This window comes from Cetorhinus maximus, chromosome 16 (genome assembly GCF_964194155.1).
Source record: "Cetorhinus maximus chromosome 16, sCetMax3.hap1.1, whole genome shotgun sequence".
NCBI classification, from domain to species: domain Eukaryota; kingdom Metazoa; phylum Chordata; class Chondrichthyes; order Lamniformes; family Cetorhinidae; genus Cetorhinus; species Cetorhinus maximus.
In genome coordinates, this window is record NC_135894.1 from 65,025,645 (window position 1) to 65,169,823 (window position 144,179).

The window sequence follows — 144,179 nt, forward strand, 5'->3', positions numbered from 1 at the left end:
TTCGTCTCCTCCGGCTCTCGGATGAGCGCCTGGGAATCCTTGTGGAGGAGGTCAGTGCCAGGCAGGTCATCTTGATATCCAGGATGGCAAGAGGAAGCCACCACACTTCACCAAGAAGGCATGGGCAGAGGTGGCAGCCCAGGTCAGCAGCCATGATGTTGTGTGGCGCACATGGGTGCAGTGCCATAAAATGTTCAATGATCTGCTGCGCTCGGAAAGGGTGATTACCGAGTTGGCATGGATCTGTGTGGAGCAGTGTTAATGGCTGGCACTCAGGAGTGTAAGAGTCTGAGTGCCAAGTGTCACTGACATCGGTGCTTGCCAAGTCGGTGAGCTCCTGCCCTAATTGCTTTGCGGGTTGAGGGCCATGACTTGGATGTGCCCTGCAAGGTGTTCCTCAATCTGGTGCTGTAGGTAGAGAGTGGACTAATCAATGCTCCTCTGTCCTTTCAGGAAAAGAGAAGCCATAACACCATCGAGAGGTCAAGGACAGGTGGAGGCCCCCAAACCTGATGATTCTGATGAAGTACGAGATGGATGCCCTAGAGACGGAATGCCAAAGGCCAGCTCGGTTCACTGCTCATGGAGAAGCAGGGGTCTCTGATGAAGGTAAGAGTGCAATGCACAGACGTGAAAGTATCATAGTGTGTAAACATTGTTGCATTGTCTCATCTATAATGGAAACCTCAAACATGGAGTCTCCATTGTTCATTGAAAGGCAATGGCACCATCATACAGATCTCCATTGTCTCACCAGCCTCCTAGCATGCACAGTGACAGTGTGATGACGAATACTAATGACATGTTGTTTTCCTCCCCTCGAACCACCATCCAGCAAATGAGGGCAGGACCCCGATGAGCCCCCTTGACACCAGAGGACTAGTGGTCGTCAGATGTACCTGTGTCACACTCCCTCTCTGAATCAGGCACCAGCACAGATAAAAATACCTCAGTGGGCATTAGGTCATTGGCTACAATGTCAGTGCACAACAGTGAGGGCATGGCACACGTATGAGGAGCTGGTGGAGGCAGAGAGTGCCCAGGGCACTAGCAGTCGGAGGACTGCTCAAGACCAGGACTATGCTGAGTCCAAGGCAGATGATTGGCCTCTGGAGTCATCCATTAGGTGGCAGATGCTGGATGTCCAGTGGGATGCGTGGGAGACTGGGCGATTGAGCAATGCTCAGCTGGACGCACCCTCAGGCACTGGTCGTGCACATTCTGTTGGTCAAGGGATGACTGCCAAGGTCATCAGGGTTGACACGACACCCGAGTCAGCAGGCTGCCTTCAATGTCACTGCCAGAAGGGGAGGGCACCAAGATGCAGCACTCACAAATGTTCATTTAAATCACTGTGAGCAGAAGAGGGACATTTTATGGGTGACCTTCTGTTCTGCCATTATTTTTTAAGCAGTTCACTGATGTGACTGTTAACATCTTATAATGTTATGTTCATTGTCGGTAAGTGCCAAGAACATATAAATTTTGCTTGATGTAATGGCCTGAGTATGCTTAACTTGTTTTAAAGGTACAGAGTACATCAGTATCTCATGCTGGACGTGAGGGGCTCTAAACTTTATTGCACAGGCACTGAGTGGACTTTGGGTTCAATGGAAAGGGTCATTTGAAACATCCAGGTTGGAAGCAGCACCCGCGACTTGAGGTGGAAGCAGTGTCTTGGCAGCCTAGCTGAAGGTGCGTTGTATCAATGCCTCCCTGGTGTCCCTGCCTCCCTGAAGGTTCCAGAGGCCTGCCTCCACGTCCTCACCGTGTTCTTTCCTGGGCTCCTCTTCTGATCCACCACTGGAGTCATCCTCTGTGGCCTGTGCAGCTGCCTCAAGATCCTCTTCCCCCAGTGGGTGCCTCCTTGCCAGAGCCAGATTGTGGAGAGCGCAGCATGCAACGACTGTCAGTGCCACACACACCCTGGAGGGTATTGTAGTGCTCCCCCTGAACAGTCCACGCATCTGATTCTCATTTTCAGCAGACCAATGGTCCTCTCTTGCGGAGGCATGACTCCTATTATACCTCTGTTCTGGTTCTGTCCTTGGGTGCCACAGATGTGTCATAAGCCACCTTTTCAAAGGATGGCCCTTGTTACCCAGCAGCCATCCATCCAGTCGAGGTGGAGCTACGAACAGCATTGGCACCTGTGAGTGTCGGAGGATGTGTGCACCATGGGAGCTGCCAGGGTACCTTGCACAGACTTGCAGAATCTGCGTCTTATGGTCACAAACTATCTGGACGTTCATCGAGCGAAAGCTCTTCCTGTTCACGAAGGCACCCGGCTGACCTGCTGGCACCTTGATGGCCACATGTGTGCAGTCAATGACACCCTGGACACGGGGGAACCCAGCAATTGCTGCAAAGCCTCTGGCTCACTCAGTCTGGCTGGCCTCGTCTGTCCGGTAATGAATAAATATCTTGACCCGCCTGCACAGAGCATCAGTCGCCAGCTTCACGTAACTGTGGACAGGTGACTGGGACACTCCACACAGATTCCCCACTGACCCCTGGAAAGAGCTGGAGGCAGAGAGGTTGAGGGTCACCGTGACCTTCAAAGCCACTGGTCACCCACACAGTTGGACGCGATCTCAGGCCCAATCATTTGACAAATGGAGGTCACAGTCTCCCTGGAGAGGCGAACCTTCCTTCGCCACTGCATCTTTGACATGTTGCGGTAGCTGCATCACTGCTTGTACACTCTGGCAGCAGAAAGTGGCGTCTTCTGCAGCCCTTTCTTCCTTGGACTCCCTGTTGGCTCTGTGCTCCCTGTGCCTGCGCCTCTCCCACCACAGGTCACTCCCTTGGACGCTGCCTGTAGACACCTGGCCCCTTCTCCCTTTTGCCCCTCTCTTTCTCCTCAGAGGAGATACCACCAGTGGGGTAGACAATCCCCATTACCAGAGAAACAGAAGAATGTCTGGTGACTGGAAGGTTCCACATGGTATAAATCCTCCAAGGGCCTTTGAGAGACCAATGAGTCCTATAATGAAGGCTAGCAATGCATAGACTGAGACTAAAACAGAGATAAAGCTGTCAAGTTTCACTAAGCAACCAGCAGCAAACTATCTCCTAAACTCCTCACTACTCACAATGCCAATGTGCTGGACCTATTTTATCCTCCCCTTGGATGACAATTTGATAAAAATGTGCAGCTCGCCTGCCCGTTTAGCCCATGCGATGAGCGCGAAATCGCGCAGACAACATAAAATCTCAGTCAATAGATTTTTTAATAGCCTTAATTGGCCCTTTAATTGTCGGTGGGCACAGCTCCCACTTCCGTGCGTGCCTGCCCACCTCAGTATGGTACGCATACGCGATGACGTCGAGATTCATGCCCAACGTCATTTCACGCAATTTTATGTGTGTTCTTGGAATGTAAAATTCAGGCCTAAGTGTTACATAGATTTCATGCTGTTTTAGAACTCTTTCTGGACTACTCCCTGACTGTACTCAAGTGTAGTATACCTAATACGCACTTACACTGGAGTGCAACTGCTACCCATCTTATATGTCAGGGACCTTCAGAGGTCCAATGGAAGAGTGACCCACATTTTCTTGGCTCTTGAAAATAGCTATTGGATCTCCATTGTGAAAATTTAGAGCTGGCATCCCCTCCCTTATAACCATATTTGAAACAACAACAGGTAAATAAAGTAAATGGCGGACACATTGGGCCATGTTTTCGCAGGCTGATTGAGGACGGAATGGAGGGGGGGGCGGCTTGAAAAAATGGCAGTGATACCTTGTGGCTGGATGTCCTGCCTCTGTTTCCCACGTCTCCAATTTTCCCAAAAGCCTCCGACCTTGCCCGCTCTCCTAACAGACCGATGAGAGTTGTTAAGGGCTTGTTGAAAGCCAGACTCTATAAACTTTTGGAATTTTCCCAGAGGTGGCTGGCGTTCAGCAGCTGTCTGTCTCAGACCAGCTGCAAGCAGGCGAGGGCCATGTCGGGGTGAGTGACGGAGGCGAGAAAAGCTTAGAGAGGTAGGTGTTCATGCTTTCCATTCCAATTCCCGCTTTGAAGGTAAAGTAGCAGCAGCCCATCACAGGTCAGGGGAGGAGTCAGCATTAGGAACATTGCCAGTTCAGCGGGGGGGTCATCACCTTCTTGACATTGTATGGACATTGGAGCAGTGGGCAAAGCTGTTTGGACTCCACCTGAGCACCAGGAATGTACAGCTGGAAATAACTGCTGCACCTTCAGAAATTGGAGACGGGGAGCAGCAGGCTGCACAGGAATGACAGAATGCCGGGCATCAGGAGGCCAGAGAAGACGGATGAGGGGTGCAAAAGAGGAGACACTACCCTGAGAGCAGGATTTACAGGCAGAGGCAAAGTCACTGGGGCATGACTAGGAACCAGTGCCCAAAGAGACAGTGACTGTCTAGGCAGATGGTTACAGATATCTGTGCCTTCATCAGTGCAGATCTCTGCAGCATTCTACAGGCAGCTGTACAGCAGTGCAGCACATAGGTGACAGATGCCTTCTAAACAAAGGCTGGATAACACATCAGAGTCACAACTGATTGGGTATTTCAGGCTCAAATGGCCTGGACCGGTCAGGTGGTACACAGCAATAGGCTCCTGCAAGGGTCCTTGGTCATTGTGGTGGTCTGCTGCACTGTCCATAGCATGGCCCATTGTCCCTGTTTGAACGTTAGTCTCCAAGGTCACTCTTATACAATAGAAATGCGGCTTGTCCAGGACCATTGTGCTGTCTGAGTAATATTGTTCAAATAGTATCACTTTGGAAGCAGCTGTTTTATAAACTAATACATCCTCCAGGAATAGATTCATTTTAATTAGAATCTGTAACAGCCACACTAGGAAAACATGTTAATGGTACAGCACAGAAGGATGCCATTTGGCCTATTGAGTTTACACCCACTTTTCTGATGAGCAATTAAGTTAGTTCCACTCCTCAGCTCTTTATCGATATTCCTGCAGATTTTAATCTTGAAGGATTTAATTCCCTTTTGAAGGATACTATTGAATCTGTTTCCACTATTCTAACAGGCAGTGCATTTCAAATCCTAACCACTCATCCCGTCAAACATTTTTCCTCATATTGCCTTTTGGTTCTTTTGCCAATCACTTTAAACTTTGTGCCCTTTGGTTATCAACCCTTCAGCAATTGTAAACAGTTTCTCTTTTATTTACTCTGCCTAAGCCCTTCCTGACTTCATATACCTCCATCTCTGCTCTAGAGCAAACAATCCAAACTTCTATCCCTACCAGAAATTTTCAACATCATTTTGCATTTAAATCCACTCAAAATATTCAGTAACATCATTTGACACAAAAGGTATAATTTGGAACAGGTTTTTTTTATTGCAGGGATGGTCATCAATTACCATCAAAAGTGCTCAAAAGAGATGACTGGACATCAGAAGTGATCATCAGACATCAGAAGCAATCAACAGGCATCCAAAGTGATCATTAGTCTACAAATGAGATTATTAGGCCTCCCCTGCCACACACTCACCCATGCCCTCCCTCCCATGCCCATACAGCCCCACTCACTCATACTTCATCGTTCTCCACCCTGAGCAGTCCTCCCCAGTTGCTGCCGGGTGGAATGTAGGACAAATGCAGTCCCAGGAATTCTACACAGGGACAGCAGGGCAAATTCTTGGAAATCTGGCATGGTTGGGTACCCTTGATGTCACTGCTCCAGCCCTTGGGCCTCGCTTACCACCACCGCTCTGGTCCTATGGCCTTGCTTGCTACCACCACGCTAATCCTTGGGCCTTGCTCATCACCGCCACTCACCTTCCCACTGCTCCTCCAATCACAGGCTGTTTCTTTCCAAATTTGCTGCTGATAGGCCCACTCTATCAACATCAAGAACATGAGAGAGACAGCCTGTGATTGGTGGAGTTGCTGCTTACAGAATCTGTCACTTCCATTTAGAGAAGTACTTTTCTCTGATTGGTTGCCCCTGCTTTTGAATATTCCAGGACTTTTTGGGGGATTTTCGAATTCTGAACCAAACTGCTTGTAACAAAATCTGAAAACAGGGAACATGTACTTGCAAATTAACTCCAAAGCTTTATTTAACTCCAAAGTTTTATTTCCATGTGTGGAATGGAATGAAATATTATGAGCTGCATGTACATGTATGGTCACTCATAAGGGATTTGGGAAAATGACTTTACAGAACATAACATATTATTTGATGTCAATTGATGACTAAAGATGTCAATTGATCACTATTTAATTACTTGCAATGTCAAATGATAGCTAATGATTGCTTTTGAGCACAGGGGATGTCAAATGATGGCTAAATGATCACTTTTGAGTGCAGATGAACATAAATAAGTGCATATGATGGCTGTTGAATGCAAAATGATGTCAAAATTTTCTGGTAGGGCCAATCTATCATTGTAACAATAACCCCTCATCTCTGGAACCATTCTAGCATACCTCTCCCATGCCCTCTCTAAAACCTTCATGTTTTTCATAAAGTGGGGTGCCCCAAATTGAGCTCACTAATCTAGTTGGGGCTGAACTAATGTTTCATTTAGGTTTAGAAAACTTCCTGACCTTGCCTGTAAGTATGTTAATTCTGCATCTATCGATTATAGTTGCTGATGGATCAGGGAATTTAGCTCACTAGAAGTTGAAAATTGGAAAATTTTCATTGGAGTCAATGATGCTGAAGCTCGCCTGTTGTCTTGTACATGGGGTAACTTACAAATAAATATATACATAAATATATATATTGTATACTATAATTTACATTACAATCCATCCATTGTGTTGCATTTATTTAGTGCGCAAAGTATCTTCTGTTTTGGATTCAATAGTTTTATTTTGGAGCTCCTAATTTAAATAGATAGAAATTCTCATTGCTATTTCAAGCTTGATGGATACTGAAGAGCCAAGGACAGTCTTGCCCTCAACCCGGATTGTTGCTCTAGATAAGAGTTGTTAAGGTCTACTATACACTTTGACATAATTATGCAAAGAACTATCCTTGGAACCATGAAAAGCTGAAGGATAGAGAATAAATGATAAAATGATAGAGAATAAAAAGGGAACTGGTATATAAGAATTTGCCATTGATGTTCTGACTGCATTGCAGTCATTGATGGAATTATATTTGTACTGTGTCTTTATTCTGAACTGATCCTTCAAAAGAATGTTTCACCAGCTGGGGAGGTGACCTAGCTCTTTGAATTAACAAACAGAAAGAGATTACTATGATCTTTTATCAACACCATCAAAAAGCTGTTGAGTTTCTCTGATATGTGAATATTAAGAGCTTTTGCCTAGTCAGCACTTGGGGGACACCTTCACAGAATTATTCCTGCAACTGCTCTACTTAAATGTCAGGAACTCTAACAAGTGGTAGTTTCCTAGAAGAAAACTGCCAAATAAAGGTCTCCTTCACTTCACATTTATCAGGAAATTTGGCCTATAACTACATAACCCCAAATTATTGCTGCTCACCAATCTAACACGTTAATCCCAGCAATAATGACAACCTAAGGCCATTTTATGAGTGAGATACTAATTAAACTTACTGGACTGAATTTGCACATTATTCCCTTTGATAATGCTATGTACATATAGGAAGTATTTCACCTTGTCCGTATATTATTTGATCATCTTAGTTATTTTGGTTAAATATATTACTCTTGAGCTGTATTAACCTATTATTTTTAAACTGTGTCTATCAAGTAGTTTTTTCTTTAACTGGCCACTTCAATGAAGATTGAATTTTGTCTAAATATTTAAATCAGTTCTGAACAGGTTAGAACTGATACTAATCCCGCCTGAACCTCAAATGCAAATTGCATTGAATTGTCCATGCAAAATTATATGAATAATTAGTCACAACTCCAGATGTAAACTTAAACAGGTCAATGAAGACAACAGTGATGGTGGTGTTAAAGCGGGGTGAGGGGCTGAAGGTTGTTGAAATTAGAAAATTTTAAAATGTTGGGCACAAGCAAAAGGGTTGGACAGCGAAACATCAAGCAAATTTCAGAGTGCCTCAAAAGGCATCTAAACTGAGCTGCAGTCTTTGCCATGACACATGGCGCAGAATTTTCCACCCATCAGGGGGGAAGCTGATGGGCGGGCACGTGCGGAGACAGAGGCACCATTTTACGTGGGCAGGCCAATTAAGGCGGGCCCAGCGTGACATCCGCAGGAAAGCGGTATGCGCTTCCTGTGCAGGTGGGGGGGATTCCAAAAATCGAGAGTGCGCTCTTTCGCGCATGCGCATGAAAGAGCGCACTCATCTCCCTGAGGCTAAGTGCAGCCTCAGGGAGATCGCCTCCACTTATAAAAATATTAAAACTAGAAAAAAAAAAATTCCCTTACATGTCCCCTCATGTGACAATGTCACATGAGCTGGGACATGTTCATAATTTCCAAGAAAACTTTATTAAAATTTTAAAAACCCTACATGAAACCTCATCCCGCCTGTAGATGAGGTTTCATGTTTTTTCTAGTTGCCGCCGTGGCTCTTGGCCGATCTGCCAACCTTACGGTTGGACGGGCAGGTCCACTAATTACTTTAATTGATCCTGTCAATGGCCTCAAGTGGCCATTGACAGGTCAGCGGGCGCGCAGCTGATTTTGCTGCACCCCTGCCTTCCTGAAAATTTAAATGGGGTGCAGAGTTCCACCCGACATCACCGCGCATCAGTTTACGCGTTGACAAGTGGGCCCCGCCCTCGCTCGTCGACGGTAAAATCTTGCCCATGGAGTTATACACTAAAAATGGAGGGAAAGGAAACTTCAGGTGTAGGTGTGAGTGTGCAGACCACCGATGAAGCTATCCAGCTTCTAGCTTTTGCTTATACTGCTGACGTTCAGGTGGTTCTTGTGAGGATAGTTGTCTTCTGTGCCAGCCCATGGCACTCCATATAGCACAGCCATTGATCAGCATTGCAGCATGCTGCCCAGGAGATGTAGCCATGTTTCAGGCCACAGTTCGCTGTTACTCATACTGAGCATGCTGGCTGTTTGCTGTGTCATAACTGCAGGCGCCCTCACAACAGATGGCAGAACTCTGACTACTACTTTTATGATCCAGACCATTAAGTCAATATCCTATTTTATTCTCAGGTAGGTGTGTGAGGCCCTCCAGGAATGGTTGGTGGCACCATGGCAAGGCTCTAAGATACACATGATCTCTGTCACCATATTTTTCCACAATAAGTAAGAGACAGGCAACTTGGGCCAGATTTTCATGTTGGTGTTGGAACCTCTGTCTTAAGGCTCCCGAGAGGTGAGATTTTCAAGGGTCCAGGCCTTAAGTGGCCTGGAGACAACCCTGTCACCTCCAATGGCTGGCCAAAGGCAGAAATGAAGGTGGGCCAAATCCAGAGCAGGTAGGTTAGAAGGCCCACCTCTGTACCCAAAAAGCTTTGGCTTGGTACTTTCAATGCAAACAGTGACTCATCTGTATACTGTTGAACCTGCTGGCCCTTTTGAAACATCCTCCTCACCCCCTCACTCATTATGAACTTTATAAACAGAACTCTCAAGCCCTGTCATAGCAATTGGAAGCCATTGACTAGCCCATAAAACTCTGTGCTTAAACAAAACAAACTCTTCAAATGAGCTGTTTCATTGTGAGCTGTCCCTAGATTCGAGGGTGGAGTCTACTCAGGGTCATGAGTTTCTGCCATGGGCCTTCATATGGTAGAGCAGTCCTATTCTCAGCCCACTAATCTTTGGGGAAATGCAACAGGACATCCCATGAGATAGTGTGGTGACAACAACTGCTCTTAACTTGCCAGGGTCTTTGTTGTCAAACACTTGATGCTGTAGTTTGTGGAAGGCTGAGCTGGAACAGCTGATGCTATGCTGGTGTTGGATCTCCTCATCATTCGTGGCCCTTTGAAAGAGGTGGTTGCAAGGTATGGGAGGCACTCAACATAATCTAGAGTCTCTCCTTCAACATATATGGGAGGTGGATTATTTGACTGACCAGATGTAGGTTGATATATAAATTTTGTTTTGGAACATTCACTGACAGGCCCAGCCTCTTGTATGCAGAATTAAAGAGATTGAGAGTGGCTTGCAAATCTGGTGGAGAGTAGGCAATGGCAGTCATCCGCAAACTGTAGATCATGTATGTCTATGGTGTTCAGTTTAATTTTGGCATGGAGGTGACCAAGGTTAGAGAGTTTTCCATCTAGGCAGTATTTAATACTGACACCAGAGGGCTGTTGATCTTTGATGAGGTAAGCAGCCACTGTTAGGTAGATTGTAAATAGTTTGGGGGCTATCACACAGCCTTGTTTGACACCAGTCTGAACCTTGAAGGCATCTGTTTCAGATCTCCTACTGGAGACAATTGCAGTTAAATCATCATGAAGCAGTTGCAGGATTGTGATGAAGTTTCTTGGACATTCAAATCTTTGGAGTACAATCCACAGACCCTCACAATTTACTGAGTCAAATGCTTTGGTCAGCTTGATGAATGCAATGAAGAGCTCCTGGTGTTTTCTTGACTTTTTTGGATTTGTCTGGCATCAAAGAACATTTCAGAGATTCCTCTGGAAGGTCTAAGCCCACACTGTGTCTCTGGGAGGGTTTCCTCAACCACAGGAAATAGGCTATTCAGTAGAATGTGTGTCAGGATTTCCCCTGCTATGGAAGAAGGGAAGTTCCTTGATAGTTCCCACAGCATGGTTGATCTCCCTTCTTGAAGAGTTACAAATATCGCATTCCTGAAGTCGAGGTTTGTGGGCGGTGTGGGGGGGGGGGTTGGTAGTGGTGGTGGGGGGGTTGGTGGTGGTAGGGGGGTGCAGTGCACGTGGCAGGGAGTTCTTTTTCATCCCAACTCCATAGGATGAATGCTTGGAGTCTTAATATGAGCATAAGCCACCAGCTTTGAAGAGCTCAGCTGAAGAACCCTCGGGGCCGCAGGCTCGGCTGTTTTTCATTCATTTGATTCTGTGTTGCTGCTCTCTAACTGGTGATAGTTCACCAATGGATTCTACCACAGGGTACTGGGGGATAGCCTGTAGAGTATCAGCTGCTGCTATAAATTTATGGTTTGGAGTTGTTGAAAATGTTGTTCCCAATGTTGACAGATGGCATTGTCATCTTTAAGAAGAGAAGCACCATCCTGTGAGCGCAGGGTTTTTTATTCCATTTGACCTTGGTCTATAGATGGCCCTGGTGGACTCAGGTTTGTCTTTGGGTGTCAGCCTTGAGCTGTTGGAATGCTTCCTTCTTGAGTTGTGGCCTTGCGTTATTCTACCAGGCAATTAAGCTTTTGTTCCAGGAGGTCACATATTTGAACATCATTTTTGTTGAACCAGTCCTGGTGATGATGATGCTAGAATCCAATGCCTAGTACAGCTAACTTCATTTGATTCCAGTGTTCTGAAATTGAGGTGCATATGTGAAGAATTTCCAGATTGATTGTGAGCTGCACATGGAATTCCTCCCTTTGACCTGGCTGCTTTAGGGCTGAGACATTGATCTTCCTTTTGGACAGAGTCAAGCACTTTAAAGCTATTACGCAATTGGGTTGTAACCAAAAGCCCGTAAAACTTCCCATGTAAACAAACAGACTTCAAAACTGCTATCTCAACCAATGTATGGAATGAGTACATAAATAGCGTAACTCCTGTTCAATGCAAGATGGCTGGTTGTGCATGCGTACTGGCCTGCGCATGTGCGGAACACCAATGATTTTCTGCTGTGCTCAGCCTGCCAGTACACCTCTGCGCATGTGTGAAAAGTTCTGAAGCTACAGAGCTGTTTGTAAGGAACTGTTAATAAAGAAGAAGGCAAATCTCTGAGTGTAATTCATTTTGTTTTACAAAATGTACTCAAATATGATCAACTTAGAAGGTCAAGAAGAGAAAACAGATACTTAATTCCTTTGTTACAACACAAAGGATGTGAGAAACATGCATGGGTCAACACAAGAGCTCAGAATATTTTTTAAAATACAATTATTCAGTGAAAGCTCTTAGAGCTATTGCTATTCCATGCTCATATAAGAAAAGGGGAAATACATCTAGATATCGTACAGTGAAATTCTGTCAGATGCAAAAGTTATTAAGAAATGAATTTTCCAATCTCAGGGCTAATATTATATCATCACTGATCTGTAAGAATCTAAAATTGTTACTTGTAGCTATGAACTGAGGCAGTAATGGAAATGATTATTGTGGGTTTTATTACTTATTAAATGTGTTTATTTCCATCCTCCTGACTTTCCCATGGCATATTGCAGGCCTAGGCGGCACATTTTATTCTATTTATTTTCTCACTATACATTTTAAAGGTCTACATGTAATTAAATGTTTACAACCTGTGCATCTATCACCCTTTCTGTAACTGATGGAGGGTAAGCTGTTCAGCGCCAACATGAAAAGCAATTTGACATCATATCTGTCGTCTTACGATAACTTTGAAAAGGATGTTTTAAAATTCATAGGATAGTTCGAAAAATTAAAGAGCAGCAATGAGTGATTAACAGAAGAGCCAAGCTCCATACACCACTCATGCCTTGCAAACCATACACTGTACCTTGAGCTTAAAGGTCAGTGCTCACTTCACATCTGGAGTACAGATTTGTGAAATTATAAAGATGTCGATGTTAAAGAAGTCCAGCTTATGGAAACATTGAAGGTCACTTTACTGGTTATGTGAAAACAAGCAGCTATCCTGCTTAAAGCTATTGGAATCCAGACTGCTACAAAGGTTTTCCTGCAATCTTTGGAGATGGCATGGCATTTGGAGTTATTTTGTCACATTCCAATTTCAATAATCTGTAAAGTCAGCAAATGTGACAAAACCAACTAATATTTCAAATCTAGATTGCAAAAACAATATTTGGCTGGAAGCTTTGAACAGGGTCTTCAAAGAAAAGCAAGACAGTTTTCCGTAAATTACAAATATTTTAATAAACAATAGTATTTTAATACGCCACAGGATGCAAGTTTATACAACAATTATCTGGACTCTCCCTATCCAAAAATTTTAACATCATTTGTGCTTTCAAGTACATTCAATGCTCTCAATTTCAATTTGACATCGCTCTAATTTGGAACGAATCTGACATCAAATTTGATAGTGCGCTCAAAGCTACCCAGTGCTCTCAAATCTGTATCCAGCATGCTCAAAGCTATCCAGCACACTTAAACCTATATCCAGCACGCTCAAAGTCATCAAATGCGCTCAGCAACCTGCATTGAAAAATAAAAGGAAATTAATTACTTATCTAATTTTTAAAAATTCATCCATGGGATGTGGGCTTTGCTGGCAGGGCCAGCATTTATTGCCCATCCCTAGTTGCCCTTGAGAAGGTGGTGGTGAGCTGCCTTCTCGAACCGCTGCAGTCCATGTGGTGTAGGTACACCCACAGTGCTGTTAGGAAAGGAGTTCCAGGATTTTGACCCAACGACAGTGAAGGAATGGCGATATATTTCCAAGTCAGGATGGTGAGTGACTTGGAGGGGAACTTCCAGTTGGTGGTGTTCCCGTCTATCTGCTGCCCTTGTCCTTCTAGGTGGTAGTGACCATGGGTATGGAAGGTGCTGTCGAAGAAGCCTTGGTGAATTCCTGCAGTGCATCTTGTAGATGGTACACACTGCTGCTACTGTGCGTCGGTGGTGGAGAGAGTGAATGTTTGTAGATGTGGTGCCAATCAAGCGGGCTGCTTTGTCCTGTTCAGTTTATCATTTTGTCCAAAAAAATCATTTTGCTATACAATACATGATTGAGAGCACCACCTGATCCCAGCAGTTCTTAATTCATTTTAATCATAGGGTCTATACTTTCAACCCACCCAGCACCCAGGCCTCAGGGTCTAAACTCTCCCACCCACTTCCCCCCACACCTCCAATATCAGGGTCTAACCTCTCCCCTCTCTCTCCCCCTCCAGTATCGACTCTCTCCCTCCAGCCTCCCACCCCTCCCACCAGTCTCTGGGCCTTGACCCTGGCTGATCTTCTGGGCCTCAGGACTCGCTGACCTCTCTCAATGACACCCCCTCAACCTCTCATGATTACAGCCCCCACCCACTAAATTTCCCAATTCTTTCCTCATTGCCATGGTCCTTGCTGTTCCCACGCCAACTTCAAATCCGCACCACGGCTGGCCGGAAAACATCACCTCCGTCTTCCAGTTGGCCCTGTGAACAGAGATCTCTAGTTGGTGGTGGTGGGATGGGGGGTAGGGAGGCAAGGAAGAAGGGGGAGGGAGGGAGAGAGTGAAGAAGGGAGGGAGGAAGGAGGGGGAGGGAGGAATGGGGAGGGGAGGGGGAGGGACCGAAGGAAGCTAGGGGAAAGAGGGAGGGGGAGGGGGGAAGAAAAGAGGGGCAAGAGGGGGGAAGGAGAGGGAGAAAGTGGGGAGTGGCGGGATGGGGGCAGGATGATGAGGGGGCAGGGGAAAGAGAGGAGGGGACATGAGGGGAGGGGTCAGGAGGAAAGAGGGGAAGGGGAATGAGGGAAGGGGAGGGGGAAAGAGGGAAGGGCTGGGACAAAGAGGGGTGGGGAAGGAGGGGAGGGGGCAGGGGAAAAGAGGAGAGGGGAAGGAGGGGGGAGGGAGAAGAGAGGAGAAGGGGTAAAGAAGGAGGATAGGGGAAGAATGGAGTTGAGAAGGAGGAGAGGAATAAGAGGGGGGTTAGGGAGAGGAACAAGGGGTGTGGTGGGAGGGAAGGGGAGAGAGAAGAGGGAGAGAGAGAGGTTGGGTGGGGGTGTAGTTGAGGGGTGTGGTGACCCTACACACTGCATACATAATCAGCTGGGACTTAGGAAAATTTTGGCTGTATATATAGTCACATTTTGTTATACTGATGACAATGATGTCAGTTGATAACTTCCATTTGACATTGCAAGTATGGTTCTGAGTGAAAATGATAGTTAAATGGTCAGTTCTGAGTGAAAATGAAATAGAATGATAGCCAAATGATTGCTTCTGAGTGCAAGTGATATCAAATGATGGCAAAATGATTGCAATTGAGTGCAGTTGATGTTAAATGAATGCCATTGAAAGTAAATGATGTCAAATGATATGAAAAATTTTGGGTAGGGACCCTTTTTATTGTGGTATTTTCTCACATTATCTTTACATTGATTACAAGGAAGTATCTGCTAATTCTGCAAAGACTGAGAGGAACGAGGCCCAAGCTATTAGCAAACCTTAAAACTCATTTGTATTAATTTTTTATTTAAAAAGATGTTGATCAGTAACACTTGACATCTTGGATCATTCCTATCTTGCAAAGCTTGCAGCCTGAGAAGTGGGAAAGGATGGACTCAGCTTAAACTTTCAAACTGAATGCAAAACTTGTTCAAGCGCAAATATGTTTGACTAATGGATGTTTATTGTTAATTTGCAAGTGCTAAAACCAGCTCGTATTAGTAAAATGTGTGAATGGCTGATGTGGCTATAACAAATTAACTTGACATAGACAAAGAATGATAATGTCAGGAGAAAACACAGTTGTGGTTAATTGAGTGGTGCTATTTTTGATTCCTTCACTCTCTATGACGTAATGGAGCAACAGAATTGACCAGCGTTGACAGCAAACGCAGCCATACATTAAACCAATGGGAGAAAGATTAAACCAATGGGAGGAAGATTAAACCAATGGGAGAAAGATTAAACCAATGGGAGAAAGATTAAACCAATGGGAGGAAGATTAAACCAATGGGAGGAAGATTAAACATTTACATATTATCATATTAGGTTACCTTTTCAATAGTGTGTAATGTACCCTACCTTTTTATCCATTAGATGACCATTTTTAACTCATTTGAGAAATTTCCCATTTACAATGTTGATCTTAAACATTATTTAATAGGTAGTTACATTTCCAATCACAGCACTGCCATGACTCACCTTACTGAACACAAATACAACTCAAGCTTAGCATTTCATGATGAACTGTAAAGGAAGCAAAACCATTTTACTTACCTTTTAAATTCTTCCTAAGTCCAATTCATGGTTCACGCCTTTATGCAGCTGGTGTAAGACCTGACAGCTGCTAAAATCTGGCCACCCCTATGAAAATTTTTGATGAGGGGGGATCTGATTGAAACTTACAGAATACTGAAAGGCCTGGATAGAGTGGACGTGGGGAAGATGTTTCCATTAGTAGGAGAGACTAGGACCCGAGGGCACAGCCTCAGAGTAAAGGGAAGACCTTTTAGAACAGCGATGAGGAGAAACTTCTTTAGCCAGAGAGTGGTGAATCTATGGAATTCATTGCTACAGAAGGCTGTGGAGGCCAGGTCATTGAGTGTATTTAAGACCGAGATAGATAGGTTCTTGATTGGTAAGGGGATCAAAGGTTACGGGGAGAAGGCGGGAGAATGGGGTTGAGAAACTTATCAGCCATGATTGAATAGCAGAGCAGACTCGATGGGCCGAATGGCCAAATTTCTGCTCCTACGTCTTATGGTCTTATGGTCTTACCTAAAAATGAGGTGTCAAACTGGTGAAACTACAACACAGGACTATTTGCATGGCAAACAGCATAAGCAGCAAGTGATAGACAGAGGTAAGTGATTCCATAACAAATGGATCAATTTGAAGTTCTGCAGTCCTGCTACATGCAGTCGTGAATGGTGGACAATTAAATAACTCATTGGAGGAGGAGGTTCCCCATTCTCAATGATGGAGAAGCCCAGCACACCACTGCAAAAGACAAGGCTGAAACATTTGCAACAATCTTCAGCCAGAAGTACCAAGCAGATGATCCATCTGGGCCTCCTGTAGAGGTCCCCAGCATCATAGATACCTGTCATGAAAATATAATAATTTTTATAAGGCTATTGGGATTTGTTCTAAAGGAGGAATAGTGGGCTCTGGATTGTGTGTGTGTGTGTGTGTGTGACTTAATTGAATTAAAGACAGCTGGTCTGAAGGCTTTGATGTATCAGGAGATAAGCTAGGTTTGAAATGCTAAATAAGTAAACATGGCTGAAGTTTTAGAATGTGAGGTGCAAAAGGAAAATTTTCATTTTGCGATAAACTGGTGTAGTCATGAATTTTAAAGAGAGGGTGAAATTTTACACTCAACCAGAAGAAGTCAAACAGTGTGTTTATTTTTCCCAAAGCTTAATGATAAAATTGGAACTATGAAAGATTTTTATTATTAGAAAGGTAAATCCAAAGACATATTGAATCAATGGGATTTACATTAAAAAAAGAGATGGGGTTATTTGTAAGGAAAGAAGGCATTCTAATATCTAATATGTGTGAAAAGCATCCAGCTTCTATGTGCCAAGCTGTTGCCTGTAGGAAACAAAGCTAAAAGAATTAACTGTGAATATCCCTGTCCAGGGTGTGGTGTGCTTTCCTGGATCTTTAAAATCTATTTTGTTTTTACTGTTGCCTTAATGGAGGTGTAACTGGGAGTTGGATAAATTAGGGGGGCTAGGAGTTATCATAGCGGTAATTTGTAGACCTATGTATGTGCTTAAAATTTCTTCTTTTATTAATAAATGTTTAATTTAGTTTTGAAAAAATCTTCTAAGACTTGGTGAACTTATTACGTCTGACTTCAAGGCACACATCTCGAAATAAAAATACAAATTGCAAAACACTTGTGGCAGTTGTTTCCAGTTTCCCTCTGGGATTTGAGCAGCTCAGCATTTCCCATCTGCTATGCCATAACAATGCCAATTTTTGGCCAATTTGATTCACTCCACGTGATGTCTAGAAACGGCTGAAGGCTCTAGATACTTCAAAAGCTATGGGCCCTGACTACATTCTGGTAATAGTACTGAAGGCTTGTGCTCCAGGACTTGTTGCACGCTTAGCCAAGCTGTTCCAGTACAGCTACAATGCTGACATCTACCCGGTAATGTGGAAAATTGCCCAGATATGTCCTGTACACAAAAAGGACAAATTCAACACAGCCAACTACCACCCCATCAGTCTACTCTCCATCATCAGTAAAGTGATGGAAGGGATCATCAACAGTGCTATCAAGTGGCACTTGCTTAGCAATAACCTGCTAACTGATGCTCTGTTTGGGTTGCGGCAGGGCCATTCAGCTCCTAACCTCATTACAGCCTTGGTTCAAACTTAGGCAAAAGAGCTGAATGCCAGATGCGAGGTGAGAGTGACTGCCCTTGACATCAAGGCAACATTTGACCAAGTGTGGCATCAAGGAACCCTAGCAAAACTGGAGTCAATGGGAATCGGGGGCAAAACTCTCTGCTGGTTGGAGTCATGCCTAGCACAAGGGAAGATGGTTGTGGTTGTTGGAGGTCAATCATCTCAGTTCCAGGATATCGCTGCAGGAGTTCTTCAGGGTAGTGTCCTATGCCCAACCATCTTCAGCTGCTTCATTAATGACCTTCCTTCCAGCATAAGGTCAGAAGCGGAGATGTTCGCTGATGATTGCATTTGTCCAGCACCATTCGCGATACTGAGGCAGCCCATATACAAATGCAGCAAGGCCTGGACAATATCCAGGCTTGGGCTGCAAGTGGCAAGTAACATTCATGCCACACAAGTGCCAGACAATGACCATCTCCAACAAGAGAGAATCCAACCATCGCCTCTTGACATTCAATGGCATTATCATTTCTGAATCCCCCACTATTAGCATCCTGGGTGTTACCATTGACCAGAAACTGAACTGGACTAGCCACATAAATACTGTGGCTACAACAGCAGGTCAGAAGCTAGGAATCTTGTGGTGAGTAACTCACCTCCTGACTCCCCAAAGCCTGTCCACCATCTACAAGGCACAATCAGGAACACTCTCCACTTGCCTGGATGAGTGCAGCTCCAACAACACTCAAGAAGCTTGACACCATCCTGGATAAAGCAGCCCACAAACACATCCACAAACATTCACTCTCTCCACCACCGATGCACATTGGCGGCAGTGTTTACCATCTACAAGGTGCACTGCAGGAACTCACCAAGCCTCCTTGGAGAGCACCTTCCAAACTCACGACCACTACCATCTAAAAGGACAAGAGCAGCATGGGAACACCACCCCCTGGAAGTTCCCCTCCAAACCACACACCATCCTGACTTGGAAATATATTGCCGCTCATTCACTGTTACTGTGTCAAAATCCCATAACTCCCTGTCTAACAGCACTGTGGGTATACCTACACCACATGGTCTGCAGTGGTTCAAGAAGGCAGCTCAACGCTATGTTCTCAAGAGCAATTAGGGATTGGCAATAAATACTGGCCTAGCCAGCGATGCCCACATCCCATGAATGAATTAAAAGAAAAATTCCTCATCCCAGAAACACTATAGCTGCTCAAATTGCCCCGGGAGATTGCACTCCAGAAGCAGCTGGTTGAGCAGAGCAATACAGATGCAGTCAATAATATGGATATTGCTGTAGGGGACAGCAGGCCTGGCAGGGAGCTAACCACATAGTGAAGTCAGCCAACTACAGGTCAAATTCCATGAGAAACCAGAGGTCAATATTTTGAATTAAATTATACAATTCAATCTGAAGCTGAACTGAAGTCAAAAGTATTAGACAAGTCAACTTATATACCTTTTATGCTTTACATATTTTAAATGTAATATAGACTTTAAGCTACTATACAGATAATCAATACTTTTTGATTTTTATGATAACAGAACACTGTTGGTTCTCATTAATCATTGTTGTTGTTCTTGCTAAGATGGTCTTCATCCATTAATCATTTATCTCACTTGAAAAATCTTGTATCTGTCCAAGCTGAAAATATTCGAAGTGACTGTTCGTTCTACTTTCAATTCAATAGTACATCACAAGCACTGCATGCATTGTGCCTGCTGCACTCAGTGCTCTTGGGTGCTTGGAAGCCAAAACCATAGGTTCTGAAACTAAGATATTATTAGTTAACTTAGTGAGGATCGAGGATGATGCTCCCGACTCCACATGACAATTGTGGACCACTGTTGGCCCTCCCACTGCATCCCACTCCCAAGCCGCAATATTCTATTCTGTAATGGCACTGGTGTTGGCACTACAGAAGCCTGGAACTTCAAAAATTTCAGCTGGATCACTCCCTGCATAGTGAATCCTCATTGGAAAAGCACCGTGCAGGGGCCAGAAGCATGCAGGGTGGTATGATTGTGACAGCAATCAGCGCCTAATGCCAATTTGGTGCACAAATTCAATTTTGGATCTCAGATCCTGTTAGCAACCTCCCTTAATGCATGTTCAGCTGGGAATGATTCAGTTCTACAAGGGACCCCCACCTACCTCTTCAGACCGATTTAAATGGATTTCAAGTGCAAACTTGGAGGCGTGGCAGACAGTGAGAATGACACCAATCAACTGAAATAGGAAATAGACAGGGCAGCAGAATGGGCAGGCACCCGGCAGATGGAATTTAATTCAGATAAATGTGAAGTAATCTATTTTGGCTGAAAGATTAGGGAGAGGCAATTTAAACTTAATAGCACAGTTCTAAAGAGTGTGCAGGGACAGAGGGACCTGGGGGTTCATGCACGTAGTTCTTTGAAGGTGACAGCAAATATTGAGAGAGTAGTTAGCAAAGCATATGGGATCTTCGGTTTCATAATTAGAGGTATTGAGTACAAAAGCTGGGAAGTTATGCTGAACCTTTATAAAGCTCTGGTTGGGCCACTGCTTGAGTATTGCATCCAGTTCTGGTTACCACACTTTCAGAAGGATGCGAGGCCTCAGAGACTGCAGCAGAGATTTACCAGGTTGGTTCTAGGGATAAGGGATTTTAGCTACAAGGTTAGGTTGGAGATATTGGGGCTATTCTCCTTATAGCAAAGGAGATTGAGGGGAGATTTGATGGGACGTTACAAGTTTCTGACAGGTTTAGATAAATTTGCCAAAAATAAGCTGTTGCCATTAGCTGACGGTACAGGAGTTGGGGGAAACGGTGTTTCAATGATGTTGCCGAGCTTTACTGAGGTTTTACTAATAACATGCTTTCTAGTCTTACTGAACCTGTTGAGGCTTTGCTTCCATAGGACAGACTTGAGATAGTTGATATGTTTTAACTTGAAATGATTTATTAAGAACTATTTACAAAAACCTAAGGATAAGTACATGGTATTCAGGATACAGACTATCCTGCATCTTGCTCTCTTGGAATCTCTTTGTCATCTGACTACTGATGTCACTCTTACATAATTAAAATCATCATGGCCTCATTAGTATATCCATTAACCCATTACACTACAGACAGATTTGGGCAAGAGATGCAGGGAGGTTGTGAGGTAAAATATTTTTACACAGTGAGTAGTAATGACCTGGAGCTCACAGCCCACGAGGCTGGTGGAAGCAGAGATGATCCATGATTTCAAAAGGAAATTGGATGCATACTTAAGGGACATAAACTTACAAGGCTACCAGGATATGACAGGGGAATGGAACTGATTGGATTGCTCTACAGACAACCAGCATGCATTAGATGGGCTGAATGGCTTCCTTCTGTGCCGCAATGGCCTTAAGATTCTACTGCAGTGTACTTGGAAGAGTTTTGAAAAGGTTTTTGGATTCACAAGGGAGTGCTGCTGAAATTTTCCAAGGAATTCAGAAGAGTTGGAAGGCCTGTCTGGAGAGCGCCTGCTTCCAGTCATGGGGGCCATAGTTACAGTCCCTTTTGCATTGCAGCATTACAGAGACATGGAGCACAGGAAACAGAGAGGTGAAGCTGTACGTAGAGGGAGGAGGAGGAGAAGGGCCCTTAATAGAAGGCTGCACACACCAAGAGTCTCCAGGCATTTCTCCTCACTCCACCGCTGATGCGACTGCATTTCATCACGGACGCGGTCTCTGAAGTGTGGGTCCTCTTCCAACAGGGCCCACAATCTCACAGCATAGTGAGGATGTGCTACCAGTAGCCATGAAGATCAGCATCTCCCTCAATTTCTACACTATTGGATCCTTCCAGGTTAGAGCAACAACATATCATTGTTCCCCATGTATCGCTGCATCAGGGAGATAACAGATGCTCTATACAAAAGGAGGGGGTATTTTATAGCCTTCTCTCTTACCGGACAGAATCAAGGGGAGTAAATGCGTGGCTTTGCCAGGGTAGTGGGATTTCCAATGGTTCAGGGTGCCATTAACTGTAGGCACATGGCTCTGTGGGCCCCACATATTAAGGGGGAGATTTACCTTATCACCAAGGGCAATCAGTCCATGAACATGTAATTGGTGTGTGACCATGCACAGAGAGTCATATTGATGAGTTCCTACAATCCTAGCAGTGGCCACGATGCATTCATCCTGCACTAGTCAAACATACCTTCCATCTTCGGGCAACATGATGAATGTAAGGCTGTCTGCTGAGTGACAAGAGTTACCCGCTCTGCACCTGGATTGTGACTCCCCTCTGCTGCTTGATCAGACATGGACAGCATGCCTCCAGTGAGAGTCACAAAGAACATTATGGAACAATCCATCAGCATTTTGAAAGAAAGGTTCTACTGCCTGAACTGCTCAAAGAACCCTCCAATACTCGTTGCAGTGTGTCTCCACACTTGTGGTGATCTGCAGTATCCTTCACAATCTCACTCTCATGACCAGGCCTTCATGGGGTACCTCCCCGGAGATTTTTCCTTGAGTGCTAGCTAGGTGAAATTTCCAGTCTCCTTTTAACTCCTCATGAACTTGGCCTTTTCAATCTGAGTGCAAACTCCTACCTACATTCCTGCATGGTGAACCATAACATCTTGCTGCCTGTAGCTGCTGTCCCTCTCCCGGATCCTGGAAGACTAATCCATGTCTGTGAGTTTTCAGGAGTATCTTAGAAACCTTTCTCCTCACAAAACCCATCTCCATGGCAACATGAATCACATGGAACTTGTATCCAGGTAGAAATGCAATTGTTGAGACCCCAACTTTCTCTTATCTTGGATGTAAATGGACAGTTTAAAGCACAACTGTTTACAACTTGACTTTCTTAACATTTTTCTAAGACTTTGGAGACTAATAATCTGTCCACTGTTAGCACTTGGGCTACAGCCATTGTCTTCAAAATGCTGTGCACCTTCTTCCCAGGAAAACAATCTGGGCCTCCTTTAATCTCTAACAATTAAACCGCCTAGGCTAGCTGTCAGGCAGACTCCAGAACAGGTCACATGACCCCTTCATTTTTTTGCCTTAAATTAAAGAGGCAGCCCCATAACATAACAACCATTCAAGCCTCATAATTGCAACAGGACTCTTTGGGCAGAATTTTCTGTTTGGAGGTGGGGGGGAAGCAGGCGCGGGCGGGTGTGGACCCGATTGCAGTCTGTGCCACTATTTTGGCCCAGCGTATTTGCCGACTCCCGTGGATAGCGGGAGTGTGTGGGCGGCGGTGAGCGTGCACAGACCTCCGGGTCCAATGGCGACCCGGCAGTCTGTTTAAAGGAAAGCCTGGCAGCCTTTGTAGGCTGCTCATAAAGGCCAGTTCCAGGCCGCAGCAGAGGGGTTTGGGTGAACAGGCCAGGCTGGAGGGTAGGCCAGTGGGGGGCCAGTGCGCTCCACGTTTATCTGATGACTGCCTTGCTGCTCTCCTCGAGGAGGTGGCAGCACGGCAGGAGGTGCTGGTTCCCCAGGATGGGAGGAGGAGTCTCCCCCCACATGACCAAACGTGCCTGGGAGGAGGTGGAGGAGATGGTGAGCTCCGGCGATGCGGTGTGGTGCACCTGGATCCAGTGCCACAAGCGCTTCAATGACTTGTTGCGTTCTGACAGGGTGAGTACCATGTTGGCATTGGGCATTTAACCCAGCAAGTAGCCTTACCCTCTGAGGTGCCCCCTCCCTAAAGTCTTAGTGGCGTGACTGCATTGAATCATGTTGGGCATTTTTCCTTTGCTGGGTGGCCAAGCAGATAGTGCCCATACTGAGGTCAGCCTGAGTGGATCATGAGGAGATGAGTTCTCCCCCACATCATGTTGTTGCTCTTAGTCGCACATGACTAGTTTGGGGGCAACCTGCAGGAGATGCAGTTAGGCGCATGCTGAGAACTGCAGGACATGTCCTATTCAGGGTGATGAGATGGTGGAAGGGGAGCCTCAAGGTGGCGTGGCAAAGAGCCATCTACTGCCCTCTATGCTGCACGTAGCTGCACCTCCTTGCTATGGGAGGAAATACCGTGTGGTTCCTAATGTGATGTAGGGAGCATGTGTCCAAGAGGGCGTTGGGGGGATGGGGTGGGGAGCAGGCCTAGCATCTTTGTGTGAGTGATCGGCAGCAGCAGGGAGAGGAGGCACTAGAGGCCTGATATGCCCCACTCTGGTTGGGGTGTGGCGTGTGCGTGCTGAGTCCATGTGCAATTTACCCTATTGAATGTCCTTCTCTCTTTTTCAGGAGAAGAATGCTCATAACGCGGCCGAGCGTGTGAGGACTGGAGGTGGCCAGGCACAGCTCTCCATACTAAGCCGCTTCGAGCAGGAGGCCCTTGAGCTGGAGAGGCGGCATGCACCCAGGTCTACTGGTGTCGGTGAGGCTGGGGTGCCATGGCCAGGCATTTAAGACCAACAGTGAGGTCAGCATTGTCCTCTCAACAGCCAGAGTACTGATGATTGTTAAATTAATTATTGTTGCAACATTGCTGGGTCATAGAGTCATAGAGTCATAGAGGTCTACAGCACAGAAAAAAGTCCTTTGGCCCATCGAGTCTGTGCCGGTCAAACAAGTACCTAACTATTCTAATCCCATTTTTCAGTACTAGGCCCATAGTCTTGTATGCCATGGCATCACAAGTGCACATCCAAATACTTCTTAAATGTTATGAGGATTTTTGCCTCTGCCACCCTTTCAGGCAGTGACTTCCAGATTCCCACTGCCCTCTGGGTGAAAAAATTCTTTCTCACATCCTCTCTAAACCTCCTGCCCCTTACCTTAAATCTATGACCCGTGGTTATTGATCCCTCTGCTAAGGGGAAAAGTTCCTTCCTGTCTACCCTATCTATGCCCCTCATAATTTTATACACCTCAATCATGTCCCCGCTCAATCTCCTCTGCTCCAGGGAAAATAACCCCAGTCTATCCAATCTCTCCTCATAGCTAAAACTCTCCAGCCCAGGCAACATCCTGGTAAATCTCTTCTGCACTCTCTCTAATGCAATCACATCCTTCCTATAATGCGGATTCCAGAACTGCACACAATACTCTAGCTGTGGCCTGACCAGTGTTTTATACAGTTCCAGCATAACCTCCCTGCTCTTATATTCTATGCCTTGGCTAATAAAGGCAAGTATCCCATATGCCTTCTTAACCACCTTATCTACCTGTCCTGCTACCTTAAGGGACCAGTGGACATGCACACCAAGGTCCCTCTGATCCTCGTTACTTCCCAGGGTCCTACCATTCATCATGTATTCCCATGCCTTGTTTGTCCTGCCCAAGTGCGTTGCCTCACACTTACCCATGGTAAATTCCATTTGCCACTGATCAGCCCACCTGACCAGCCCGTCTATATCCTCCTGTAATCTAAGGCTACCCTCCTCACTATTTACCACCCCAACAATTTATCTGTCATTTGGTTCTGGAAGGTTGAGCGCATAATAAGCTGGGGGGGTAGGGGTGAAGTTTGTCAGTGTGTGCACGCTAACTGATCCACTGTCCTTGTTCTTCCTTTCAGCATCACCAGAGCACAGCCGGGAGGAGGAGCAACAGATGTCCCCTCTCACTCCTGAAGGACCTGAAGTCTCACCAGCGTCACACCATTTCTGCGAGGCAGGCACCAGCGCAGATACTAGCATCTCGGTGGGAATTGGAACATTGGCTAGTGTCCCGGGGCACAGTAGTGAGGGCACTTCACACTAACTGGAGGAGCTGGCAGAGACAGAGAGTGCCCATGGCGCCAGCAGTCAGAGGACTGCAGGGGATCAGGCACATGCTCAGTAGGTGTCTGATGATGTGCTTCTGGAGTCGTCCGCGATGCAGCAGGTGCAAGAAATGCGGCCGGGTGTGCGAGACCATCTGGGGGAGATACATGAGGCTATGCTTGGCTTGGTCTCCGTGGTGGAGGAGTCTACATGGATGCTCGCCGAAGCAATGAGCCACATGTCTGAGCACCATGCGTCCTCTGTGGAGAGTGGCGACTCTCGTGGAGAGCCTACCCCAGGAGACCCGCCAGTGCTTCCTTGGGATGCGCTCTGACCAGCAAGCCTTCACTTCAGCAATGACTTCAGCTGGTCAGTGCCAGTGTGGGAGATGGTGTGGGCATCAAGCTTCCCAGCTTGTTGCCCATCCATCCACGGTGAGCAGGGAGGTCCGAAGCGATCTCACGTCAGTGCAGCAGCTGCCTGTCGTCTCTGCGGGCTCCTCTCAGGGCGCTCCGGATGAGGGCGGCAGCTCCTCTACCCCTCTCCCAGTGACCATATCATCTGGTGAGGCTGCGACGACTGGGGAGATGCCAGCTGTGGAACTGGCAGCTCCCTCCCAGGCGGAGCCAGCATAAGCTCCACAGGCCAGAGGACGACCGCCAAGGTCATCGAGGCCAACAGGACAGCAGAGTCAGCAGGCTGTCTCAGATGCCACTCCGAGCGATGGGGCAGCACCAAGACGTAGCACGCGGAAACGAAAGCATAAGGTACCTCAGGCACACCACGGGTTTTTCACTGGTGCTTTTGGTGTTGGCCCAAAATTAGGTCCTTGTAATTTATTTTTGATTGTTTACACTAGTGTTTAAGAATTGTGAGAATTTCTGAATCACACATTAAATGCCAGATGTGTGACCATGGCTGAGGGTGCCTCATTTCTCTTGCATGTGTATGTTTAAGAAAAGTGTCATGAGTGTTTCTTTGGACTTTCAACTTTATGTACAAGGCCCTTAGTTCCTGCTGATGACCTGGCAGATTTTGCACTTAGATGTCGAGTATCGAGGTGTCAGGCAAGGTTGGCCCTCCTGCTGATCCGTCTGTGTTGTGCTAGCTGAAGGTTCATTGGATTAAAGCATCCCAGGTGTCCCTGCCTCCCTGTAGTAGTCCCGGGTCAGCAACTACACCCTCAGCATTTCCCTGTGCGTGCTCATCCTCGGACTCACTGCTGAACTCATCGTGTGCAGCCGCAGCCACTGCATCAACGTCTTCATCGTCCACTGCGTCCCACCCTTTCCAGCGCAAGGTTGTGGAGAGTGCAGCATACAACCACTATCACTGAGACACGATCTGGGGGGTACAGGAGTGTGCCCGCTGAGGGGTCTAGGTGTTGGAAGCGCATCATGAGAGGACAGATGGCTCTTTCCACCACAGCCCTTGTGGTGCCGTGGCTCCTATTGTACCACTGCTCAGCTTCTGTTCTTGGATGGCAGAGAGGCATCATGAGCCACCTTCTGAGGGGATAGCCCTTGTCACCCAGCAGCCATCCATCCAGCCGTGCTGGAGCTGAAGAGCCTCAGCACCTGGGAGTGTCTGAGGATATAGGCGTCATGGGAGCTGCCTGGGTACCTTGCACAGACTTGTAGAATCTGCATCCTGTGATCGCACACTATCTGCACATTCATTTTGTGGAAGCCCTTCCTGTTGAGGAAGGCACCGGGTTCACCTGCTGGCACCTTGATGGCCACATGAGTGCAGTCTATAGCACCCTGGACGCGGGGGAAGCCAGCAAATGCCGCGAAGCCTCTGGCTCGCTGTGTCTGGCTTGCCTGGTCCCAGCGGAAGTGGATGAAGGTCAATGCACGCCTGAACAGAGCGTCTGTGACCTGCTTGACACAAGTGTGGACAGCTGATTGGGAGACATCACAAAGACGACCCAGCGAGCCCTGGAATGAGCCAGAGGCATAGAAGTTGAGGGCAGCTGTGACCTTCAGAGTCCCTGGCATGGGGTGTCCACCCACACAGTTAGGAGAGATCTCAGGCCCAATCATCTGACAGATATAGTTGACTGTCTCCCTTGACAGTCAGAGCCTCCTTCGGCACTGCACCGCAGACATATTGAGGTAACTGCTTCTCCACCTGTAAACCCTGGCAGCAGGATAGTGGCATCTTCTGTGGCCCCTTCCAACTTGGACTACCTCTTGGCCCTGCGCCCCTTCTGCTTGCACCTGTCCTCCCAAAGGCTGGAGGCTGATTGTCCACTCCTGGCCTCCTCCTCCTTCTAGCCCTCCCTTCCTCCTCAGAGGAGCTGCCTCCAGTGGACAGATCAGATCCCATACCCAGGCTAAGGGAAGGCTACCTGAGAGCTACAGGCCCGGAAAAGATTCCTCATTGCAGAGTGCTGACCTGAAGGTTAAGAGTCCAGAAAAAGCTGCTGGGATGTGTTCTGAAGTACTCCAGATCACACAGGAAAGTTTAAAACACTTGCTCCAATAAATACTCCACAGAGCAGATTCACGGCTGCACTGAACTCTCTTAACCCGCCCGTGGATGAGTTTTATTAAAAAGTCTCCTACCCGTGCGCCGACCCGAAGATCACATGGGCGCCGAAAAATTGGCGTCGATTGAAGACGAAAGGGCCTTAACTGGCCCCTTAATTAATGGTGGGCGCGCGTCGGACTTCATCACGCGCTCGTCCAGTGAAATATCGTGATGATGCGCGGTGACGTCGTGACGCTTGCCTGACATCATCGCGCGTCATTTTACACACTGACGTGCGGACCCACCCCCCACATGCCAAACAGAAAATTCTGCCCATTAGAGCTGTGCACACAGGGAGCACCTGATCCAGACACAATCTCTGATACACCATAATACTTAATACTTCATCAGGTAACAAACTATCTGTTCTTTACATCCTTGAATGAAGGAAAGTTTTCCACCCATGACCAGTAGTGCTGTCAATCAGCCTCACAAAAATGTTAGGGTGGTAGTTTACTCTGCATCCTTTTATGAGCAGGCAGCTGCTGATGATTTGTGATATTGTTTTCAGCACTACCCCAGATCTTCTAAAAAAATCACAGTGTGGTGACATCCCAAAAGAATGTTTTTACAGAGGTGGGGTAAACATTATCTATTGGATGCACTGCATTAAGAAAATAAAACTGCTTTAAACCGGTTGTGAAATCCAAGCAATTATTTGAAATAGTCAGCTGTAGCCTTTCTATAATAGTTTTGTCCATTTATACAGTTTTCATATACCTGTCTAATTTTGTTGGCGTTTTCCCTTGTGCCATCTTTCTGCAAGCAATTTGATCAATATACACTCTAATCGCTCTCAGTCCTTTCAGACTTGGGAGCCCATTAATGTCATATTTTTTCCCATTCTTTATACATCCATTGACTTTTTGATGAAAGAAGATGGAGTGGCCATTTAAAAATCCCAATGCTGACAGAGGAGAGAGACAAAATAATGATTTAGCTTACAAATGCTGAAAATGTGATGGGAGTTGTTGGGACTTGTGAATCCCAGTTGCACACTTGTTGTGGGATGGCTGAGTTGGTGCTATAGATAGAGTTGATCAGCAGACACTTCATGGGTGGAACACATTCTGTTTATTTACAAGGTACTCAGCAAACTATACATGTGTGCTTCTACACCAAATTTTATCTCCATACTTCTTCAGCTCACTGCAGACTACTGACTTGAGGTAGCCCTCACTACTTGGTTACTGGAGATCATATGATCTTCCTTTATAACAGGTATACTACACATTGCATAAAACCATAATTACCACATCCCTGCCCCTTTACTCAGAAACATATTTTATATTTACAACTACAATTTTCTCAAAATAGCAAATTATTCACACAGTTATGTAATTTACAAATTCCTTCTCTCTGGGGGTTTCCTTATGCTTGTAGAATGTCTCAGCTCTACAGCTTCAGATGCTTTGTTAGGAACCTCATTTTCTGGAGTTGTCTGAACATCAGGTTCTTCGGTGGGCAGCTGCAGATCTGTTTCCTCAACTCTTGCAGGAACATCCAACATATCAGAAACATCTGTACTAGGTTGAGTTCTCTCAACAGGAAACGCTGACCCGGTTGTGAACACTGGTGGAATCATTTCTTGGTGCATTATTTCTCTCTTCCTTAGATGACCCACATGCCTCTGTATGACTCAGCCTTCCACCTTCACATGGTAAGATAGAGGTCCAATCACTGCACTTATTTCACCCGGTAACCACTTTGGTCCTTCTCCATAGTTCTTCACATATATCGTCCCTCCCACGGTAAATTTCCTCTCACAACTATGCCAGTCATGTCTAGTTTTTTGATTTCACTGACTCCTTTCCACCTTCTCCCCTAAATTTGGCATTATTAAGCTCAATCTCGTCCTGAAACGACGTTTCATCAATAATTCCGCAGGTGTGACACCTATTGTTGTGTGAGGAGTAGTTCTATAATGAAAAGGAAAGCATGTTAGCTTAGTAGTTAAGGAATCTCCAGTTAACTTTTTCATGCCTGACTTGAATGTCTGAACCGCTCTATCAGCCAGTCCATTTGAGGAAGGGTGGTACGGCAAAGTTTTTTACATGAGTGATACCGTTAAGGCTAATAAACTGTTAAAATTCAGCACTCGTAAATGCCATGCTGTTATCAGATACGACCACTTCTGGTAATCCATTGATTGCAAAACTTTGACGTAGCTTCTTAATTGTAGCAGAAGTTGTTGGTGAATTTACCTCATTTCTGTCCATCCATTTTGACTGAGCATCAACAATGAGCCGAAACATTGTTCCCATGAAAGGTCCCATATAGTCAATGTGTAACTGTACCCATGGCCTTCCTGGCCACTCCCAAGGATGTAACGGAGCTGTTGAAGGTAACTTTTGCAATTGCTAACACCGCAGACAATTCTTCACTAAGCTCTCTATTTCTCCATCCATCCGAGGCCACCATAGATAGCTGCGTGCTATGGTCTTCATTCAGGAAATTCCTGGATGTGTTCTATGTAGTTCAATCAACAATGGCTTTCTTCCTTTAGAAGGAACAATCACTCGTACTCCCCACAATAAGATAGCATCCTGGCTGGTTATTTCATGTCTTCTGTTAAAGTACAGTTTCATTTAATCAAATACAGGTTCTTGTGACTAACTATGAAGTACTTATTCTCATACTCGAGATAAGACTGCCCCCCTACTTATCCAGTCTTTGATCTGTCTAGCAGATGAATCTAAGAAATTTAACAATAACACAAGTTCTTCATCTTCATCATTTTCTTGTAGAGGCAAACGACTAAGTGCATCGGCATTTGCAATTTGATTTCCAGGCCTATGTACAGAACTATACTCGTATGCTGCCAGGATCAACGCCTATCGTTGTATTCTTGCTGAGGCTATAGGTGGTATAGTATTGTTCTCGCTGAACAATCCCAGCAATGGCTTGTGGTCAGAAACATTAGTAAAATGATGGAAGTATACGTACTGGTGAAATTTCTTGACACCAAAGATAATTGACAGCCCTTCTTTTTCTATCTGCGAGTATCCCTTTTCTGCTGTGGTGAGCGTTCTTGACACATATCCGATAGGCTGTTCCATGAAATTGTCAATCCGATGGGAGAGCCCTGGGGGATGTGTCACATGTCAATGCCAATTCTTTCCTCTGTTCGTAATGTCCTAATAGGTTGGGCGAGTGCAACAATAGCTTTACCTTAATGAAAGCTTCTTTCTGGCGTGCTTCCAAGATCAATGTTGGTTCTTCTTGAGTAGATAATACAGGAGTGCCAGTTCTGTAGACAAATTGGGTAAGAACCGCCCATAATAACTGATCATTCCCAAGAATGATTTGATCTCCCAGGTGTTCTTTGGTGCAAGTGCTTCTCTTATGGCTCTCACTTTTTCCTCAACCGGGTGGAGGCCCTGTGAATCTACCAGGTGACCCAAATAGATTACCTCTCTCTCTTAGAACATGCAAGAAACATTTTAAGACTTCTATGTTCACAAAGTGCTCCTTCTCAGTGAGTCCTGTCACCAGAACATTATCTAAATAAACTACAACGTGGGACAGCCCCGGCAGTAAACTTTCTCTGGAAGATGGCGCAAGTTGAGGAAACATCAAAAGGCAAACGGGTATAGTGGTACAACCCCTTATAGGTATTAATTGTGACAAATTCCCGGGAGGCCTTCCCTAGCTCTAATTGTTGATAAGCATGACTCATATCAAGCTTCGTATAGGCGGTTCCACCTGCCAGCTTGGCATACAGGTCTTCAATTTTTGGTATGGGGTACCTGTCCCGATTAGCCACTTTGTTAACTGTCAACTTGTAGTCTCCTCAAATTCGGATGCTTTGGTTGGGTTTAAGTACGGGGACTATTGGCGCTGCCCAATCTGAGAACTGCACAGGTTGTATAATGCTCAGTTTCTCTAATTTGTCCAGTTCAGTGTTGACCTTTTCCCACATTGCATAAGGTAATGGTCTTGCCTTCATGGATTGCGGGGTTGCCTCTGGATCCACATGAATTTTTGCTTGTAGCCCCTGGATCTTCCCAAGTTCAATCTTGAAGACTGAGGCATATTTTTGTAGTAGCCCTAGCTGGAAAACTTCAGCCCATTCTAACTTAATCTTCTTTAGCGAGTTTCATCCCCGGAGACTTGGCCCGTCACCTGCTACCAACATCAAGGGCAGTTTTACCGATTGGCTTCCGTAATGGACAGTAACTCTTCTTATGCTTTTGGCTTGGATGTCTTTATCAGTGCGTGTTTTTAATCTGGCATCAGCCTCTTCCAAATTTAATTGATGTTCCCCATCATTCAGATATTTGAAGCTGTGTTCACCAATTGCTGTAGTGGACGTTCCTGTGTCCATTTCCATTCTAACAAGTCTGCCATTTACTCTCACTGTTACATATATTGGTTCTGTCTTTTCAACCTTCAAATTAAATAATGAATAAATATCTTAATGTTTTGCTTCAGGCTCTTCTACACTGTAAATCTCACAGGGTTTTCTCTTTTGTTTGAAAGTCTACCTGATTCTTTCCTTGCACTGTCTCAATATGTGTCCATTTCGATGACAATAAAAGCATTCAATTTTTTTAAACTGCTAATCGTTATAAGACAGCTCATTTCCACCTCTGCTGCAATTATTTCTTGTTTTTGCTGCTATGTCATTTCTTTCTATTTGTCTGCTAGCGGTGGCTGTTTCCTGCTTCTCAGCAGAGTTTTGTATTTTCGTGCCCTTTTTGGCTGGGGCTTCCTGCTCAAAGTGGAGGACGGCACCATTTTGCACTCCCTGCATGGCTTTTGAATCCCTTACTGTGCTTTCCATGGCCAGTGCTATTTCTAGCGCCTTCTTAAAATCCAAATTTGTTTCAGACAGTAACCTCTTCTGAATCATAACCTCATTCACACCACACACTAAACGATCTCTGAGCATATCATTTAAAGATGTACCAAACTCTCAATGTTCTGTCAACTGTTCCAAACTTGCCACATAACAAGCAACTGTCTCCCCTGGGGCTCCATTTCTTGAATTAAACTTGAACCGTTGTATCATTACCGAGGGCTTTGGCTGGTAATGACCCTTCATGAGGTCCACCAGTTCATCAAAATTTTTTGAATCTGGGGCTCTGGGTGCCATCAAACTTTGAATTAAGCCATAAGCTTTATTCCTACTGTAGATAAGAGGATCTCCTGCCTCTTCTCTTCCCTCATAATGTCATTCATTGGAAATAGAGTGGAATATAATGAGACCAATCGTCTGTGGCTGGACCGAAAGGATCAATTCTTCCGATTGCGGCATTCTGTGAGGGGATTACTTGGACGATTTGGAAATTCTACTTATAATTACCATGTGAGGTACAGCCCAGTTTTGTTTCTCTCAATTTTATCCATTAAGTGATTTTACTCTCGATGCTGGTTCATTGTATCTTCCCTCTATCCTTTTTCCTTGTCGCCAGTTTGTTGGGACTTTTGAATCCCAGTTGCACACTTGTTGTGGGATGGCCGAGTTGGTACTATAGATAGAGTTGATCAGCAGACACTTCTTAGGTGGAACACATTCTGTTTATTTACAAGGTACTCAGCAGCTACACATGTGTGCCTCTACACCAAACCCTATCTCCGTACTTCTCCTGTTCACTGCAAACTACTGACTTCAGAAGTAGCCTGTGCTACTCTTCTATTGGTTACAGGATATCATGCGATCTTACTTTATAACATCCCCCTTAAAGGTATAACTACACATTATATAAAACCATAATTATCACAAGAGTTCAGGTAACTTGAAACGTCAGTGAATATTTCCCTCGTAGATACTAATGGGCTTTTCCTAATGCTTGTTTTCGAGATATGGGCAACACATTTATTGTCCATTTTTAGTTGCTAAGGAAGGGTGGGGTGGGCTGTCTCTTTGCAATGATGATGCTCCTGCAATAGTGTTGGGTCAATATCCTGCAGTTCCTTACCTAACAACAATGAATGAATAATGCTACTTTTTCAAGTCAGGTTGATGTGTGACTTGGAGGAGAACTTGGAGGCGGTGGTATCCCTGTTGCCTTGTTGCTTTTATTCTTTATGGTGTTTGACTGCAGGGTTAGGAGGTGCTTTGAAATAATCCTGCTGAGTAGCTGTAATGCATCCTGCTGAACTGTGGATGTACTGTGGCCATACTGCAATGGTGAAGGAGTGGATGATTGTTTAGTAATTGCCTTGTCATTGAGTTTCTAGGGTGCTGCTGCGGCTGTACGCATCCAGGCAAGTGATGAGAAATCCATCGCTCTCCTGACTTGAGATTTGTACATAGTTGAGAAGCTTTGAGCAGTCATGGGGTGAATGACTCTTCAGAGGATACATGGCCTTTGCCCTGCTTTTGTCACCACAATGCTGATGTAGTTGATCCAGTTCAGCTTCTGACCAATGGTGACCACCACAAGATGTTAATGGTGCAGGAATTGATGATGCTGTTGTCAGTCATGGAGTCATGGCTGTCCTTTCTGGTGCTGCTCTTGGCACTTGTGTAGAATGAGTATTGTCAGCCTGTTCTGTGCATTTCTAATAATTGGTGTTTTTACTTTGGCATGGTACCTGGCCCTGAACTGTGGACCTCTCTGCGATTGTTAACATTTTTCTGTGATTTGCTGCAGCAGGTTTGTTGATGATTTCCATGCCCAATGGAATTGAATAACCCTCTCTCACAAGGCAGATGCAGATCGCATACAACTTGAGTGCTCAAATCAAGAATCCAGCTGGCTGTGAGATGCACCCTCAACTGTCTGCACTAAAGGGCTGTCTCCATGAACTCTACCATTACTTATGAGTAATTACACACCCAAACCCGACTTGGCAACCATCACCAAGGATAACATCCATTTTCAGAAGGGAAAGCAAGGACATCACTTTGACATTAAACATTTCAACTAGGAAAAATTACTGTTATTATGATAAACAGCTCTTATTCACAATTATGTGGAATTTTTTCAACCTTGTTAGTTGCCCTTTGATATAAATAATTCAAGGGAAGTGGAGTGTTTTACTATGACTATTAGTCTTTTTAAAATTGGTTTTCTTATTTCATTTCTGTACATATATTGACGGGAGGGAACTCTTCACAGATTTGCCACCCACATACTTCCATACTGCTGAGGTATTCTTTTTATAGCCTGCAAGCATTAATTCAGTAGTTTTAATACTTGCAAGAAAATGGAGTCTGCAAGATCCATCAATTTATAAATAAGCTTTCACAGTGAATTGGCTGTTAATACAATGGCTGACAAGGGCAGGCAGAGATTGCTCAATAATGCTTTCTGAAGTAGATCAGTGGACAGAAATTTTCAGACTCATCGTGTTACATAGCCTGGTTAAACTGTCAGAAATTATAGGGGAAGAGTGTCTCTGTGTTTGTGTTACAGGAGGGGACAGCATGGATGAGATAGAAAGATGGGAGGAGGGATTTTTTGACGTACAAGTTTTATATAGGTACTTGTGCCCTGCAGATGCTTGGTTTTGTTCTATGTTTTTGGTATGAGCATGATTTTTGGAGCTAACTGCCAAATGCAAATGATGTGTCCCCATATTTTATACCAGTGCAATTAATACAAAAATTTTGGAGTAATTGTTTTTTTAATAAAAACACCTCTCCAATTCAACAGTTGGACATTCTACTTAAAATACAAAATATCTCTTCATTGGTACCCAGTGTGTATTGAAGTACCTGCTAATAACCAGTTAACTTTGCATTGGCATCTTCAGGCAAGAAAATTGTTACTCGCTTTGTTTGTTTATAACAGGGTTGGCTCCCATATGTTTGCACGTAAGCCCCAGGGTTATCTCTCCACAACTATTGTTGAATCCACAAATAAGCTGCCAAATGACTCCAGCGTGAAGTCTTGGATGAGCTAAGCTTTCTATGGTTTAACATTGGCATGACCCAAATTGTCATGTTTATCCCACCAGAAGATTTCCATCTTAGGTGCCAATTCAATCCCCTTTCTGAGCTGTATAAATCAGCCTCAAAACCAGCAATGCATGTGGGTATCCTGAGTCACTGTGAGCTGTGGTTCAACAACACATTTTAGGCCAAATGTGCCACGAAATATATCTGTTTCCATCTTTAATATTATCTATCTCAGTTAATACCTCACCCCTACAACCACTGAAATACTAATCAACGCTTATTGTAGCCTCAAGTTTTGATTTCTGCAAGGCTTCCCTTGCTGGGTTCCACTGCCTGACTCTACATACCCTCCAATTCAAGCAGAACTCGAGTGCATCTCACAATAACCTCGATCATTGCCGACCTCCATTGGCTCTTTCTCCCCATGCACGCTGATTTGAAGATCCTTGCCTTATGTACAATTCTCTCAATGCATTGCTCAATGCTATTTCTGCTTTCCTTAACCCTACTGCCCTTTCCAGTTCCTGTGAATCTGGTCTAATGTGGTTGTCTCTTTTCCACTCTGCTCGATCATTGGTACCATCTGTCCATTTTTTTGGCCAGCCAATCACATTTTAAAATAAAAATGTTTTAACCGAGCAGGATATGCCTGGGTTTTCAGGTCACACACAGTCTCAAGATGTCAAATACTTCAATCCAGAGAGATGGAGATTCCAAGTTCTCTTTCATTGAAATGCAGCGCACGTGCAACAGTTGATTTGTCGCCTGACATTTCTAATTGATTGTCATGCTGAACTGCAGTGTCACCTGATTCTGCAATAATTATTTGCAGCCTGGTTAGTATGCTGCCCCTGATCTTATTTAAAAGCTGTGATCACCTCTGAATCTTGTACTTCCTCAATGAAAAAATTATCAGACCTAGAAGAAGATATCCACGTTCTCAACTGAGGGATTTTAGTGAACCAGAAGTTAATGAGGCTAACAAAGTTATTAAAAATGGGAGCCAGGAAAAAGCTGTTCCTGAAACCTCAGCATATGGACTGTGACCAAGTGTCATTGAGTTAAATTGAGACAAACCATCTGAAGCAGTGAAAATGTAGGATTGTAAGGTATCCTGTACCAGTATAAGCGCATTAAGCATTCAAACATAATCTTTGCTGATTAAAACTGTCAAAATTTTGATCAGCAAATTCCATGTACAAATGCTTATTGTGCATGTTATGAACTTGATTTTCCAGGCAGGTTTCTCATAAGAAACAGTGAACTTTATTTACGGGCTTCAGCAACAGTTACAAGCTTCCATCAAGAACCACAAACTAGACACAATCTCCACCCCTAAGGTTCCCTGCACTTTGGGCTGATCCATTCACACTGTCATGTGATACTACACACTACAATAAGTCTTAAAGTCACCAGTCACTGCATTCCTTAAAGCTACAGTTACTACATTCCTCCCCCTTAATTTTTTTTTACAATTTGCGTTTACAAGAACAACTACATTCATGACATTACAGATATATATATGGATTATGAAATTATAAATTCAGTCTCTCAGGTGATTTTCTGATCTGGGTGGAATGCTGTAGCGAGACTTAGAATCTCTGACTGAATCTTCATTTGCTGGAACCACAGCAACATCAGATGCCTCCTTAAGCACAGGCAGTTCAGTGTTACCCACTCCAACAGAGACATCTGGTATGTCTATCCTTGGTTGATCAATCACAAAGGGGACCACAGGTTCTACAATGGTAATAGGTGGAACATCATTGTGTTGGGGTATCTCCTTTCTTCTCAAATGATCCATGTGTTTTCGGGTGATTGGGTCCTCCACTTCTACCTGGTATGAAAATGGTCCGGTCCCAGGAACTATTACACCACCAAAGTTTTGTACAAATGCTGCTTCACCGACAGTAATTCTGGCTCTCAACTATGTAAATCATGGGTCACTTTTTTATTCCATTGACTGTTCACTACCTTCCCCTCCAAATTGGGAAGTACCAGGCTTAATTTCATATGAAAACGATGCTTCATAAGTAAGTCTGAAAGTGTTGAACCTGTGGCAGTGTGGGAGTCGTTCATTGTCTTTTCTGAACCATCTTCCATCTTGTCTTCTTCTGTCTACCACAGAATTTAGTCTTGCCCTTCATTTTGATTTCATAATTGGCCAGACTTCTCACAGGTGAAATCTTAACTTAGCTCAGTTCAGGGGTTGAACTACCCATGGTTTCATCACCCACTTACATTTTGGCAAGTTCCACAACTTTTGCTTCTAATACCTCTTTTGTTTCACTCAGCTGATTCTTCAGATCTTCAGTCCCCTTTCTTGTATCCTTTGGCTTCTTTCTGGAACCTTGAGCATTGCTGCATTTTCTCTGCCAACTGGTTCTTCAGAGAGATGTTAAATTCTTCCTGTTTCTCTTCGTACTCTTCCAGAGGTACAAACTTTGACCTGAGGGAATCTTGTAGTGTGTGAACATCTTTCAACAGGTTTTACTTTTGTTTGTGAAGCTCACTCGCTTCTTGAATGCTGTCATTCAGCAGAGTCTCCTTGAGTTTCTTCTGCTGTTCTTCCATGCTGCCATTTAAGACAGTCTTCATTTCCTCAGGTTGCTGAATGGCTACACGCTCCTTTTGCATCCTGTTACAGTTCTTTAACTCTCCAGGCAAATTCTGAAGCACCTTGCCCCGTTCCTTTCCAATTCAGGAACTCTTCCAGTTTTCTTTTGAAATCTCACTGGCCAATCAAGGTTAATTTCCCTCAACTAATCACGACCCAGGAGGTTTGGTCCTTCACCTCCCACTACAATCAGAGGGAGCTGTGCTGTCTGGTGCTTGTAATAAACAGGTACAGTGGTAATACCTTTCACTTGTATGACCACCAGTATATGTTTTCAATTTGGCTGAAGTCTGCCCCATATTCAATTGTCAAACAACCTTGTTTAAATATTTGAATGTGTGCTCCCCAATTACAGTGGTTGATGCACCGGTATCCACTTCCATAATCAAAGGTCTTCCATTGACTTGCAGAGTAACAGTGATTGGCTCCGTTTTCCCGACTTTCACATTAAATAGAGAATAAACATCGGAATTAGTGGTTCCTGGTTCTTCCACATTATGTACTTTGATCAGTTTAGTTTGTTGCCTGGGAGTCTGTCTCAATCTTGCTTTACATTGCTTCAGTATGTGCCCTCTTTTATGACAGTAATGGCACTCCGCCACTTTAAAACGGCAAGTTTCAGGGATATGGTTACTTCCACATTGGTAACAATTCATTTTCAGATTTGCTGAGCTGTCTCCTATATATTTTAAACATTTTTGGGTAGCAGGGACTGTTTCCCATTTCGCGGCTATCTCCCTGGTTTTCATGCCATGCCCGGCGGTCCATTCCCACCCCAACTGGAAAACGGTACCATTTCATACACCCTGTAAGGCCTGCGAATCCTGCTCGGCGCTTTCCATTGCAAGCGCTATTTCCAATGCTCTTTTAAAATCGACATTTACTTCAGCTAATAACCATCATTGAATGGCATCATCGTGCACACCGCAGACCTAACAATCCCTTAACATCTCATTTAGGGTCTCTCCAAAGTCACAATGTTCAGATAGCTGTTTCAACTTCGCTACGTATATTGTTATGGTCTCCCCCAGGGCTCTTATTCTCGAATTAAATTTGAACCTCTGCATGATTACAGAGGGTTTGGGTTGAAAATGATCCTTTCCAAGGTCTACCAATCCACTGAAGGTCTTCGAATTGGAAGTGTTTGGGGCCATCAAACTATGGATTAAATTATAAATTTTGCTCCCACAGATGCTGAGGAGAATTGCTTTCCTTTTTTCCTCCACCGTTATTTTGTTTTCTTGGAAAAAGAAACCAAGGTGTTCTATATATTGACTCCAGTCCTCTGTGGATGAGTCGAAGGGGTCAATCCTGCCAAGAAGTGGTATACTTGTTGAGTACATTTTCCCTTTCTTCTGTTTAAAACAAGATTCCCACGTTCACTAGGCGAGGGGCAGCACTGGAACCAATTTATCCTCACTGCCAGTTCTTGTAGATTTGATTTTCCAGACAGGTTTCTCATAAGAAACAGTGAACTTTATTTACGGGCTTCAGCAGCAGTTATAAACTTCCATCAAGAACCACAACTAGACAAAAACTCCTCCCGTAAGGTTCCCCGCACTTCGGACTGATTCATTCATACTGTCATGTGATACTACACAGTACAATAAGTCTTAAAGCTACAGTCACTACAGTGCGCTTACTGCATTCCTACTTTAACACTGTTACCAACCTGCTTATTTTAAGGTGTAATAATTGTTACAGACCAGAGGGAGTTTAATTTCGAAGGGCCCTGATTTCTCCACTCACTACCCATCAGTAAACAGAAAGGGGGAGGTGGTGGCATAGTGGTATTGTCACTGAATGCGTATTCCAGGGAACCAGGGTAATGGGCTGGGGACCTGGGTTTGAATCCCACCATGGCAGATGGTGACATTTGAATCCAATAAAAACCTGGGGAAGAGTTTTACGCTTCGTGGGTGGGCACACGCTCAACCTGAACGGACGTTTAATGACCTTAAGTGGCCTTTTAATTGTTGGCAGGCGCGGTTCTGACACCTGTGTGTGCCCGTCGATCTGAGGGTTGCTCACCCGAGCATTCTGATGTCATGCCACATGTGAGCAATCCTCAGATCGATGGGCGCACACAGGTGTCAGATCCGCGCCTGCCAACAATTAAAAGGCCACTTAAGGCCATTAAAAAAGCAGTCGTTCACAATTTTACATTGCCCGTGAGATTTTGCACTCGTTGCACAGACAAAAGGGGCAAGCGGACAGCCCACTTTTAAGGAAACCCCATCCAAGGGCAGGATAACAAGGGCCTGCAGCATTGCCATTGTGAGTAGTGAGGAGTTTAGGAGATAGTTTACTGCTGGTTGCTTATTTGAACTTGACAGCTCACCTCTGTTCTGAGCTTCAGTCTTAGCTTCTCTAGGCTTCATTTCAGGACTCATTGGTGTCTCCAAGACCCCCGGAGAATTTTGACCATGTGGACCCTCCCAGGTATCAGACAGCCGTCTGTTACTCTGTTAATGGGGATTGTGGTCTCTGCTGGTGGCACCTCCTCTGAGGAGGAAGAGAGGAGCAGAAGTGAGAGGAGACCAGATGTCCCTAAGCAGCTTCCAGGGGAGGGACTCGTGGGAGGAGAGGCGCAGCACAAGGGGCACAGGGCCAGCAGGTAGCCCAAGGAGTAGGGGCCGCAAAAGGCACGACTATCCTGCTGCCAGGGTTTACAGGCAGTGATGCAGCTACCTCAATATGTTGAAGTTGTAATGCCGAAGGAGGCTCTGCCTCTCCAATGAGTCTGTGACCTCCATTTGTCAGATAGTTGGGCTTGAGATCACATCCGACTGTGTGGGTGGGCACCCCATGCCAGTGGCTCTGAAGGTCACAGTGGCCCTCAACTTCTATTCTTCCAGCTCTTTCCAGGGCTCAGTGGGGGATCTGAGTGGAGTGTCCCAATCAGTTGTCCATAGTTGCGTCAAGCTGGTGACAGAAGCTCTGTTCAGGTGGACAATGGCATTTATTCATTTCCGAATGGACGAGGCCAGCTAGGCTGAGCGAGCCAGAGGCTTTGGAGTGATTGCTGGGTTCTCCGCTTCCAGGATGCCATCAACTGCACACATGTGGCCATCAAGGCGCCAGTGGGTGAGCAGGGTGCCTTTGTCAACAGGAAGGGCTTCGACTCGATGAACATCCAAATAGCTTGTGACCACAAGAAGCAGATTCAGCAAGTCTGTGCAAGGTTCAGTGGCAGCTCCCATGATGCTTACATCCTCTGACACTCATAGGTGCTAAGGCTGTTCACTGCTTCAGCTCAGCTGGATGGATGGCTGCTGGGTGACAAGGGCTATCCATTGAAAAGGTGGCTTATGACACCTCTCCAGCACCCAAGAACAGAACCAGAGCAGAGGTATAATAGGGGCCATGCCTCCACAAGGGCAGTGATAGAAAGGTCTTCTGAATATTTGCTTCCTATGCCTGGACCGTTCAGGGGGAGCACTACAATACACCCCGGAGCGGGTGTCACTGACAGTGTTTGCATGCTGCACTCTCCACAATCTGGTTCTGGAGGAAGAGGATCTTGAGGCAGCTCCACAGGCCAGTGATGAGTCAGAAGAGGAGCACAGTGAGGAGAAGGCTGAGGGTGTGGAGGCAAGCCTTTGGATCCTTCAGGGAGGCAGGGACAGCAGGAACGCCTTGATCTAATGCTCCTTCAACTGGACTCCCAAAGATCTGCTTCCACCTCATGCCAGGGCTGCCGCCTCCATCCTGAATGTTTGAAATAACCCTTTCCTTTGACCCCAAGGTCCACTCAGTGCCTGTGCAATAAAGTTTAGAGGCACTCAAGTCTAGTATTAGACATTGGCATGCCCTGCACCTAAAAAACAAGTGAAGCACACTCAGGCCATTAATATAAAAGCAAAATTCATATCACTCACATCAAATCAACATAAATATATATGTTGTTAATGGTCACACCAGTAAACATATTAAAAAAACATAGCAGAACAGAAGATCACCTGTGAACAATCCCTCTTGTGCACATGGTGCCTTAAGCTTATGTTTATGAGTGCTGCGTCGCATTGCCCCACCCCCCACCCCCTCGCTGGCAGTGGCATTGGGGACAGCCTGCTGACTCTACTGTCCTGTTGGCCTTGATGACCTTGGCAGTCGTCGTCTGGCCAGTGGAGCTTGTGCTGGCTCCGCCTGCGAGGGAGCGGCCAGTACCATGGCTGGCATCTCCTCAGTCATCGCAGCCTCATCAGATGCCATGCTCACTGGTCAAAGGGTGGAGGAGCTGCTGCTGTCATCCAGAGTGCCCTGAGAGGAGCCCGCAGAGACAACTGCCAATGTGAGGTCGCTCTGGACCTCCCTGCTCGCTATTGATGGATGGGCACCTTGCTGGGATACTGGGTGCCTCATCCATCTCCCAAACTGGCACTGAATACCTGAGGTCATTGCCTGTGTGGGGGCTTGCAGGACCGAGCGTAACCCCAGGAACCCTTCATTCTGTCCCTGATTTGCCTCTCCATGAGGCAAGCTCTCAATGCCACTCTCTCAATGGAGGAGGCAGTGCACTTGGCCATGAGGGTCAACGCAGTGCTCACACTCCGCATGGACTCCCCCACGATGGAGACCATGGCATGCACACTCTCATGGATCTTTGCCAGGTCCACCCGCACACCTTGCTGGACAAAGCACCAGATAAAAGACTGATTAACAAAATTGAAGGTTAGTGTCAGCTTGTATAAAAATTGGTTTAAGGACAGAAAACAGTGGGTCGTGGAAAATAGTTGGTTTTTCAGACTGTAGGATGTTAGACAGCAGTGTTCTCCAAGAGGCAGTGCTAGGGCCACTAATGATGCCAAACTTGAAGGAATGGAAAATAGTTAGGATGATGCCAATTGACTGTAACAGGTCATAGATAGGCTAGCAGAATGGGCAGACAAGTGGCAGATGGGATTTAATACAGAGATGTGTGAGGTGATGCATTTTGGCAGAAGGGATAAAGAGAAGCATTACATACAAAATGGCACAGCCCTAAAGCACGTGTAGGGACAGAGGGATGTGGAGGTTTATATGCATTGATCTTTGAAGGTGGCAAGACATACTGAAAGTGTTGTCCGCAAAGCATATGGGAACTTGGGGCTTCATAATTATAAGTACTGAGCACAAAAGAAGGGAAGTTATGCTGAGCCTTTGTAAAGCTCAGTTAGGCCACAATTAGAGTATTGCATCTAGTTCTGGTCACCACAGTTTAGGAAGGATGTGAAAGTTCCTGAGAGAGCACAAAAGATATTTACCAGAATGGTTCCAGGATTCAGGAAATTTAGCTACAGAGAAGCTGGTGTTGTTCTTCTTGGAGCAAAGAAGATTGAGGGGAGATTTGATAGAGGTTTACAAGATTATAACAAATTTTGATAAGATAGGCAACAGAAAGCTGTTCCCATTAGCTGATGGTACAAGAAGTAGAGGGCACAGATTTAAAGTTATGGGCAGGTCAGACACTGGGAATCTTGTGGCGAGTAACTCACCTCCTGACTTCCCAAAGCCTGCCCACCATCCACAATACTCAATTCAGCAGTATGAAAGAATATTCCCCACTTGCCTGGATGAGTACAGCTCCAACAGTGGTCAAGAGGCTCAATACCATCCAAGACGAAGTAGCCCACTTAATTGGTAGGGACAAGGGAGGCTCTATCATGGTTCACCCTGCTTTTCACCCCACCAGCCTTCACATTCAAAGGATCATCCCCTGCCATTTCTGCCAACTCCAGCATGATGCCACCACCAAACACATCTTCTACACACCTCACACTGTCAGCATTCTACAGGGACTGTTCCCTCTGTGACATCCTGGTCCACTCCTCCATCACCCCAACTCCCCTTCCCCTTCCCATGGCATCTACAAAACAATCGCAGAAGGTGCAACACCTACCCCTTTACCTCCTCCCTCCTCACCATCCCAGGCCCCAAACACTCCTTTCAGTTGAAGCGGCGCTTCACTTGTGCCTCCTTCAACTTGGTCTACTGCATTCAATGCTCCTAATGCAGTCTCCTCTACATTGGGGATACTAAACGCAAACCAGGTGACTGCTTTGGGGAACACCTTTGCTCAGTCTGAAAGCATGACCTTCCTGTCGCTTGCCATTTCAACACACCATCTTGCTCACATGCCCACATGTTCACCCTTGGCCTGCTGCATTGTTCCAGTGAAGCTCAACGCAAACTGGAGGAACAGCACCTCATCTTCCGACTAGGCACTTTATAGCCTTCCGGACTTAACATTGAGTTCAACAACTTCAGACCATGTACTCTCTCCTCCATCTCTACCTTTTTTTAATCCATTTTTTTTTTAATTTCAATTTTAATTTTTATTTTTACTCTTATTTATTTTCATTTTTGTTTTTTATTTATTCATTTTTTAATCCTTTTTTCCCCAATCCCCAACCATCCACCCACCCCCACAGGGCCATCTATCACTTGTTTCTATGCTGTGCTTTCAGAGAACGCTCATCCTTGTTCTGCTATTAACACATTCTGCCACTATCAGCACCTTCTTTAGTCCTTACCACTACCATTAACACTCCCTTTGTCCTATGTCCATGACATCTTTGTCAAATTCCTCCTTTGCTCCCACCTATCCTTGACCTTCTATCTTGCTTCAGTTGCTCCACCTCCTCTTCAACACTAAAACCCATCACATTTCTAGTTCTTTTTAGCTCTGAAGAAGAGTTATATGGACTAAAAACATTAACTCTGTTTCTCGCTCCACAGGTGCTGCGAGACCTGCTGAGTTTTCCAGGCATTTTATATTTTTTTTCAGATTTCCAGCATTCAGAGTATTTCACTTTCATCTTAGTGTGATTATACAGATGGGATTCCATTTTATTTAACTGTAAAATTTTCAAAGGTATGTTTCTGTCCTGATTCGATTCAGCACAATGGGGAGCAGAGCTTTTGTAAAACAACAGTGCTGTCACTGAATAGCAACAGGAGCAGAAACTTTGGCTATTTTTTTCTTCTCAAAATAGTGCAAACTTTACGGAGAACAACAAATCAACTGCATTTATATAGCACTTCTAACATACTAAAATATCCCTAGGTGCTTTGCAGGATTGTTATTAAAATTGAACACATGAGCCACATAAGGAGAGCTGGGTCAAAGAGGTAGGTTTCAAGGAACATCTTAGAAGAGAGAGGTAGCAAGCCTCTTTAGGAAGTTTAGGAAGTGAATTCCAGAGCTTAAGGTCTCAATAACCACCAGTGGTGAGGGCGAAGGAAATCTGCGATACACAAGAGGCCAAAGTTGGAGGAATGCAGAGTTCACCAAAAGAGTTGCAGGACTTAAGAAGATTACAGAGGTAGGGATGGCAGGATTTGAATACTTTGGGAATTATAAATTTGAGATTGGACTGGGAGCCAATATAGGTCAATGGGTGTAGAGGTAATGGGTGAGTGAGACTTTCTGTGGTTTAGGATACAGACAAAATGGTAATGTTTTTCCTACAACATTGGATAATTATCAGGAAAAATTGTACTTCAGAAATGTCCTGGAAAAGTTTTCATCAATTCTCCAGGCACACATTAGGGCTGATTTTATCTTTTGACAAAGGTGGAAAATGGACAGTAGCCTGCAATGGAAAGGAAGGCCAGGATGGAGTGCAGGCAACTGATCCATTATTGCCCATTTTCCACCATGCCGAAAGTTTAAATCCAGGGTATAGAGTTTTGATTTCAGTGAGGACAGTAGCAGATTATCCATTGGTTGCATAGTCATTTGATCCTCCTTTCCATTTATTTCAATAGTAAATTGAAGTAAGGAATTAGTAAGGAAAGTCAGCAGGATTTATAACAAGCAGTCAATCCTATTAATTAACCCCTATCGCTAGATGTTTAAATCTAGATGTTTAGATGTAATACAAACAGGAATAATAATATATGCATAGAGTAGATTTTTTTTTTATTCATGGGATGTGGGCATCACTGGCCAGGCCAGCATTTATTTCCCACCCCTAATTGCCCTTGTTCAGAGGGCATTTAAGAGCCAACCACATTGCTGTGGGTCTGGAATCACATGTAGGCCAGAACAGGAGACTTCCTTCCCTAAAGGGACATTAGTGAACCAGTGGGTTTTTACAACAATCAACAATGGTTTCATTGTTATCATTTTAAATTCCAGATTTTTATTGAATTCAAATTCCACCATCTGCCATGGTGGGATTCAAACCCAGGTCCCTAGAGCATTACCCTGGGTCTCCGGATTACTAGTCCAGTGACAATACCACTATGCCATCACCTCTCCATACGGTATACCTGAGAACAAAGATCAAGCAGAAGTAGTTTGGCTGGAATTTGCCTTCCAGATGGTGACTGCTCTTATGACTTTCCCAATCAGTCTTGAGGGATGATTGCTCATGTGAGTGACAATACAGCCTGCTGAAGATCTTCCCAGGAACCCCTAAGATTAGCTTCATTCCCAGCAGCTCATGAAATCACAGCATAGTCATGCACCACTGACATTCCTGATCCTTAGCTATCATCTCGGCACAGAAACAGTATAGGTTTAAGAATGATACACAGGCACCTTGTGGAAAGAAGTTTTAGCTGCAAATATACATTTGTGCAGTGACAACACTTTGTGACGTGAAGTCCAGTAGTCTGAAGTTAGTCTGTGCATTGTTTTTGTGTCTGAGATATTGTCTGCATTGGGTTGAAAGCAGACAAGAGCTCTTTCTATGTCTCCTTGCTGATCCACTGCCTCCTAGAAGAGCTGTTTCCTCTTCTGAGACATCATTGTTCCCTGTCATTTCCTCTTCCTCCTCGTGTTCTGTCTCACTTATGCTTCTGGGAATGCTCACCATGCAGGGTTCCAGAAAGGATTTGTAGGCCTGAACCTGCTGAAAGGCCATGTGCAGGATCCTTTCTTAGTGGCACAGCTGAGGAAAGATTTTCTAATTCCTTCAGTCAAACATGATTCACGCACAGTTTATGGCCATTCAAAGCTTGTGAACATATCCTCTTCTTCGTTTGACAAGTCAAGCAGGGAATTTAACTTCTTCCCGACAGGCTTAAGTCAGATGTGATTCTAGCGAAAAGTGAAAAATTTTTCTGACAGCAGCTTTTTCCCTCAGTATCCTAGAATTTGTCTACCCGCACACCACTTCAGGCCTTAAGGGTCATACAGAACAGTCAGTCATTGCTCAGTAGCTCTCCTGCTTCTAAGCCAGCAGGTTGTGTGTTCAAGTCTCACTCCAGACACTTAAACACATAATCTAGGGTGGTACTTGAGTCCAGCATGGAGGGAATGCTGCCTTGTCAGCGGTGCAGTGTTTCAGATGAGATGATAAACTGAGGAAGTGCTGGACTCTGTTGGGTGAGTTGTTAAACCCTGGGCCCTATCTGCCCTTCCACATGGACACAAAAGTCCTCATGGTACTATTTTAATGAAGGGCATGGGAATTCTCCCCATGTCCTGACCAATATTTATCATTCAATCGACACGTAAAAGCAGATTGTCTGGTTATTTATCTCATTGCTGTTTATGGGACTTTGATGTGTACAAATTGGCTGCTATACTACAAGCCATGCTACAACAGTGACTACACTTCAAATGTCCTTCTTTGGCTGTAAAGCACTCTGGAAAATCCTGGGGCAGAATTTTTGGGTCATTAGGCAGGCACGGTGGGCAGACCTGGGATCAGCCGGGAAATGTGTCGCTGCCTGCGATCATCCCCTGATCGCGATTTCACTCTGGTTGGCCGGTTAATGGCCAGCCAGCATGAAACACCCACTGAGAAGCTCAGCGTTGTCGAGGTGGGAGCGGGAAGAGGGCGAGCACTGACATCAGTGCGGGTACAGGATAGCGTGCAATGAGAGCTGCCTGAAGGCAGAGAGCTGCCCCAGGGAGCTGAAGAATTTTAAAAATAAAGATTTGGAAGTTCTGAAAAAAATGACCCCACATAGGACTCAATCACATGCACATACACCATAATAAAAATTATGTCAAAGCATTTTTATTTTTAAAATTAATGTCAGAAACCTCATCCCACACGTGGGTGAGGTTTCCTCAAAGATTTGACAGTTGCCTGGCCGATTTGCCCACCCGCCAACCATAACGTTGGATGGGCAGTGAAAAATGTCTCTTAATTAATGAATTAATGGCCTTAATTGTCGGCGGGCGTGCTGCCGACTCTCATGCATGCATGCCTGCCGACCGAAATATAGCGCGAGTACGCGATGATGTCGTGACGCTCGCCTGACGTCATCGCGCACTATTTTACGCCCGATCAGGTCGGGCTTGCACCCACCTGCGGGACATAACATTCTGCCCTTGAGGTTGTGAAAAGTGCTATATAACTGCAAGCCTTTCTGCCTTTACAAACCTTTAGCTTTCCTCGCAGAACTGAAATGTTAAAAGACAAGAGGAGGACCATTTTTAAAGCTCAATTTAAACACAACTCCATCATCTTCTTTTATAGGTTTAATAACTAACAGCTGAAATCACTTCCTCCCAAGAATTTGCTAACACAGCTGAATGTGCCGCCTTCATCAATGCCAAACACTGGAAATGAGGAATGGGAGTTCATTTGCATCATTTAGCTTTATAACTGTGCACCACAGAGTTAATTGGATTTAAAACTGCCTCATAGAATTCTAATTAGAAGTTAGAGATTAAACATTGGTTGAAGATAATTTCATTTTGCCATGTCTGAACATAGAGAATGTACAATACATTAAGCGCCTACTATTTTTTTTGATTTATTGCTGCCCTATTTATTGTGGCCGCAATAATTGTGCTCTGTTATGTGCAACCCATCATTTGTAACTGAATAGAAAAAACATATGGGGTCAGTTAGCTCAGTTGGCTAGATAGCTAGCACGCAGGGTAAAATGATACCAATAGCATGGTTTAACCCCTGTACCCGCAATAGTAGTTCATAGATGCCTGCCTCCTCACCTTGTCCCACTATGTAAGAGAGATAGAACAGGAGGCTGAAGAGGAAATGAGAAGAGAACAATTATGTCTCTGAAGAGGCTGCTTAAGGAGGGAGCAGATCAACAAAGAGACATAAAAAGAACTCTGGCTGAGATTTTCCGGTCCTGCCAGTAGCAAGCATCGTTGCGGGTTGGATCGGAAAATCCCTCCCTCTGCCTCTAGTTTCAACTCGATATGGAGTGGTGCCCCTCAAGCTATATAACCAATTGTCTCTCTCTAATGGAGAGAAATGCCTATGGTCCTTCATGGACTTCGGCCAATTACCAATAATGCCCCTGGATTATGGTTGTTAATACAAAATTACATTGCAATAACTTTATTTTTCAATCTATTTTGCACTGTGATTTCAGCAATTAACACTGGTTTCTTATCTTTTGGGGAAAATATTTGAAAGCTCTTTGTCCCTCATCCCATACAAATTTCTCCTTCCTCTCTGCTGACTTCCTCCCCAGTCCCAACATCACTCTCCCACCACCACCATTTTCGTCATTGGCATGATCTGTTAATGGCTGCAAATCACATATACCAGAAAGGTAAAGCTGCAATGCTAATAGTCTGGGTCTGTCTCTTGGCACGTGTGAAATCAAAACGAAGGCACCTATAATTTCCCCAAGTACACGGCCCTTTATATTATAAACTACTGCTCTGTGCATTGCTATGTGGTTGTCCAATTTAGATTCTAAGGGAGACCGGTGTGTGAACTGATATCCCCATAGATGCTAGTCTTGCACAATTCGTCCAGCAATATAAATGATGTGAATTCCTAAGCTGCAACTGCTTTAATATATTGTGGAGCTGCTTCAAGTAGGAGCAACTCTTCAATATTAAAAGATATTAGTAAAATGATGCTTTTAGATGCTGCTATTTGTGAACCCATGTGCTTCAGCATGACTGCAATAGTTATCTCAAAATGGATCTAGCTGCACAATACAGGTATTAGGTCGCCATTTGCTTTTTGGCTGGAGGGGTCTCTTTATTCTCACTCCACAGTTATCACATGATGTTGGCAAAGAAGTGAAAATGTCCTGTGGCTCTGGATTTGAATGCCAGCCCAGAATGATAAAATGAGAGTCTCACTCTCTGCCAGCTATCTTGAGTCATACAAAAAAAAATATTGGCACTTTCAACTGAGTTTCTAGTTGGCACAAACCTATCCATAATTTGACACTACAGTTACATAGATTCACTCTCAGAAACTGCAAAGATGTTGGATGTAAGTAGTGGAAATGTCATGTAAGGTGCTTGGGAGTGGACTGAAGGTAGGCTGTCATGGCACAGTACACTGAGTTTTACCCTACATGAAAGCCAAGCTACCCATGCACTCCACTTGTGATATTTTGATCATTTCTCATTTTTCAACACCTACACCTTTAATCCTGACACTCTTGCCTTCTACACCTGAGAAAAGGTGACCCCTCACAAACTCCCAACTCTTTCTCGCCTGGCAGTCTTGATACTATTGCCTGTTTGACAGTTCCCTTGCTTTTGACTTTGATGTCTTTTTCCCTACCAGATTTCTAATAGTCTCTCACCCTTCCTGCTGTCCCTGTAATTAATAGGCTGAATGCTTGTTCGTACATGACTATTCTGAATGCCCACTGCCAGATGCAATTTGACTATCTTAATCAATGTCATTCCTACTTCTTTGGAGCCAAATCCCCATTAGATCATCCTGGAGGGTGAGGACAATTCAAACTCTTCTGTGAAAATCTGCTTATATCAATCAACGTTATTGCCCTGACCCCTTTATCGCTTCTGACCAATGCTTATCCCTCAACTAACATCACAAAATCAGACTATCTGACCATTATCATATTGCTGTTTGTGTGGGAGCTTATTGTTCAGAAATTGGCTTCCGACATTAAAAAGTGACTATGCTTCAAAAGTACTTCACTGGCTGTAAAGTACTTTGGAGTGTCCTCTGATAGTGAAAGGTGCTATATAAATGCAGCCCTTTCTTCCTAATATCAAGTATAAAGATCATACACTTTACTCTTTTCCAAACTCAAGGCTATCTGCCTGTTCTCAATTCCACTCCATTCAAATGCCTCCTTGATCCTCACACAGCTCTCCTCAGATACATTGAGGGAAATTTTAACCCCCAAAATTGAAGGAGGGAGGAATTTAGGTCAGGTGAGATGTGACCCCAACTCATCTCCAACCTGGCCCCTTTTGGTTTTAACGGAGATAATACGAGGGGTTGGGAACCAATTCACTCCCAGGAGATGGGGTAGTCATTTAAATATAATGAGATTGCATGCCTAAAAACACCATCACCTGGAAGTTCCCCTCCAAGCCACTCACCATCCTGACTTGAAAATATATCGCCGTTCCTTCTCTGCCACTGGGTCAAAATCCTGGAACTCCTTCCCTAACAGCACTGTGGGTGTACCTACACCACATGGACTGCTGTGGTTCAAGAAGGCAGCTCACCATCACCTTCTCAAGGGCGATTAGGGATGGGCAATAAATGTTGGCCTTGCCAACGATACCCACATCCCATGAATGAACTTTTAATAATTATCGGTCTTCTACGTTGGCCAGGTTTCCCAGACCTTAGAAAACCCAGCAGCTCAAAGGGGGCTGCATTGAACATGTATGTGCTATTCCAGGAATGCTTGTGTGCCCAGAGGAGCAGGAGTGCTTCACTCTGCCTGAAAATGAAACCCACCTCCGCCACCTCATTCCCCCACTCCCCACAATAATCTGCAGTCTTGTTGTTTCCTGATATCAAATTGTGGAAATGTCAGAAATGTTTCCGATTAGGCATTGCCAGGACCGGGGCCATTTTGTTTTCATTAGAAGCTCTACATCCTAGACACGCACGCCCCCAACCCCACCACTTTTAGTTCAACTCCTTTTTAAGTTTGTGAACTGAGGCCACTTCCCATTATTTTCTGTTGGACTATAAGTTTTACTTTCCAACTTTATATGTTATCAGTCACCGAGACAACCAACTTCAATCTATCGAAAAACTCTGCTCAAGAAGCCAGTTAAACCTTCATTTTTGAAGTTCACCAATCAGGATTTTGCATCTAGTCAGATTGGTCCAATTTCTGGTAGTCAAAAAATCAGTACATACACAGTCTCTGGCAGTAGTGTGGCCATGACAAGTCAATTTGGCGATCTTCCAAAAGCTTGTCTCTTCTGTAGCAGCGAATAGACTAACAACCTGGCAGGAGAAATGCTGGTGCTTTTGGCACTCCACCAGAAAGTAATGAGCTTACATTCCAGCACTACGCTTCATACAAACTTTGCTTACTACTACTGTGCTGAGTCAACTGCTGCAGGGGGGAAAGGTTCATCCAGGACATTGCACATCTCCCCCAACCTGAATTACATAAACAGGCTATACTGGCTAAAGGGGACTCAATAGCAGCCCATTGTTTTGACTAAGGGGTTATACATAGTGGAGAACAATTTTCAAGGTAAAAAGAATGCATTCAATAATTAATAATTTTAAACAACATCATAAAAAGCTTAGACTTCAACTATTGAATTACATGAAAATAGGTATTTTCTAATCTGTAGGTGTTCTTTTAAACTCCGTGACAAAACAGTGGGATGAATATTAGCCATTGCTGTTAGTTGTTAAGACACAAAGCTTCAAATTTTGCTTTACTAATCTAAATAATAAAATCCTAGAAAGTATCGTTGAGTTCAGCAGCAGATTGATGCTTGCTTTGCTTGTATGGCATTCCTTTTTCACTATTTTAATGTAGGATTTAATGTGTTTATTATAAATATATCATGGGCAGAATTTTGCCCTTGGCATGCGGGATTGGCAGAGGCGGGCGGGGGCGGTTGGAAAGCTGACTGCCGCCCTTGATCAGCAGCGCTCCGTGATTTTACACGGGCAGGCCAATTAAGGCCCACCCAGTGTGATATGCAAGCGGCAGCGCTGAGCGTTGCGTGTTCGAGCTGGGGGGGTGGTGGGGGGGAGAGTATGAGCAGGCCTAGCACGAACTTCGCGCATGTACGTGAGAGAGCGCAGAATAATCTCCCTGGGACATGGACTGCTTCAGCGAGATGAAGAATTTTCAAAAAAAAAATAAAGAGCAGAGAAATGTAATGAAACATGTCCCCTCATGTGACTACGCGTTGACGTCAGCGCGCTCGGCCGATGTCAACGCGTGTCGTTTCGAGCTTGGTCAGGTCGGGCGCACACCCACCCGCTGAGCTGAAGATTCTGCCCTATATCTTTGCAAAGTAATTCAACAAGAACATGGTTGGGATGAAATATAACTCTGTAGCACCTGTTTCTTAGGTGCTACAAGGGGTCTTAAACTACCAAAATGATGTCCATGACTCATGCACATGCTTCTAATGGGAAGTTTTCCAGACACCATTAGTTGAATGTCAGCATTTACTCATTTAAAATGAGGTAGGTTAGCACTTGCATTAAGATAACACCATTCAGAAAATCTTGGTGACAACATCATGGCCTGGAAAAAATTCTGATGGAAATGCAGAGCTGTAGGCCTTGTGCTCAACAAAATCAGAGAATGTCGACCCCAACAGAAATTTTAAATTATATTGGCAAAAGAAGATGTGGGAGGTGGGGGGCTGCGGGGGTGGGTGTGTGTGGGTTGTAAAATTGGAAAACGGGGCAGATCAAAAATTTAACAAAAGAGAAAGAATTCTCAGGATGTGTGCTGTGTTGGCAAGTTTGGCATCTGTTGTCCAGCACTAAGTTACCTGAGGACGTGGCGGGCCTTCTTGAACTGTGAACCGTGGCCAATGTTCCCTCCAAATTTTTTCCATCTCATGAATTTTGTTATGTGCACCAATATCAAGGTAATGTACAGACGTGAGCCACTAATAGATAAAAACCTATATTTATATATATATATTTTCAATATTTTAAGATGTTACCATAGGTGTGGAAGAAGAATGAATATTAAAACAAGGGACAATTAACAAGGCACACAGCTCAAGATGTTTATTTAATATGAAATCAAATACAACGAAAAACTAACACTGCAAAATTTTCTGTAGCCTTTCAGAATCTTACTTGTGTCTATTCCTTTGAGGCATTAAACAAAATTATCAATTTTCTTGACATAGGAAATAAAATATTTTATCATTCGTATTATGAAATAAGATAATTTCATAATTATCTTTCTTTAAGCTTGAAATTGAAGATTAGCCAATAACTTCCAATCTCCAGGGCACTGTATTCGGGGTTGTATTGTATTGCATCCCAAGGATGTGCTGGGGAACCCCTTCCCCCAAAGGAATTCCCCACATGGCAATTGCCCGTGCAGGTAGTTCAAACTTCCGTTGGGCAACTACCCTGCACTGGGAACCATTTGATGCACCAATTTAAATCACAGTCATCAGATGGTTCTAAGTACAGGAATAGTTACCCAGGAAAATTTAGAAGAATTAAAACCACTTCTAACTCCTAGATAACTATGGTACGGTAACCCCCCACCGACTACCCTCCTGACCCCTCACGGGACCATGCCGACTACCCTCCCCACCCCCAGCACTATCCTCCTGGCCCACAATGGGAGCCCCCACCCCCCCAACTACCCTCCCATGGGATCCCCCAATTACCCTCCCTGTCCTCCAGGTAGACCCCACCCACTCACCGACCACCATCCCTTCTGATCCCCCGACCTCCCCACACTGGCCATACCACCAATGTCCAACCATCGCCACCCCCCACCCCACACCCCTCCAATCCTACCCACTTACCTTACATACCTACCTTCTAAAAGCGGCTGGGACCATTCAACTTAACCTTCTTCATGGCAGCTTGTGCTGTCAAGGCTTGTATTCACTGGAGATTAGAAGAATGAGGGGTGGGTCTCATTGAAACATATAAAATTCTGACAGGGCTGGACAGACTGGATATTTCCTCTGGCTTTGAGGTTTAGAACAAGGGGTCACAGTCTCAGGATATGGGGTAGACCATTTAGGACTGAGATGAGGAGGAACTTCTTCACTCAGAGGGTGGTGAACCTGTGGAATTCTCTATCACAGAGGGCTGTGGAGGCCAAGCCATATTTAAGAAGGAAATAGATAGATTTCTAGACTCTGAAGGCATCAAGGGGTATGGGGAGAGAGCAGGAGCATGGCATTGAGATTGAGGATCACCCATTGTCATATTGAATGGCGGAGCAGGCTGGAAAGACTGAATGACCGACTCCTGCTCCTAGTTTCCATGCTTCTATGTAAAAAAGGGGGCATTGCTTCCTGTCCCCTGATTCTCCTGCACTCACAGAAGGTCTCGGGAACGTGTTGCACTGCACCTTTTTCAACCTGCCTGATTTGAAAGGTTAAGCAAGAAAGGTGTAGCTGCATTTCAGTATAAGTAACTAGGAGTGGAATAGCAATTTGACTGTGATTGCCATTTCATGGAAGTTATGGCCTATTATATCCCTTGACTTGACACCAACTCTTAATAACTCACTAACTCTTAATAACTTACCTCCTGACCTTCTGCTTTCTGCCTCCAGCTCACCGCCTCTCCTGACTCACTGTTTGCCTCCCAAACCCTCTGACTCGCCGCCTCTCCTGATGTGCCAACCCTCCAGCCTGCTATTTCCCTCCCATGCACGGCCTCTCCTGAGCACAGCTGATTCTGTAAATCCCCGCATCCCTGCTGGGATAACATCAATTAAACTGCAACAAATAAATAATTGGATTAAATTGCCACTCAGGGACAAATACTTGCACTCACAGAAGGTGTCAGGCAAGTCAGACCAACTCCTCAATTGGAGACTCCTTTTCTTCACAATTTTCTGCTTCCAGATCTTGCACTCTCTTCCTGCGCTGCCATTGGGTGAGCTGCCAGCCAGTTAGCTGTTGCCACATGGCCCGGCCAGCCACATCAAGCAGGATCAGGCACCAGTGAAAATAGCTTGCTAGGCCATTTCAGCGGGGACTTAAGCATTAGCTGCATTAGCTTGGGGCTGGAATTGCATATAGGCCAAACCAGATAAGTATAGCAGGTTTCCCTCTCCTAAAGAAATAGTCAACCAATCGGGTTTCTATAATAATTTAGTAGAGACGAGATCGCCATGTGCAGTAACATGGGCCACATGAAAAGAGGCCTTTGTGGCTCAGGGACCAACATTACGCTAAATAGCTCCTTTCAATGTTGAAAAGATTTAACGATCCCACCAGTTGAGCAAAGGTACAACAATTTTCAGATAAATAACAGAGCAGATAATGGGGCAGAATCTTGCCCTGACGGGGTGGACGGGGGCAGCCAGGAAGCCGACCGCTGTCCGCGATTGAGGCCGGAAGGCGATTTCACGCTGGCGGGCCAATTGAGGCCAAGCGTGAAACGTGAGCCTGTGTGGGTGGGGAGAGGGGTCGAGGGGGTCGAGGGGGGGCGAGCGCGAAACTTCACACATGCACGCGAATGCGCACTTCATAACCTCCCTGAGGCCTCAGGGAGATGAAGAGTTTTTTTTTTAATTAATTAATTAAAAATGTAATAAAACATGTGCCTTTGTGACTCTGTCACACTGGCAGGGACGTGTCATTAATTAAATTTAAAAATTTTTATTTTACTTTTATTTGCTATAGGAAACCTCATCCCACCTATGGATGAGGTTCCCTAACAAGTGAAAAGGCCGCTTGGCCTTTTCACCTGCCCGCCAACCATAAGGTTGGACGGGCAGCGAAAAATTTAACTTGATTCTTTAATGGCCTTAACAGGCCTTTTAATTGTCGGCGGGCGTGATGCCAACTCTGGCACGCGCCCGCCAAACGGAATATTGTGCCACTGCATGTTGATGTTGGAATGCTCGCCCGACGTCAAAGCGCGTCATTTTACGCTCGAGCGGGCCGGGCATGAGCCCGCCCACCAAGCTAAAAATTATGCCCATGGACTTACAGAGAAGCACATAACTAAAACCACAGGCATACATTGTCCTTCAAGGTATCACATGGTATCATGTTCCTTGTCCCAGTAAGAAAGGCTTTGGCAGCACTTGTGTAAAGCATCTCACACCTTGTGATCAGCCACGGCTGAGTTGGTAACACATTTACTTTGGACTCAGCGGATTGTGCTACTCTCCAGTGCAATACTGAAGGAGTGCTGCCCTGCCAGTGGCACTGTCTTTTGGATGAGACATTAAACCAAGGCCTTGTCTGCTCTTTAAAGTGGACTTTTTAAAGATCTCATGAAGCTATCCCTAGTGTCCTGGCCAATATTTATCCCTCAATCAATATCACTGAAAGAGATTATTTGAATCATATTGCTGTTTGTGGAACCTTGCTGTCACAAGTTAGCTGCCATGTTTCCCACATTACAATAGTGACTACACTTCAAAAGTACTTTGTTGCCTCTGAAGCACTTTAGGGCACCCTAAGGTTGTGAAATGTGACATATAAATGCAAAATCTTTCTTTTCTATAATGCTTACTAGAACACTTAAGTCTTGCAATCTAGGGCAGAATTGCCCCAGATTTACACTAAGTGCAATATCGGGCGGGAAAAGGAATGTTGCCCATCGGCTGCAATGGCGGCTTCTTACACTGCATTGTTCCAATCCCACCTCATTAATCATGCACTCCTGGGAAACACGCCATTTTGATGGCGGGCAGGCTCTGATTTGCCGGCCATGCCGTCACCTCACTGCTTCATCACGCCGGGCACCACATTTAAAGTGCAGCTGTACACACACTTATCAGTGCTTCCAGCCCAGGACTGCTGCACAGAAGACATGGCCCCGAAAAGCAAGAAGACTACAACCCTTCAGTTTAGTGACACATCCCTCGAGCGCCTTTTGGACACCATGAGGGCCCGCCATGACACCCTTTACTCCCATTCTGGCCGCAGGAGGGGCAGCAACATTACCACTCCGACTTAGTAGACGATGGCAGTGGTGATCAGTGCCAACGCTGCACTGAAGAAGTTGGCCATCCAATGCAGATAGAAGATGAATGATCTCATTCGTTCCACCAAGGTAAGACAACCATCTCATCACTCTAAATGCACACGCAAGCGCATCACACATTTACTGCCATTTCACTCACTACCAGCTCAAGAGTCATCACCACTTACTCTCTCACACACACCCTCGCATCTCCATCTGTCCTGATCTCCTCTGGAGACTGTCTCCTCAGTCCTCACCATCTTGAGGCCACCTGCACAGGTCAACATGTGCCCCCACACATACCCTGGTAACCCCGCTCCCCCAGTGCAGCCCTCACCCTGCAGCCTCTTCCCTTGCCACTTCCCCCCTTTCCCAAGCAAGTCCTAGCCCTGCAGCTGTTGAGAAGCCACCCCGGCCTTATGGCTGATCTGATAGGTAGAGATCAGCCCATGAGCCCTCCTTAAAATGATGTGGTGCTGCCTGCGAAGCCTGATGCTGATGACTGCGAGTGCTGCCCAAAGCAAGGTAGGCAAACTTTGGAGATGGGCCCAATTGGCTATTAGGCAAAGTGAGCGCTGTAACCGGACCCCTCTCTTATGATGTATTGGTAAACGGCCAAATAATTAGATGACACGTGGATCATCTCCAGAGAAGAGAGACAGCCCCGCAAGAAGGAATGCCGTCATCATTTGTGTTTGAATCTGTACCAAACCCAGAAGAAATGTCATATGATTTGGAAGCACCGGTGGGTCCTGTTGGAGGGTCAAAGACACAAACTTGCCCACTTCCACCGAAGAGCCTGGTGAACAGCTGGGCCCAGAGAAGGGGGCCTTAAAAAAGCCAGCCGAGGTCGTTGAGCTACGACGCTCGACACGTCCGAGGAAGCCTCCTGAGAGACTTGACTTGTAAATAGTTATCCAAGTAAATAATTGGGATGTTGTGATGCTTTCACTTATACTTGCAAGTGAAGGGGAGGGATGTGGTAAAGTGGAGTGCTATGTACCTTTAAGAGAATGTAGTTAATCGACAACATGACTGTATCGACCAATTGCTATTCAGCGCGGCTACTTTGGTAACTTAAATCTAGAGCCAGAGGTGATTGAAAAAGGACACATTGTGTTAGTGCTCTGTTCTTAGTTCCAATAAACCACCAGTGTTTGTTAAGTAAATTGGTCTCTCTCTGCCTATATTTTTGCAAGCACCAACTAGTGTGTAAATATCAAGAGCGCAGCTAGTGTTCGCAGGACAAAGCGAACCTGATACCCCAAAACATTAAAGTGAGGATGAGGCCAAGTATGTTTTTCCCTCTTGTTGGTTCCCACATCACCTGCCGCAGACCCAGTCTAGCAGCTATGTCCTTTAGGACCCGGACAGCTCGGCCTGTAATGGTGCTACTGAGCCACTCTTGGTGATGGACAATGAAGTCCCCCACCCAGAGTACATTCTGCACCCTTGCTACCCTCAGTGCTTCCTCCAAGTGGTGTTCAACATGGAGGAGCAGAGTCATCAGCTGAGGGGCTATGGTACGTGGTAATCAGCAGGAGGTTTCCTTACCCATGCATGTTTGACCTGATGCCATGAGACTTCATGAGGTATGTTGTGTGATGCTACAGTGAGGGCTACAGTACTTGTTCTATTTTCACATAGAGCAACCAGTTCCATAATTTTACTGCTTACTCACATTGCAATCAAGTTAGCGGAGGCTGGGTTCCATGCAAGCAAATTAAATACTGTCATCAGCAATGGTTTTAATCACTGATAACAGATGACAGTCTAGCCATTACCTTTCAATATAATCAAGATGCATCTCCCTTTGTCCCACCAACTACACCTTGTCACAGCAAGTAGTACTGGAGAGCGTGGGTCCCTGCTCCTTAGAAAATTTCTTCCATCTGCCACAGTGACTGTGCTTCCAAGTACCAATATGTGCCAATAAAGCCTTGAGATCTCCCTGTGGAGAGAGAGAGGGAGAGGACCTTGTGGCAGAATCCTCCCCCTCCAGACTTGCCCTGGATACTTGTTTGCTCACTAGTTATCCAAAGGATCAAGTGGAAACCTTGACCTTACCTTTGGAACACTTCTGCCCCTTTAAGATACTTTATCACTCATCTTGAAGCCTCAGTGTCTGAACAGAAAGGTTTTTTACTGATAATTCAAAGGATGGCCATTGTAATTATGGGGCGAGTGAGGTAATTGTTCTCCAGAATCTGTATTCCTTGGAAGAAAATGAAAAGAATCCATATGAACAATACTCCTGAAAAATAATTGGAACTAAACAGACTTAATTTAGCTGAAGCATTTTATTATCTCTGACTGCAGTATTTTCCAGAGGGTCTGGATCTACACATGTCACAGCTAGTTTTGATGGAGATTGTCTATAATTAGTATTTCAAAATCTAGATTGGATTTTTCCTCTCAGCAAACATTTCTCCTTGCATTTGGAAGAACTTTTATTTGTTTTTTTCTCTGCACATATAATGAAAGGGAGTTACATGACAATTACAATACAGAAACTGGCCATTTGGCCCATCAGGGTTCAGGTTAAGTAAAATATGGGGCGGCACTGTCAAAATGTCTTGTAAAATTTATGAATAGGTGATCAGTGAAATAGTCCTGATATTTAATCTATATCCTATAGCATTACAATCATTGAGTGTCCAGGCCATCATCCTATTCTGCTCAATGCATTGAAATTAGATGAAAACTTGTATCTGTAACTTTGCCTCAGAGTAAAACAAATTCTCCCTGTTTTGTCACATCTAGCATATATTGCCTAAATGTTAAAAAAAACCTTCAAACTGTGCTATGCTTGGCTGTTCAGCGCACTGTGATGCACAAGACTGGAATGCAAAATGACAATTTAATTGTCCAGATAGAGTCCTGATGATAAAACACAATTAAGGACCATGGCCATTGCAAGAAGCTTAGTGAACTTATTAAATATGTATCCATATATCTCTAACATTTTCCAGTTCTGACAAAAGGTAATTGAACTGAAATATTGGGTAGAATTTTACTGGCTTCTGTGTGGCGGGAATGGAGTGGGGGTGGGGGGGGGGGGGGCAATTAAAATATTGAGGAGCCGTGTAGGGGCAGCTCCCCAATGCAGCTCGGCACATTTTCCAGGGGCAGGCAGACGTTAGCTGACCTGCTGAATATTTTCAGCATTTTCTGTTCTTACTTCAGATTTTGAGCATTCACAGTATTTTACTTTTGTTTTTATATTTTGATATTTAAGCTAAGATTACAAGGAACTGGAAAGAAACTAGCACCTTCGACACAGAGTAAATTATTAGTCTATCTCCCATGGCATTGTTCACTGTTACACACAGACTGCTGTTTTATAATAGCAGAATAATTTTCCTGTGTAAAACCCAATATATTACTCTACCAATAAGGTAAATCTGTGTGTTTTTAAGATAAGACAAAATGTAACTTCTATAAAAATGCTCATCTTGGGGCCAATTAGAGAGGGACTCCTGTTATGCAGATCATTCGATTGGTAGGTGCTTGTCAGTGGCTTTCTTCTGTTTTGAACCTAGCACAAAGTATGATTCACTTGAAATCTCTACATATACTGACACTCACATAGCAATGCTCATGGAAAAAGAAAAAACTTGTCTCTCTTCCTGGAGTAAAAATGCACCACTGCAATGATTGTGCTGTGAGAGATCCCATCCTTCAGGCAAGATGTACCTAATAGTTCAATGGATGCTACAGACCATAAGACCATAAGGCTTAGGAGCAGAAGTAGGCCATTCAGCCCATCGAGTCTGCTCTGCCATTCAATGAGATCATAGTTGATCTGATGATCCTCAGCTCTACTTTCCTGCCTTTTCCCCATAGCCCTTGATTCCCTTACTGGTTAAAAATCTGTCTATCTCAGCCTTTAGTATACTTAATGGCCCAGCCTCTACAGCCCTCTGTAGTAAAGAATTCCACAGATTAACTACACTCTGAGAGAAGAAACTCCTCCACATCTCTGTCTTAAATGGGCAACCCCTTACTCTGAGATTATGCCCTTTGGTCCTAGACTCTCCCACAAGGGGAAACAACCTCTCAGCATCTACTCTGTCAAGCCCCCTAAGAATCTTATAAGTTTCAATAAGGTCACCTGTCATTCTTCTAAACTCAAATCTTTTGATACTATTCAAAGAACATGGAATTCTCCTATCCCGCTATCTGCGGGAATTCCAGAGCTTCGGACCTTGGCAGCTAAAAGCACAGCTGCTAATTGTGGAAAGAAGAAAATCAGCAAAATTGGATGAGTGCAGATATTTCAGAGGATTGTGGGAGGCAGGAGATTTCCGAGATCGGGATGGTTGAGTCTATGGAGGGATTGGAAAACTGAGATAAGAATTTTAAAATTGAGATGTTGCCAGACCAGGAGACATTATAGGTCAGCGAGTACAGGGGTGTTGGATGAACGCAATGAAAAATATAACGTTCAATTTATTTGTCTTCTCCTCAGCGTTGTGCCTGTTTGGCTTTCTTATTGTACTTGCTGATTGCATTTGCAGCATCTCAGCTAATATTGTACAAATTGAAGACTTTACACAAATAATAAAGAAATTATAGTTACTTTGAACAATGTTCTGCCTGAAGTTTTTTGTTCTTGAATGTTCCATTGGAGGGAGAAGAGCTTACAAAAAGCGAGATCGGACAAGCTCCCTGAATAGTCCATCATGCTGTGAATCACTACATTTTGCAGGATTCCTACACCCAGATTGGGCCTTTAGCATGCTTGTTTGAGTCTCTTCAGCAACCAGTAACCAAGCTGGGCATCTGCATGAAGGTGAGGCTGAGGTCATTCTGGCCTGAGTTTTCATAAAGATGGAGAAGGTCTCCGGCTTAGCCAAAATGGCACCAGAGGCCCGATTCTGGAAGTCTTGCCCCCGAATGGCACCCACTATTTTAGCTGAGGTTGGGGTGGGGGGAGAGGAAAGCACATCCATGGGTTGTGAAGGTGGCTGCACATTTAAAAGTGCATCTTTTTGTGCATTCTCACATTCTCATCTAAAAATTTTTGAAAAAATTCTGTCCTGTTGAATGACATGTAACTGGGTTTTCAACAGCATATTAAGGCATAATTACTGAATGACCTCTCTGGACCTGAAAAGCTCATATTTGTGAAATGTCAAATTTTTTGATTCAATGTGGAAAATTCCATAGATATTTTTGAAATAATATATTTTTTTGAAGGATGTTTATGAAATTTCAATTTCTACCTGGTGCAACCTTAATTTCACTTTTAAATTTTTTTTTAATTGTCTGTGGGGTCAACGGCTGCCTACTGGGTAGTGAACTGAGGGTGAGTGTGGTAGGAGGGGATGATGAGAATGACAGAGGGTAGAGTGAGGTGGTAGGGTGGGAGAGTCATGGCATGATGGTATCGCTAGAAGGGACAGCAAGGGTAGTTGGTGGGGACTTGGTGGCAGACACGGACTCTATGGGTGGGGAGGAGGAGATCAGAGAGGTTAATGTAGATGGGGGTGGGATTTTCGGGAAGATAGGGAAATGTTCCCTTGGACGCCCCTGAAAGAAAAGGGTTGTGGCTGGTAGGTGGCGGTGGGGAGGTGGAAGGTGATGCTGGTGGGGTTGGCAGTGACGGGGGAAAGGACATGGGTGACTGGGGGAGGGGAACGTACGTGGGATCTGAAGACAAATGTTAGACGCACCATGCTTGCAAATCCAAAAGTGAAACGAGAGTCGTGGTGGGTGGGAATAGATGCTGTATGGGAGTGTGATCAATTGGTGGGCGTGGTTTGATGGACAACTGAAAGCAAACCCCAGCAGGCAGCATTGAAAATGCTCAGGACATTGAGATGAGTGTGATGCGGAAGGATCTGCGTGAGTGGGAGAGTGCTTGTATGAGGCTCCGAAAGGCTCTGTCACACACATACTTCTCCCTCCAGAATCACTCGTGGGTCAGCTGTTATCACCTGAAATTGTAGTGCGGGGCAGGGGGTCGGGCAGGCGGCGGTGGATGCAGGGGGATGACTTGCGAAGTCTGTCAATGAAGCTGAAATACAGCATTACACGTTATTCAGTGAAAGTGAATATATTTCCAGATTATAAAGCAACAAAATGTGTTCACCTGTGAAACCAACTGTGATCAGAATTTCTTAACTTTTCTCGGCCTTACACTTCTAGGTGCTACCTTGACCAGGGGTGGGCACAGCCTGTGCAATGGTTGGCCCCCTGGCCTCTGATGGCTTTGTGGGTCCACTGGAGAGCCAAGGCCTTGAGAGCCCTGGCTTGCTTTGGCTGTCCTCCTGTGGGCCAGCTGCTCCCTCTGCAGTGACAGAGGATGGAGTTGACGGAGTCACAGGCAAAGGGGAGTTGGATGGACCGGACATCTTCTGAGATTCCTGAATAGATGACCCAGTGGTATCCAGCTGCTGCTCTCCCCCTCCCTTCGGATGCCCGAGGGCACCAGCCTGACTCCTTGAGGGAAAGGAGCACCTGAAGGGACGTCAAGGTGTCCTGTCTTTTTCTTGCTTTGCCACAGCTGGAACTCACCTATGGCTCCCACAATGGAGCACAGGTCTGCGCACATCTCTGCGTTCTGCTGGACCATGATCTCCATGGCACCTTCCATCCTTCCAATGGAGACCTCCATACGCGCACATGTGGGCACCATTTCATCAGGGAAAAGGCAGATGCACTCCTCCGTATGCCTCTCTGTTGAGGGCTTCCAACAGCTATTTGTGATGCTCCCCTGCCTTCTGCTGACTCTCCATGATGAATTGGATAGCCAAATCCAGAGGCTCGTCATCTGACTCAGACCTCTCAGACGTCTCTTTTCCAGTAGTCCCCTGAGTGCTGGGGAGCTCGGCTGAACTTGCCTCCTCCTGCTGCAGAGGCGTGTCCGTGCAGTGACCACCAGATTGTGAACCTGAGCCTGATCTAGATTTAGGTCCCATTGAGGTGTGTGTCTCTGGGCTGGTGGAGGGTGTGGGTAAGCGCTGTGATGGGTCTTCCAGGCTGCTTATTTCCAACTCTTCAATGGAGGAGGTGTCCTCTTGGCTGGAGGTGAGGACCTGGATGGAGCTGAGGGACTGGCTGGCTGACTTGGTCACTTGGAAGAGCTCCCTGTGAACCAAAGTTGAGATAATTAGTGCATGTCAGCAGAGTCAAAAGCAGGAGAGAGAGCACTCGGTTGCGTTGAGAGAAGGATGATGTAGTGCAGGATCCTCACGAGTGTGTTCACCACTGACCTCATTGTCACCGCAAGCACGGTCCAGATCCTCACCAGTCAGAGCAATGGCACACTCCTCAAAGTGAGTGAGGGGCCCAGTGTGGGCCACTCCACTCCTGGTCTGGGACCTCCCCCTCCTGGTTTGAGCCAGTTTCTCCTGCATGGAAACAGATGGAGAGAGTGTGAGCAGGACACGTGACACTGTGTGGAATGTTTGTGTGGCGAGTGGAGCCATAGACGAAATGAGGAGCTCGAGAAGATATGAACCTGATGGAGATGTGAGGGAGTGTGTGGGAGTTAGTGGTGTTGTCCCTTGAGGTGTGAGATCCCTGTGGATGTGTAATGTGTTCGTGTGTGTGTGAGCTGAGAGTGAAAAGAATGATGACTTACACTGGCAGAATGGATGATGTCTTTCGTCCTTTTTCAGCGTTAAGTGGCTGTCCTCTTTTGCAGGGCGTATGCTCTGACCACCGCCTCCCATGCTGGATTGGTGACCTTGCTTGCTGGCTTTTGCCCAGAGCAGGGGTAGAGGACATCCTAGATGGACTCCATGGTGTCCAAAAGGCGTTCCAGGGACACATCACTAAACTGTAGGGCTGCAGTCTTCTTGCCTTTTGGGGCCATGTCTTCTGAGCAGCAGTCCTGGGCTGGAGACACTGAGAGGTGTGCGTGCGTCTGCACTTTAAATATGGCACCCGGCGTGAGGAAGCAGCGAGGTGATGGCATAGCGGGTGAATTGGAGGCTGCCCACCACTGAAACACCATGTTTCCTGGGAATGCATGATTAATGATGCGGGACTGGGATGATATGGCGTGAAAAGCTGCCATTACGGCCAAGGGTAAAATGTTCTTTTTCCTGTCTGCTCTGGCAGTTAGTGCAAATCTGGGACAATTCCGCCCTCTGACTCTGAGCTAGAGTTGGATAGTTACTAAGGAAATAATAGACAGAAAATCCCTCGTCTAACTCCTGTGTAACTCCTGTGCCCCCCGCAACTCCCCCCTTGAGCCCCTGACCACTCCCATGACCGCCTGATTCCCCCCCCTGACTCTGCCCCTGATCCCCTGACCTCCCTGACCTGACTAGCCCCGACCACCGACTACCCCTCTTACCTCTGACTCCCCCCCGACCCCCCCCACCCCCAGCCAGACCCGACCTGACTCGTCCCCAACCTGACAAAACTTCCGGACCCAACTAACCATCCCCAACCTACCCACCTGTAACACTGCCCACTCACCGACCTGCCACTCTGCCCACTTACCCACTTATACATTCATGCATTCACTCACACACTCAATCACTAACACATTGAGAAGCTGTTTAAATGTCCCAAAGCTTACTACTATTAGGGGGCCTATAAACTACTTGCACCAGCATTTTCTCAGAGTTTCTATTCCTAATCTCCGCCCATACTGACCCTACTTTCTGATTTTCTGAGCCAAGATCCCTTCTCACTGATGTCCTTACTTCAGCCTTTATTATCAGGGTACCCACCTTTTCCATTCTGCCTGTCTTTTCAAAATGTAGTGTACCACAGAGTATTCATTTTTCAACCTTGGTCAGTTTGTAACCATGTCTCTGTAATGGCGATGGATCTAAATCATTTATCTCTGTTTGTACCACTCTGCCCCCTCTTAGTTCAAAGTCGTTTTCCCTATTCTGACCATGTTTTCTACTGCACTCTTACCTTTGTACACTTTGTCCCTTCCTGTCACACTCTGGTTACCATTACCTCTATCGCTACCTGCACCATTGCCTTGTTCTTCCTCTTTAACTTTCCAAATCTCCCTCCCTCTCACTTTATAGTTTAAAGCCCTCTCTACAGCCCTAGTTATATGATTCACCAGGACATTGATCCCAGTGTTGTTCAGGTGAAGACTGTCCTAATGATACAGGTCCCTCTTTTACTAGTACTGGTGCCAGTAACCCGTGAATTGAAACCCATTTCTCCCAAATCAATCTTTGAGCCACACATTCAGCTCTCTGATCTTATTTACTTTATGCCAATTTGCTCGTGGCTCAGGTCGCAATCTGGAGAATATTACCTTTGTGGCCCTACTTGTTAATTTAGCCTCTAGTTACACATACTCTCTCCGCAGAACCTTTTTCTTAGTCCTAGCTATGTTGCTGGTACCCATGTGCACTATGACAACTTCCACTCCCACTCCATGTTCCTCTCCAACCCAGAACAGATGTCGTTAACTCTGGCATCGGACAGGCATCATATTCTTCAAGTGTTTGGGGGGCACCTGGGGTCCCTGCTGATATAAAATATTTCTCTTACACTCCATCCCCTCCACCAAAGCCTCCAGTGCAACATCTGAAATACTTGGAACCTTTTATGTTGTGCCATTCTTCACTGTTTCCCAGGTCAGGTTCAAATTCTACATAACTTCCAGCAATGAATTGAGGCACAATTCACCCCGACCACCCCCCACCCCCAACCCCCATAAGAAGTGCAGGCTGGTTTAAAATGCTGCTAAGAATTTGTTAATATGTGCAACCATCAAACAGTGGCGAGCACTGCCTGCACACGCCAATCATTCTAATGTGAAAGCAGGGCAGAAATGGTGTGTTGCCTTAATTTCAAGTGAAGTGAATTAAATTTGCATTTAAATAGGTGAGCCATTTTCAGAAACTATCCAATTTACCCCCAGAGTCTTAAAAGGTAATAAGAGTTGTTAAAGATTACAGAAGAGGCAAGGGGCACCACAAAATAATTAATTGAGAAATCGAGGAGAAAGAGCAAGAGGCAATATTCCAAAGAAAAGTGAAATCAGGATTGCAGCATATGCCTTTTTGTTAAAAGTCTGCATTAGATTGGTAGGAAGTTTTAAGCTAGTTAAGTACTTTTTGGGAGGATCACATTTAAAGAGAAAGTGAGTTGTGTCTTTTTTGATTTATACATCAATAAGCATGGGGGAAATACAATTCAGTGTTCAAAACTGTGTAGTGTTCATTTATCTATCTATCTTCTATTAATAAAAAAACATTTTAGTTTGAAACCTTTGTCTTCATTCAAAAAGAGTATTCATCCAGTTCACCACCTGTAAGAGAGGAGAATTCACGTGACAGTCATGATACATTGCAGTGGCTGGTGTGCAGTCTCTCGAGTATGATCCCTGGGTCATTCCATCATTCATCCAGATACGAGACAGACAAAAATATATTGCAGTTCAAAGCAAATGTGAGATTTACTTATGAAAACAACCAGCGATGCCAAACTTGAAGAAAATTCCCAGAGAATCCCAAAAGCTGTCACAGTTTCTTTTAATTAGTGGACACCATTTTAGTATATTTTTAAAATAAGCCCCTACTAGATAATAGACAGCATTATTCCCTCCACAGCCAAGCTAATAAGCTTACCATTTATAGAATTATATCTAGGTATTTTTCTGTGTTTAATTATTTTTGCTCATTTTACTCCTCTCCCCAGAGCACTGATTCTTGCTACAGTACAATTCTATGGGCACTTCAATACCATGTATAAGTGGCCATTATCCACGTTTGAGATTAGGCAGTTAATTTGAGCAAGGCATTCAGCTGCAGAAGGGACACCATTACCATGTTTGATCATGTCTTCACCCATTATTGTTGTTTGCACTTTCCAGCTAGGATAGCAGTCAAACAGGAGCACTGTCTGATTTTGCCCTCCACAGTTTAAAGGCAAGGAGATAACCTGCAATCGTCCTGTCACCTCTGTGAAAAGAGCAATCCAGGAAGATTTTCGGGGTCAATGGATCAACTACATGCTGTATTTACTAAATGAACCAACAAGGGAGCTTCTGCCCATTTTTAAAGATTAAAAATAACATTAGTTCTTTTTCAAATCTGCAATAGCTCTATTCACGAGCCTCACAAATCTCTTACTTCTACCTTAGTTCCTTTTGGCACACCTAAGGACAGGGTAGCCCTTGGAAAGTTTGAATGAGATGAGCTTGTTTTACTCTAGAAAGCTAGTTGGTAAAAAGTGAACAATCTTTGCACATGTTTTTATTTACAGAGTTACACATTACAAGCATACTTCTCCGAATGCAACAACAACAGTTTTGGTCTATCTCCATTCATAAGGGGCTCAAGTGAACACCTAGTTAATGCCCACCAGCTGCATACAATTAAAGATAATTAATATACAATTAATAGATTATTTTATTTCCCTGAATAAAACTTAGAGTTAATATTGTTGCAAATATCTAGTTCATAATTCATATGTTTTAATATATAACTTTTATATTTAGAAATTAAAATTTTAACTGTAGACAATGGGCATATCTAGTTTAGAAACTGGTAAAAGTAACCCTGCAGCAAATGCAATTCAAATAAGCTTGGAATTCATGACATTTATGGGATTCTATTTGTCTATTATTTTAAATGAGATTGCATACAAGGGGCACACTGAAGATAATATAGCCATTGAATGTTATGTACATAATTGTTCATTTTGGGATAATGCACTCTGAGAATAGTATGAGTGAGCAAAGGGTACTTTGCTGGCTTGAAACAAATGCTGGAGAGGAAGGAATTATTAAAATTAAATGGGTGGATGCAAGTCATCAATTGTTTGATTGGTTTATGAAAAGAAATGCATGTACAAATTTTTTTTTAGGGGTCCTAGAGGAAGGATGTCTCACAATGTAATGCTTTGTCAAGAATATGGAGGTAATTGATTTGTTTTGAAATTTTGGTTATGCATATTGTTCCGATCCAGCTAAGGACCATTACGATTTAAAGAAGAAATCCAAACAACCAGTAGTTAACCAACAGAACCACGCCATAATTGTATGTCAAAAAGAATTAAACAAAGTAAGCACTTTAACTTAACACTAAAGCTTATAAAGACTCATGCTATAGACTCTGTTCTACTTTCTATTTCTCCCCAAGAGTTCCTTTATCTTACAAAATCTTTAAGGTTATTCATTTTTCCTGGGACCAACTTAAAATGTATATCACCGCTCTTTGGAATTCACTCTGATTTTTCTAAGGTGTTCCAGTGAGTTGCCAAGATGCAAGATTTCATGGGGGTCCTTCAATTAGTTTTGGGTTAAGCGACCCTCAAATTTCTTTACCAGCATCATGACTCTGGATTCCACAACTTGAGAATGGGTCTCCTTGCGAATCCTGTGCAGTGGCTTAAAATAACAGGAAAAGCCCTTGTTTCCAATAGCCTGTTGCTATGGTTTCAAATTGCAACCAGGCTGATTACTTCTAGAACCCCAACTGCAACAAAGCTAACTGCCTTTCATTGTAGATTTCTTCCTTTACCTTCCAGTCATTTTTCCCCTTACCAACTTTGTCTTATACCAAATGCTAGCTTCTACTCACAGGTTGTGTCATGAACAATAGATTATTTACTCTACTTCAGGCATAGGTCTGACTTTGTCTCTTGACTTCCAAGAGGTTATAAGCTACATAAGACCCAAAGCTGACACAGTCTCTTAGCTGCTTTTCCAAACATTAACCAGTCTTGCCTGCTGACCATGCCATAACCGAATTCACAAAGATAAACCCAAAACAAAGAATCTCACTAAGCTCTACCTATTTCCATGACAATGGGCAGAATTTTGCTCTTGATGGGCTGGCGGGCCCGACGGGTTTGGCAGCGGGCAGGCAGCCGATCGCCGCCGCCATTTTGAGTGGGCAGGCCAATTAAGGCCCGCCTGGCAACCTGCCCGACAGGAAGCGCTATGCAACTTCCTGTGCGGGGGGGGGAGGGATTCCCCAACTGTCAAAGTACATTCTATCGCGCATGTGCGCGAAAGAGCGCACTGCTCCCTGAGACTAAGTGCTGTCTTAGGGATATCGGTGAAAGCTTTATAAATATCAAAAATAGAAAAATAAAAAGATTATTAAACTGGCCCCCTCATGTGACAATGTCACACGAGATGGGACATGTTAATAAATATTACTAAAACTTTATTATACTTTTAAAAAACAGACATGAAACCTCATCCCGCTGGTGGATGAGGTTTCATGTTTTTTCAGAAGCCCGCTGGGGCTCCTGGCCTGCCCGCCAGCCTTAAGGTTGGACAGGAAGGGCCTTTAATTGGGTTAATTATCCTGTCAATGGCCTCAATTAGCCATTGACTGATCGGCGGGCGGACAGCTGATCTCGCTGTCCACCCGCCTTCCTCAATATTTAAATGGGGCGGGATGAGGTCAGGGGTGCATCCCGATGTCATCCCGCATCATTTTCACGTCGGCGAGCGGGCCCCGCCCCCAACTCGCCAACGGAAAAATTCTGGCCATTGTGACACGTGTGGCCTGTTTCCATGTAAAAATTCAAATTAAATACCTTTCAATTCCAAAGCTTTCCTGAATTCTGGGAAACCATATGAATAACTTACCCTTTATTAGAATAACTGCAAACATCATGGGCTGAATTTTCTGTTCATTGGGCGGGCGGGGCTGACCCAATCGCGATCCGGGCCGCGCCACCATTTTGCGTGGGCGGGCCAATAAAGGTCCACCCAGCACATTTCACACTCCCGTGGAGAGCGGGATTTTAAAAATTGCAGCGGGCGTGTACAGACTGCCAGTTCCAATGGGGAACCAGCAGTCTGTATAAAGAAAGGCAGCCTCCTTTAGGCTGATCACCATGGCCAGCTACAGGTGCAGGGGGTCTGCACAGCAGGCTCTGGAGGAGGGCAGGCCAGAGGAGGGGGGCAGGCTGCAGGGTAGGCCAGCGGGTCCAATGTGCCCCTCGCTTCTCTGATGCCTGTCTTGCTGCCCTTCTCAAGGAGGTGGAAGCATGGCGAGTGGTCCTGTTTCCTGAGGATGGGAGGAGGAGGGCCCCCCACGTCTCAAAGCGGGCGTGGCAGGAGGTGGCGGAGGTGGTCAACTCCCAAGATGCTGTCCGTCGAACAGGGACCCAGTGCCGCAAGCGCTTCAATGATTTGTTGCGCTCTGAAAGGGTGAGTACCATGTTGGCCTTGGTCATTTAACCCAGCAGGTAGCCTTAGCCTTTGAGGCCCCCCTCCACCGATGTCTTATTGGGCATTTGGCACATGCTGGGTGGACAAACAGATAGTGACCATGCTTACATCAGCTTTAGTGGTTGAGGAGAAGATGGGTTCTCCCTGCAGCATATGTTGGTGTTTGTCGCATTTGAGTAGTCTGGGAGCAACCTGCAGGGGAGGCAGCTAGACACATACTCAGAACTCCAACACATGTCTTATTGATGGTGATGAGATGGTGGAAGAGGAGCCTCAAGGTGTTGTGGCCAAGAGCCATCTGCTGGCCTTGGCGCCACACCTAGTTGCGCCTCCTTGCCATGGGCACTAAGACCCGTGTGTTATTGAAAGTGATGGATGCCGAATGTGCCCAAGGTGGTCATTAGGGGAGGGGGTTGGGAGCAATCGTACTATCTTCTGGGACTGATCACCAGTAGTATGGACAGGAGCAGCTGGAGGCCTCAGATGGGCCACTGTGGTTGGGGTGCGGTGTGCGCGTGCAGAGTACATGAGCGATCAGCCCCAATAAATGGTGTTCTCTGTTCTGCAGGTGAAAACTGAACACAACACCCAAGAGCGTTTGCGCACTGGTGGTGGCCAGGCCATGCTGCACCACATCACCCACTTCAAAGAACAGGCCATGGAGCTAGAAAGAAGCCAAGCGGCCAGGGCGGCAGGTGTCGGTGAGGCTGGGGTGCAGCAGCCAGGTATTTGAGGCCCACAGTCCCATCCACTCTGTCTCCCCACCATCCAAAGCACTGATGGTTGCTGCAATCGTTAATGCAGCAACACTGCTCATTCACAGACTGATACAGTCAGGCGTGTGGGTCATACACCAAGGTCACTTGGCCCCTTGAGGATGCGCGTCTCTAGCACCTTCCAAAACCGCCTTATCCCATTTGTGACCACTATCCCCATGGCCTAACATGCCATGGCATCGCTGCTGCACATCCAAATACTTATTGCATCTTAGGAGGGTTTGTACCTCCACCACCCTTTCAGCCAGTGCGTCCCACATTACTCTGTCCAAAATGTACTCAGCACCTCACCTGTCAACCTCATGGCACTCAACTTAAATAAATGCCACCATGTTAGTCATCCCTGCGCCAAGGGGAAATGTTGCCTTCTGTCCACCCGTTCTATGCCCCTCATAACGGTATAAAGGTCAATAATGTGACCTGTCAATCCCCTGTGCTCCACAGCAAATGTCACAAGTGTTTGCAATGTTTCCTCATAACTCCAACTCTCCAGGCCAGCATGCATCCAGGTCAGGAACCTCTGCACTCTCCCCACTCCAATCACATCCCTCCCATGAAACGCAGGCCACAACTGAACGCAGAAGTGTAGATGTGGCCTCGACAGCGTTTTCTGCACTTGCAATATGACCTCCCTTTTCCTACATTCTATTCCTCAGCTAATAAAGGCAAGTCTGGCTTCGACCTTGTTAAACTCCTTATGTTCCTGTTCTGCTACCTTAACGGGTCTGCCCAGCAAGGTCCCTGTAATCGTCCTTGCTTTCCATGGTCCTACCATTTCTCCTGTATTCCTGTACCTTGATTGTCTTGCCCAAGTGCTTCACCGAACACTTATCCACATAACATTCCATGTGGCATTCCTTAGGCCATCTGACCAGCCTGTCTGTATGCGCGTGTAATGTTTGGGCCTCCTCTTGGCTATTTACACCCCACCAATGTTCGTCTCCTTAGGTTCTTGAAGGTTGAGTGCATTATGAGCCTGGGGGGGAAAGGGATGAATTGTGTTTCTGACTGAACGCTAACTGATCCACTGTCCTTGTTGTTAATTTCAGCATCACCACTGCATGGCTGCCTGGAGGATGTCCAGAGTGCCCCTTCCACACCTGAGAGGGGTCGGTTGGCACAAGCATCACATCTTTTCAGTGAGCCAGGCACCAGCGCAGCGACTACCACATCGGTGGGGAATATAATATCGGCTAGTGTCCCAGGGCACAGAGGAGAGGACACTTCACAATAGCTGGAGGAGATGGCACGGACAGAGAGTGCCGATGGTGCCAGCAGCCGGAGGACTGCAGGGGACCAGGCACATGCTGAGTCTGGCAGTGATGATGTGCCTCTGGAGATGTCACCAATGCAACAGCTGCAGGACAAGCAGCAGGATGCGCAGGAGCATCTGGCAGGGTTGCATGAGAGTGTGCTTCACTTGGTCTCTGTGGTGGAGGAATCCAGGCAGAGTGTCATTGAAGGCATGAGCCTCATGTCAGAGCATCAGGCTTCCTCCATGGAGAGATTGGCAACTCTCATGGAGAGGGGCTTCCATCGGATTGATCAGCATCTGATTGGGTTACGCTCTGACCTGCAAGCCCTCACAGCGCTAATGGCCACAGGTGGTCATTGGCAATGTGGGAAATGTTCTGGGCACCAAGTGTCGCCGCTCGGTGCCCATCCATCTGCGGTGAGCAGAGAGGTGCAACGTGACCTCACGTTGGCGCAGCAGCTGCCTGTCGTCGCTGCGAGCTCCTCTCAGGGCGCTCCGGATGAGGGCAGCAGCTCCTCCGCCCCTCTCCCAGTGACCGTTGAATCCGCTGAGGCTACGACAACTGGAGAGATGCCAGTTCTGGAACTGGCCACTCCCTCCCAGGCAGGGCCATCACAGGCTCCACGGGCCAGAGGACGCCCGCCAAGGTCATTGAGGCCAACAGGACAGCAGAGTCAGCAGGCTGTCTCACAAGCCACTCCGAGCGATGGGGCGGCACCAAGACGCAGCACCCACAAACGTAAGCATAAGGCACGTTGGGCACTCCACGGGTTTCACACTGGCCCTTTTCTGTTGCCCCTAGATTAGGGAATTTATTTTTGTCAACATCGGAGCAACGTTTTGTTCTGTTTTTGTTGGCACCATCTGATGGATGGGAATAAAGTCCACCTTTCTGACCTGGCTGAGGGTGTTTCCTTTGTGCTGCACTTGTATGTTTCACAGACATTTCATGAGTGTTTGAGTGGACATTGATGTTTCTGTTCTAACTTACAGCTGATGAAGTAGAAGATGTAGCACCTAAGTGCCACGTGTGGAAGCGCCAGGCAATTCTGGTCCTGCAGATCCATTTATGTGGAGCTAGCTGAAGGTTCGTTGGATTAAATTGTCCCGGGTGTCCCTGCCTCCTTGGTGTAATAGCGGGTCAACGTGCTGCCCCTCATCTTTGCCCTATGCTTCCTCATCCTCTGAACCACTGCTGGATTCATCGTGTGCAGCCTCATCCACTGCGTCAAGGTCTTCATCGTCAACTGCATCCCCCCTTTCCAGAGCACGATTGTGCAGAGCGCAGCATGCTACCACTATCACCGACACGCGACCTGGGGGGTACTGGAGTGCGCCCCCTGAGCGGTCCAAGCATCGGAAGTGCATCTTGAGAAGACTGATAGCTCTCTCCACCACAGCCCTTGCGGAGCCGTGGCTCCTATTGTAGCACTGCTCAGCTTCTGTTCTTGGATGGCAGAGAGGCGTCATGAGCCACCTTCTGAGGGGATAACCCTTGTCACCCAGTAGCCAACCATCCAGCCTAGCTGGAGCACTGAAGATCCCCAGCACCTGGGAGTGTCTGAGGATGTAGGCATCGTGGGAGCTGCCTGGGTACCTTGCACAAACTTGTAGAATCTGCATCCTGTGATCACACACTATCTGCACGTTCATGGAGTGGAAGCCCTTCCTGTTGACGAAGGCACCGGGCTCACCTGCTGGTGACTTGATGGCCACATGTGTACAGTCTTTTGTACCCTGGACGTGGGGGAAGCCAGCAATGGCCGCGAAGCCTCTGGTTCGCTGTGCCTGACTTGCCTGGTTGCAGCGGAAGTGGATGAAGGTCAATGCCCATCTGACCAGAACGTCTGTAACCTGCTTGACACAAGTGTGGACAGCTGATTGGGAGACACCGCAAAGATTACCCACCGAGCCCTGGAAGGAGCCAGAGGCATAGAAGTGGAGGGTAACTGTGAGCTTCAGAGCTGCTGGCATGGGGTGTCCACCCACACAGTTAGGGGAGATCTCAGGCCCAATCATCTGACAGATATAGTTGACTGTTTCCCTTGACAGTCGGAGCTTCCTTCAGCACTGCACCTCAGTCATATTGAGGTAGCTGCTTCGCCGCCTGTAAACCCTGGCAGCAGGATAGTGGCATCTTTTGCGGCCTCTTCCACCTTGGACAACCTCTTGGCCCTGCACCCCTTGTGTCTGCGCCTGGCCTCCCAAAGGTGGCTCTCCTGAAGGCTGATTGTCCACTCCTGGCCTCCTCCTTATTCTATCCCTCCCTTCCTCCTCAGAGGAGCTGCCTCCAGTGGAGATGTCAGAATCCATACCCAGGCTAAATGGAGGCCTCCGGAACGCTGCAGGCCCGATAAAGATTACTGTCTGCAGACTGCTGAGCTGAAGCTTCAAAGTAGAGAGAAAGCTATTGGAAATCGATCTGAACTACTACCGATCACACAGGCAAGTTTAAAACGCTTGCTGCAATAAATACTTCACATAAAACATTGACAACCGCACTGAGCCCACATATCCCGCCCGTGGATGAGTTTTGTTAAAAAGTCACTTACCCGCCTGCCCGTTGGGCCCGTGCACCGAGCCGAAGATCGCACGGGCGCTCAAAATCAGCATCGATTGCCGAGTTAAGGGCCTTAACAAGCCCTTTAATTAATGGCAGACGCGCTTCACACTTCATTGCACATCCGCCCCAGCTAAATATTGCGATAGTGTCGGGGACGTCGGGACGCTTGCCCAACGTCAGCACGCGCCATTTTAAGCGCTGATGTGTGGGGCCCACCACCCACACGTCACCCAGAAATTTCTGCCCCATGTCTCCAATTCTTTAGCTAAGTCCATCTGCTGTTTATTATCGTACCTTTTTTGTTGTTAACCCCTTAAGTTAACGTGGCCCCAACCTTTTAAGTGTCATAAATTCCAAGCTTATTTGAATTGCATTTACTGCAGGGTTACTTTTACCAGTTTCTAAACTAGATATGCCCGTTGTCTACAGTTAAAATTTTAATTTCTAAATATAAAAGTTATATATTAAAACATATGAACCCCACTACCACTAGAGCCAGTATTTCAGCAGCTAATGTACTTTTAATAACTCTTATTTTCTTATCTTTCCAATTGAAAGGATAACATTTCTCATCTCCACTCACAAGAAATGTTACGAAACCAGCTGTGCCAGAATACACATCAGGAAGATTAGAATGGGAGCCTTGGCTAAAACTGATTAGTTTCATGGTCTTTGTGTCACCCAAGGATGGGTATTTAAGTACATGTTTCTCCAGATTTAATTTTTTATTGTTTTATTTGCCCTTAAAATATTCTTAACTTAGGGTATTTCATTGTATTACTTAAATCCAGCCCATCAAAACTAGCATCAGGTCCAACGCCAAATCAGTTCAACCGGTCAATCAAGTTTTTCAATAGTTCTATCTCATCTTTAGATAAAACATCATCTTTCTGTGATGATACAGTGTGATTAACCGAGATGGGAGTAACACTATCTAAGTAGGATTGTTGGTTTTAAAGTTATTCTAGACCTACTATGCTTGATATCTAAACCAATATATTTAAACGATCCACAAACCAGGCCCAATTTTACATTCTAATCTTAATACCACATATCTCAAATTCCACACTGCCACCTTATAAGAAATTAACAACATGCATCATGAAGATGCTTGAAGCTTTTCCTTTATGATACCAATAAAACATTGCAGGATCTGCCTTTAGTTGAATACAACCTATTTTCAGTAAAACCAATCTCACTGAAAAATGTCATACTCTGGAGGCATCATTCAGGCCTTAGATGCATTGTTTAATTTCCATCATTTCCCTTCTACATCTGCTGCCTCTTTGGGAAGTTCCAGAAAAAACATCTCTCTGAAAAGATCATCCTGCAGGTATGTGGCTTTAATGGCGATTGCTGTACATTCCCATGAAAGTTGCCAAAGGAGCAAACAAGATTTTTGAGATTCCATTCCCAGCTGTGGGGGAATCTACCTTAATGTCAGTATCACATTAGCAACTAGATTACTTCAGCCTTATAAGTCCTACCTGCAAGGACTTTTTCAGTACAAATCCATCAATGTGACAAGACTGGTTCCCATTATCTGGCACCTCAGGGTAAACTCCAAACTCTTCCCAACTATCTACCAATCATTCCCTTTGTTTTGCCTCTCTTATTAGTTTATCCAAAAGTTTATTAGCAGCCACCAAAACTTCATGATTATGAGGACTTTTGCTTCAAGTACCATTCAGAGAACAAAGAACAAAGAAAAGTACAGCACAGGAACAGGCCCTTCGGCCCTCCATGCCTGCGCCGATCATGTTGCCCGTCAACTAAAACATTTTGCACTTCCGGGGTCCGTATCCCTCTATTCCCATCCTATTCATGTATTTGTCAAGCTGCCTCTTAAACACCACTATCGTACCTGCTTCCACCACCTCCTCTGGCAGCGAATTCCGGACACTCACTACCCTCTGCATAAAAAACTTGCCCCGCACATCTCCTCTATAGTTTTCTCCTCTCACCTTAAATCTATGTCCCCTAGTAATTGACTCTTCCACCCCGGGAAAAAGCTTCTGATTATCTACTCTGTCCATGCCACTCATAATTTTGTAAACTTCTATCAAGTCATCCCTCAATCTCCATCGCTCTAGTGAGAACAATCCGAGTTTCTCCAACCTCTCCTCATAGCTAATAACCTCCAGACCAAGCAGCATCCTGTGGACCTGTGGACCTGTACACCCAGATCCCTCTGCCCGTCAATGCACTTAAGTGTTCTGCCATTTACTGTATAATTCCTGCCTGTATTAGACCTTCCAAAATGCATTACCTCCTAGAGATTGTTCTGTGCCCTTTATTTCATTGTGAAAGCTATTCAAGCTACAGCCTCGACTTGCACTTTAATGTCTATCGGGATTACTATTATGAGAACTCCCTCTTTCACTATTAGGGCCTTTCTCCAGTACACGATACTTTTCTTGTGCAAGAATCACCTCCAGACTTACTTATGGTACTTGCACTGAGTAGGTTGGGCCTATACCCATTGGAGTTGAGGAGATTTAGAGGTGATCTTATTGAAACATATAGGCCGGGATTTTATGGCCCTGATATGGCAGGACCTGCCGCAGGAGATTCAGTGGTTCAGCCAAAAGTCAGCGGGACTGGACGATCCTGGTGGCAGGTAACCCGGAAAATGCCACCCATATGATCCTGAGGGGACTTGGCACAGTGGATGCTGAGAGGATATTCCCTCTGGTGAGTCTAGAACTAGGGTAGACAGTTTAAAAATTAGGGAATTAGGCTTCTTTCCTCGGGAATCTTTCAAAGTAGCAGACATCTGACCCAATAGCATCCACTCCAAGAACCAAACACAGTCAGAACCAGGAGCCTGTCCATGAGACTGCTTAACACAATTCAACAATTTAAATGCTAGTACTGATTCAGGGATCCCCAAATTGAATTTCTTCAATATGTTTTACCATCTGTTAAAGTCCATGGCTTATTCTTCTCATGAAAATCATTCCAAGTCTGACAAAACTGCATAGCATTTAACAGATCATCTTTTCTGTAAATTTCATCCAAAAACTCTTAATGACAGGTCGGAACCTTCATTACTATCCAGCTGATGGGCATCCAGCTCACAAAATACTTTACTTCTGATTTTACTTCTTGTAGAAAGCGATAAAGCCAATGTCAAATCTTGTTTCCTTTTTGGTGGGGTGATAACTTGAGTCCACATATCCACTTCATTCGTTCTCTGTTCATATGGCTCAAACCCCCAAAAAATCGGAGGGTAATCCTACCCGAAAATTTACATTTGCTTTCAACCATTTTCACAATGGCTACTAGTAGTGCAGCTTTCTACCTGAATTTTTCTTTTCTTAGCTTCCGACCTTCATCTTTAGGCAGCATCCTCTGCTACCATGTTTTACTCCAGAAAGTATGGTGCCAACTTTACACACTTTTATATCTATTTACAGAGTTACATGTTACAAGCATACACCCCCTAACCCAACAACCACTAGGGAGCTTAAGTGGATGCTTTGTTAATGCCTACCACCTGCATACAATTAGACACAATTAATATATAACGAACAAAGCCCAATTGTTTTTTCCAACAAAATATGCCATCTTTCGAGATCTGGATTATTGTTGTGGGGGCCTATTCACTGGGGGAAATCAAGGCACTTGCCAAATAGACAGCTGTCAAAAGCAAGCTTTTATTTGGGAGGCTGACAGAAAGTATCTTTGAATATGTTTCTTAAAACCCACTCACATATGAAGACATACTTTCTTTTTTAATTTTTTTGTTTGGTCTCTGATTATAATTTTAACATTTATACTTTTGTTTATTCTTAATTTAGACTTTAAAAGGCTTTTCTTATAATACCAATCATTCTGCAAAACAAACTAGGTCCAGAAAACAGATAGGGCAGGATTTTTCAGTCGGCGTGCAGGGGTGAGCCTGACATGCCGACATGTAAAATGTCGCACGATGACGGCAGGCGTGAGTCCCGATACCATTGCGCAGTCCTGCGATATTTCGTTCGGCGGGCGCGTGCTGGAGTCGGCTGCATGTCTGCCAATATGTAAACGGAGTATTAAGGCCATTAAGAAAGTAATTGATATCATTAGTAACGCTGTTCGTCCAACCTTAATGTTGGCGGTCAGGCAAAAAGACCAAGCCGCCTTCGCATTTTTTAGGAAACCTCATCCAGGAGCAGGATGAGTTTTCCTAAAGCTTTTATGAAGCGCTTCCACAGCGCTTCCGTGACACATGCTGGGTGGACCTTAATTTTTCCACCCATGTAAAATGGCGGCACGGACCCGATCGGGGGCACCGATTGGCTCCGCGGCCACCCCCTTCCCGCTCCCGCCAAGCCCACCCACCACCTGAAAAATTCAGGTATAGTGAGGTAGAATTTACTAGGTGTTGTGTAGGCTTCTCAGGCAGAAAATGGGCTCAAAGCATATCTATTATGAATGATCTATGTCTAATCTGTGTGGGCATTGGTTCTCCTATTAAACTCGTGGGACTAAGTTTTTGGGTATCTAGTGCAGATGCTTAAAACAAGCGTAAGGCCCCTTAAATAGGTAAACATGGGGTAGAATTTTCCCCCCATTGTGGGGGGGGTTGTGCAGGGGCTGGGGTGGGCGAGGTCCGTGCCGCCATTTTACGTGTGCGGGCCAATTAAGTCCCACCCAGTGTGAGGTGCTCCCGGAAGCGCTATGTACTCCATGTGCGGGTGGGGGTGGGGGTGTGTTCCCTGAGTCAGGAGTGCACACTTTCACGCATGCACGCAAAAGAGCGCAGAAATCTCCCTGATTAGTTTTAAGTTTAAACAGCGTAATAAAGTACTGTAAAATTTTTTATGACATGTCCCCTCATGTGAAACTGTCACATGAGCTGCGACATGTGCATTAATTTTAATAAAAAATTTCCTGAAAATTTTAAAGCATTCATGAAACCGCATCCCGCCTCTGGATGAGGTTCCATGAAAAATGCAAAGGCCACCTTGGCTCGTCGCCTGCCCACCAACCTTAAGGTTGGACGGGCAGCTTTCTCAATAGGCTTAATCAGTTCATTAATGGCCTTAACAGGCCTTTGACAGTTCAGTTGAACTGAAAATCTAAATGACGCGCGGTGCCGTCGGGTCGCACGTCTGACATCACCCTGCGTCATTTTACACCTCGGCGAGCGGGCCCCACACCCGCTCGCCCAGTCGAAGATTCAGCCCATGGGGCTTAATGTCTGCTAATAGGATCCTTTCTCAAATTTTGTTATGGTTGAGAAAGTCAGTTATTGAGCTTGACCTGCCCAGGACTCTTAAGTGGCCCCAGCATAACAATTTTTAAAAACAATCCTTCTGTGGGCAGGCGGAGCAAGTGGAGTGACACTGATGTCTTCATTTGGACGAGCTTCCTGTGGAGATGCGAGCAGTGCTAGCAGCTTGTCCTGAGTTTGGTGATCAGACTTGAGGATCAATTCCATCGAACCTCAGGATTCTCAGTCTAGGTGTATGGTTCTCATGTGATGCCAAATCCAAAAACAGCATCAGCCTAATTTCCAGGCCATTATCTTCCTGCACCTATGTATTATGTTCATCATTGATGACCATGAAGCCATTGCCAATTGTTGTAAAAACCCATCTGGTTCACTAATGTCCTTTAGGGAAGGGAATCTGCTGTCCTTACCTGGCCTGGCCTACACATGGCTCCAGACCCACAGCAATGCGGTTGACTCTTAAATGCCCTCCGAACAAGGGCAATTGGGGACGGGCAATAAATACTGGCCTAACCAGTGACACCAACATCTCATGAACGAATATAAAAAAAAATTCAAACACATCCCTTTATTTCTTCTCCAACACTTCAAATAAGCTCTCCTAAAGCTACTACATTTATGTCATTATACCTTATGCAACAAGGTTGAAACTAATGGCATTATGATCTCTGGTCTTGGCAAGCTTCAAACATTCCACCATCTCAGAGTCACAACTAAATTCAAGACAAAAAACAGTCTTTTCACTGGCACTCCTTATAGCAATGTTATGATCGATGCAGGTGGGACAGCTGAGTTATTTAAAAATCCCAGAAGGAAACTTTAAACAACTGTCATAACATATAATTTTGAGTGTCATGTTTGAGAAGCGACTCTAAATTCAGGGATCAGACCACCAGTTCTTGAGGTTTTCCATTAAACTAAATGAAACATTTTATTAATTTACACAGGTTAAAAAATATATACAAATGGCTACAAATTACTACGATCATAACTTTTAACAAATTCCCAAACTAATCTCCATTAAGGCAACAGCAACCCATAGACTTAACCAAACACCAGGCAAAGCATTTTCACCTTACGAATTCACAATGAGGTTCTTTTCACTTTGGTTCCTGTGGAGACAGTTAGAGGTTTACAGCCTCTGTCCTGCACACACAAAACTGCTGAAGTTATGCCTAGCTCCGCTCATTGAGTGTAAATTCTCATTGTAGCACCAGCCTCATTGAACTCCACCTTTTAACAATAAAACCCCTTTCATAGTACCAATTTTATTAGTAATATAAACATATTGCTTGGTATCTGTTGGTTAGATGGTAGTTTTCACCCCACTTCTTGAATGCTCCATTCAAAAAATACAAATGCACTCTATCTCTCTTACATATCAAAACTAGTACACAACAAAGCACACAGACTAGCTGTCTTTAATCCAATTAGGACACACCCACAGACTAAACCTCTATTTTAAAAGAAAAATATTTTCCAATAATATATATATTAACAGCTTCATGACAACCAGCTGCATCAATAATAAGACCTGCACTAGTTCCATTCATTTTCTTTCAAAAGGATTCCCTCCCAATGACCAATCAATATGCAGATAATTAAAATCAGCTATAGTTTCCCAACCTTCAGATTGCAATGAAGTAAACAAACACCTTTTAGTTGCACTTGGGCATGAATAAGACAACCAGCTGACAGCAAAATTAATTTGACTTCTAAAATAGTATAAAACAGTTATTCAATAAATTTGTGACTAAAATTAAAATATAATCATTATCCTGGAACATTGGGCTGGATTTTGATATTAGAGGTGGGTAGCGGGAGTCAGGAAAATTCCCAGTTCAACCCTTCTGCCTCAGGAAAAAGTGCCTTGAAAGGTGCAATTTTTGTTCCCAGCGGGGCAGGTACATGCTGGAGCCAAGCCCACTGACCCTGGAAACAGTTCAGAGGCAGAGGCGGGCCCGAATGAGGAGGCAGACATTTCACATCTCAGGCCCGTTAAAAAGGGCCTCCCTGGACAACATTCATAGCAAGAGTTATGAAGTTGGGGGAATCCCAAGGCTCTATGGGAGGAGAGGTCAGAATGCTGTCATGTGAGCACAACCTGTGAAGGTTGGCCAGCTGGTTATTCATGCTCAAGAGATGGCCCATCATGGACCTTCCATAGGAAAGTATAGATTGTGAAGTCTGCGTATTGCACACGTGTAAGGAGTGACCACACAGCAATCAATCACTGTTGGCAAAGTTTCACTACATCCAACCATGTACATGGCTGCACCTTGGCAGCTTCAGCAGCTAACAACACTCTCCAGCAAGGGAAATGAGCATTATGCCTCAGGAGCTGTTTTCAGGACCCAACATGCAGACCCTTAGTCCTGCCACATGCCCTTTTACCTATGACATTTCTAAGCGCGGTCACCCAAAATTGCCTCACCCATAACCCTTACAGCCGCACACTGTCATCGCAGGCATGTGTGACTCTAAGGGAGCATCCAACAGTGTCTTCTAAGCTCGAGAATACACCACACCCTTTTGGAGTGCTCACACCTAAGCAGAGTCCACCCAACCCATGTCCTGCCCAACAACTGCTCTAAACAACATCAGTCTGTGCACAATTTGATATTCAGGTTCCAATATGTGATCACACATAGGTTGTGAGTAGCACTACACAATTGGAGAAACCTTACTTACCCATGTGCTTTCTTCATTCTCATGCCAGAATGGCCCAGAGGAGCAGCATAGCATGGCACCCAGATTATGCAACCAGAATCTGGAGATCTTGGTTCAGGAGGCTGAAGGCCAGAGGGATACCCTGTATCCAGCAGCTAGAAGGAACCCTCTGGCCATTACCAAGAGAGTGTGGCAGGAAATCGCAGCCAAGGTAAGCGTAGCAGGTGAAATTCCTAGGTCTTGAGTCCAGTGCCACAAGAAGTTCCATGGCTTGCTGTGCTCTGATAAGGTGAGTTGTTTGACAGAAACTCATAGTTCTGTCTGGCATGGGTGTCAACTGCCTGACACATTAGCTGGGACACAACTGGAGCATACTTCCCCTTTAACAAAGATGAATGAATGGGCATACTCTTGTATGTGGATCTGAATGCCCATTGTGACACACCACCAAACTGATGAGGCTCAACTCTGGATGCAGGTTTCAATGCCCTTATATCCTTCCGTATTGTTTACTTGTAGGAGAAGAGGGCTCAGAATTCCAAAGAACAAGGGTGGCCATGAAATCTTAGAATCATTTATCCAGTGGAGGAGCAGGCCATGGAAATCGCCAGGGTGCCCTCCGAGGCTCATATAGAAGATGGCGAATCACCCATAGCAGGTGCCAAAGGCAGTGTTATGAGCATTGTCGAGCATGGTTTCATTGGTGGGGGTGGGGGTGGGTTATTCAGCATGGGGGAGGTGGACCGAGCATTATGGGAATTTGGTGCATAGTTAAGTATGAAGGAAGGTATGTGACACCCATCACATGGGCACCTTTATCCTGCACAGTTGCAAGTTGCAGTTTTTCAGTTGGTCGGGCAGTCATATCTGTATGTGCTGAGTCTCACCTCACACTGCATTGGTGCACTCTTGACATAGGGGCCAGGTTCGGTTAGGCACTAGGTGACTTTGTCTCTATGTCTTTGACAGCCTCTAACATACATTTGCAGGCACCTCTGTCACAGGGCATCTCAAAGTCAATCCCTCAACACGAATAATTCCAGGCTGCTGATGATGCAGAATTCTGCCATTGTGATGCCTACATTGTCAAAGGCACTTGTAGGCTTTCTCTCTTGTTGGGAAATGGGCAACTCCTGGGAGATGTGAAGTGCCTATGTTGCAGGATACTTATGTTGTGGCGGCTTGCCAGGCATTTGCTGCTGAAGGTGCAGCTAGATCCTCAACGCTGCCTAGGATAACCACCTCTATATTGTGTTCCCTGGTGACTGTGGCATCATGTGCTGAGCCGGTCATGCCCCTTACCATTTTCTGCCATTGTCACCCTCCTCCTCGGTGGCTTATTCAGCTGAGCTAACTAAAAGAGCCTTCACCTCCCTCCTCCTCCTCCTCCTTCTCTTCCTCTGATGAGCGGTATCCATCATCGGGCTCTGGTTCCTACATGTGAACCTCACTTTGCTGTGCCATATTATGCAGCATGCAGCAGGCCACCACTGTCCTTGACACTCTTACAGGCAAGTACTGGCCTGCTACTCCTGAGTGGTCAAGGCATCAGCACTGCATCTTTAAGAATCTAATAGCTGGCTTGATAAGTGCCCTCATCTGAAGGTGACTGGTGATATACCTTTGTTGCATTAGATGCTTTACAGTACTCTGCACTATATATGGGATCACCTGACCTAGGGGTTGAAGGCCAGATAGCACATGTTGGAACCTGTCTTGATAGAGTTCACTTGAGGAAAATGTGTTATCAATAAAGTTATCTCAGCTACAATGTCGACGGCCTGTGTGCATCATTAAAAAAAGAAACAAGACAGAAGAGACTCTGGGAGCTGATGACACTTTGGGAATGAAAATAGTTTCTGCTTCTTCTCTGTGCTATGTTTAGATGGCACAGCCGATTCATAAATGGCACCTGTGCACTCACGCCTTGCCCCCTTCCTGTGCACTCACGCCTTGCCCCCTTCCCGTGCACTCACGCCTTGCCCCCTTTCACCTACCAGCGAAAATCGGACATGCTGAAAATGGCAGTGACTTCCGAATCTGGGTCTCCCCGACTCTGCAAAAATCCAGGTTGTCATCTCAGAAGCAGTGATCATTCATCCTTCATTTAAGAATGGTTTATTTTATGTGACCACAATTGGTTATTTCTCTATTGTGTTAACAAAAACATTAGTACATACTCAACATGTAATTTGCAAGTCACAAGATACAAAATCTGCAGTTGGTTACTGCAATGTGAGCTCTTGTTCCCCAGGATGTATTGGCTGCTAAATTATGGTTTAAAAGCTGCTTTGACACACATTTCATTGTATGCATCTGATTCAGCAAATTCCCTTTCGGGCAGAGAAGAATCAAATACTTGTGCTTAGAATACTAAAAGGAAATCAAATTATGCACCTTGTACTGTGAGTAAAGGCAGTAAACTGCTCTACAATGGTTTACTACTTGCCAACTGTGGTAATTATGGCTCTATTTAGTGTGTAATTTCCCTTAAAGAATAATACTTGCTAAAGAAGATCACATGATCTTTAGTATCCAATAGGAGAGCAGCGTGGGCTACCTCAGTAGTCAGTAGTTACTAGTTAATAGTTGGTTGTGTAGAGATAGAGTTTGAGTTGGAAGCACAGTGCAGTTGCTGCGTAGTACCATTGTAAATAAACTTAAAGTTTCCACCTAAGAAATGTCTGCTAATCAACTCTATCAACAGTAACAACTCGGCCACCACTCACAACACCAACTCTTCACATGAGGGAAAGATTATTCAACTATGCAGAGAGGAGGGTGGCAGTAAGGGCAGGAGTTGGCTTTCAGCGTCTCCCTCACCCCCAGCTTTCCAATGCTGGGGCCCTCAGTCATGCAATAATTGGATACCAGTGGCAGTGGGATAAGACCGATAAGTGGGCATTAATTGCCCACCTAAGGCCCTCAATAGGTACCGGGGGGGAAGGCTATTCATGAGGTCTCCACCCTGGATTTAATTGGGGCAGAGGCGAGAAGGCAGCGAGGTCCCCATCCGATACCCTCCCATGCAATTAAAACCCCCCCGCCACGTCTCCAATCTCGTCTCAGAGGAGCTAGAGCATTCATTTCCACCTGCAAATGTCAAAACTAAATGTGCGACAAGTTTCACTCCTGGCTAATTTCACTTCAATGTAGGTTAATACATTAAATTAAGTGCAGACAGAGAAAGCAAAGCTAAAACAATACTTAAAGAACAAAAAAGAGACATTCAAGACTTTTAAAAAGAACAAAAATGAAAGAACTGTCTTATGTTGTGGAGAGTCAAAGGAACGTGTTTCTAAGGAACTCTATGCAGTGATATTTGAAGATCTGCAACAAAAAGAACTGATCAAAGCAATTGGAGTAAACAATAGGGCAGAGATTGAGGTAAAATGATGAAACATGAGGTACCCCAATACTAGGCCCAGGGCTTCATTTTCATTAAGCTGGTGTAGCATGAACTGCCAGCCATCAGAGAGTCAATGGGGATCAGGCCTTCTGCAAGTGTGGCAGTGAGTCTCGGGTAAGCAAGGACTGGGGAGGGAGAAATGGAGCTCAGGAGGTGGGGTGGGGTGGGCGGTGGGCGGTAAGGGATAGTGGAAACTGAGGCCGTGAGCAGAGAGCAATAAATAGATGTTATGGAAGGGAGCTTATACAAAGGGCCTAAAGCTTGTTTCAGGCTTGGAAATATGCAATAATCATTCTTACTTTCCCAATAAAGCAGGCAATGCACTTCCTGCCCACAATATTGGGGCTTAGTTGACTCTTTAGCACCTGAGAATTGGGCATTGCACTGACTAATTTATAGACCAATGTTTTTTGGGAAAAGCAAAAAGCTAACCCTAGAGCTTTCAAAGTAGCATTGTAAAAGACAAATAAGCTCTCTGCTGTAAAGAACTGAAAGATATTCAGTCAGCACATAGTTATAAATACCATTTCTATCTGAGTGCATAAGTTTCCATTGATTCCTTTAGTGCTCTCCACTCTTCCACATTGACTGAATAATAGTAGGTTAACACACATATTTTCAGCATTACTCAATAGTAATTTCACTGTAACAGCAGTGTTATTCCTTTCAGTTCATAAGGAAAATTGATTTTTTTTGCAATACCTATTTGAAATAAATGGCTTTCTTTGTATTCACTTCATAATTTGTGGTTGAAACCTCAAAACTTTAGCATCAGCTTTTGCATTACAAGTTTGTGAGCATTTTGTCATTTTTATGCTTTATGTCCAAATCTCCAATTTGAATGTACAGTTTATGGAACTGTCCAGGCGGTTTTAACAACACATTAGAACAGGCACAAACTAGACACGCATAAAACTTGGCATTGGTATGACATTTTCACATTTCATGTAAAGTTATTAATTGTTCAGAACCAACAAAGAAACCAACAGAGAGACTTTTGATGAAATCCCTTTCTTACCTGAAGTGCAATATTTGAATCCTTTTCAGTCTCGGCTGATTGGGTGCTATTAATTTGCAAGCAGCTCGACTTCCTATATTTGTACCTCCCATTTTACATCATTTTCCACTGGTCAATGCATTTTAAAATAAAATCATAGATTTTGCCTGTAACTACACTAATCAATGCTAAATGATCTGATGAAAAGAGCAGCTTTGCAGACTGAATGGAGCAGGATTTTTCCTGTGCTGCCGATGCTGGGTTATGGTAGTGCCCCAGTGTCAATTCATACATCTGTGAAAATACTATACAACTTGCTTTGTCACCTTTGGAGACCAGGGAATTCATGTCCAAATATTTCCATCAGGACTTGGAAATATAGGAATTGCTCGGTGATCAAGACTGTGGTCCACCTAGTTCACCATCTTACCATTCTGCTAGTCCAAATGATGCAATGATAATGGAGTTGTTGACTCATCATAGCAATCTTATCTTATCAATTAGTCTAGAGCAGAACCAAATATGACACAAGGCAAACCCCAAATGCTGGAGATTTTTTAAATCAAAGGGGAACATCACTTGCTGCTCTGAAGCATGGCTCATTTATACAATCACCACATCATGTCTGATATTGTCTGAGAGTCCATCTGGCCAGGATTTTGAAAGACTTAACCTGTTGGTTGTTGCCTTGGATTCCCCTCCCAAGGCAGGAAGATAGCTACAGGGTCGATTGAACGGGTTTCAGATCCAATCCCTGTAACTGTTATCAAGCACTGTCACTCACCCCTTTCATTCAAAACTCAACATAAGATAGGTGATGAACTCTTAGATGGTACTGTTACATATATCATTTTCTGGCATGCAGTACAACTTGTCATAGGTCCAGCTACAATGGATTATCATGGCTATGGAGTCTCAGTTCAGAGGTTGCCAATTCCAAGTTCCTCTAAGGACACAAAACAGGCTTCTGAAGGTCCCTAAAACAATAGTGTTCCTCAAAGCCCACTATTGGCATGGACACTTTTCAAAATCTCCACAAGCACCAACACCACTGCTGGATGTTTTATTTACACAGATAACATTTACCTGGCAGTACCAAACCAGCATTTCATTTAGAAAAAGTTTTGAATTCTAACTTGAGAGGAATGACCCACTGTTGCAAAAGGTTGAGACATAAAACAAGTGTCAAAATGACATTCTTCAACTGTTTCTATCTAAATCACACAAAGGCCAGCAAACAGCTCAACAATAAAAACAGAAAAAGCTGGAAAAACTCAGCAGGCCTATCAGCAGCTGTGCAGCGAGAAACCGAGTTAACGTTTCGAGTCCAATATGACTCTTCTTCAGAACACTCTGAATAAAGACCTCAACATCTTCCTGAATGGACCCAGACTGGACCAGGAGCCAAAGCTTGTGTATATGGTCGTTACACTGCCATACCTTGTCTGTCAAGAAACACCTTACCAAGATCTTACTGAAAATAAAAACAAGAAACAGTTTTTCAGTAAGCTGCCCATTTTATCCTTGGCAGCTAATATGCAGACACTAAGAAATTGTGTGTATGTGATATGTTTAAGCTAGAGCAGAACATTCCTCCCTGTTGGGGTTCAGCTCTTCTCAAACAGGACAAGTAGACATGCTGCTGAGTGAAACGACTCACATATAGCCTGCCCTCGTCGGCCCTGTCTAACATCATCCTCCCTGATTGGGCAGCAGTTCAGAATTTGGACCTTAAGGTCCAAGACTTCACATGTGCCACTATTTAAAAGATATGTTTACATCATCAAGCAAAGGCCTTCGTTCAAGGCATCCCTTAAACAAATTCTCAAAAGAAGATGTCACTTCCAGATGATGTGCTAGTTGGCAAGAACAAACTTCAGACACAGCCAATGCCTAATTAGTGACAGATTCAATTAGTCCAACCATCTGATTTTGACCTCCCATATCACGTGGTTAAAGCTCAATAGCTTCAGATGTAGATTGAGCAAATGTGGTGAAAATGGCAATAAGTAGGCCTTTGTGACCCCCTGTATTGCCACTATGGCAAATTAGGCCAGATACTTGAAGCTGCACTCATTTGTAAGTGCTGCTTCCTTCCCGATACACAATGCTCTTCACTTAACTACTAAATGGCTAAACATTTGGACTAGCATGTTTGACTTGAGATCGTATGTAAATACAATTGCAATAGAAAATTATAAAATTAAAATTGATGATAGGATAGATTAATATATAGGCTGCAGAATGAGGAAAAAGTGATGAAGTGGGAGGGGGAATATTGCTGTTCCAATGCTACATTATTAAATAGTTCAGAATATGTAAAAGGAGCGATTGAGGTATGTATTACCAGAGTTCAAAAAACAGAATGTGATTTTAACATTCAAGCACTTGTCCTGTAAAGGTTGCTGGTATCAGCATGCAATCAATACTACTTTTATGGCTTAGCAGCACTAAATTCCAAATAAATCCTCTGTGGTAACACTGAACCAAATAGATTGTCTGATGTTGTAATGTTAGTATGCTGACTCAATTTTATTAGCCGATGGTAGCATCCAGAGTTATGGGGTCATAACATATAGCATAATATGTACATGTTTATTCACTTATCATGAGTTGAACTCCATTCATTACCACTTTACTCCCCAGCTGCCCAGGATGATCAGTATTGTGCTGATAGATTCAAATATGTGCAGCTAAATCACCCAGATGCACACATTCTTCTCTCTGGGTTGAAAATTCATGTAATTGGCCCAATCACCTGCTGGGACTTCAGTGTGAGATCAGCGGAAAGCATAGAGCAATGGCACAAATTATGATTTGCGCTGTTTCTTTAAAATTTTTGATTGTCTACCACTAAAGTAATGGTTGAAGGTTGAGAGATCTCAATGTCTGCTTCTTCTGAAATTTTGCCAGTTGTCGGAAATCATATTTGCCCCTGTAAGGATCCATGTTGGTGGTCCCAAGTTTTAGGGAAAAAGGAAGCATCTGCACTAAGGATAAGTATAATCCATTACAATTTCTATAGTACAATGGTAATCAGTCCAAGATTTGTTATCAGAGTTATTGCTTACTTTAGTATAGACATTGATTTAAAATTCTGTGCTGGACATAAAACATTTGATTCATCCTCTACCCAATTCATGACCATACAAAAGAATTTTGAAGATTAATAAAATAGATACCCTTCTGCTCACAATTGAAATTATCCATTCAACTGCCTTAGTATCCTCTTTGCAGTGATTCTCCCGTTCCTAACACCCATTACTCTTTAAACATATCACACTCATTGACTCCATGAGGCATTACACTTGTTCCCTTGATCCCCTTATAACTTAACTCTTAATCACTCAACTACCCACCTTGCTCGATGCTAGGTGACATCAGCTTCTTCTACATCCCTAGCATTGGCTCCATTTTCCAAATTCAGAACTCTTGGTCCTTTGTCTTGTCAAAGTTCTCAAATATGTTATTATCACTTACCATTGCAACCACTTCTTCCATAACTTCTATGTTATGAATACTTTCACTCCAGTTTGGAAACAAGACAGCACTAAGACAGTCTTGTTCCAAGTTATGCATGATATTCAATGTGACTTACATCTATATCTGATGCTCCTCTTCCTGCTTGATCTCTCTGCAGCCTTCAATGCAGTCATCCATTACAACCCAATCCACTACCTACACCCACACCACCCCGCTACCCTGGTATCTATCCCAATGGCAATACCTTATCATTGATCTATTTCTACTTCCTCCAATATCTATCACCTCTTGCAATGGTTTTTCTAACCATACTCACGCAGCCACATTCGGCATTGGCAAATGTTTTCTCCGTGACCCCTTCCTATTCCTCATCTGCATGCTGGTATTTGGTGACAGTGTCCACAAGCATGTGGTCAGTGGATACTGATATCTGCAGCACCCTCAAGCCCACCACTGTTTCTGTGCTACCCAACTAATTCTATTGATGTCAAGTTATGGATCAACACAACTTCTCACAGATAAACTGAAGCAATTCTGATTGTTTTATCAGAAACAGTTGCAATAGCTCCACCATATTTGGCTGCTCTCTCAAGTTGAGCCAAGAATCCCATCTGACCCAAGCTGAACTTCAAACCTCACATTCATTCCATCATTAAAAGTGCAGACCTCCAACTCTGCCTTTACTTCACCCCCATGATTGCCAAAAACATAATCAATCTCCATCACCTCCAGGAGCAATTTGTCTAATGCCCTCATCACCAGCTTCCTAACCCTCATATGGCACAAATTCCAATTCCAGAACTCAATACAGGATAGGAATCAAACGTAACAAGTCCTGCTCAATACTCACTCCTGTCTTCACTCAGTTCCATTGGCTTCCCTCAACATTTTGATTTCAAAATACTTGTTTATAAATTGCTCCATTTCTTGGAGAATCTTACCTTTTCAATCTCCTCCATTCCTTACCCTAGATTGTACCTTCCACTTTTGCACCTCTGGCCATTGTATTTCCTCCCTTTACTCCACCATTGGGAACAGATATACAGTCATCACACCTGGTGCCTGGAATTAAAAACAAGGATATAAACCTTAGTGAAAGAATTTAAACTTTAATCCTGTAATGAGGTGTTGAGGAACCAATATGACTCATCACTTTTTGTGTGGCTCTTCATAACTCAAAGCTGCTGGTATTCCTGACAGGAAGCATGTATTCAAAATTTAATAACAATATGACCATGTGATTGAATTCATTTTTAATGTAAAGTTAAGAAATGAAAGGGAAACAGAATTAATTTTCAGTTTTGTGAATTGCCTTGAAACACTTTGCCTAGTCACCAGTGCTAGAATAGTGCTGCTTGTTGTTGTAATAGGGACATTTGATTTGTGCAAATATGCAGAAATGACACTAACTAGGCTCAAGGATTACACGCTTCACAAGTTCAATTATTTTTGTAAATTATATTGCTTTCATGTAATTTACAGAGATTTGTCAATGGCAAGCTAATGAAGGTGGGATTTATTGAACAAAAAAGCAGGGCTGAATATTTCACATGTCTTGCAACAAATTACACAGTGAGCCTTTTATTATTGAATTTGTACTGTTCAAACTCCAAGTGCAGTATAAAGTATCATAAAAAGAAATGTAATTTAATTTAAAATTACATTTTAGCCATGGCTAGAAAAGCTCAATTTCAACCTCTACCATTACTATCCACAGCCCCAGGCTACAGCAGGCATGTAAAAATGTATGTTGCAATAGCAACTCAAAGGGCAGAATTTTACGGCTCCGTTTCGGCGGGGATGGGGCTGTAAAATGCGGAGGGCCGTTATAAATGCCATTGACGACAGCGGGAACGTAAAATCCCGCTGTCGTAAAATCCTGCCCAAAGTCCTCGGGAGGCTGGTTAGCTCAGTTGGCTGTGGGTTGAACCTGTCTTCAGGCAGAGAACTGAGGAAGCGAAAGCTCATACTACTTCCCACTTTCATCGAGTCATTCACCCATCGGTCAACCCTGAACCACTTCACATCAGATTCTACAGACAGGAGGGCTATTACATCAGAAAACAATTTGGCAAGTGCACTTTTCCAATCACATCTCCGATGTCACAGCTCTCCGCTGTGTCACACTTCAGGTATCAGAAGTGTGAACAAAAATCATTTGTAATTGCTTGTCTCAAATTTTGTATTTATAAAGTAGCAAAAGAAATCAACACTGAAATATGCAAATCAGATGGAAGTAGAAAACATGGCGTTAATAAACTTATAACAACATAGGACCATAACAAATCATGCATGCAATGCCAGAAAAATCCATCAAGAGAAGCTGCATGAATCAATTGACTCATAATATCTTCTGAAATAACTTTGGCAGCATCTTCATTTCTCTACTAAGCTCGGCACTGATAACTGGAATTAAAATTTGATAAATTTTGAACCTACAAAAATATGTAAAATTTACAAGTGTTATGATCCTGAACCAGTCCCCCAAATTTATGTTACGCTCTGGTTCGGGATCAGTAACTTTTAGTTTAAAGCAGGAAAAGTTTGAGATCCCAGGTATTTGCTAAGAGAATAAAGCCACAAGATTCCACTGTTTTTAAACAAATAAAATAAACTATACTATAAAAAGTCAGAAAAGTAAAACAATTTACAATATCTATCTTATACTCCATTAAGAATTAACATGAGGGAAATGTGAAATAACAGACAAATTGTGGTCGAACACACCACACTGCACAATAAATGACAGATGTGAACAAGACAGACCCCATGGATTTCTCAGCAACCCACCCAGATGTCAGTGTTCACTGTGAGTTACACAATCTCACTGAAATTCTGCTTCCCTTATGAGTGATTGCAAGCTTTCACTCTCATCTCAAAGATCTAACCTTGGAAATCCCTCTAACAGTCACTCTGACTCAGGCTGCCTCAACGACTGCACACCTCCCAGGGCTTCAATCTCGTCTCTTGAGACTATGGGCAGGATTTTCCAGTCCCACCAGCGGCAGGCATTGTTGCTGGCAGGATGGGGAAATTTGGAGAGCGAACAGAAGTGGCCACTCTCCAAATTTTCTCTTCCCACCCACTGGTGGGATTGGGAAATCTCGACCTACGTTCTCCTGGATTTCCAAGTCTGCACGCCAGCAACCACTCACAGACACAACTCCAGCTCTTCAGCCTTACCGACCAAAACACCATTGCTCCTAAGGGTTACCTTTGCCCCAGCAGCTTGCAGCTTGGAGTCACCGACCTTTCACTGTATTTTCAGCTCTCCAGGGCTTCTCCCAAGTCCTCATTACTTGGATCCTGCTGACCCAGCTCGTCATTTAGTTTAGTGCACTTTAGTTGCATGGAGCTTCTTCTCCTGATCCTGACTCTCTCCCTGGCTGCAAACTTACTGACTCTTGAATTGCTCTTAATTGACTTTTGAACTGATCTGGATGACCTATCAAAACACTCCAAGAGGGTCCCACCATATTAATAGACAGGATTAAATGTAACAAGAATGGGAACATCCCGTGCCCTGAATGTTACAATTTCCAGAGGTGCGAGCTTACAAAGCACACAGGGACAAAAAAAATTGATTCCATGACACAAGAAAATTATTAGACTTATCTATACATACCAGCCTTTTCTTGGTTTGGAATAAAAGCAGCATTTCTGTCATAGACCTGTTACTCAGAGGCCTGTCGAGAGCTTAGAGTTGGGAAAATTCCTGGCTCCACAAATCTGACTTGGGAGGAAGTGCCCTGGACATTCCAATCTTCATTCCAGGGGGACGTGTGTTAACAGGAGTCAGGCCCACCACCCCAGAAATGGGACAGAGGCAGCCACAGGGTGTGGAGGCGGGCTGTATAAAAGGCCCACCTTGGTGCTCTGGGGCTTTGCTGCAGCTTTAAGAAAAAAGCAAAAACTAGCCCTCCAATTCACTCAACACAATCCCCATGCCACATCCATGCCAACCCATGCCACCTCGTGCCTCCCACCCACCTCTCATGGCCCTTCATGCCAACCTATGATCCTCTACCCCCATTCCCATGGTCCCCCATACCCTCCATGCCAATATATTCCCCTTTATCCATTCCCATGGCCTTTTATAGCCTCAATGCCAACCATGCCCTTCTGCACATCCCCATGGTACTTATTAGGCCCTATGTCAACTTAGTGCCAATTAATGCCAACCCATGTCCCTGCCCATACATCCTCTATGCCAACTCACCCTGTACCCACCATGGACAGACCTCAGGATCCACACTGAGCTGAAATAAAATATAGTTTGTTGCAGAATTTGGGAAGAATTTTTCGTGCCAGCTGGCATCGGGCGCGTTCGGTGGCATGAGCGGACAATATGGTGAGTAGGCCAAAAATCAGTTTCACAACATTGCTAAACCAGTTTGCGATCACCCGCTCTGTTCGTTGATGGCGGGCCACATTTCCCGCTGTCGGATGTCGGGAACATCACTGTAATACATCAGCATATCATTATAAGGTGAGCCCGCCAGAATCACCCCCCCCACTGGATCGTCCGAGCATGCCGGCGTGATCGCACGCTGACGTGTTTCACAACATATATAAGGCGCACACTTGGCAGGCTGCACTTTGAGGGGAACTCAGAGGTGAGTACACAGTAATGTTATGCAGTGCTTGCGAGAGTCACCTGTTGGACTTCAAGGTTGAGGGAAGCAAAGGCTTCCCTGTAGTTGAGCTGAGTTGGAGGGGGGCAAGGGCTGCCCTGCGGTTGATGGTGATGCATAAGCACATGTGGGGTTGGGGGGAGGGAAGCAGCCACACATTAGGGAAGCCTTGTATAAAGCGAGCATTCATCCACAGCTGAGACAGCTCAGGTGCAGCCACATTGACGTGCTTGGAGTCGGGCCTCTAGCTTATCTGCCCACTCAAGCAACACAGAGGCATGAAAGTGCCACCAACTGCTCCAGAGCTTTTCACCCCTCGGGCACAGATTGCAAGCTAATGAGCATTTTAGTGGACTGCAGAACAGTTGGATGACAGGGCAGTTGCACAATCTCCTTGTGAAAGCTGGGCGTGGAGCAGTCACTCGTGGAGATTCTCACAGCCTCTTGCAATGTTAGCATCCCGGTTTGGACCAGTCTCTCCCATGGTTCAAGCTAACAGTGCAGCCTTGCAGCATGGGATAGGAGAATGCCTGTGCCTGAGCTGAGAGCGCAGCATGCAGTCCAGTGGGCAAAGCGGCTGCCAATCGGTCGGGTGGAGTGGGGTGGAGGAGGGTGGGGTTTCGAGCAACCATGCAGCGTGCTAAACTCTGACCGTCCAAGTGGTGGCCAGCAGTTTCCCGGATGCCTTAAGGGGCTTTCAGGCTTAATGAAAAGAGGACACCCAGGCTAACCCATGCATTTCTCTCTTTCATCCTGCAGGAGGAGTACATCAGGAGTGTGGAGCCTGGTTATCTAGCAGTATGCCTCGTGGCATACTGAGAGTGGAGATAACGGAGAAGAGAGCAACGGAGGTGCCTGGCTGTGCAGAGGGAGGAGCAGCGCCCTCTGGAAGAAGGGGCAGCTGAGGCTGCCACGCATGCGGCTGAAAAGCCACAGCGAGCCTTCGCTGGTCAGCGCCTAGATAGACCCAGGGTCTATAGACACCATCGTCCATTCCTGCAGACGACCGAGAACCAGTGCTGCCGAAGATGTTGCATGTCTAGAGAATTGGTTGGTCACATATGCTACCTACTGCAGGATCTGGTGCTATGGCGACATGGAGGGCATCCACTGCCAGTGGCAGTGAAAGTGACTGCGGCACTCAATTTCTATGCCAGTGGCTCCTTTCAGGGCTCCACAGGTGATATCTGTGGAATCTCGCAAGCTTCCACCCACAAATGCATCCATGAGATCACAGAAGCCACCTTCACAAGGGGACACAACTTTGTGCAATTCGCTCGGGACCAGGAAAGCCAGGATGCAAGAGTGATTGGATTTGCCCAGGTCTCGGGTTTCTCATAGGTAGAGGGTGCCATCGACTGCATTCATGTGGCGCTCAAATCTCTGTCGCAACAAGTGATCAACTATGTCAACTGCAAGGGCTTCCATTTGCTGAATGTGCAGATGGTGTGTGACCACCGCAAACACATCCTGCAGGTCTGCACACGATTTCCAGGGAGTGTCTCCTGTCTTCTCAGTCAGTCACAGATCCCTGACATCTCCCAGGAGCTGCAGGGATGTCTCCTCAGGAACAAGGGCTACCCGCAGCGGAAGTGGCAGATGACACCTCAGGCTGCAGCACAGCAAAGGTATAATGAGGCTCATACTGCAACTCACACCTTGGTGGAGCAGACCATCAGGTTGCTGAAAATGAAGTTCCAGAGCCTGGATCGGCCTGGTGGAGCCCTGCAATATAGTCCATTGAGCGTATCACGCATTGTCACCTGCTGCACCCCTTACAACCTGGTGAGGAGCAAGCTGAAGAGTAGATGGAGGATCTGGAAGTCTCCTCCAATGAGGATGACATGGAGGATAAGGGTGAGGAGGTCCTCGAAGGTGACAATGATGGCAATGAGGTCATTGCACTGACCAAATGAGGCAGGTATGCACGGGAGGCCCTCATGGCTGCGAGATTTGTGGGGGCGGATGATGGCATGCAATGAGGAGACACCATAGATCCTCATATTGTACCTCTGAATGTTTAATTCCATTCTTGCTTACGGCAGTGTACATACCCCCTGTGATAAGGCCCCTGACATTGGACGCAGTGAAGGCCCTAGCAGTCGCTTGATTCCAGGAGGATGATGATGACATGCAGTGAGGATACAACATAGATCTTCACATAGCCTCTGGAAATGTCTGACTCCTGTCTGGCCAAGGGCAGCTCGCTTGTGCTCTATGGCCAGGGTCATGGAGATGCAGCTGTGAAGCTTTAAATACACCTGATCCTTTGTCAGCCTTCAGGACCTGACCTCTTCAGGAGCACAGCATCACTGGTCACAAATTCTGACGAGATGGGGGCCAGCTCCACCGCAAAGCTGCTGAGAGGAAACAGAGAGATTGACGGAACTCTATGATGCCTGCCCACGACTTTCTGACAGCAATGACAAGTACCATAGAGGTGCAGGCATCAGTAACGTGTCCAGTGAGTGTGAGGTCGGACCATCACTTTGGTCTGAAGGCTGCACAAAACACAGGGAGGAGGCCCTGGACTGAGGAACTGCCTTTACCATGTGCAAGGTTTAACAATTGAGTGACACGAACACTGCTTATCAAAACAAGGAGCCATAGACAGGGAAACATTGCTGGGATTTTATTTACAATAGTGAACATGTTTCCAAGATTGCCTTTGCAACTCCACCAACTGAGGTATGACTGAGTCCAGAGGCTCCTTTTGTGACTCAGACTCTGCAGATTTCTGGCCCCCAGCAGTCCTCTGAGTGCTGGAGACCTGGGAAGTCCCTGCCTCCGCCTTCTGTGGATCGGACAGTGCGATGTGCTCACCAGATTGTGATCCCGAGGCTACTCTAAAGCTAGGTTACACTAAGGTGTGTGACTCTGCGCTGTTGGGGGGTGTGGGTGAACGCTGTGATGGGACATCAAGGAGGCTGCCTCCAGGTTCCTCTTCATAGGTTTCTTCGGGGCTTTATTGGAGGCCCTGAGTCATGAATTCCGTCAGCTGTTTCCCAGATGTGCCTGCGAAAGCAAGGGGAGATAATTAGTACATGGCAGTGGCCTGTGAAAGAGGACACATCACTCACAGCCTGGTTGTCTGATGGATGTTACAGGGCTGGATCCTCACTTGGTTGAGCACCACCAACCTCACTGTCAGCACAGGACCGGTCCAGATCCTCGCCATCCAGCTGGATGGCTCTATTTTCAAAGCCTGTGAGGACCTTGATTTCAGGCATTCCTTTGCCAGTCTGCGATCTCTCCCTCCTGTTGTATGCGAGCTTGTCCTGCCTGAATAGAGATGGCGGGAGTGTAAGCAGGATGCCTGCCTGGCCAGATGCTTATCATCATAAGTATGGCTGGCATGTGTGGGTGGGGTGAGTGGTTCCATGGATGGGATGAAGATAATGAAGTTGTGTATGTGAGAGTGAATAGTGATGTCCCTTGAACTGGCAGTGAGTGAGATCCCTGTGGATGTGAGTGTGTGAGTTGAGAATGATGAGAAGAGTGACTTACCCTGGCAGAACGGAAGAGATCATTCATCCTTTTTTGGCACGGAGCGGCTGTACTCTTTTGTGGAGTGTTGGCACTGCCCACTGCTGCCATCACCTCCTACACTGGATTGGTGATGTTGCTGCCCCCCTTGCAGCCAAAGTGGGTGTAGAAGACATCCACGGCATCCAAAAGGCATTCCAGTGATGCATCACTAAACGGTGGGGCTGCAGTCTTTTTGCTTTTTGGGGCCGTGTATTCTGTGCAGCAGCCCTGGGCTGGAAGCACTGAGAGGTGTGCACGTGGCTGCACTTTAAATATGGTGCCTGGCGTGATGAAGCAGTGAGGTGATGGCATGGTGGACAAATGAGAGCCCGCCTGCCATTGAAATGGCGTGTTTCCTGGGAATACAGAATTAATGCAGCTGTCATTGTGGCCTATGGGTAAAATGTTGTTTTTCTGGCCCGCCACTGCACCTTGTGCAAATCTGGGATGATTCCGCCCTTTATTTTTTATAAATAAACTCTCATTCATAAAGACTCAATCACTACATTTACAATCCTTCAGCTACATAATTCTTTGTAAAAACAAAGATTTCATTCATGTGCTTAATCCCTTATAAAACCAGGATTTTATTCATAGCCCCACATCAAAGACTTTATAAGCATTTGGAACTGTCAGTCAAACTGAATAATTTGCCCCATTGTGATATCAGTCATGCAGCACAAATCCCATAATGATAACCCTCATGAGCGGGTTATGTCAACAGACAGAGTGAAATAGCAAGCACTGTCTTTATTTTTATGAAGCAGCATTTGTTTCAAATTTAAAGGCCAACATTTTAGGTGCCTTGACACCTGGACAATTATAATCAGCTTAACAGTTCCAATAAATTTCCCTACTTTTAACGCATGTCTACTTTTAACAATCAATTAACAATCCAAGGGGCACCTGATCTCTCCCAAAAGGTGCCTGACCTCTCCTAAAGGGCACCTGGCCTCTCTCAAAGGCACCCCTGGACCTATCAGACAGGGTACCTACATCTCCAAAGAACTCTAGCAGCTTTAGACCTTATCCTGAAAGACCTAAAGACTACAAGTCATGTTTTGGACTTCCTAGTTATAAAAATTGCATCTGTTTGATGGTGCAAGTGAGAATAATCATATAAAAAGTAATGGCTCACAGCAATTCATTTCTTATTGATTTCCATCTGAGATGGCTGCAACAATGTACCCTATGGAAGAGGAGCAGGGCAGCACTGAGTAATTTCTGGATTTTACATTTAACTGTGCATGTATGGTTGCCAGAAGTTGCTGTCAGTTTCAGAGGGTAGTGATGGTAAATGTCATCATTACAACTATACACTCTGGACCAATGTTTTGCTTCACCTATAAATCAATCTGAGCAGCCTACAAGCATTGGTCTGTCATTATGGTATTCCGTAATTAGGGTTTAATGGCTAAACTTGGCCATGTTAGCCCATAGATTGTATGTAGAAGGACAGCGATTTTGGATTATAGATTTTGCAGTGACAAGAAAGAAACATTTGGAAAGCATACTGTTGTAACATACCTGTACGCATGACATGATATTTATGTGCATGTATAGTATATGCACCTATTTTGGACTTAGGGCAGAATCGTCCCAGATTTGGACTAAGTGCGGTAGTGGGCAGGAAAAAGGACATTATATCCCACCGGCCGCAATGATGGCTTTTCATGCCGTGCATCCCAAACTGCCTCATTAATCAGGCGTTCCCAGAAACATGCCGTTTCAATGGTGCGTGGGCTCTTATTCACCCGTCACGTCATCACCTCACCGCTTCTTCACACTGGGCGCCATATTTAAAGTGAAGTCGTACGCACACCTTTCAGTGCTTCCAACCCAGGACTTCTGCCTGGAAGACATGGCCCTGTAAAGCAAGAAAACTGTAGCCCCCTGGTTTAGTTATGCGACCCTCAAGCGCCTTTTGGACACCATGGAGGCCCACCGTTATGTCCTCTACCCCCACTCTGGCTGCAGGAGGGGCAGCAACATCACCAATCCAGTTTGGGAGGAGGTGCAGCGGTGGTGAGTGCCAATGATTTGCAAAAGAGGACAGCCACCCAGTGCCACAAGAGGGGGAATGGTCTCCTCCATTCCGCCAGGGTAAATCACTCTTCTCATCACTCTCAACTTACACACTCACAAACACATAACACATCCACAAGGCCCTCAATCAGTGCTGGTTCAAGGGACATCGCCATTCACTCTCTCACACTCACCGTCATTGTCCTCATCCCGCACATGAGACCGCTCACCACCCACACATGCCAGGCATACTTATCTGGCTTGGCAGGCGTCCTGCTTACATTCTCTCCATCCGTATTCATGCAGGACAAGCTGGTACACAAGAGGGAGAGGTCGCAGACCGGTGGAGGAATGCCTGAAATCAAGGTGCTCACAGGTTTTGAAAACAGGGCCATCCAGCTGGCTGGCGAGGATCTGGAACATTCCTGTGCTGACGGTGAGGTCGGCGGTGCTCTGCCAAGTGAGGATCTAGAAGTGCAATATTCACCATTCTATGACTGATGTGTCCTGTTTCACAGGCCACTGCCATTCACTAATTGTCCCCTTGCTTTCGCAGGCACATGTGAGAAACAGCCGAGGGAGTCCATGACCCAGGGCCTCCAATCAAATCCTCAAGAAACCTCAGAAAAGGAACCTAGAGTCACCCTCATTGAAGTCCCGTCACAGTGCTCATCCACACCCCCCACCAGCACAGACACAGACACCTTGGTGGGATCTAGCTTTAGAAGAATCTCGGGAGCACAATCTGGTGAGCACATCGCACTGTCTGATCCACAGCAGGTGGTGGCAGCTTCCCTGGTGTCCGGCACTTGGAGGACTGCTGGAGGCCAGAAACTTGCTGAGTCTGAGTCGGAAGACGAGCCTCTGGATTTCGTCATAATTCAGTTGCCAGAGCTGCAAAGGCAAGCTCGGGAACATCAGGATGGGATGTCTGCTGCACTCCTCAGATTGCAAGGCAAGCTAGAGGGGTCCATTTGCCTTCAGTCCGAGTCGATAGTGCTGACATGCCGATGTACCAATGGTAGGTTGGTGGCCGCCATGGAGACCTTGTTCCAGGGCATCGGTCCTGCATTGCTGCACGGGTTGAACTCCATCACTGACGCCATTGTTGGCCTCCGACGAGGGCAGCTCGATCTCACTTCAGCTTCCCCTTCCCCTCATGAAGTCAGCCAGGGGCCCTCGGGCACCCATAGCGAGGAGGATCAGCAGGTGTACACCCCGGGGCCATCCACCCTGGTGACTCCGGGAGTGTCCGGCCCATCCGAATCCCCTCTTCCTGTGACCCCAGCAGCTTCAGTTCTGCAGGCCAAGGAGGGAGCCATTGCAACACAGCAGGACCCCAATAGCAGACCAGAACCCTCCAGCTCTCGGCCTCCAGAGGACGCCCGTCAAGGTCATCACAGTCAGGGTGAAGCAGTCAGCAGGCTGCCTCCACCTCTGCTGTGGGCGTCGGGGGAACACCAAGATGTAGCAGCAGGGTTAGGAAGGTTAAGAAGATGTAGTTGCACAGCCTGGGCACGGGTGTTAATCACTTGTACATAATGTTCGCTATTGTAAATAAACTCCCAAGAATGTCTCCCTGCCTATGGCTCCTTGTTCTGATGAGCAGTGTTCGTGTCACTCAGATGTGAAACCTTGGTTCCTGCACAAGATAAAGGCAGGTGTCTCAGTCCAGGGCCTCTTCCCTGTGCAGTGTGTAACCATCAGACCAAAGTGATGATCCAGCTTTACACTCGCTGAACACATTAGTGATGTCTGCACCTCGATGGTGCTTGTCATTGCTGCCAGAATGTCGTGGGCAGGTGTCACAGAGTTCCATCATTCTCTCTGTGTGCTCTCAGCACCTTTAAGGTGGGACTGGCCCTCCCATCTCTTCAGCACTTGTGGCTGGTGACCAGTCTGGTGGATGCCTGCAATACAGTCCACAGAGGGTGTCACATATCATCGTCACCTGCTGCACCCTTTACAACCTGGCACTGCAATGGGGAATGTGCTCCTGAAGGGATCAGTTGCTGAAGACTGACAAAGGATCAGGTGCATTTAAAGTTTCACGACTGCGTCTCCATGATATGACCCTGATCACAGAGCGCAATCGAGCTTCCCTTGGCCATACAGGAGTTAGACATGCACAGAGGCAATGTGCAGATCTATGGAGGGTCTGCACTGCATGTCATCATCATCCTCCTGGAATTGAGCAACTATTTGGGTCTCTACTGCATTCCCACAACAGGAGCCTTATCACAGAGGGTATCTACGCTGCCATCAGCCAGATTGGAGTCAAGCGTTTACAGATGCAATGTGAAGAGCCAAATAGTGTCTCCTTACTGCATGTCATTATCATCCTCCATGAATCTAGCAGCTATGAGGGTGTTCCTGCCTTGTCTGGCCAGTATGATGGCCTCATCACCATCATCCTTGCCTTCTAAGACCTCCTCACCATCATTCCCATCAACATGCTCCTCATCAGAGGAGATGTGCAGCTCCTCCATCTCTTCCTCAGCCAGCTCCTCTCCCTATTGCAGTGCCAGGTTGTAAAGGGTGCAGCAGGTGACAATGATGTGTGACACCCTCTGTGGACTGTATTGCAGGCCTCCACCAGACTGGTTCAGGCACCAGTGGTTTGCTCCACCAAGGTGCGAGTTGCAGTATGTGCCTCACTATACCTTCTCTCTGCTACAGTCTGAGGCCACTGCACGGGTGTAATCAGCCATGTCCTCTGTGGTTAGCCCTTGTCCCCAAGGAGCCATCCCTGCAGCCTCTGTGGACCCTGAAAGACGTCAGGAATCTGAGACCAACTGAGAATGTAGGAATCGTGGACAGTCCCTAGAAACCAAGCGCAGACCTGCAGGATGTGTTTGTGGTGGTTACACACCAGCTGCACATTCAGTGGAAGCTCTTGCGATTGACATAGTTGACCACATGTTTCCGTGTAGATCTGAGTGCCACGTGCGTGCAGTCAATGGCGCCCTGCACCTGTGGGAAACCTGAGATTTGGGCAAATCCAATCGCTCTGGCATTCTGGCTGTTCTGGTCCGGAAAGTTGTGTGCCTTTGTGACGATGGCGTCCGTGACCTCCTGGAGGCACTTGTGGGTGGAGGCTTTTGATATCACAGAGACGTCACCTGTGGAGCCCTGAAAGGAGGCACTGGTATAAAAATGATGTGCCGTAGTCACCTTCATGGCCACTGGCAGTGGATGCCCTCCATGTCCCTGTGGCACCAAATCCTGCAGCAGCTGGCAGATGTGACCGACCAGTTCCCTGGACATGCACAGTCTCCAGTGACACTGGTTCTTGGTCATCTGCAGGAATGAAAGACGGCATCCATACACTCTGGGACTAGCTAGGTGCCAACCGGCAACAACTCGGTGTGGCTCTTCGGCAGTGTGTGTGGGAGCCCCAGCCGGCCCTTCTTCCAGAGGGGCCTGCTCCTGCCTCTACACAGCCAGGAGCCTCCGTCACTCTCTTCACCTTTGTCTTTGCTCTCTGTAAACCGTGAGACATACAGCTAGGTCACAGGCTTCATGCTCCTGATGTACTCCTCCTGCAGGATGGAAGAAAGAGATGCATGGGTTAGCATGGATGTCTGAAGGCCCCTTAACGCATCCCAGAGAGTGCTGGCCACCACTTGGATATCCAGAGTTTAATGCGCCGCATGACTGCCCGAAACCCCATCTTCCTCCACCCCACTCTACCTGACTGACTGGCGGCAGCTTTGCCCACTGGACTACATGCTCTGCTCTCAGCTCAGGCACAGGCATTCTCCTAACCCGTACTGCAGGACTGCACTATTAGCTTGAACCATGGGGGAGACTGGTCCAAACCGGGATGCTGACAATGCAAGGGGCTGTGAGCACCTTCACGAGTGACTGCTCCATGTCCAGCTTTAGCAAGGAGATTGCACAATGTGTGAAGATGTCCAATGGTTCTGCAGTCTACTCAAACGCTCATTAGTTTGCAGTCTGTGCCTGAGGTGAAAAGTTTAGGAGCAGTTGGTGGCACTTTCATGCCTTTGCTTTGCTTGAGTGGGCAGATAAGCTAGAGGCCCGGCTCCAAGCATGTCAATGTGACTGCCTCATGAACTGCCTCAGCTGCGGAGGAATGGTCACTTTATACATTTCCCTAATGCAAGACCGCTCCCCTCCACCCCCACCCCCGTACATGCTTGTGCAGTACCATCAACCACAGGGCAGCCCTTGCCCCAAAACTGCACTGTCAGCCAACCGGGAAAAAACAACTTGCCTGAGTCCTCACCTGAATGTATGGTGCCTCAACCTTGAGGTCCAACAGACAGCCCACGTGAGTGCTGCGCAATGTTACTGTGCACTCACCTCCGAGTTTCCCTCAAAGCAAAGCCCGCCAGCTGCACACCTTATATATGTTGTTGTGAAACATGTCGGCGGAAATACAGCCCGTCATTGATGGCCAGAGTAGACGATTGCAAACTGGTTTCATAACGGCCTGAAACCAATTTTTGGCCTTCTCGCCATATTGTCCGCTCACATCGCCAAACAAGCCCGACGCCAGCAGGCATTGAAAATTCCGTCCTTAGTTGGGTATGTCAGAAGCATCTTACAATTTTTATCCTCTTATCGTCAGTAACACTGGTGGAGCTCAATCCATTGTTTTTATTGCACATCTCAAGTTGAAACCCAGAATAGGATTGCTTCCTGCATCAATAAAACAGAACTTTTCGTACACAGTATAATCCAATATGTGCACTCAGCTCAAGAATGTTCAACGTTTTAATACACGTCTTTTAAACAATCGAAAATGTCTCATAATTTATTGCTATGGAAGCTCACTCTAAAACATGTAAACGTGAAGTGCAAAATAGTTGGCACACTATCCTAAATCATAAAAAAAAATAGCTGTATGTTTAATCTTTCAAGTTGCTGAAGGGGAGGCAACAAGGAATTGGTATGTTTAGTTGACAATGAGTGGAAATATTGGGGTCTGAGCAGTACTTCCATTCAGGAGACCAATTCAAGTGACATTATAAACTCAACAATCTCTAAGCAGCACTTTTAAACCACAACATGTAATGGGATAATTGAGCTGCAGCAATACATGAGTAAATATTTCCTTTTATAACATTCGGTTCAGTAGAAAATACTTCCTTGTTAAGCAACACGACTGTGCTCATCCATTTCATGTTTTTTAAATACTAATGTGTTAAATTGGAAATAGGTTCAAATATATATATAAACATATATAAACATAAAAGCGTGTTGTGCCATCAGTGAAACTAGTTTCTCTCAAAAAACAATTCACCTCTGTGTTAATTTTGAAAAAAAAATCTTAATTGCAATATTAAAACTAAATATTTCAGCTGCATTCAGTCGTAACACTCTTGCCTGTGAGTCAGAGTGTAGATCCAAGCCTCACTCCAGGATTTCAGCATATAATCTAGTCTGAAACATTGGTTAAGTATTAAATTAAATAATTGGGGCAAGGGATCAAATTTGGGAAGATTGGTAAATCAAAGAGTAGACACAAGGCAAAAGAAAAAGGTAGAATATGGAAAAGGATAAACAGACTGTGACAGGAAAGGACAGAGAGCACAGATCTAGAAGTAAATCAGCAGATAAGGCTAGAGGTTACAAAAATAATAAAAGGACAAAACTAAAGGCTCTGCAACTGAATACCCATAGCTGTAGGGGGGATATGACTCCAACTAAAATCCTGTGACTGGCCATCTATTCCACACTCAAATACTGTCAAAATGCATTGCACTCCATTGGTTAGAGTATAACATAGAATCACTTGGCCCGGTAGGTCGTTGCTGGTTTTTACACTCCATCATTCTATCTGCCCCTTCCCTCAAGTCTCTTTATTTCTCTGTTCCTTCCTCCCTCATGTATGCCTCCCATAGAATGCTTCAATACTATCTGTTTCAACCACCATGCAGCAGTGAGATCCATATTCCCAGTGTGACGAATGCCTCAAAAATAGAGGCTTGTTTATCTGATCTGTTCATGTCTATCTTATTCTTAGAACCTCCTGGTCCTAGATTCATCCACAAGTGTAAACTGTTGTGTTATGTGCCTACATGCCATTGTAATGTAAAGGTGTTGGACAGAGCCAGGGATAATGTGCACTAGAGAATAGCCCTGCCCATAGTATGATTCATAGGGTCACATGCTAATAGAGAGAACAGTCTAGAGAGAACACTCTAGAACCAGCCTACATGGAGGTAACAACACAATGCATGACAGTAACCTGGGATCTGTAAATAGTTAAAGATTAACAATAAATAGTTCATATTTAAATATACAACTCCTTGTTCAGACACCACCACGTACCATATTACAACATGGTTGGCAGCGATGGGATTTCAGAGCTATCAGCATAGCACAGAAACAATTTCCTTACATCTACTCTACCAATCCATCATAACTTTGCAAATTTCTAAAAGGTCTCCTGTTAGTCTTCTTTTTCCATATTAAAGCGTCTCACCCCGCTCAAACTTTTTCTGGTAGTGCCATCTTAAACTCTGACAATGCCCTTGTAATTCTTTTCTATACGTTTTCTCTAGCGCTATAATATGATTTTCGTGGTATGGAGATCAGAATGGCACATGACGATTGGGGTCTATGCAAGGTTCTATATAAAGTTTATATTATTTCCTATTTTTGTATTTTATTACTCTAGAAATGAACTCTAGTACTTTGTTTAACGTAGAAAAATACCCCAAGGCACATAAGAGAAATCTCACCTATTCTCTTTGAAACCAAAAGGACGGTTTTTAAGGTGACCAACTGAATAGTTTAGGAAAAATAGTCTCTGGGCAGAATTTTACAGCCCCGTCATAATGGAGGCAGGGATATAAAATGTGGCAAGCCATTCAAAAATCCATCGATTTAGGTGGGACTGTAATATCCCACCATGCAAAATTCCACCCTTTACCTTTTTTCCTAAATCTTAACAATTGAGGAAATAATTTCGAATATTTCACCATTCAATTGGTCACCTTAAAAAACACACTTTTGGTTTCAAAGGGACTGGGTGATATTTCTGTGAAGTGCCTTGGGAGATTTTAGACAACTTTTTCTTCAAAGATTATTAACAGCTTTATACTGGACTGGAAGATCAATGCTATCATTAATCATCAGTTATAGTTACCATTTCTAACTTACATTGTATTATTTTTCAAGGCATAATTTTAATCTAATTACAATGAGATTCAAATAAAAATCCCTGTGTAAAATGTTCCCTTGTTGCCCATTTTTGAACACTAATACATTTAAACCTGGAGATATAAGCGCACCAAGATCTCACACCTTTTGTGCAAACAATTTTGTGTCAAGTATTTTTGTGTGATTGCTCATTATAATTAAGTGACTCAATAATTAAAGAAACTATCAAATAGTCTGCACTACAGAAATTTAGGGTGAAATTTTACAGCGGCGGGGGTGGGGCCATAAAAGCCCATTGACTTCGGTGGGACAGAATAATCCCGCCAGCATAAAATTCCACTCTTATGAACTGGAAACCTTGATTCTGATGCAAGAACTCTGGACAACCTAGCTGTTTATTTCTTAGGAGCTGACTTTTTTAACTTGCAGTGCTTTCTTGTAACCCGTGGTCTGTTCAGAATGCACCGTTGCAATTTAAAGGAGATCTACATCCTTTTGCAGAAAGTAGCAGTCAAGTGGAAAAAGTGAATGAAACAAGGTGAGTAGTTAAAAGAAGGTATTTAACTAAAAGGTATAGTTTCAGGGCATTCTTTGTAGGCATATGGGGAAAGAGCAGAGGAGTGGGACTAACTTGTTTACTCTTCAAAGGAAGGCTTGATGGGCCAAATAACTTCTTTTTGTGCTGTACTCTTCTAAAAACACAGCAGGCATTTGCAGTTGCTTTTCAAAAGTGTATCGCTTTTTTCTGAAATGATGTTCAATAACAATATAAAATAGAAACAGAAAAAGCTGGAAATACTCAGTAGGTCTGGCAGCATCTGTGGACAGAAAAACAGGGTTAAAGTTTCAGGTCATGACATTTCATCAGAACTGAATAACAATCTGTTTGCTTCAAGTACGTGCCAAAATTCAGAATATTAAACAGCATATTTCATACATTTTTAGATTTGGGTCCTCTACAGTACAGCATTTGACAATGTCAGTAGCCAATGTCCCAATTTGCCACTTTCCAAAAGGAGCAATTCCCAGAATCTTATCGAGTTTAACAGATCAATAGCCGTGTAAAAATCCCACAGAAAATGATGAGGACAATGGCAATAAATTGTGCTCGCCCACTATAAGGTCATTAATTTGAGTCACATTGAAAATATGTTTGATAATCCTTGACTCCACAACAAGACGGATAAACAAACAGCAGTGATCTTTTGCTATGGTGTAATTTTCATGTTTGTGCTTTGAATCTTACTGATATTATTCAGCTCACATTGTGTAGTGTGTGATTTAGTGAATTAAAGTCTGATACATGCAAAGATTGCTTGTGTGCCACTGGGCACCAGGTTGTAATCAATAATTGAAAGGCGAATGGAGATATAAAATCTTTTCAATTTAGTTTTAGGGTGATAAATGATTTTAAAGGTCATGTTAATATTTTTGTGTGTCCGCGCTATAATGTTGAAGATTTCTATCATGCCCATTCTCTTGAGTTGATCACTCATTAACAGACTACCTCAAGGATGGTTGAGATGTAAACAATCTTTCAAGGGCATGCGACTGGCTGATATAGGCAAGGACAACAACAGTTTTTGCATTTCAATTTATTTACAAAATCAGATTAGTTGTTTTGTTTTCTTCCATGCTGGTTTGTGTAGCTGTTAAATTGGTTTAATTATGTTGCAGAGCCATGCTCTCATGAAGCTTAGATTAATTATTCTTAGCTGCAGTATCAAAAGTTTCTGATATAACTCTGGATGACCGCAAGTTTTGGCCTGGTGTGCTGTAAGTTGGGCAAACTGCCTATGCTGGCAGGTGAAATGACTTGGAGGCTTCAGCAGGCATCCATGAACCTAGAATGGGGTAAACAGATATGACTCTCCTACTCCTGGTCACTATTCAATGATAACAATAGCAAGTATTTATGTAACGCCTTTAATATATTAAAAAAATCTCCAGGTGACTCACAGGGATGTAAACTGACAAAAATTGAACCCCTAAAAGAGGAGTCAGGTAAACAAAGGACAGGTAAACAAAAGCTATGTCAAAGAGGTAGGTATTGAGGAGAGGCAGAGCCATTTATGGAAGGGATTCCAGACCTTAAAGCACAGCCACTATTGGTGGGATGAGGCAAGTCAGGGATGCATAAGATGCCAGATTGGGCATCATAGAGTTCTTGGAAGGCAATAGGACTTGGGGATGACAGCTTTACAAAACATGAAGGGGCGAGGCAATGGAGGGGTTTTTACAGAAGGATGAGAATTTCAACTTCAAATGCATTGGTGGATTGGGAGCCAATGTAGGTTAATGAGCACAGAGGTGATGGACAAACAGGACTTGGTGCAAGTTTGGATATGGGCAGCAGGGCGGACAGGAGAGCATTGTTTTACTTGAGTTTGGAGGTAACAAACTGGAAGTGAACAACAACACGGAGGTGGTCCTTGGGGTCTGACAACAGTTGGTGGAAGCTGGGAATGATAGCACAGGATACGAGGGTCCTGAGGTTTGTGAGCATTGGTGGGGTACAGGGATGGGTGCCATTTTGATGGGACACACAACTGCACTCACAGGGACCCAGAAAGCAGTTGCAGCAGCGTAGAACAATACGTATGGCTGCAGCAAGGGTCACGGTTGTGAAAGCACCGCTAATAGCTGCCATATCAGGAGCCAGAAAGTGACCACACCAGCAACACCAGCAGTGGACATAGCCAGAGTAGAAGAGAAGAAAGTCTGTCTTCTAATTTATTTAATATAAAATATTAAGCTTGCATACACCACTGGATCCTGGGGAATGCACATGCAAATCAAATTTGTTTTCCACAAAAAAAAAATTGGTGACCAAATCCAAGGACAGAATCTTCGGCTCGGTGAGCGGGGGAGGGGCCCACTCACCGAGGTGTAAAATGACGCAAGGTGACATCGGGCGTGCGTCCCAACATCACCACGCGTCATTTAGATTTTCAGTTCAGCAGGCGCGCAACCGACACGGCTGCTTGCCCACCGAACTGCCAAAGGCCTATTAAGGCCATTTGAATAGCAAAAAAGGCAATCAGCTGAGCTGCCCATCCGACCTTCAGGTTGGCAGGCAGGTGAAGAGCCAAGGCGGCCTTCGCATTTTTCACGGAGCCTCATCTATGGGCAGGTTGAGATTTCATGATGATCTAAAATTTTCAGGAAAATTTTTATTAAAATTAATGCTCATGTGACAGTTTCAAATGAGGGGATATGTCATAAAAAAATTTTCAACGCTTTATTAGACTGTTTAAACTTAAAACTAATCTCCCTGAGGCACATAGATTTCTGCACTCTTTCGCGAAAGAGCGTACTCCCAACTCAGCGCTTCCTGGTGTGCATCATGCTGGGCGGGCCTTAATTGGCCCACCCACGTAAAATGGTGGCACCCAGCCGATCGGGGGCGCCAATGGGCTCCGCGCCCACCCGCACCTCCCCCCCCCAACACAACCCCCCAACAGGGAGAAAATTCTCCCCCAAATCGATAGTTGAACTGTCAGTTAAATACTCTAGATTGAGCGATAAGCTTCCAGCCAGTAGCATAGGCCTCTCTGAGAAAATGTTTTCTAGTAACACTGTACAGGCAAAATATATGAGTAAGAATAAGCATTTTTCTCTGGGTTATTAGATTTTTATGGATTTCTTACATTATAAATGTCAATTACATTGACATGTTTCTTGTAACCAAAAGTCTACCTTATGTCTTAAAACAAATTCATTAAATCATTTGAATGAATTGTCTGGTCAGATAATTGATAGCTTTGAGATTAAATGAATAAATTGCTCAGCTTCTCCTATTCATTTGTTCTTCACTGGTACTTGCCAACTGAATTGAATTGCCTTTTAATTTTGCTCAATCATTTGACTATTTATTTGTTAGCTTAACAGACAAAGCCCTCATTCCAGCCAGGCATGAATGTGTATGATAGCCTGAAGTGAAACACTTTTAAAGTGTGATGGCTCCGAGGCTGCATTTTCAGTTACAAGACTTTACAAAAGACAGATGTGATGTTGTTGAACACAAGACTTTTAATTATATTAAATCTTTATTCACAATCTCATTCATTGCATACAAGGGCAAAATACTACAGATGATAGAAATCTGAAATAAAAAAACAAAACATTCTGGAATCACTCAGCAGATCTGGCAGCATTAGTGGGGAGAGAAACAGAATTAATGGGTAGAAATTTCTGCCTGTCGGGTGGGCGGGCCCGACCCAGTCTCCGGCAGGCGCGGAGCCGATCCCCGCCAGCAAAGCGGGCCACGCTGCCATTTTACGTGGGCGGGCCAATTAAGGCCCGCCCAGCGTGACGTCCGGTAGGAAGCGCTATGCACTCCCTGTGCGGGCGGGGGGAATCCCTGAAATCGACAGTGCGCTCTTTCGCACATGCGCACGAAAGAGCGCACATCTCCCTGAGGCTAAGGGCAGCCTCGGGGAGATCGCCTGGACTTTGAAAAATATTAAAAATAGAAAAAAAAACAATTCCCTTACATGTCCCACTCATGTGACAATGTCACATGAATTGGGACATGTTCATAATTTACAGAATAACTTTATTACAAGTTTTAAAACCCTGCATGAAACCTTAGCCCACCGCTGGATGAGGCTTCATGTTTTCTCTACTGCCCGCCAAGGCTCCTGGCCTGCCCGCCAACGTTAAGGTTGGACGGGCAGGTCCTTTAATTGGTTAAATGATCCTGTCAATGGCTGATTTTGCTGTGCCCCCGCCTTCCTGAAAATTTAAATGGGGCGGGGTGTCGTCGGGGGTTCCGCCATTTAAATAGCAATTCATTCAATTAACTGAGCTGCCCGTCCAACCTTAAGGCGACCTTCGCATTTTTCATGGAACTCATCTACGGGCGTAATGAGGTTTCGTGAAGGGTTTTAAAAGTCAATAAAAATTTTTAAAATAATTCTTTCAAATGTCCCAGCTCATGTGACAGTGTCACATGAGGGGAGATGTTTTAAAAGTTTTTATTTCTCTTTATTTAAATTTACACATGTCAAACTGATCTCCTGGAGGCACCTGCGTGCCTCAGGGAGATCTCTGCGCTCTTTCACGAGATAGTGCAGGGAACGACTCAGGGAATCCACCCCCCCCAGCCCGCACAGGGAATGCATAGTGCTTCTGGGCGAGCATCACGCTGGGCGGGCCTTAATTGGCCCGCCCATGTAAAATGGCACCACATCACCGATTGGGGGTGCCGATCGGGTTCGCGCCCGCCCCCGCCCAACCCCCCCAACGGGGGGAAATTTCTGCCCATGATGTGTCTGGGGGAGGTGTAAATGGCAGGATCATGAACAGCTGCCATCCAAAAATAAAAGAAAATCCCAAAGTAAGGAAAGAGAAAGGAAATAAAATGGAGGCAGAGGTCATGATCTGAAATCATTGAACCTATGATAAAAGCAAAATACTGTGGATGCTGGAAATCTGAAACAACAACAGAAAATATTGTTGCTTCAGATTTCCGGACGTATGACTCCGGGGTCATACGGACCTGAAATGTTAATTCTGTTTCTCTCTCCTCAGATGCTGCTAGACCTGCTGAGATTTTCCAGCATTTTCTATTGTTGTTGAACTCTATGTTGGGTATAGGTGGCTGTAAAGTGCTGTTCCTTGAACTCATGTTGAGCTTCATTGGAAAATTGCAGGAGGCTGCGGAATGAGAGGTCTGAGTGGGAGCATGGAGGAGAATTTAAGTGACAAGCTACTGCAAATCCTGGGTTACCCTTTCAGACTGGAAGGAAGTGTTTCACAAAGCAGAAGCCTGCGTTTGATCTCCCCAGTGGGTCTTCACAAATGGATGAAGTTAATGTTGCGGTAGAAATGTGGGGAGGAGGAATATTAGGATAAAAATAGAGAGAAAGGAAGTGCTAAATAGGTTAGCATCACTCAAAGTTGTCATCAGCTTCAGATGGGATGCATCCTAGGATGCAGGGAAATTATTACGGAGATGACAGAAGTTCTGACCGCAATCTTTCAATCACTCTTGGTTATGAGAGTGGTGCCAGAGGGCTGGAGATTACAAATGTCACACTTTTGCTGAAAAAAATAGTGAGAGGTTTAAACCTGGTAATTGTAGACCAATCAGTTTTACATCAGAGGTGAGAAAACTACGAGAAACCATTGTCAAAAGACAAAATTAAAATGTCACTTGGAGAAGTAAGGGTCATTAAGCCACAACCAGCATTGATTTCTTCAAGGCAAATTGGTGCCTGACCAACGTGACTGAGTTCATTGATGAAGTAACAGAGAACGTGGATGAAGGTCATCAATGTTATATAACTGGACTTTCAAAAGCCATTTGATAAAGTAACACGGTAATAAACTTGGATTACTTGGGCAGGTTTCTTGTAAAAAAACAGAAAACTATTTACAGAGCTCCTGATGAAGCTCCATGTTTGTACCGAGACCAAGGCTAGAAAACTCCACCCCTAAGATTACCCACGCTTAGGGCTGATTCGTCTATACAGTCACACGATCCCCAACAGTATGAAAGTTTTAACTTAAAATTACTACATTCCTCCCCCTTTAACTTTGTTTTACATCCCTTATTTACAAGAATATCTTAACCAAATCATATACACATATATGCAGTTCATGCAATTATAAATTTAGTCTTTGAGGAGATTTTCTGATTCGAGTAGAGCGGCACAGCTCTACAACTGAAGGTTCTTCCATTAGATAAAATTAACCAGGAACTGTGATATCAGGGACTTCCTTAGGCAATGGCAGTTCAGAATTATTTACTTCAACAGAAACATCTTTTCAGTCTCTTTTCAGTCGATCTAGCACCTTAGGGATCAAAGGTTCAACTTCGATTTCAGATGGATTAACTGGTTGTTGGAATGTGTCTCAACTTCTGAAGTGTTTCCTAACAATCCTGTTTTCCACTCCCACTTGATATGATTGAGGTCCTGTTTCAGAGACGATTGTACCAGGAACCCATCTTGGCCCAGTTGCAAAAGTTTGTACAAAAACTATCACTCCCACAGTGAACTCTCAACCTTTGCTGTGAACATCATGATTCACTTTCTGCCTACTCTAGTTTTTCTCCACCTTCCCCTCTAATCTTAGGGAATACTAGACTCAATCTCGTATGAAGGCGGTTCTTCATTAGCAATTCAGAATGTGTTGAACCTATGGTTGCCTGAGGAGTTGTGCTATGGTTGAACAGAAATCTTGAAATTCATGTTCCTAACATTCCCTTGGATAGTTTCTTCATGCCTGTTTTAAAGGTTTGTACTGCTCTTTGTGCTAACCCATTGGATGAGGGATGATACGGTGCTGTTCAGGTGTGTTTAATCCCATTTAGGTTCATGAATCTCTGGAATCCAGTACCAGTGAAAACAGCGCCATTGTCTGACACAATAACCTCTGGTAGACCATATACCCTGAAATATTGGTGCAGTTTTTCAATGGTTGCACACGATGTAGGTGATCTCACTTCATACACATCCATCCACTTTGAATGCACGTCACTGATCACTAAAAACACGGTATCTAAAAAGGGTCCTGCATAGTCTATATGTAGTATAACCCAGGGTCAACCAGGCTGCTCCCGCGGATGTAGTGGGGCTGAAACGGGCAACTTCTGCAATTGCTGACACTGGAGACAGCATTTAACTATTTTTTCTATATCGCTGTCTATACCTCGCCACCAGATATAACTTTGTGTGAGCATCTTCATTCCGAAAGAACAGGATGTGCACTATGAACCTCTGCCACTCGTGGTTCTCTTCCTTGAAAAGGGATGACAGCTCTTGCTCCCCATAACAAGATACCACCTTGACAACTCTGTTCAGATTTATGAGCATAGAATGGTTTTAATTCTTCAGAGGCTTGTGCATTTGACCATCCTCGCAATACTTGTGCTCAGACTTGCTAAAATTGTGTCCCGTTTTGTCCAATTCTTTAGGGGCAGAATTTTCCTGTTGGCGTGCGGGGGTAGGGGCCCCGCACGCACGTGCATAAAATAAAATGACGCACGGTGACATCAGGCGTGCGTCCCGATGTCACGGCACATCATTCAGATTTTTAGTTCGGCAGGCGCGCACCCGAGTCAGCTACACGCCCGCCGAACTGTCAAAGGCCATTTAAATATCACTTAAAGTTATTAACTGAGCTGCCTGTCCAACCTTAAGGTTGATGGGCAGGCGAAGAGCCCAAGCGGCCTTTGCATTTTTCATGGAACCTCATCCACAGGCGGGATGAGATTCCATTAAGGGTTTATAAATTAAATACACTTTTTCATTAATGTTCCTTGACATGTCCCATCTCATGTGACACTGTCACATGAGGAGACAGGTCTTGAAATATTTTATTTTCTTTATTTAAACTTTTAAACCTTAAACTAACCTCCCTGAGGCAGCTCTGTGCCTCAGGGAGAATTCTGCGCTCTTTCGCGTGCATGCATGAAAGAACACAGACCCAGGCTCAGGGAACCCCCCCCCACCCCCAACCCCACCCTCGCCCCCCTGCCCGCACAGGGAGTGCACAGCACTCCTGGGCGCACGTCACGCTGGGCAGGCCTTAATTGGCCCACCCACGTAAAATGGCGGCGCACAGCCAATTAGGGGACGCCGATGGGGTTCGCGGCAGATCCTGCCCATCCCTGCACAACCCCCCCACCGACAGGGGAAAAATTCTCCTCTATCTTTTTCTTGCAGACCAGTGAGCAGTCCCGGAAATTCAACACAATTACTACCTCTTGAGGTGCAGGAGCATGTGTAATGCTCTCGGGCAAAGGAAGACGACTGAGGGTGTCTGCATTTGCTATATGCACAGCCGCATGGTGCATAAAAGTGTACTCGTATGCTGAAAAAATTGAAGCCCATCTTTGAATTCTAGCAGAGGCTATCAGTGGGATTGCCTTATCGTCACTAAACAAACCCAATAGGGGCTTGTGATCTGACACTATAATGAAGACTCAACCATGTAAATATTGATAGAACCTCTTTACTCCAAATACGATAGATAAGCCTTCTTTTTCAATTTGTGAGTAACCTTTCTCAGTTGCAGAAAGGGTTCTGGAGACATATCCTATTGGTCTTTCAGATCCACTCTCCATCTTGTGTGACTATGCTGCTCCCAGTCCGTAGAAAGATGAATCACAAGTGAGTATTAATTCCTCATACGGGTCATAGTGCACTAGCAGAAACGACAAGTGTAAAAGCTTCTTGACTTTTATGAAGGCTTCCTCTTGTGGTACCTTCCAGGACCATCAGTGCTTCTACTTCAATAATAAGTGTAAAGGGGCTCACACTGTTGACAAATTTGGCAAGAAGCGACCGTAATAATTTATCATACCCAGAAAAGACTGAAGCCCTGTGACACTGGTAGAAGAGGGCACTTCCTTGATTGTCCTGACTTTCTCCCCTAAGGCTGCAATCCTTGGGCATCCACTCAATGAAACAAATATGTGACTTCAGTTGATTGGAAAGTGCACTTCTCTTTTTTCAAATGTACGCTAGCCTCAAAAAATCGTTTCAGAACCTCTTCTAGGTTGGCCAAATGTTCTACTTCTGTTGATCCTGTGATCAGGATGGCATCCAGGTACACCATAACTCAGGGAAGTCATTGTAGTAAGCTTTCCATGGTTCTTTGGAAAATCGCACAGGCAGATGTTACACCAAAGGGTAGGCATGTATATTGGTACAGGCCTTTGTGTGTGTTTATGGTGACATAACCTCTCAATGTGGCGTCCAGCTTCAGCTGTTGGTATGCATGGCTCATGTCCAGTTTAGTGTAGTATCTTCCTCCTGCAAGTTTAGCGTACAGATCTTCAATCCTTGGAATTGGGTACTTGTCTAATTTCACAGCCTTGTTCACAGTTAATTATTAATCTCTGCAGATGCAAATGGTTTGGTCTGGTTTCATCACGGGGACTGTGGGTGCTGCCCATTCTGAAAATTGGACTGGCTGGATTATTCTTAACTTCTCCAGATGCCATAATTCTGCATCTATAATTCCACACCTAACTATTCCTGGGTACAAGGTGTTCCGAAAAGATAGGAAAGGAAGGAAAGGAGGAGGGGTGGTGGTGTTGGTTAAGGAGAGCATTGCAGTGCTGGAGAAAGAGGATGTCCCAGAGGGTTCATGGACAGAATCAACTTGGCTAGAGCTAAGGAACAAAAAGGCTGCAATTACATTGCTTGGTGTAGTCTATAGGCTGCCAACTAGTGAGAAGGACATAGAAGAACAAATCTGCAGGGAAATTACATAGAGATGCAAGCATTATAGAGTAGTTATAATGGGTGACTTTAATTACCCGAATGTAGACTGGGACAGTAGTAGTGTAAAGGGTGGAGAGGGGCCAAAGTTCCTAAATTGTGTTTATGAAAACTTTATACAGCAGTATGTGTCCAATCCAACAAGAAAAGATGCACTGCTGGACCTGGTTCTTGGAAATGAGGTGGGCCAAGTAGATCAAGTGTCAGTGGGGGAACATTTAGGAGGCAGTGATCATTTTATTGTACATTTTAGGATGATGATAGAAAACGACGATAGGCAATCCAGAGTAAGAATAATTAAGTGGATGAGAGCCGACTTCAATGGGGCAAGAACGGAGCTGGGCCAGAGAGACTGGAATGAAAGATTGGCAGGAAAAACTGCAGTTGAACAATGGGCTACCTTCAAAAAAGAATTGGTTCAGGCACAATCAAGGTATATGCCATTGAAAGGGAAAGCTAGGGCAAACAAATCCAGAGCTCCCTGGATGAAAAAGGAGATAGAAATTGAGATAAAAAAGAAAAAGTGTGCTTATGACAGGTATCAGGTAGAAAATACAATTGAGAACCAAGAGGAATACAAAGGTTCAGAAGGGAGGTGAAAAAGCATATTAGAGAACAAAGGGGGATTACAAGAAAAGACTGGCAGCCAACATAAAGGAGAATCTCAAAGTCTTCCATAGGCATATAAATGTAATATTAAAAAGGGTGGTAAAAGGGGGAGTAGGGCCGATTAGGAACCTCAAAGGGAATTTACACATGGACGAAGGGGCCATGGCTGAGGTATTAAATTAATACTTTGCATCCACCTTTACCAAGGAGGTAGATGCTACCCAGGTCACGGTGACAGACGAGGGAACTCTGTCACTAGAAGTGTTCAAAATTGATAAGGAGGTAGTGTTGAATAGACTGTCAGTACTTAAAGTTGACAAGGCACCGGGACCAGATGAGATGCATCCAAGGATAATGAAGGAAGTGAGAGTGGAAATTGCAGGGGCAGTGGCCATAATTTTCCAGTCTTCCCTAGACTCAGTGGAGGTGCCAGAGGACTGAAGAATTGCAAACATTACACCCTTGTTCAAAAAGTGTTGTAAGGATAAGCCCAGCAATTACAGACCAGTCAGTTTAACTTTAGTAGTGGGCAGGATTCTAGAAGCAATTAGTCAGGATAGAATTAGAAGTCACATGGAAAAATATGGGTTGATCAGGAAGAGCCAGCATGGATTTCTAATGGGGAAATCGTATTTAACTAACTTGCTGGACTGTTTTGAAGAGGTAACAGAAAAGGTTGATGAGGGTAATGCTGTTGATGTGGTGTACATAGACTTTGAAAAGGCATTTGACACAGTGCCCCACAACAGACTTGTGAGAAAAGTTATTGCCCATGGAATAAAAAGGACAGTAGCAATGTGGATACAAAATTGGCTGAAAAATAGGAAGCAGAGAGTAATGATCAATGGATATTTTTCAGGCTGGAGGAAGGTTTGTAGTTGAGTTCCCCTGGGGTCAGTATTGGGACCCTTGCTTTTCCTGATATATATTAATGATCTCGATCTGTGTGTGCAGGGGGCAATTTCAAAGTTTGCAGACAATACAAAGCTTGGGAGTGTTGTAAACTGCAAGGAGGACAGTGTAGAACTTCAGAAGGATATAGACAAATTGGTAGAGTGGGCAGATAGGTGACAGATGAAGTTCAATGTGGAGAAGTGTGAGGTGATGCATTTTGGTAGGAAGAACATGGAGAGACAATATAAAATAAGGGGTGAAATTTTGAAGGTGGTGCAGGAGCAGAAAACCTGAGTGTATATGTGCATAGATCATTGAAGGTGGCAGGACAGGCGGAGAGAGAAGTTAATAAAGCATATAGCATCTTGTGCTTTATTAATAGGGGCATAGAATACAAGAACAAGGAGGTTATGCTGAATTTACATAAGACACTTGTTGGACCCCAGCTGAAGTACTGTGTACAGTTCTGGACACCACATTATAGGAAGGATGTGAACACATTGGAGAGAATGCAGAAGACGTTTACAAGAATGTTCCAGGGATGGGAAACTTCAGTTACGAAAAGAGATTGGAGACGTTGGGATTATTCTCCTTGGAGAGGAGAAGGCTAAAAGAAGATTTGATAGAGATGCTCAAAATCATGAGGTGGCTGGACAGAGTAGATAAGGAAAAGCTGTTCCCGCTCTTAAACGGATCAAGAACGAGAGGGCACAGATTTAAAGTGATTTGCAAAAGAAGCAAATGTGATGTGAGAAAAAACTTTATCACACAAGTGGTTCAGGTCTGGAATGCACTGCCTGGAGGTGTGGTGGAGGCAGGTTCAATCAAAGCATTCAAGAGGGAATTAGATGATTATTTGAATAGTAAAAATGTGCAGGGGTATGGGGAAAAGGAAGGACAATGGAACTATGTCATAATGCTCCTTTGGAGAGCCAGTGCAGACATGATGGGCAGAACGACCATTAAAATTCTGTGATTCTGTGATCTACCTTCTCCCAGAGAGCGCAAGGCACAGGTCTTGCCTTAAAAAAAATGAACAGGTTGCTTCAGAGTCCACGTATATTTTAGCTTGTAGCTTTATTTTCCCTAACTTATTTTGGAATACTCTGTCATGCTGTTTTAGCAACTCAGGAACTCCTGTTCTGATTTGAAAAATTCATGACCAGTTCTGCCTCTTTAAATCTGCTGTTGTTGGGTACATTATTACCCCTACATTGATAACACTTTAATTTCAGAATTACTGGTGAGCTGCTTCCAGTATTTCTTTTTGTTTGTCTAATGGTAGGGACCGTGTCCCACTTCGGGGTGGCCTCCATGGTCTTCGCGCCACGCCTGGCAGCAGGTTCCCGCCCTAACTGCAGAACGGCGCCATGTTGCACACCCTGCAAAGCCTGCGAGTCCCCCCCTCAGCATTCTCCATTGCTAGTTCTATCTCTGTGGCATGCTTCTGATCTATAACAACTTCTGCAAGCAAACGGCGCTGAATGGCATCATCTTTTATGCCACAAACCAAACAATCTCACAACATGTCGTTTAAAGTATCACTGACGTCACAATGCTCCGTTAATAATTTTAACTTTGCGATGCACATTGTAATCGACACACCAGGGGCCCTGACTTGGGAGTTGAACTTGAATCTTTGCATGATCACAAAGGTTTAGGGTGAAAATGCCCTTTCACGAGGCCTGCTAGCTTGATGAAGGATCTGGAATTGGGCACATTCGAAGCTGTCAAACTATGGATTAGGTTATAGGTTTTGCTCCTGCAGACACTTAGGAGAATTGCTTTCTGTTTCTCCTCAGCCGTTATTTTGTTAGCCACAAAGTAGAAACCTAGGTGCTCTATGTACTGTCTCCAGTCCTCGATAGATCGTATGGGTCAATTTTGCCGAAGTGAGGCATTGCTGGTGAGTATACTTTTTTTTCTCTTCCCTTAAAAATTGAAATGCTCACAGTTGCGAGGCGATGTGCTGTGTCAGCGCTACTTCTCGTTGCCAATTGTAATAAACTTGGATTACCAGGGAGGTTTCTTGTAAGAAAAGTAAACTTTATTTACAGAGCTCCTGATGAAGCTACATGCTTGTATCGAGACCAAGGCTAGAAAACTCCACCCCTAAGATTACCTGCGCTTAGGACTGATTTGCCTACACAGTCATATGATCCCAATAACAGTATAAAAGGTTAACTTAAAATTTCTACAAACACCTAACAGACTTCTTCAGAAACCCTTCTATGGCCATATTGCTCCCTATCTCTATATTCTACTCCAGCTCTAAAACCCTTCAAGATATCTGCATTCCTCCAATTCTGGTCTTTTGCAAATCATCAATTTTAATTGCTCCGCTATTGGCTAATGTGCCTGTCACTGGTTAGCCCCTAAACAATAGAATTTCCTCCCTAAGCCGCTCTGTCACTCTATTTGCAACTTGCTCTTTAAAGCCTATGCTTTTGACTGAACTTTCTGATCTGTACTAATAGCTCTTGATGCAGCTTTGTCAATGCCAAATTTTGTGAAGCACCTTGGGATGTTTTACAATGTTAAAGGAGCTACATGAAATCAAATTGTTGTCATCATTGTTGGGTTGGCTATGGAGCATTAGGAGATGAAAGACGGAATGTCTGGCTGAGAGAAAGAGGAGTGCAGAGGGTAGGGCACATGAAGGGCTAGACTGTGATGTTCCCATATTTGAATGACTGTGGACACTTTTGGGGGTGGGGTGGGTAATGGGGGAATTCAATTTCAGTGGGCTGATCCATTACCACCTATTTTATGCCTCCGGCAATTTTTAACTTCCCCCTTCCCTCGGCATCTAGACATCCACTTGACGATTCATCAAATGCATGTCTAGATGCTGAGGGGAGGATGAAGTTAAACTTTGACAGAGGCGCAAGGGGCACAATAATTTGGGAAAAAGAGCCGTAAACTTATTTGGCAGGAAGTTAAGTGATATTATGCTATGGCACAAGATAAACATGTATTTGTTGTTCTCTATTTTCAAAGATCTTTACCCTTGTATTCTCACATTTTAAAATCAGAATACATTCAGATTTTTTTCTGTAATTTTATATTTCTGACATCAGGTATATATTAGCCAATGGAGCCTGCCAAGGCAGAAACACTTAGTTTCCAGAAGTACTATTAATCATACATTCTATGCCAATTCAATATTAACAAGCTTCCCCAAGGAGTATTATGGCTTTGCCTGATGGCTGGCAGCTGGGAGATACAGACTGAGATTGCCGATCATTATTTGTGATGCTGCTGCACAATCTTCGCCCCTAGGCAAGTGCCTAATGCAGGATGACGTTTGAATAGGCCTTTATTTTTGCAGGTACTTGCAAAACTCTGTTTGGCTGTCTCAAGAATACCCCTGTAAACGCAGCTAACCTAGCAACAATGATCAGCGGGGAAGAAGTGGATGAGGGAAAATGCCTGTCACTTGTGTCAGAAGGGCCCCTGACAGCACGAGAACAGCAACTTCCTACCCTGAGCTACTGTGCTGCAATATTTGACATGTATAGTCGCACTGAAGTCCGAATTACATAACTCAGTATAGCTCTATCTGTTCTACCCCAGTCCTGGATCTCAGAAGAGCATCCTCTATGGTACATAGCAGCTTGTGTATTTTTTCAATTTCCATGCTAGCTCCTGTAGCTTTTAAGTGAGATAGACAATGAGTGCCAAATGGGGAATATTTTGTGCTGCGGAGCTAAATCCAATAGGGTTGAGAAGAGGACTGGCCAAACACATTTCTCATTTAATCGTTAGACTGAGGAGGTGACTTAAATTCCATCAGTTGAAGTAGGATTTGAACACAAGGTTAAGAAAATAATGTCTGACCCGCTCTTCTACCCAATTTCCAGTGCTCTGTATTTTAAAAGCAACTCCTCCATATGGATATGTGCTGCTATCTCCTGCAAGAGGCATATGCAACTTGATGATTTAATAAATTGCAACAATTATTTAATTGTAAAATGCAATACTGTACGGATCTGCACATTTGTGTGTCCTTGGTGTTTCTGAACCTCTAAGTGAGAGTATATGTAGAATTGTGATAGGTGAAGATATGTGAGCTGCTGCTATCTTCCAGTTGAAAAGATGGGTGATTCAATATGGAAGTTAAATATCAAAAGGCATTCAAAATTAGGGGTAAGACTCATGTCCATTGGAATGTGGCATTATATGCCACAGGCCTATTTGATTTTCAATCACAACTACACCCATGCAGCCAACTATGTGTGAATTGAAAATTTCTGCCTTTTGACAAAAGAAGGCAGGTAAAGAAAGATTTTTTAAAAATATTGCAATTGTATACAGCCTTTCATGACACTAGTGTGTCCCAAATCGCTTTACAGCTGATGAATACTTTTGTTGAAGTGCAGTCATCGTGGTAATGTTAGAACTGGGGAAATTTGCAAAAAGCAAGCTCCTGCAAGCAACAGTGTGACAATGACCAACAAATCTGTTTTAGCGATGTTGACTGAGGAGCAGATCCCCAGCTCTTCTTTGAAACAGTGCAATGCATTTTCTGCATCGCATTGAAAAGGTGGCACCTCCGACAGTACAGCATTTCCTCAGCTCTATATTTTCTGAATAATTTTGCTCATTGTGAGACGTTGAATATAATTGCTAAAACGTTCCTGGGAAATATTTAAAGAAATAAAAAGCAATAATTCAGAACTATATATCTGAGCAGTTCACATTGCACATCTACAGATCACTGAAAGTACTCCTACACTTAGACAACTCCATTAGAGGAGCTTTGAGTAGTAGAATATAAATTCGGTATTCTAAAAACAGTTTATAAAAGCACTGAGGAATCCTTAAATTTCAATATAATCATGTTCTCAGCTATTTGTGGGTTTCAGCCATAATTAGAAGTGTTTACTTTTCAGCAAATAGTTTGCAAAATACAAACTCCACAGTTAATATCCAGATGGCATCATGTCATTAAACTTCATTTACCCAAAACAACAAGGCTATGTGCCTAATATCAGAAATATGTTCACATGACATTTTCTTAAATTTTAGTTTGGTGAAATGCTTGTTTTCTCCACATGGATTGGAGTGTGGCTGGCTGAGGGTTTGCATTGTATCTTATTCCTTTAAACACTGGAATTGAATCCTTCAAGGAGTTTGTGAAATGGCAGTAATGACCTTCAGGGTAGACAATGTTGGTAATTAAGGGACCTCTGAATTATTCGCATTTCAATGACGTCTTTTTCTTTGATAGAAATAAATCTAATTATGCTGGAATTCATTTTTGCAAGGAATAAAAGTGTTGATGGAGAATTGTCCTGCTTTGCAGGGGGGTGTGTTACTCAACTTTCTCCAGCAACTATAGACAAAGATAGGTGAATGTTTACAGCTGTACTGAAAGGTCAGTGTGTCTAGTCGGTTAGCATCATTGGGAACACCCCCAACCTTTAGGCCTAATGTCTAATTAAACAATAGTGTTATAACAGATATCCATTGGCACTTCAATTCTCCCTGCTTTACAGGAGGTGCTGAGATAAAACCCAGCTTCAGACCATCAACTGTTTTTTTTAGCATAAAATGCTTGACTGGACAGTGCACAGCTTGCTTGTAATACAGAAACATTACAAGGTTAAAAAAAATTGAACTCCGGTACCTAATGCAAAATTTAATTTGATACCATTTCCTACAAATTGCCGATTTAACCTTTTGTCAAATAGTGTAGCTTTAAAAATAAAAACAGGTGGACTTGACATTGTACAATAATGTAAAACAGATGATAGCAAGTTAATTAGGAGTCCATTTTTCATGTCTTTCCTGATTTTTTATTTTCAGTGAACTCAGTAGTGTAATGTCAGCCTAGATTTTGCGCTCATGTCATTGGATTTGGACTTGAACCTACAATTTTCTGACTGAGATGTGAGAGTGTTACCCCAGATCCATCGCTAACACCATGCCAAATGTATAGTGAAGGATGGACAATTATGTCTAAACTCCAAGGGCTGGATTTTACATCTGCAAATCAGGCAGGTCCAACTGTTCTACAAAACAAGCCTGCACGTTAAAAGGGTGGTGGCAATCTGTTAACTGAAGTGTCCTGTTTTTGACTGTGCGCTCCAATTTATTTCAAAATAATGTATTTCTTTGAATAAACTGTCTCTATTTTATCTAAACTGATATACTATGAAACCAACAGAAGATGACCAAAAAATAATAGAGGGAGAAAATAAACTTTGAGGGTAAACTAGCAAATAATATAAAAACAGACAGTAAGAACTTCTTTAAGCATATAAAAAGGAAGAGAGAAACCAAAGTGAACATAGGTCCCTTAGAGAATGAGGCTGGGGAAATAATAATGGGGAACCAGGAAATGGCAGAGAAGTTGAATAAATATTTTGCATTAGTCTTCACAATAGGAGACACTAATAGCATTCCAATACTAAATAATCAAGGGGCTAAAGAGGGAAGGAAATAAATACAATAACTATCACTAGAGAAAAAGTACTAGGGAAACTAATGGGGCTAAAGGCTGATATGTCCCCTGGACCTGATGGATTGCATCCTAGGATAATAAAGGAAGTAGTTACAGAGATAGTGGATGCACTGGTAGTCAGGTTCCAAGAATCCTTAGATTCTGGAAAGGTCCCAGAGGATTGCAAAACTGCCAATATAACACCCTTATTCAAAAAGAGAGGGAGACAAAAACAGGTAACTATAGGCCAGTTAGCTTAATATCCATCACTGGGAAAATGTTAGAGTCCATTATAAAGGATGTAATAGCAGAGCATTTAGAAATGTATAATATAATCAAGCAGAGTCAGCATGGCTTCCTGAAGGGGAAATCATGCCTGACAAATTTATTAGAATTCTTTGAGGAGGTAACGAGCAGGATAAATAAAGGGGGACCAGTAGATGTAATATATTTGGATTTCCAAAAGGCATTCAATAAGGTACCACACACAAGGCTACTTAATAAGTCCCCATGGTGTTTGAGTAATATATTAGCATGGATAGGGGATTGGCTAACTAATAGAAGACAGGGAGTTAGGATAAGGGGGGTATTTTCAGGATGGCAACCTTGACTAATGGAGTGCCACAGGGATCAGTGCTGGGGCCACAATTATTAATGACTTGGATGAGGGAAATGAATGTACAATTGCCAAGTTTGCAGATGACACAAAAATAGGTGGGAAGGCAAGTGGTGAGGATGACACAGAGTCTACAGAGGAATATAGACAGGTTAAGTGAATGGGCAAAAACTTGGCAGATGGAATATAATGTGGGAAAATGTTAGGTTATGCACCTTGGCAGAAAGAATAGAAGTGCTGAATATTATTTAAATGGAGAAAGACTGCCACACAAAAGGATTTGGGGGGTCCTCGTGCATGAACCCCAAAAAGCTAGCATATAAGTTCAACATGTAATAGCGAAGGCAAATGGAATGTTGACCTTTATTTCAAAGGCAATGGCGTATAAAAATAGGGAACTCTTGCTAAAACTATGCAAGGCACTAGTTAGACCACACCTAGAATACCGTGAACAGTTTTGGTCCCCTTATCTAAGGAAAGATATACTGGCCTGGGAGGCAGTCCAGAGAAGGTTCACTAGGTTGATCCTGGGTATGGAGGGATTTTCTTATGAGGAGAGGTTGAGTCGGTTGAGCCTGTGTTCATTGCAGTATAGAAGAATGGGAGGCGATCTTATTGAAACATATAAGATTCTTAGGGGGCTTGACAGGGTAGATGCTGAGAGGTTGTTTCCCCTTGTGGGAGAGTTTAGGAGCAGAGGGCATAATCTCAGAGTAAGGGGACGCCCATTTAAAACAGGGATGAGGGGGAATTTCTTCTCTCAGAGGGTAGTGAATCTGCGGAATTCTTTACCACAGAGGGTTGTAGAGGCTGGGTCGTTATGTATAGTCAAGGCTGAGATAGACAGATTTTTAATCAAAGGTTATGGGGAAAAGGCAGGAAAGTGGAGTTGAGGATTATCAGATCAGCCATGATCTCATTGAATGGCGGAGCATACTCGATTGGCCAAATTGCCTACTTCTGCTCCTTCGTCTTATGGTCTTATGAGATTTCGCAAGAAAAATAATCAATAAATCTCTAGATGTTGGCTTCTGTGCTCTGACTCTTGCCTTGCTTATGCTCTGTTGCCTGCCATTTCCAAACAGAGTCCAGACATTATCAGATCTTCAGCTCACAGTCAAGTAATCTCTCCCTTTAGACTCAAAGATGTGTACAGCACAGAAGGAGGCCATTCAGTCCATCACGTCCACGCTGGTCAACAAAGATCTGACTACACTAATCCCATTTTCCAGCACTTGGCCCATAGCTCTGGACGTGAATATCTAAATACTTCTTAAATGTTACGAGAGTTTCTGACTTAATCACCCTTTCAGACAGTAAGTTCCAGATTCTCACCACCCTCTAGGTGAAAAGATTTCTCCTCAACTCCCCTCTTAGTCTTCTACCTCTTACCTTAAATCTATGGCCTCTGGTTATTGACCCTGCTACTAATGGAAAAAGTGCCTTCCTATCCACCCTATCTATGCCCCTCGTAATCTTATACATCTCTATCAGGTCCCCTCTAAACCTTCGCTGCTCCAAGGAAAACAACCCCAACCTATCCAATCTTTCAACATAGCTCACACCCTCCAGCCCAGGCAGCAGCCAGATAAATCTCTGCACCCTCTCCAGTGCAATCACATCCTTCCTATAATGTGGTGACCAGAACTGCACACAGTACTCCAGTTGTGGCCTAACCAGCATTTTATACAGCTCCAGCATAATTCACTGCTCTTGTATTTTACCTTGGCTAATAGAGGCAATGAACTATATTCCTTCTTAATCTTATCTACCTTCAGGAATATGTGGATATGCACACCTGATCTGCAGCACTTTCCAGGGTCCTACCATTCAGAGTGTAATCCATTCCCTTGTTAGCCCTCCCCAAGTGCATCACCTCACACTTTTCCGGGTTGAATTCCATTTGCCACTGCTCTGCCCACGTATCCATTGATATCCTCCTGCAGCTTACGGCTATCCACCTCACTATTTACCACCCTACCAATTTTCGTGTCATCCACAAACTTCTTCATCATAGCCCCTACACTTAAGTCCAAATCATTTGTGTACACCACAAACAGCAAGGGCCCCAGCACTGAGCCCTGTGGAACCCCACTGGAAACAGACTTCCAGTCACAGAAACACCACTCTACCATCACCCTCTGCTTCCTGCCTCTCAGCCAATTTTGGATCCAACATGCCACTTTGCCTTGGATCCCATGGGCTCTTACTTTCTTGACCAGTCTGCCATGAGGGACCTTATCAAAAGCCTTGCTAAAGTCCATGTAGACCACATCAAATGCATTTACCTCATCAACACTGCTGGTTATCTCCTCAAAAACCAATTGTACACCAATAGTGTCCATTTCCTTTTAATATCTTATTTCAACAGATCTTTAAGATGAAGGCTGCACACATTTGGATGTTGCTGCATCACTCTAGCTTGCTGAACCCAGCCACCCCATTGCTGATCAGGTCGCTGGGCAGCAGGAAGTGACGGGACAGAGCAGCTCCGGGTTGAACATGCCAGACATCATCTTACCTGGACCTATGTCATCTGTCAGGTTTCCACTGGGCTGGGCCTTCCCGGTACAGGCAGTGGAGGAAGGCCACCTCCTGGTGCTGGTGGGGGTCCACACGGCGGTAGCAGTGCTGATACACAGAGAGACTGCAGCCTGAGGTGGGGATGAACTAGTCCTCCCTCAGTGCCCATTCCGGCCACTCCAGCTGCCTCCCTACCCTCTGGCTCAGACACAGAGCCTCCCTCAGCAGACCCAAAGCTTGCCTCAGCTCAGCGGTCTGGTCCTCCTTCTTCCACAGACAGAGGAGGGTTTGGTACCACCAGGGCTGCTCAGGCGTGGGTGCGGGGGTGGGGGGAGTTGTGGGGGGGTTGTTGGGGTGGGGGTGGTGGTGCAGGGCAGGGAGCAGGGTCTTCCTCAGGGCAGGGAGCAGAGCCTCTGGGCGAGCCTCAAGGCCTGAGTAAGAGAGAACCTGGCTCCTGCCTAGGGGTCTCCTGGCCTCAATAAGAGGGGCTGAGGGGGATCACGTGCTCCCAGATGCGGCCTTTAAAAAAACCATTAATCCATCTTTGGAGCCAAAATTTCACAAAGGGACCAGATGGCACTAACAGCTGTTAGGGAGGGGGGAGGGAAGGAACAGGCTGGCTGACCATCTTCTTATTCGGTGAAAGGTCAAAACCACTTGAAATCTTCAAAACCCATGTTTAGATTAAAATATTGTGGGTGCTGGAAATGTGAAATAAAAACAGAAAATTCTGGAAATACTCAGCAGGTCATGTAGCATCTGTGGAGAGAGAAACATAGTTAAGGTTTGGAGTCGAATATGACTCTTCTTCATGTTGGCGGAATACAGATGTTAGTCTGTGATGCTAACACAACCAAAGCAGAAGCAGAAGAATTGCACATTTCTACCCCCATTGGAAGCCATGCAGTGCTGTCCAGCACTCACGCAACTCAACTGTTTTGTGAAAATTGCCAATTACCTGCCAAACAAGACAAAGTTCTTCAGTTAGCATCTCCTTGTCACTAAATGTCCTAAGAAAATTCTGAGAGCAATCAGACTGCTGTCCATCCGAAGACTGGCCCTGCTTTCACAGCACTCCACACAGCCTACCCGCAGGCTTAGATGCATCATCATTCAGAGGCAGCCAGGGAGAACAGGAGCAGAGAAGGTAACTAACAGTAGACTATTTTTCTTTTTTTACATTGAGCAAGTGGCCCTTCAGATTCCAGGTCACTAGAAACCTGACAACTGAACTATATCCTGATCAACATCTTGCAGCAATGCAGTTGATTTTTCCTGTCAGTCCAGGCTGCTCAGCATTGAGCACCACTTGTAGTACCAGCATTGGCTACCAGTAGTGCTGCTGGAACTACAGAACAATCGGATTGGCCGGCTGCTCTCTAAGGTGGGGCTTCGTCCTAAGATAGGAACAGAAGTCTCGCCTTAAAGCAGTAAAGCTGCTTGTCCTGTTGAATTGCTGTGGGGCAGCCTTTGGGATCATGGAAGGGCTCCCCACCACCCCCCACCCTGACATTTTTAACGGGGGAGGCAGGGATCACGACATTCTGTAAAGTCCAGCCCATTGGGTGTACTCAAGACAGAGGTTGATAGACCTTTGGACACTAAGGAAATTAAAGGATATGAGGATAGCGTGAGAAGGTGGAGTTGAGGTAGATAAGTGATGGATTGAGGTTCGAAGGGCTGAATGGCCTTCTCCTGCTACTATTTCTTATGTTCATATCACAAACTTATAACTATTGCTCTCCACAGCTGGAATGCTTGCTAGCACTCATTTGTAAGCTTCACAGATATAATGGCCATTTGGGTAAGGCACTAAAGGAATAGCATTGCCCAATAGAATTATATCCCAATAAGGGAGTTATTGTCTTAAGGGGGGAGAGGAATAAAATTTGAGAAAATTAAATGGAAAAAAAGCTAGAAATATAGGCTTGACAGATTAATATTTTATGAGAGATGAAAGGTTCCATCCCAAACATTTTTTTTTTTGCTTTGAATGCTGCGTTTGAAAGTACATTTCCCAGAATTGTAGCTTCTATCAGTAACTTTAACACACAGGGCGCTTCACAGATGTGGCATCTGCAGGAGAAATGCTAATGTCAAATGGAGGAACTATTTTACCTCTTCACTTTTTAAGGATATAATTGTTTCAATACTTGGTGTATTTATTTCTCAGAGACAGAAGCAGAGAGGCCGCAACCCCGCCACACCCCCACTGCCCCCCTGCTCCATAATCAGATCAGGCAGTGGGGGAAATAGGGTAGTCCTGAAATCCTAATCTCCCACATTGTCGTCAGCAGGAGAACAGGGGAGCCCAAATGAAATGGTGTGAGGAGGTGAACACGCTGTCTCTGCTGATCACTTATTAACACTATAGCAGGAGAACCAATGCCGAATTTCAAGGCCAAAGTTTCCAGTGAAAATCTGGCCAAGGCCTGGGGGAGCTGCGGGTTGGGATTTGAACCCTGATGCACCTGCAGGTACCAAACTATCATTGAAAGGCAACAGTGCTGGGGATTCCATAGTAATTACAGCATCCACAGCTCCTCCTCTTTCATAAGTAAACAAGCGAGTGCTGATGTACATGATTTTTTTTTTCCAGTTCTCAGAGGTACTATTATTTTGCTTCTGCCCTGATGGTGGGAATATCACAACAGATTTACTTTTATTAAGCCATGCGTCCTATTTAGAATTACTGGAGCCCTTCCCTGTGTTACAGTTCTATTTATAATGAGATGAAGATTTTGCATTAGCTCAGCCTTTCTAATCCCCTCTGGCAGCAATTATACTGAATAAACACCCACAACTGCCTCAGCTAGTCTCTGAAGTGCAACTATGGTAGAAATGTCATCTATTCATTTGTCTGTAGCTGATGAAAGGTTGAAAAAGAGAACCTTTTAACCATTTGGCTTCACTCTCGGCTGCATCAGAATTCAGTAGTTACTTGACTCGCATCATTCTCTGAGCTCACTGGGGGTGGTGGTGGGGGGGGGGGGTGGTGGTGGTGGTGTGTGTGGGTTTCATGGCACCCGCAAAAGTGGGAAACGTGGCATGTGAGGGGCTGAATTAAGCGGGATGTGAAATTTTGCTTTCCCAATGGTGGGTTGAGATGCAGAGAATAAATCGGTGGTGAGTTTGCAGCGTGTCAGGCCTCGTGCCATCCTGTGGTGGCTTTGTACTTGTTGGACAGGATTTTGCCCTTGGCGGGGGATGCTCGATGGGGGCGGGTGGGGGCTGTTGGGCAGCTGACTGCCGCCCGTGATTGGCTCCGCTCTGCGATTTCACGCGGGCGGGCCAATTAAGGTCTGCCCTGCGTGGATCGCGAGCGGCAGCGCTGAGCGCTACCTGTGCGGGCGGAGTGGAGGAGGGAGAGCCGAGGCCTAGCGCACAGTTCACGAATGCACAAGAAAACACGCTTGACTCTCCCATGAGATTGCCTAAAAATTGTGAAAGCTGCTTGGCCTTTTTGCCTGCCCGCCAATTGCAAGGTGTGCCCGCCAAATGAAATGTCATGCGAGTGTGCGATGACATCAGAGACGCACGCCCAACGTCATCGTGCTTCGTTTTACGCTCAGGCGTGTCGGGCACACGCCTGCACGTCGAGTGTAAAATTCTGCCCGTTATGTATTTGCATGCTTAGAATACTTATCAGCATCACACCTATTTTTAATGATGTCCGACCTTCAAGATAACGTCACTATGTATGAGAACCTCGTCACGCCAGGTTCACATTTGTTTAAAGGTGTCATGCATCAGTTGGGCTTGTGCTGTTGCATCTGAGGTCAATGGTTTTCCTTGTTGAATTCTGCAGCATGAGGGGCAGGAGCAGGAGAATGGCAGCTTGCATGGAGGCTTGGGACCAGAAAGGATGAGTCATTGGTGAGGGGACGGATGTGGAGTGAAGCTGAGGGAATAGAGGTGAATTGAGAAGGGCCTGGCATCTTGGGTGTTGTATGGGGTGTGATGGGAACAGTCAGTCAAGGTAAGAAAATGAGGGGCCTAAAGGATCTGTTGTCACTATTGCCACCATCTGTTATTGTTGGATTATCTCAGGACACATTGGTTTTCTTACTCTAGAAGAGATCTTGCTGGAGGCAATGGTCTTTCCTTCAAAACTCTTTTATTTATGTAACTAACTACATACAGGTTACAGGACATCAGGACCTAGCTGCAGTGCCCTCTCAGGTGCTTCTCACTCATCTACTCTCAGTGAGCGACATTACTGTGACATAGCTCCTTATGCACATGCACAGTAGCTATTATTAGAGTTAACCCTTTACTCTACAAAGGGTGGTGTCAATACTGTCTACATGTGTGTCCACCTCAGGGTGTTGGCTGGCAGCCCCTAGGGCTTTGAGTTTGCCTACAATATTTCAATTAACACGGTGAGAGTGATCTTGGACAATATCCTTTACAATGCATAGAAGGAGGGCCAGCAGGAGAGTGGCAGCTTGCATGGAGGCTTGGGACCGGAAAGGATGAGTCATTGGTAAGGGGAAGGATGTATAGTGAAGCTGAGGGAATAGAGGTGAATTGAGAAGGGCCTGGCATCTTGGGTGTTGTATGGGGTGTGATACAAGTTCAGCCATGGCCCATAGAGTGGCGAGTATAACACTAGACACATGAACATACAATACAAAGAGATCAAGGGAACACAACTTTGTTTCTTCCACAATAAAGGAAATGTCCCTAACTGCCCTGTAACCATCAATTTGTGCCAACCATGAGGCGTGCCAATAGGTTTAGACCTCTGACTAAGCCAGTCTCGACAAATAACGATGATGCACACCTAAATAACGTGAAACCAATGTAATATGAATTATTAATTCATATATGAATATATGAATTATTTAAATTTGGAAAAAATACCCAAGCCAACTTTGTTCTCTCAATGAGGCTTAAGTTAATGGCAATAGAGAGGGGCAGGCCAATTTTAGCTGTGATGCAGAGCCCCCCTGTTTGACCAGGAGCCCACCCATAGCTGCAGCGGTGTCAGCTGACAACAGACTTCACCACTGAAGAGCAAACCCACCGCGGAATCGCATGCCCTGCACACTGCTGGCACTTTCAATTTTAATTGTAATTGTGTGGGGAACTGGAAAAAGCAAGAGAGCGGAAGAGGCAACACACTTCCAGTTCTGCCGTCAGGAATGGCGTGCCACTGACAAAATTCGACCCTCTATTTCTGTAAACAATTTTTATTTTTCTCACTCCCTTGAGGTTAAAAGGATAGTGGCTCCATGGATAAGGAATTCAATAAGGGACAAAAAGCAAAGAGTAGTGGTGAGTGGTTATTTCTCAGACTGAGGGGAAGTAGGCCGAGGTGTGCCCCAGCCATTGTTGTGACCACTGTTTTTTTTGAGGTATATTAATGGCTGGACTTTGTTTTTATTCGTTCTTAGGAGGTGGGCACCATTGGTTAGGCCAGCAATTTTTCTCCATCCCTAATTTCCCTTGAGAAGGCGGTAGTGAGCCATCTCCTCGATCTGCTGCAGTCCATCTGGTGTAGATACACACATAGTGCTACTTTTCTGTAGAATTTTGATACAACTGAGTGGCTTGCTTAGGCCATTTCAGAATGCGGTTAAGAGGCAACCACATTGCCGTGGATCTGAAGTCACATGTAGGCCATACTGTTAAGGATGGCGGGTCTCCTTCCCCTGAAGGACATGTATGAACAAGATGGATTTTTGCAGCAACCTATGATCATTGAGGTTAACACTTTATTCCAGTTTTGTTACTTAATTGAATTTAAATTCATCCAATTGTTGTGGTGGGATTTGAATTTATAGGATTTTGCCCTTGGTGGGGGTGCTCGGTGGGGGCAGGCAGGGGTGAGTGGGAAGCTGACCACCGCCCGCGATCAACTCTGCACTGCGATTTCACGCAGGCGGGCCATTTACGCCCTATGTCTTTGAAGCATTAATCCAGGCCTCTGGCTTACCAGTCCAGTAACATTACCACTATGGATTTGGGTTTACAGGGCATAATTTCAAAGTTTGCAGATGACATAAAACCCAGAAACGTAATAACCGCGAGGAGGCTAGTAACAGCCTACAGGAGAACATAGTTGGACTGGTAAAATGTGTACACACAGGACAGATGTAATTCACTGCAGAGAAGTGTGAAGTGATTTGTTTTGGTAGGAATAATGAGGGAGGACAATATAAACTAAGTTGCCTAATTTTAAAGGGAGTCAGAAACAGAGGAACCCGGGGGTATAGGTACGCACGTCTTTGAAGGTGACAGGACAAGTTGACAAGGCTGATAAAAACAGTTTGTGGAATCCTTGGCTTTATAAATAGAGGCATAGAGTGTAAAAGCAAGAAAGTTGGGCCAAACATTTATAAAACACTGGTTAGGCTATGGTGGGACTATTGTGGCCAAATCCTAGCACCAGACTTTTAGAAGGATATCATGGCTTGAGAGAGATACAGAGGAGGTTTACTAGAATGGTACAAATGAAGAAAGACTTCAGTTATGTGTAGAGATAGAGAAATGAAGCTTTTTCTCTTTAGAAAAGAGAAAACTAAGGGGAGAGTTGATAGAGATGCTCAAAATTACAAAGGATTTTGAAAGACCTTATTTATTCATTCATGGATAATTTTCTTTTATTCATTTATGGGATGTGGGTGTAATTGGCCGGGTCAGCATTTAGTAATTGCCCATGAGAAGGTGGTGGTGAGCTGCCTTCTTGAACCGCTGCAGCCCATGTAGTGTAGGTGCACCTACAGTGCTGTTAGGGTGGGAGTTCCAGGATTTTGACCCGGTGACAGTGAAGGAACGGTGATATATTTCCAAGTCAGGATGGTGAGTGGCTTGGAGGGGAACCTCCAGGTAGTTGTGTTCCCATGTATCTGCTGCCCTTGTCCTTCTAGATGGTAATGGTCGTGGGGTTGGAAGGTGCTGTCGAAGGAGCTTTGGTGAGTTTCTGCAGTGCATCTTGTAGATGGTACACACTGTTCATTGGTGGTGCAGGGAGTGAATGTTTGTGGAAGGGGTGCCAATTAAGTGAGCTGCTTTGCCCTGGATGGTGTCAAGCTTCTTGAGTGTTGTTGAAGCTGCATTTATCCAGGATAGTGGAGGGTATTCCATCACACTCCTGACTTGCACCATGTAGATGGTGGACAGGCTTTGGGGGACCCCAGGATGTTGATGGCGGGGGTTTCAGTGATGGTAATGCCATTGAAGGTCAAGGGGCGATGGTAAGAATCTCTCTTGTTGGAGACGGTCATTGCCTGGCACTTGTGTGGCACAAATGTTAGTTGCCACATGTCAGCCCAATCCAGGATATTGTCCAGGTCTTGCTGAATTTGGACATGGACTGCTTCAGTATCTGAAGAGTTGCGAATGGTGTTGAACATTGTGCAATCATCAACGAACATCCCCACTTCTGCCCTTATGATGGAAGGAAGGTCATTGATGAAGCAGTGAGGATGGTTGGGCTTAAAACAGTACCCTGAGGAACTCCTGCAGTGATGTCCTGGGACTGAGATGATTGATCTCCAACAACCACAGCTATCTTCCTTTGTGCTAGGTATGACTCCAACCAGTGGAGACTTTTCCCCTTGATTTCCATTGACTCCAGTTTTGTGAGGGCTCCTTGATGTCCTGTCAAATGCTGCCTTGATGTCAAGGGCAGTCACTCTCACCTAACCTTTGGCATTCAGCTCTTCTATCCATGTTTGAATCAGATGTTTTACAGTGTTTTTACACTCTATAATGAGGTCAGAAGCTGAGTGATCCTAGCAGAACTCAAACTGAGCATCAGTGAGCAGGTTATTGCTAAGCAAGTGCCGCTTGATAGAACTGTTGTTGACCCCTTCCTTTACTTTACTAATGATCGACAGTAGACTGTAATTGGATTTGTCCTGCTTTTTGTGGACAGGACATACCTGGGCAATTTTCCATGTTGTCGGGCAGATGCCAGTGTTATAGATGTACTGGAACAGCTTGGCTAGGGGCACGGCAAGTTCTGGAGTACAAGTCTTCAATACTATTGTCAGAATATTGTCAAAGCCCATAACTTTTGCACTATCCAGTGCCTTCAGCCATTCCTTGATATCATGTGAAGTGAATCAAATTGGTTGCAGACTGGCACCTGTGATGCTGGGGACCTCCGGAGGAGAATGAGATGAATCACCCACTCAGCACTTCTGGCTGAAGATTGTTGAGAATGCCCTATCTTGTGCACTGATGTGCTGGGCTCCTCCATCACTGAGGATGGGAACATTTATGGAGCCTCCTCCTCCAGTGAGTTGTTTAACTGTCCACCACCATTCACGGCTGGATGTGGTAGGACTGCAGAGCTTAGATCCGATCTGATCACTTAGCTCTATCAATCACTTGCTGCTTTTGCTGTTTGGCATGCAAGTCGTCCTGTGTTGTATCTTCACCAGGCTGACACCTCATTTTTAGGTATGCCTGGTGCTGCTTCTGGACTCCATGCCCTCCTGCACTCTTCATTGAACCAGGCTTAGTCCCCTGGCTTGATGGTAATGGTAGGTTACATATTGTGGCTGAGTGCAATTCTGCTGCTGCTGATAGCAACGCCTCATGGATGCCCAGTCTTGAGTTGCTAGATCTATTTGAAATCTATCCCATTTTGCATGGTAGTGCCACACAACATGATGGAGGGTATGCTCAATGTGAAGACGGGACTTTGCCTCCTGAAGGACTGTGCGGTGGCCACTCCTACCGATACTGTCATGGACAGATGCATCTGTGGCTGGCAGGTTGTTGAGGATGAAGTCAAGTATGCTTTTCCCTCTTGTTGGTTCCCTCACCACCTGCCGCAGACCCAGTCGGGTAGCTATGTCTGTGGTGGTGGTGCCGAGCCACCCTTAGTGATGGACATTGAAGTCCTCCACCCAGAGTACATTTTGCACCTTTGCCATCTTCAGCGCTTCCTCCAAGTGGTGTTCAACATGGAGGAACACTGATTCATCAGCTGAGGGAGGGCGGTACATGGTAATCAGCAGGAGGTTTCCTTGCCTATGCTTGACCTAGTGCCATGAGACCTTATGGAGGCCAGACTCAACGTTAGGGGCTCCCAAGCAATCCCTCCTGACTGTATACCACTGTACCACCACCTCTGCTGGGTCAGTCCAGATTTTTATTGAATTCAAATCCCACCATCTGCTGCCGTGGGATTCAAACCTGGGTCCCTAGACATTACCCTGGGTCTCTGGATTACCAATCCAGTGACAATACCACTACGCCACTGCCTCCCCTACTATTGCCCATCCCTAATGGCCCTTGAGGAGGTGGTGGTGAGCTGCCTTCTTGAACCACTGCAGTCCATGTGGTGTAGGTACACCCACAGTGCTGTTAGGAAGGGAGTTCCAATGATTTTGATCCAGCGACAGTGAAGGAACGGTGATATATTTCCAAGTCAGGATGGTGAGTGGCTTGGAGGGGAACTTCCAGGTGGTGGCGTTCCCATGTGTCTGCTGCCCTTGTCCTTCTAGATGGTAGTGGTCGTGGGTTTTGAAGGTACTCCCTCAGGAGCCTTGGTGAGATTCTGCAGTGCTTCTTGTAGATGGTACACACTGCTGCTACTGTGCATCGGTGCTGGAGGGAGTGAATGGTGGTGGTAGTTGGGGTGCCAATCTAGCGGGCTGCTTTGTCCTGGATGGTGTCAAGCTTCTTGACTGTTGTTGGAGCTGCACCTATCCAGGCGTGCAGAGTATTCCATCACACTCCTGACCTGTGCCTTGTAGATGGAGAAATGAGGAAATCAAAAGAAACAATTTCTAGTGGCAGGAGGATCAGTAACCAGAGGATGTGGATTTGAAGAGATTGGCAAAGATCAGAGGCGATATGAGGAAATCATTTTTTACACAGCAAGTTATGATGTGGAATGCACTGCCAGAAATGTTGGTGGCAGCAGATTCAGCAATAACTTTAAGAAGGAAATTGGATAAATACTTGAAGGGAAAAAAATTACAGGGCTATGTGGAAAGGGCAGGTGAATGAGCGTGATTGGATAACTCAAAGAGCCAGCACAGACATGATGGGCTGAATAATGTCCTTCCATGCTGTATCATGCTGTGATTCTGAGATACCTGTTGAGAAAAGTCAGTTGCGGTACATGTGACTGACTTTCTGGAACTGATTTTCCTCTTAATCTCCTCAATGACAAATTCAGTGGTTCAAATATCCCATCTTTCCTTATTCAGGGGCTTTGTTATTTTAACTTAACTAAAATCTTTAACAAGTACTTAAAGGGCATGTGATTTTTATAACAGCAGTTTTCATTAAATAGCACCTTTTTAATGTTGAAATGCATCCTCAGGTATTTCACAGATGTTTAAGGAGAATGACCAAGAACCAATGCAAGTCGGTGAAGACGACAATAATGGGCAAGGGGCTTGTTTTCAGAAAAATATATTCAAATACTAGTTTTGGATGAGCTGAAGTTTATGAAGAGTATCAGATAAGATGTCAGCCAGAAGCAAATTGGGATAGTCAAGTTTGGATAAAATGAAGGCATGACTAAGGGTTTCAGTGTAAATGGGCTGAAATAGAGATGGAGGACTACAGTGTTTTGGAGAAGGAATTTGGTGATCTCTGTGATGGAGAAGAAACAATGTCAGATGCTTAGCTTGAAGTTGAATTGGACATCAAAGTTCACAATCTGGTTACAGTGGCCAGGAAGGATGATTTTGTCAGTGACAAGGGCAGAAGAGTATTATGGACAGGAGGCGGCGATTTTGATTTCTGATTTCCCCCTTTAGAAACAGTGGTGTAGTTTCCCCAACCCTTCAGTTTGAAGTGATCCTCTATTAATAACCTCACAGAAAACTCGAAATAGGGTAAAATAAGAGGGGTGGTTTATTTTACACACACATAAAACACTGGAAGGGGTTTTGCAACATCCGCCCCTTTTGCACTCATACAATAAAACAGGGATAAGGGAAAAAAAGGAGGACAGGGCAAGATCATGATAAAAATAAAAGTTATGGTTTCATGTGAATCCAGAGTCCAGAATCAAAAGTCCAATGGTGTATTCCTTCAGAGGTTAGTAGATTGAAACTGTTGCAGGGTGATCCATCTTTCCAGAAGCAAGGACTTTCCCATTGGAAGAGGGCATTTACAGATGAATTAGTTGTATAGGCCCAGATACAAGAGTTCCGATGTTCCAGTAGTTCACAGTGTAGCTGAGGGCCAGGCAATGTATCTGGACAGGGCTCTTTCTGCTGCTGCCTGTTAGGTGGTAAAATTGTAGACTGCCTGGGTTCAGTTCCACATGGCAATATTACAGGATCTAGCAGCATGAGGGAGGTCATATGACATCCAACTTCTTCTCCTGAATTTTAGACAAAGGATGTATTTTTCCAGGTTTGGAATCCTGGGAGGTTTAATAGAGGAGCCAGGGTCCCTTTTGTCCTTGCAGACATACTGTTGGCAAGACCTCTGCCTTAGAAATTTAAAGAGCGTTGATGCATTCTTTGGAATTTGATTTTCTGCAGTCGTAGGGGGCATTAGCACTTCTTTAAAGATAATGAGGTGCCTGATGATTTGCTGAAGGCTAGAAGTTCCTATGGAGTGAGTTATGGCTAGTCAGGAATGTCAGGGTAAAGCCTTTGTCCATTTTAAAAATAGAATAATAATTTTATACAGCGGCCAGGTTGACATAGATATGTATTTGCCCTCCTGACTCCTGGGCGGGACATGCCTGCCCCGTTGGAGGAAAATGAAATGAATTCCATTTAATTTCATTTTTTTAATGTGGTCTTAGGGAAGGAAGATTAGGAAGTGCAGAAGTATACAAGTATTCTCTCATTCATACAAGCACATCAATCACACAGTTAGCAGGGAAAATGGCAATTCCCTGCTGCATGGGGATGTCTATTCAGTGCTAGAGTTCTGACTTCCCCCTGTAGTGGGTCAGGAGAGTGCGGTGTTTTAAAGGGATGTTGACCTCTTTAGGGGATTCTGGTTCCAGCTTCTGTTGCTAGGTGCTTTTGGTTGGCACAGCAGCAGGCAGGCAGTTGGCCCCTGAACTTGGGCCAGTCTTTCGGGGCTGGGATGAGAGGAAGATGGCCTTCTGGCAGGGCGGCTCCCGCATCCATACTGGATGCGGCTACAGGGCTGTAGCCTGGCGGGGGTTATGGATCATTTTAAAGGGGGTGTTTAACTTTTACCAGTCCTCTTGCAATTCTCTATGATGGAGGGTGAGCATGGGTCCAATTTGGTTGGAGTCCCTCTGCTGATCAATTGCATGATAGGGGCAGTGTCTTTTGGGACACAACTGCCCTCTGGAGGAGGATTAGCTCTTGCTGTACCTTGTAATGGCTTATCAACTACATGAGGCATCACCCTCACACTTTCTGAGCCAATTTGGGAACTTTTCTGCCGCCCATTTTAATTCGCCATGAAGTGGTCAGCGAAAGGAATCACTGGCTTCCTGCAGCCTTTGACTTTGGAGGGGGCGCTCTCCTAACATGTTTCATGTTCTCTGGAACAGCACTGCCCTCAAGTGGAGGTGCAGCTCCAGCTACTCTCCCTTGTGG